Genomic DNA, 144,179 nt, shown 5'->3' on the forward strand with positions numbered 1-144,179 from the left:
ATGTCGGCGTGTATAAGCCCCAGCTCCCTGTGGTGCGTTGGATGAATGGATGGATGGATGGGTGACGTTCAAGCATTGCAGAAGCTTGATAGTGACCAGCTGTTTTGAATCTGAAGAATGGTGACGTTAACAGAAAGAAAAATTCTTCCACATGGACAAAATTCCTGGCAAAACCACCACAAGTTTAAACCACCACAAGTTTGAACAATAAATACAACATTTAGCAAGCTGCCACATGACAGATGCTTCGATCGGTTTTTTTTCTGCCACAATCTTTAGATAAATGTGGAGAATATCATGTATTGCATATACATTTCTTTGCCCAGATTTCATTCAGAACAAGACATCAAGTTCAGCTGCATTTCTTGGACTGAATCTGGCCAGGAGTGTGGCTGAGCTGAAGCTGCCCTGTGAGAATCTGTGGTCCACAATCCTGTCAATCTTTTCTCATCGCTCATGTTTCAACTTAAAATTTCTTTAACTTAGAATCTTGTGACTATTCATTAAAAGTGTTCAAATCAGTGATGAATATAAGAACACGATAAGACCAATATATGACCAAATGATACACAGAATTAGGGACATTTCAAGCCACTATTTGTTGCTCAAAATGACTTTCTGAAATAGGAGAACTGTCATTTCTTTTCTTTTTTTTCTTTTTCTTTCTCAATATCGCGGGGAGCCGTGGAATAAAATAGCTGCTACTGTGAGCTGTTAGATGTAGAGCTCCAGGCGACAGGCTCCACAACACCAACTCCTCGACAAAGCCACCAGCTTTACTGATCCCTGCTGTTGTGTAGAAAAGTGCTTGTGATGTGTGCGGCATGAGGCATCAGATTGCAGTTGCTCATGACACATTGAAAAAAAAAAAAGAGTCAATTATTAACATTTGTTTTAGCCGTAACAGATGATGCCATTGCTCTTTTCTAATATATTATGTAAGCGATTGAAGCTTAACTGTATGTTTCATGTTGTTATCAACCACATTATATTTTCTTCTACGTCAAGCCTGCACATAACTGCCATGGTGGTGTTGATGCAGTGCCTCACATATACCTAAGCTCTAACCAAATAGATGTTATCAAGATTTTATGCTTGAGTTAATCAAGAAAACGGACTTAAATCCATTTTTTTTCTCACCACTCCGGTCGTTTTTTTTTTTTTTACCTCACTTCATTTCGACAGCTTCGAGCAGTGCTACCTGTCAAGTCCATGTGAAAAAGATCAAGTGTCTCTCCCAGGAGGTGGGTAGATTGATGGAAATATAGATGAATGTGACTAGTGGGAGTATTTTAACAGACAGGAATAGGAGCATTCTCTAACCAAAAAAAAAAAAAAAAAAAAAGATAAGAAACTGAGTTAAGATCAGACACTTTGAACCATTCATATTTTTTTTTATTTCATGATTTTTCCATCACAAAGCCCAGAAGACTCTTTAAAAATCAGGTCGAGCACTCTAAAGGTTTATTTATTGAAAAATAATCTTGTGCCCTTTATCTTTGTCCTCTCTTCTCCTCATTCGTTCTTTGACCAGAGATGATTGCATTGACTGATGTTACCTCAGACTTTGGTTTCAGTCTGATAAATGACTCTGTCCATCATTGGAGGAGGGGAGAAAAAGCTCAGGAGATAACCTGGTTGTCCATCATCCTTTGTCCAAGTGCAAAGAGGAGATTGGATATTGACCCAAGGTTGCCTTTTCCAAACCAAGAAATTTGAAGGCTCTATCATGAAATGACACTGGAAACCCAATACTCACTTTCTCTGCAGTCACAAATTTTTAAAGTGTGTAATTTCTAAGTTAAAACCAGTTTTGTGGACTGCAGTTTAAAATCCGGAATATTGTGAATATTATCACCAGAGAGAAAACTGTCTTGTGGTCAACAGACATCCAGAGGGGATTGTGGCAACACATGTTGAGAAATTCTGTTGGATTTGTGTCTCCGGCTTTGTGCAGCTGTTACATCAACCTACAATCGTTCACGGTCCTCACTTATACAAGTCTTAGCTCTCCGAATTCATGCATGCCTGTTCCTCCTCGCTGTACATTTACTGTTTTAGGGTGGGACCACCTTTTCACCGTTGTGTAATTTGTCACAGCTCTGCACTTGTTCTGGCCTGTGGCTGCCTTCCAGTGTCCCCTCCCCCCACCACCAATATGTGTCTGTTCCTTTTGGGCCCGTCCTTCAATCGTCCCGTCATTATAGACAGTCTCTGCATAGTGCCACCTGTCCATGGCGGAAGTCCCTGCAGGGGCACAGACGTCTGTATTTAGGGGAGTGTCCCGCACAGCTGAAGAGCAGCGGTTCCCGCTGAAGGCCGCACTCCCGTCGCATCACGGAGAAGGCAGGGAGGATGTGGTTGATCTCCGAGTCGACCACCTCGCACTGCACCTCCAACCTGAAGGGTGAAACGCAGCGCTCTAAAAATGACAGTTCTTGGGTTTCATTGAAGCAAAGCTGCAGTGAACACATTTATGTTTCATTTAGGGGAAAGTGATAGAAAAGGGAAGGGAATTGGCATAACCTCCCCCCCAAAAAACTGAAACGCGGAGGTGAGAAAAAGGGAGCGATGTCAATGCTTTCTCATCACAACAAAACCCAATTAGAAAAAAACAAAAAAACAATGAGTGAAGTGCAGAACTGGTGCGAGTGCAGAAGCAATGGGGAAGTTTGAAAAATTATGAGAAAGGCAAAGGATGTCAGCATGAAATAGATAACTTTTGTCAGAGAACAGAGAGGGAGTAGGAGAACAGAAACAAAGGAGAGTGAGACTGTAAACTGAGAGAGACGGAAAAAAGTACAACACAACAGATACTTAAAGAGAGATTAGGAGAAAAGAAGGAGAGGCAAACCTAAAGATAGTCAGGAGTGGGGTGTTTGGAGAATAAACTCCAGCACCAGCAGACTAGACGTCTCAGTGCTTGAGAAAAGCAAACTAAAGATTCAACAACCAGAAGCTGGTACAGTGCACTACTTAAACACCTGGAGGACTTATTCTCACTGCTACACTGGATTAGAATATGTTTTTTTAATATTGTTTTTAATCATTGTACCTTCCAAATGTAGTCACAAGTATAATGTTCACTTTTAGTGACAATATTAGAAGTCATCCATTCATGCACTGCAGATGGCTTGAGGTGCTTCCACAAGGACAACTCTATGTTAAAATATGCACACAAATCTGAAAACTTGCAGTGCATTGGCTTCTTGGCTGTAATAATATATTATCAAATGTGGCCACATTCAAAAGGACATGTATTTGTGGGATGAGCATCAGTGGGATATATTGACTGCTACCTTTCTTTGCTGCAATTGACTTTTGTTTTTGAGCTTCTGGTTTCTTTGGGTGTTAATCAGATGTATGATTGACAGCTGAAGTGAGAGCTTGACATGGTATTCTGAAACCAGTGGTAATTCCGTATTTCCTCAGGTTGGGACCAAACTCTATCCTCCAAGATGAGACTCCTCGCCCCCACAAAGCAGGGCTTATCGGAGATCACTTCTGAAGTTAGGAATGGATATGGTGGAATGACCAGCAGTCCTCACTTCAAAACCAACGAACACATGTTGTCTGACCAGCGACGAATCCCAAATGAAGACGGGCTGGTGACGTGCGTGAGGAGGAGGTGCCAGGCTGTTGGGGTTTTTAATGGTTCTTTCCAACTGTACTGAGGCTCTTGTTTGTTAGCTGAAGGGATTTTTATATTGCAAATATGTCTTGTTTCATCACACTTCAATCACTCAAGCCATCAATGACTATCAAACAAGAGTCAACATCACAGAGAAGCTGTCCAGCGCTGGCACAGAAAATCTGGCGTTTTTTTTAATGGGAGCAGCTCACAAAATCAGCTCTCCTGTTTATCCCATAGATGCATATCCCTTACTAGTGTGGCACCATTTACAAGGTAAATGATCTTCCCATGAGTATAAAACTTATTTCAAGGAAGCATTCTTACAATAATAACAACAAAAGACAAAACTTCCTTTCTTTTTGAGCACAGTTTATATTTGAGATCCAGGAAAAAAAAAAAAAAAAAAAAACCTCAATATGCTGCTCATTAATTTCCAGTGATTCAAACACACCAGCTAACAAGGGATGCCACTTAGGCAGATGCAAGAGTGGACTGTTTTGAAAAAGAAACTTAAGATAAAGTTGCCAGAAGTGGCGAATGAAATGCATGCACAAAAAGTGCAGATATTTTAGAAATGTAGGGAAAATGTACAGGCTGAGTTTCTCAGTTCAAAAGTAAATAATTTGACATTGAACAATAGTTCAACTAACTCATATTCAGACTGATATCTTGGTCGATCTTGGTTGAACGTGTTTGACAGACTTAAGACTTGATTAGTCGATCAGATAGTGATATTGGGATTAACTCTAAAGTGGCAAGCAAAGCAGTTAAATATGCACAAAGTAAGAAGTATAAATTTAAAAAAAGAAATACTGCAAATCGGCAATGAGGTATAAAATAGTATTGTGAGTAATTTGTTGCCTTCCACGTCTGGTTGGCATTAAGCTGGCAGTGTCATCATATTTCTTTACTTTTGGCCGACCTACCCACGCAGGGCCTCCTTGTTGTTGATGAAGCGGAAGTGTGCGGGTTCACAGATGAAACCAGCTGACTGACAGGCGTCCACACACGACTGACCCTCCTGAGATACGAGCAGCCTGAGGGAGCTGAGCGGAGGCCAGGCATTTGGAGCCGTCACGTTGGATGCCCAGCCAAGCGCTGTGGAGTTGGGCAGGGGCACAAACAGAGGGCCTGTCATCCTGCTGCCACCAGCAGACCCCTGTCTGGAGAGGTTGGCGCCGATGAAGGAAGGCTCCAGGGCACAGAAATCCTGAAAAGTGAAATTTATGTTGAAATCATTTTTTGCGCATTATTGGATTTTCCAATGCTGTCTTTGCACATCTTAGTAGAAGTCCCATTACAAGTTCTGTCAGCAGCAAGTGATCTTCTATCTCCTGGATTCTGAATCAGCTGGAGGCCTTTAAAACTGCTACACAACATGCTCCAGGCCATAACCATCAGCTGCATCATTACGCTGTAGGTTGCGGTTACAAACCAACTGCACTGAAAGTGTGCCCATACGCAAAATGAAGCATAAGCAGCTCATTAGCAGAGTAGCATCAGTTTCAACCCTTCGTTTTGTGTCTCACCAAGATGCCTCCAGGCGCAGAGTGGAGAGTAGGTCACTCAAGATGGTGCCCAAAGGCATTCAGACATCAGCTTTAGTCACCACACAACCTCGCAACATTGCAGTAACATGTAAAATGGAGCTGAATTGACTTGGGTTAAAATGTGCAACTAAATGCAGATTTATTCATCTCTGAAGAGACAGGTGATCATTTCAGACGCATGCAGGTATCAGTGTGACAGGTAAGTGACATGCAGCCAAACACCCCCACCCACATGTGGCAGAAGAACTGCATATAATAATTAGGAAATCAAAAAGTGTAAACATGCCAAGGAATTCTCTTCTTTGTATATGTGTATGTGGTAGATAGCAGAAACACCTTCAACAAGAGCAATCAGAGATTTCTGACCTCTTGCAAGGGTCGACATGGACACAGGGAAATGACACCTATTCCAAATCCAGATTTATGTAGTTTGGTGATCATCTTTTACATCTTTTATTTCATAATTTGAAAGAACACAAGATAAGACAATATATTGCGAAATGAAAATTTTCAATTGTAACAATTATTTTGATCCGGATCACCACTAAAATGTAATGGGTGTAATTAGTTTTTTAGATATCTGGTTAACAGACAGACAAATAAATGCGGGTGATTTCATAACCTCCTTGGCGGCAGTAATAAAGGTATGCTAAAGCTTAATTTAGATAGACTGGAGTGCATCTGAAAGAAATTCCTAAATCTGCAACTAATACAGCAATTGAAACTGTGATTGTGAAGAAACAGACTTCTGCGGATGTTTTATTCAGTTTCAATGACCTGTACTTTGACCAGGACCATAATTTTATTCGCTGCTGGTGTGGAGGTGGAAGCTACATATAGCCCAGAAACTGGAATAATTTCCTCCCATACAGCTTTTGTTTTGTTAGATAGAATTGGTTGTCATGGTGACTGTTGATATCCGTGGCATTTTATGATGCTAAATGAAAACAGACAATAAAAGTCCTAAAAAAAAATAGATCATAATAAAATGTGCTATATGTATATCCTATAGTAAGTTCAGGTGTATCATTATCTATCAAAGTATAGGAACCTTTTGGAAATTTTTCTGCATTAAATGGCCATTAAATGGAATCTAATTTCCACTCAAGTCACAAGTAACACACACACACACACACACACACGCACACACACACACACACACACACACACTCACGCGCGCGCGCGCACGCACGCACGCACGCACGCACGCACATAAAATCCTTAACCTAATAACACTCAGCCAATCCTTGTTTTTAATAAGTAGTTGAGCCTCCTTACAGCAGCAATAGCTTCCATCTGGCACTTCAAGTCGCTGCTGATCAGAGGTACACAATGCTCAGGAGGAAATGTTGGTAATTGTTCCTGACAGAAATGCTCCTCTGTGCTCTTTAGATGTCTAGCGTGAATGGCTCTCTTGAGGACATTGCACAGCACCTCCATTGGACTCAGGTATGGACTCTGACTGCGTCGTTCAAAGAAGAAGGATTTCCTCTTTTCAGTAATCTGTGGGAGATTTATTTGCATGTTTAGGGTTCTTGCTCCATTGTCTCACTCAATTTCTGCAGAGCTTCAGCTGACTGACAGCCACTTCGACATTAACATGGTCTCATACACACCAAAGGGGAAAGCATGGTGGCCTGCACCGTCTCCAGACCTGAATCCCACCGAAAACCTCTGAGTTCAGCTGAGTGGGCGTGTCGAGGCTTTTACCTCTGTACTCCAGAACATCAATGACCTGTGGTCTGCTGTTAAAGAGGAGTGGGATGCCATGCCTCAAAAGACAATAAGTCAACTTGTGAACAGCACGGCACTGTAATTGATGCTCAAGACCTCATGAAAAATTATTAAGCCCTGCTTTCATGATATGCTATCACTGTAGCAGGAACTTTTTATGTTTTCCATAAACTCCATCTGAAAGCAAAACATCTCTAACTTTTTGTGAGTAGTGTATGTTGTGTTGTGATAAACAACCTCAGTGTACAAACCAGCTGCAGGTCAGAAGCGGAACGTTGTTAAGACCTTCTGCAGTTTTTCCAAGGGTGGGATCATTAAAAAAAAAACTTTCTTTCATCCCGGTCCTCCGTCATCATCATCTTCACACTTGTGCTGTTTCTCCTTACTCATCCCTTCTCATTAGTGTCAGGGGACCTTCTGTTTTAAAGCCGGAGGGCAGATATGTGGCTCGTAACGAGAGCTATCATCTAGATTAATCACAAGTCCACATACATGGAGAACAGAGACACCGACTCTCGCTTACACCCGCAGACTTGAGCTGAAACACACGATGTTCTGGGTGCTGAATGCATACAATCATGAAATATTAAGAGGCGTAGGAAATTTGAGAGCTTCTGAAAAGCGTGTACGTAGCAGAGATAGAGAGGACTAGTGACTGAAGTAGTTTTTGAATGTGTTTGTTTTGTGCAGTACCCTGCGTGCTTTTGTACTGATACAAACTTGACCTCACCTGATTCTGTATGTAGGCATGGACTCTCTCCAGCATCCCCTCACAGGTGTACTCATAAGGCAGGTATGGCTCAACCTGAAAATCAAACACACATACACACAAAAATCTATAAAAAGGCATTATTCTCACTTTTCGCCCACATTCGAGCATGCCTGTGTGTTTTGGTTCATTGTTCACATTAATTGCAATAAATTGTCTCTTCTTGTTAATTCCAGTAGATGAATGTTTCTATTGTCAGGTTTCTGCCAGGCCTAATCACAGTATGTCATTACTTGGAAACTCATTAGGCTTTATTTGCATACCAATAGATCATCCCCCTGCTGTGATGTGCCGCTTTTATAGCTAAAGCACACTTTTGATTGGCCTAATTAGAGATGAGCTGAAAACACTATATATCTTTTTGTGCAGCTCAGTAATTCCAATATGTTTAATACAGAATGATAGACAGTCTGAGACAAAGCTGAATGCGTTTAAAAAGGGTTCAGCTCCAATGCTATGATTCAGAAAAATAGAGAAATCAGCTGATTTAATAAACTGGTTTTGTATTGCTGAGATCTAAATTCAGCCCCAGCGCACAAAGAGAGATTTAAAATGTACTTAAAGGATTTTGCTACATCGATGTAACACACTTCTCTACCCTTATATCCACAAATACAAGACTTTAGATAGATCAAAGTGGATTGTCTGTATGACCCCAGTGCAAAAGACCTGCCTCTGTAAATGATACATGACTCACTAAATTGCACTTCCAATCTGAAATCAAAACAGCCTAATGTTCACCCATGTGTGAAATCAGGCTTGGCCCATTTCAAGGGAGAAGGACTGAGAAGCAAGTATGCAGAGATGATGCAATTTAAAAAAGTTACACACATTGCAAATCTGATCAAAGCCTATGCTAATCCACAGTGCAAGCCTGAACGGGAAGTAAACATTTGAACAATAACGTAGGTACACAAGTCTTTCCTTTCTGCCACTTTACTGGTTCAGCAATATTTAATCAGGCAAGGTGACCCAGGGCATGTTCTGATTTACAGGTACAGCTTCGAGCGGAGCTGGAGGCAACATGTGGTAGTGAGTGGTGGTTTAGCTCACAGGTTTGCAGAATGAGTAGGCAGGAAGAGAGAGAATGACCTCCAGGATTAAAAGGATGTGTTGGAAATGTGTTTCAGTGGGAGTGACGTGAGTGCAGCGGCAAACTCGATCTTGGATGACTTGTTTACCACGGTGAGCCGTCAGTCTGATGAACAGAGATCAGGGATCTGTTCTCCAACGTATGATTGAAGCAGTTTGTACAGAGGCGGTAAGGTTAGATCAAGTAAATTTGGTTTTAAATGTCGGAAAATGACGTAAAATGCAGCCTGTTTCCCAGTGTTCACAAACTGTGGGAAGATGACACTTCATGATATTACATGTTGCGTCACATGCTTGCTTTCATTTACAGTTGAACACCTGATTTACATGCAAAGTAAAGGGATCCACCTGCAAAACAGATTTCTTTTGCTGCTGCATAGGATTTACGCCAATCGACAGTCCACCACAAAAATATTTGATGTAGTATAATGCAGTAGTTAAGCGACCAAGTAAAATAAAGCTTTTAGACTCAAAAAAATTAAATAATTGTAATTAATTTAAATAAGTCAGATTCCAACACTTAACTAATGACTCAATTGATTAGTTACTGCAGCTCTAAACCACATCAAGAATTTTCTGATGGCTCAAATCATGTCCTGCAACTGCATTTCTCAAGAAAAATATTACTACTCCTACCACTACTCAAATACTATTTGAGGAAAGAGAGAGACAGAAAGAAAGAAAGAAAGAAAGAAAGAAAGAAAGAAAGAAAGAAAGACTGGGAGAATGGATTTATTGGAACATGAGAACTTGTCAGACAGCCAGAGATTGCTTTGTCCTGCATGAGGGAGCATGATCCTCTGCCGCACGCACGCACGCACGCACGCACGCACGCACGCACGCACGCACGCACGCACGCACGCACGCACGCACGCACGCACGCACGCACGCACGCACGCACGCACGCACGCACTGTGGATTTGTTTCGAGGTGAATGGCTATGAGCTGATATGTCTGATCCATGCAATTTTAGTGTCTCAGTTGTGTGTTTGCTTTGATAAATGAATGATATTATCTGACTCTGTGTGTGCGTGTATTTCTTTCTGAGTGCATTGCTTGCTAACTGCGGCATTGTGCCACCAGTGAAGGGTGAAGTGGTCTGTCAGCTCTTTCTCAGTGGTCTGTCAGTGCAGATGGAGATAGTGCTGCTGAACTGTAGTCTGTCAGACAAAACAGACAAGATGAACAGTTGACAACACACAGACGCACGCACACACACACGCACTTCCAACTTTACCTTTTATCTTATGTCCATACAAACACCCTATAATCTTCTGACTGCACTAACTATTACAGAATGTTAGTGGATCTCGCAGACAGCTGCCTTCATGTTGCACATGACGTCTTTATTCTCTTCATGCGGTTATAACTGATGTGTTGTCAGAGAAGAACTGTATTTTCTATGCAGAACATGAAGGGTTGTTTCACTTTACAAAACAATACAGAATGCACTATGCATGCTTTTTTCAGCTATTAATATATCACTTCATCACATGTAAAAATAACTTTGGCAATACACACTGAATTCATTAGTGATGCGGCATACTCGATGACTTAATCATCCACCAACTAATCTGTTGTTTCCAGATCTCACTTTCCTGAAACTCCTAATTCACTCTCTAAAAATAGTGATTAGTTCAAGGAAACAATATTTGGGCACAGAAACATTTCAGTGCAATATTTTTTTTAACTCACTATCAATCTTTAGTCATTTGTTTTGTTTCTATTCTACCAGACAGTTTGATGGCAGCTGACTGAATCCTATTTCACCATCAGTCCACTCTTTCTATCTGAAATTGTTCAGCACTTTGTGATATCAGACTGCAGCCTACATGCTGAAACATATTTTGATTTGTAGGCAATTCATCGCAATGGTGAACCGAGGTCATCATTAACATCAACTCACCAAATGACCTATGTGAGTAACTCAGCCAATACAACCGTGAAGGACTTTGAGTCCTATTGCTAGCAGTTATTTTTTTCATTGCTTTACTTCTGGCATGTTTCCTGATGTCAGCAACCTGCTGCAGTGTTGACAGATCAGAAGTTTGAATTTGTAGAAGTTTGTGATGTATGATACCACAAATTTCCTTTCTGAACCGATACCAAACATCCGCGACACTCATCCAATACCTAATTCAATACTTTGAACAAAACTTGTAGACAGATTTCATTGATACAGCACTTCTCTACTGCTTCAGCATCCCTTAAACAATTCACATTGTTTATCGCATTCACCCATTCACACACACATGGCCAGTTCAGCAACTGGGTGCGACTTGGGGGTTCAGTGTCCTGCTCAGGGACAGGGTATGACAGGGAATCGAACCTGCGGCATTCTGAGTGAGAGACAATTTGCTCTACCAATTTCCTCTACCACAACTGCACTGCATGTCTTCACAGTGTCATGTTCCTCAGAAGAGGGGAACGTTATGGGATCACTGCATTCCGATGGACAACAGGTTCACACCATCTAAGTGTCAGACTTGTTGTGAAACTCTGTGTGCTATGTTGGAGTGGGGTTGTTTTCTGAACAAGTAACTTGCTATTTAAATAGTCGTTAATGTGCCTTAATAATGGCCTCCATTTGAATGTAAATATATGTGTATAACTTATAACAACTGCTGATTGCTAAGCTCTCATAATAATTTTAGATGAGTGAACTCTCATGCTTTCACTGAACATGTTTAGATCCAAGGTGGATACTAAAAAATAAAAAATAAAAAAGGCCTGAAGGTGGGCCAGATTTACAGGAATGCTACTGAGCGGGCAATTAATACATTTTAAACATAAAAAATACATATAGAATTTAAAGATTAGTAACATTTTAACTGCCATCACCCAGCGACAAAATGGTTGTAAATCTTGTTTTAGGGATACATCTAGAGTTATTACTGTAATAAACTTCAGCCAGTTTAATAACGCTAAAGAGAGTAACTAGTAACTTGTGGAAGCCCACAAGTCACAGTGGCTGGGGAGCAAAAGTTAGCTGTGAACACTGGTGGCGAAGCTACTGTGCCTACGGTTGAAGTTTAAAAATAATTCAAGAGGTTCACAGTGGCCGCAGCAACTCCAGCACTCCAGGCAGGAAGAAGAAGAAAATGTCTGTAAGTATAACTTTACTGGGTAGAATACATTGATTTTGGCTCATATATACATGAAAAAAATAGAATTTGTGAAGCCACATGCAGGAAGTGGAGATAGTGATACTGATCGTTATGAAGTTTGATAGTTACAACAACAGCATGAAGCTCAACATCTGCTGTCACATATGCTTTACCTGTGACTGAACATACCTTTGTCCGCATAATTTCTTTGATAGCAGTATCAAACTCCAGGGAGTTGTTATAGTCCACAGTCATAACGTGAGGTCTGCCGATGTATTGCTCTGCATACGGGTGCTGAGAGAAGACCTACAAAATACACACAGATGAAGAGTCAAGTAAAACACCGTTATTCATGAAATAAACAGTATTATGTATTTGTAGAGTATCGTGATAGTAACATGAATTGTGATGAATACAAACGCTTCAGTGAATGGTTATGTTTTTGTACTTTGGGATTTCTTTTTCTGATAAGATACATTTTGTCTCTCTTGACCCTGATTAAATATTCATCCCGGCCCAGTAGCAACATTTCAGAGGCCAAGCATTATGTTGACTTCTGAGGTCTGTCTGTCTGTCTGTGTGTCTGTCTTTGGTTTAATCCGAGATGACGAGTAAATTGTGACAGGCCTAATTGTCCCATGTTTGGAAATAAAAAGTGGATTCATAGTGCCTCTCAGGCGGTAACTTTGTGTCTAGCTCGATCTTCTCTGCACCACTTGAAGTAACTTCCGTGAATAACAGATACACTGTCAGTGGAGCAGATAATATGACTCACTACAGCTATTCACAGTGTGGCATAGGGGTTAACAATAAGTTCTTCACTGCCCAGACTGCTTGTGTCCGTTCATCTCCCACAATGCTCAGTGAGCTCTCTCCACACACTTTGTGACCTCAGTCACTTACATTTACATCATGGGTGGAAACGAGGGCAGTAAGGCTCCATCTGATTGATCAAATATGTTAACATGCAGAGCATAAATGTAGAGCGCATGGAAACAAAATTTATCACAGTTAAGTAAGTCTTTAGCAGTATGGACATTGTGCAATACTGTCAAACATCAACAAAACTGTATTCATGGAGCACTTGTCATACCTTAACGTGAAGCACAATGTCCTTGACACTGGAATGTCAATTTTAAGACATGTGAAACATTAAGATCATTTAATATCACAAGAAAGCAGTCTTCTAGATCTACAGTTTGAAAGTCTGATTATCTAATAACTCAGGCAAAATATACTGATTAATAAGTTTGTGCTAATGAGAGTTGATTATATATAATGAACTTACTTCTCTTGATGTGGGCTTGCCCCTGAAAAACTCATGATTGAGTGAGCTGTGAGGTGGGTTGAACTTGGGCTGCAGGAAGATGCAGCCATTGGCAATTGCTTCAAGAGGCGCCGGGCCTTCATAGGGAAACCCAAACCCAATGAAGAGCTGCAAAATTAAAGAATTTATATAATTAACAGCAATTCACATCAGTATGTTTTAAATTTGACAACCCAATAAAGAAACAAGTGACTAGTACTAGGTGCAAGTCCATGAAATAGAGAGTAGCAGCTGCAGATGAGCAGCCTGTCGGCTCTCGACATGCAGGAGGCCAAACACCCGTACAGGTCATATATTTTTCAGCCTCTTGCCTTGGCCTTGCGCAGCAGTTGCTGCAGCTCATGCTGGGGCAGCAAGCCGTGGTTCTTTACGAAGGCAGGGACCTCTGGAGGTCTCTGGGTCTCGTAGTACACCGTGCCGTGGACTTCCATGTACCCGTGGAGAATCTCCAGGAAGCCCTCCTTGCCCTGCTGGAAGAGGGGGCAAAGATGGGTCGGCGAGATCGAGGGTGAAGACAGGAGGTGGTGAGGAAGAGAAATGAGCCAGCGAAGTACAGCACAGACTAGAATATAGATAACCATTTAATATCCGAGCACGGAGTGGCAAATTGGACTTCTTTCTCTTCTTTGTGAGAGCCATTTCAGCGCGTGGCTTTCAGCACATGATGTGGATACCCAACACGTTAAGAATATTATTTTTGCATCGTGAAATTGGTATAATTATAAGCACAATGTAGGGTTCTACCTATTAAAACACAGTTCATACTGTCGAATTAAACAATCATAGGTGATTTGATCACAGCTCATAGATGTGCGCATAGCCCACGAGTAGCAGTGAATTAATGTGTTAAAGTGGTATGTTTATATGTATGCATATACATTTTAATTTGAATGTGGAGCATACATTTCATTACTTTGTTTATATCCTGTCATTTTCCACATGGCCACTAGGTTAAAAAAACAAAACACTTTTATGTTGATTTTTTCATTCACCATTAATAAATTCTCTTTCACCAGTGACAAGGTTTTCATGACCTGCTGAATAGCTTCTGTGCTCAAAGAGCTTTTTTGAAGATTTTGAGCATTCATGTACTGAATCAAAAGATTGTTTATAAAAAGACGACGAAACAATCATTTAAATGGATAAATATAAAATGTCTTTAATCTCCGCACTGCGGCTTTGTGAGACTCCTGTGGGCATTACTAGCACATTTGTGCATATCTCTGCTTATTTTCCCAGAGAATATCAAGCAGCACGTTCTCTGGGTGTGTCGGAGGGGCACGCTTTCAAAGTCAAAGTTGAGCCTGACAATTGAAGGGAACAAAAACCAACTGGCTTTAGTTAACAACCAAAAGCTAATAATGTGAATAGAGCATAACCCTGACCAGAGTATTGACCGTTCGGTGTTAAGCAGCTTACTGTATCCCTCTGCTGTTGTGTCAACCCCCGCCCTGCAGGGCCATAATTGGAGGCTGTAGCAATCGATAGCTTCCTCTGTGAGGATTTTCCCAGCCAATTAGGAGATTAGCTGGAGCGCTAAGTGCAGCAGACAACGACAATGAATTAGCAGGAGAAACAGAGGCGTGGAGGAGTGCAGATTCCGTAACCTGCACTTCCAAGTCTCTGTCTGGCACGGTGTATGTGTGTTTGTGTGTGTGTCCGAGCTACCTCTCAACATGTATTCGATTAGAAACGGTAATAAGTGTGTTCTGCAGTGCTGGTTTCTCTCCCTCACCTCATTTTTTGTATTCCCGGAAGGAAAAAGGATTTTCAGGATATTAACATGTCAATTCCTGTTTGCAGGGCAATTTTAAACTAAAATGAACAAAGCCTTGCTGCTAAACCTCATCCACCTTTGTTGTACTAATTGTGCTGAAGGTGTACGCATCCTCAAGAAGAAAATGAACATTCTGTTAGGTATGTAGGCTCCTCAGATATCTGACCAGTCCTTGAACTTCTTGACATGAACTTTTTATACAACAATTTGAATGGTGTTTGCTGTGATGCACTTAACCTGAGAGTCTGTTGCGAACACAGTCTCTGGAATAACTTTTGGTAAATTCTGAGAATATGTGTGCTCATATAATTATTTAAACAACTTTCCAATTATTTGAATAGTTGTGGCAAAATTGTTGAAATGGTAAAAGAACAGCAGCGAAATTCTGTCGTTGAAGTCCAACTGGCAAGAAGGCCAGCAGCAGTTTAGCCCATTTAGTCTGCACTTTAACCACACAGCAATTACAGTAGGTTGTCCTCCTTGGCATGTTAATAGCGAGGGTGTTTTTTTGTTTTATTATGAGACAAAATAGCAGTATTTTGTGAAAGAAGTAGGTTCTTACCTGAAGCTAAAAAGTATCCAGTCAGATTTAATGGTGTGCCACAAAAGAAGGAAACATAGAAAGAAAATTAATTCAGACAGAAGTGTAGCTGAACAAACAACAATACAGCAACAGGTGAATGCGGGGGGATAAAAATACACTACGTTTTTCACCTAGCTTTTCAAGATCCATGTTATGTACTTTAAAACCCCTCATCACCCCTTTGAGCTTGAGTGCAGAAGAAATATCACTGAACAACATCTCTATAATCATTTTAACAATAAAGGCACCACTGTGGGCCTCTATATTAAATGGATGAAGAAGAAGGCTGGGAAATAGAATCTGTAAATTAAGCTTTACAGTACAGTTGCGTATGTAGAGCCGCATAAGGACATGTGCAAATAACAAACTGTGCATTAATACTCTCAGAGGTTTCATCTGCAGAAGGTGAGCATTAACTCCAGTGTCGTGCAAACGGTGTTAAACTGTAGAGGATTAAAAAAAATTGGGGATTCTCATCTTCAACAAGACACCACCAGGGAATTGTGTAATCTGAATATTCAGGAAAGAAAACAATAATATACATATCTAGAATTATGAAGAACTATAATCAGTCACATAAAGGGGTTTTGCAGCAGATGGTACGGCCGCCACGCAGCCACGAGCTCTACCTCCTAGAGTCAGTCAGGGATTACAACAAGAGAGAGAGGGATCAGAGAATCTAAATCCACAGAAGATGAGATGACTCCTTTCAAATCTTTTGAACAAGGTGCAGTATATGTCAAGGACCATAAAAACTAACTGTAGTGATTTATATGCAAAAGGTGGCTGCACTGAATGTAATCCAAAATGTTTTCTTTGTGTGGGGTAGACTCCTGAACATAAACAACAAACAATTGAATCTTTACTTTATTGTGCTGCCTCAAACATTTGCACAGCACATAGCAGTATTTCTTCTTCTTCTTCTTTTCATTTTTTAATTAGATGCTGGTTCATGAGAATGCATGCAGATATACAGTATTGTAAACGTATGCTTTCAAGCGACATATATACACATCCAGGGTGTGCTTTGCTGGGAGGGATTTACTGTCTACGTATCCCCACATCTGTTGGCTTACTTTTACCACGAGCAGGGATTCAAATATATCTCTTTTGCGTCCTAATTACAGGGGATTTACCAGTAGACTGGGTGAAAAAAAGAAAGAAAGTAAAATCGATGTTTTTAAAAATGTCAATGAAGCCATCGATCACTTCTTTCAAGCAAGAGAGTGAAACTCATGTGATCAGCTGACAACCGTTTGCCTCGCACCAATTAGAACATTTTGGTTGAATCTTGGTTGATTTCTATATTTTCACAAATTTGTTGACAAGCAGGGCTGCCAGATCTGACTCACTGTTTCCAGCCCAAACACGACATGAAACTCACCCACCTCAATAAAAACCAGCCAAAACCTCAACCTCTGTCGAAACTCATGCACAAAAAGAACACGTCATTAGCACACAACTGGAATAAATAAACAAAGAAACAATGCAAACAGGTTCCCCATGAAGCCCAATTGAGTGGAAACCTGCCCAATCTGGCAACACTGTTGACATGTGGTAGTCAAAGGCTTTCATATTAATTGAAGCTCCAGTAAATTTGTGAACGTTTGACATCTGTAAACTAGTATTATTTCTACACTCATCATTCCGCTCTTTTCACTGTTGTTTACATTCTAAACAGCCCCCCTTCCCTTTTCATTTCAAAACACCCTGGATACAGCAACGGATGCAAATAAATACATGTGTGCATCCACCTACGTACAGTACATGTATTTGTTCATCTGATGTACACACTTCAGCATTCTCATGTTTTACAACTCAAACCGTATCAACAAAGTTTTTCTTTTCAGCATTCTGTTTGTTGCCTTTTCAGTAGACAACAAACAAGTGCTGTCAAATGAAGCTTTGTGCAAAGACAGGATCTGAAGCATCAACTAAAATATCAGTTGATATGTGTGAACGATTCTCTGTACCTTCCACATGCTGGCCTCTTTCCCATAAACTACAGCCATGTTGTTGACTTTATTCTGCTGGATGATTCTCTTCTCCGTCTCGTTCAGCTCCTCCGAAACGAAGCCCATGAACGAGTTGTCTGGTGTGTGAGCTGAGTAGGTGTGCGTGCGTGTATGAGTACAAAGGGAGGGTGAGAAGAGAAAATGGTGCACAAAAAGAGAGAAGGAAGAAAGAAAGTTTCACTGTGAGCGAAGAAGTAGAGAAAACATCTTTGTGCGCTTCAGCTCAGTGGCTCAGTCAGCGTGAATATTGCTGCGCTAAGTATTATAAATAGTGAATGTCACAAAGCCAGCTGCTGTTGGCTATGTTTGGCTGAGATGGTTAATAAAAGTATTTATGGGAGTAGTTTTGAGGAGCTTGCTGTGTATTCAGGTACTCCACTTGGTTAGAGCCAAACACTGATGAGTCAACGGCAGTATGAATGTTGTAGAAAAGTCTAAAGCAGATTCCTGTTGCCACACAGTCGCGGCTAATTTCTTTATTCTGTGCAGTGTGCCTTCTCATGTGTTGCAGGGGTGTAATAAACAACAGTTCCTGCTGCTCGCTATCAAGTAGGATGCAGTTGAAAGGTTGAGCCACTCATTATAGCTTTGGACAGAGTGAAATGTGGGCGAATACAGCGGGCCAGATATTGATGGTATAATGATACTGCTGCTGAGTGCGAACAATAGCTGAATGAGCATGACACTGTTGAGAGCTCAGTGTGAATGCACAAGACAGTTACGAAGTCAATGTTTTAGTCAGGAAGTGGGACAGACAGCAATGACTGCCTTGAAAAAAGCAGATCAGACATAATGTGTAGCATATAAAAGAATAAAAGTAATACAGAGGAGATGAGGCACAGAATCAACTTGAAGAGAAGCTGGAAGCTGAGCTGTTGCTGAAAATAGCTTTAAACAAATTGCTCTAAATTAATGAGAACATGCAGTCAGACCTGTCAAAGAAAGTGAGCCAAAGACATTTTATCATATTTTCACTGGCTGTCAATCGGTGACAAGTCTGAGTGTGTGACAGTGTGCATGTCTTTAACAGAGAAAATACGAACGTGTAACCCATTTACAGCATTTCTGAAAAATCCTAGTAACCCTGACATGGTGAACAGTGAAGCGTGACAGAGTGAGTCGGCTCTTACGGAACATGGTCATGTACTGCCTGGCGTTCAGGTTCCAGTAGCCCCAGTTGGTGCGGTAGCCGTGCAGAGTTGCATACTCCTCATGATTGTATGCCGGCTCCGTTCCAAACGTGTCAATCACTCGGATGTGGCATCTGAAAAACATACAACACAAACACTTCATTTTCTATGGTTTATCTCAAGATAGGCATGTGATAAACTACACCAGTGGTGCAAAACATGTGGTAGCTCACGAAGGTGGTGCCAATAGATTGCACAACATACAGAACATTTGTCTATCACGTGACACTTTACAGGCCTGCCAGTGTGAAATCTGCCCTCCTAAAGGCACTGTGGTGAAGCATGAGAACTATGAGAAAAAAAGACAAGACGGAATTAAAGAAGAAACACTTCCTCAATTAATTGGAGAATTTGATTGAAAGATAAAGATAGAAACATTTACACATTCGGTCTTTTTAAATCTAAGGATCACTTAAAGGGTACCGCGTAAAAGCGCTAAAGTGTGAAGTGTGAACAATGACAGATTCACGTCATGTTGTTCATACCAACCACTTTTCTACTGCCATGCCTTTTGGGATACTCATAAAGGGCTTAAGGTTGCTCAGGGGCACTGTGTTTGCTGCCCCTAGTCTCGATGTTGGAGCTGGAGGTTGGAGATACAGTACAGTGCTGATAAGTAAAGTTTCCAGGCAAATGCTTTGTGAGGTAAAAAAAAAAGGGCATCTGTGACACAGACACATGCATGTTCTCGTCAGCTCAAACTCATCTGCATCTGACCACTGCGTCCAGTCGCGCTGGCTTGTGAGCTGAGGGGGGATTAACAACAGTGAGAGGTGGGAGAGTCAACATCCTCAGCTCTGAGAGTCGTTCCTGGCAGATAACCATGTGTGTGTCTGTGTGAGTGTGTAGAAGAGGAAGAGACAGTCCTATAAAAACATTCTGAGAGTCTGAAGAGCACTGAAAGGGTAATGCCTCTGCACATCTCATTAAAAAGTAGTTTCTCTGTTTCCAGGCATACCTCTGGCCACAGAGCTGCACACAGACCCTGAATGCTGGCTTCGTCAGAGAGAAATTAAAATACAGTCAATACATTATTATTGTACTGTGGCCACTATTTCAACTTTCAAGAACTAAGTTTCAGAGATTGTTGCAAACAGAAAACCATCCTCTTTTTGCCTTCAGCTGCAGTGTGACCACCGCCTTTTACACCTCGCGGCGTGATGACAAACTTCCAATGAAACAATGCTTGCAACCATGCTTCCTGTTCAAATACACGATATATATTATGGCTTTGTTTTCTGGTTGGTCAATCGATGAGGGATTTTGTTCTTGCATTTTTACATTAATGCCAAATGTTCATCGAGGAAAGGACATTTCTGCACAATTCCAGGAAGAAAGGAGTCCTCCACTCATTAAAGTCACTTCTGCCTGCCTTATCGTGCCTTAAACAATTGTTTTCATGCATTCAATCAAATTTTATTTCATTCTTGTGCAAAAACTACGACTGTATTTTTTGTATTTATGCCATATCTATTGCTTCAGCCATCTTCTGCAACACTTTATTTAAATCTTCTTATTCAATTTGGGGCGAGTGGAGTCAGTCCCACCTGGCTATGGGTAAGACAATGAAACACCCAAAGAAACAGAGAGTCACAGACACACATCCATGGGGAATTTAGAGTCACTAATTAACCTCAAATGTTTGTTTTTGGAATGGAACTAATTAGATTACTTGGGGAAAACATGCACAGGGAGAACATGCAAACTCCAGAGAGAAACCCTCCCAAGACTAGACTAGAAGCCAGGATATATTTACTTTTAGAGGCACCAATCACTCTGTCAACATGCAGAGTGAAAATGTGACCTGCAAAAAGCTTTTATATTCACCTAGTGTGAAATCCAATTTGTTGTTTTTCCTTTAGTTGGGCTCCAAAAACTCATGCAATTTCAGGAGTTTTAATACTGTGAAACTGCAAAAAACAACATGAAAAAACCCCACTGCTGATGGAATCTCATATTTGTTGGGAGACAAGGTGACACCCCAATCTTGTTTGACACTTCTCAGATATTTCAGTCAGTCACTGCTGTCTCCAAGAGGCCAACCAATAAAGTGACAGTGATATATCTAAAAGAAGAACTTATCTGGTAGACAAAAACACAGGCACTTATCAGAGCCGTGTTTATTAGTCTTCGAGGATGAGCTCTGCAGAAAATGTTGTGTCGCCCTTTCTTTTTGAGGGCCACAGAAACTGACAGGGAATTAATAATAAGAAAATGCTATATCCACCCTGCCTGTGCGCGCTATCACTTATTGCTTGCTGTAAAACAGAGAAAATGTTTCGGCAACCAGATAAGAGGTCCCGAAGGGAGGGGAGAAAGTGGAGGAAGAAGGCATAAGCGGAGGAGTAGCTCAGCTGAATATCTATCGGAAGATCAGAGCACGGGGCTAATCTGGGTTAAACGGCTGCTCGGCAAGACTCAACACTCCTCCGGGGTGAAGGGAATATGGCAGGGTGGCGCATTGTCATCTGCAATCGTAACATGTAAATGTGGGCACTTGGAGGAAAATGCATTTCTGTGAACAGCATAAAATCCAAACTTCCACTTTGAGCTGCTATTACTTGACGCCATGAGAAATTTAGAAATACATACAATCACTTTGTTTAAATGCAACACATTAAACTCCTGTGGATTCTCCTCGACCTGGTGGTGTATGTGAATTAAGCCACAGCACCTCTGACCTGCTTCTTTGTGAGTCTTGCATAAATAACTGGTATTGAAATGAGTGCATCTGAGTTATAAAACATATTTTACATGCCACTATTGCAACCTTGGGGTAGCTGGTATGATGACAAAATTATTGGTACAATGCCTCCTTTGTTGACATGATGTAACAGTGACACAGAGTCAGGTTGCAATAGGCACTCTGCGAAACTGTGAGGGTATTGTTTTTATTAGAAAATATCTTTGAAATTGCATACATTAACAATGGCAGGATTTCATCCAACCCTGTGACACCTGTACACACTCTACTGTGTTTTCGCTTCCAAATGTATTGCTTCAGACACACCTTCACACTCAGTGCTGCACACCACATTGTAGCTATATATTTACATGTCTCCACTTAATATACGATTTTTGTGGGGATTACATTTTATTTGGCTCATTGCCTGATTAAAGTGGCCCAAAAATCTGAAACCTTTTATTTTTGTTGCACAGCATACTGCCAGCACACAATTTGTCACACATCTGCACACCACACCCAATGCTGAAATAAGGTCACATTCAAGATATCACATCACTGCCTGAGTGAACATTTTGCATTGCAAAGATTTTTGCTGATCGGGAAACATCACTGCAGTAAACCGCCTGTCCTCCATCACTCTTTGTTTACATCTCTGAAACAGACATTCACAAAGATTTTTATGTTATACTGTACTGTTCACATCCAAATGAAACAGTCGATTATTGATTGCATCTTTTGCACTGTGTATAATCTCATTAAAGATGTGTAAAATACACATTTGCCCTTATATAATTTTAATGTAAATAAATACACCAGCAATACTAAAACACATAAACATAATCTATATGGTATTAACAGTTCTGAATTGCACTACTTTTCTGTGCATTACATTTGATTATACTCGTGTTTAGACTGCACCACGTCTCAATCTCATCCTTATAGTTGTGGTATGCGTGCACCAACACACACAATTAAAACTAAACATGAGTATTTAAGTTTTACAATTGCTCTTGGGGAGTGTTGTGAAGCATACATGTGAAACGACGAGAAAAAAATAGATATTTGCTCTTGGGTGTTTTTTTTCTCCATCCCTTCATATTACCCAGTACAATCCACTGTTTGAAGGCTTGGAGGTGTGCACATTACAGCCGTGTCCATGTCCATCTCTCAGTACTCCAGTTTGTGTGGGGCGTTTTTGTATCTTTGCAGGCCTTCGTCTGACGAGCTCCTCCGGTACACCACGTTCAAAGCAGTAAATCCAGTATGCAGAGGAAATCAATATGCTGGTCCTATTATCAGATGTGTGCATGTGATTGAAAACAGATCCCCAATCAGCTTTGAGTATCTTCAAAAGGAGCACATTTGCAGACGGTATGCATGTAACACAACACACTAAAACAGCCAACAGGACAGCATTGGGTTGTTCAGGCATAATAAATTATTGTGGATGTTGGTGAGGACATAAAACAAAAGTAATTAAAGGAGAGATGAAGGGCCCCAAAGCTTAGAGCGGTTGATTAATGATTCCTTTCAGCGCATACAACTCAACCGGACCAGACAAGGTGGGAGGGGAGAGAGAGAGAGAGAGAGAGAGAGAGAGAGAGAGAGAGAGAGAGAGAGAGAGAGAGAGAGAGAGAGATGGAACAGGTAAGTCATTGACCTATCCTGTGCCTGTGGGGGAAAGTGGAATTAGTGGGTTCAAATGAAAGAAGGAAGCAGTCGGGGGAAACAGGGGAGCTGAAAGATACAATATATTTTCCTGGATTCACAGTGATACGAATTAATAGCGCATGTTACATTAGATAAATCTGACTGTAAATTTGAATGAATTCCAAAAAGCTTAGTGTGATCACAAACGTCCACCTGACTCCACACAAGAATGGGATGTCCTGAACATCCTTCATCATATATTTGGAATCACTGAAGTGCATCCACTTGCGAAAGAGAAGATAGATGTTGCCCATTCCATCTGTATTGCGGAAACATTCGGATAACACTTTCAACGTGGGCTGCTGGCTGAACCAAAGGCTCTCTCCCTATAAACACTAAGAGTCACATCCTGTTAGGCAAAGCAGAAATCAAGACTTCGCCCGGTAATGACAGAGCCAAGAACTGCTGACCTCAGCAAGCAATTAGGTGCTGACTGTCTGGTGGAAATGTGGGATTGTGTGTGCGACTGAGACAAATCATGAGAAACAGAAAGACAGTTGGGCAGGTTGTGTGCTGGAGAAATAGCTCCCTCGCCCACCAGTAATGCATTTCTCTCACTCATAATTGGATTTTAAAAATACATGCAGTGGCCCTTTATATGTGGTGTTGGGCTGACTCCAGATCCTTTTGACTGGGCCGTTCTGTGGTCTCGCTCTGTTCTCCGTTGTTGCCATCGCCACCGTTTTATCTTGTGCTTACTCTTCCCTCTATCTGTTTCACTTTCATTTGGCCTCCTGCTTGCACATGCCCTCTCTTCTTTTATCTTTCATTGTTTTTTCTTTGTGCCGGGAGTAGGAACAAGGAAAGCAAAATGTCAATTGATGTCATCACACACAGGGCAGGAGACAAAGCTGCCAATTTACTGGACCAGGAAACATGGAAGTGGGACATAGGGGGTTTGTGGCAAGCTGTTTTTAAGGGGATGGCGCACAAGGCTGAAGTTTCAGCCGTATTTGTTTCTGAGAAAACATCATGAAAAAAACCTCTTCAGATAATGTGAGTTTATATTGCCGTGCTCTGCAGGGATATATAGTTGATTTCTTCTCCTTTTTTTTTTTTTCCAGATGCATTGTGGCACTTTAAATTTGTGTTGTGACTTTTACTTTGTTTTATGTTGCCTCGGTCTCATGACTGTCATGGCCTAGTTTCCAGAGTTGCTGAAGCTTTGTAGCGATGCCAAAAGCCATTAAGCACACTTTTGTACCAGCAGAATAAAAAAGCAAAAAAAACCTCTAACCTTTTTTTCTTTTTCATGTGGCAGATGTTTTCTGTGTTGTCCCTGTCTTTATGTTTTTTCTTCTTTTCTGTATTTAACCGCCGTGTTCCTAATGGCAGCGAGTCTCTGGGTACATTGGAAGAGTAATAATAGGCTGCTGGAATATGTTGTAAATAGTAAACGGTGCATCGATGAAGAGACGCGTATGTGTTTGTGCAGGTAATGGGGTTGAGAGAAATGATTAGTACATGTGTAAAAATGTGTCTCATGTTGCCAATAACTTATACGCCTCCAATCTCGTAGGACAAGTCGTGTTTATCATCACCCTTTTTTTTGATGTGAAGAGTAATGATGTATGACAGGTGCTGCAGTGCCATGTTGTGTGTACAGGTAACAATACCCCATTGCACCTTAGCAGCACTATCATACATGTATGACATTATATATATTTAGCGGCCTGTTAATGTGCAGTGTGTGCGTGCATCTGTATATATGTGTGCGTGTAACAATGAGTTTGTCTTACAAAATGAGAGCGTGATTTCAACAGGCTGAATGAGTTACAGTGGGACATCTGGATGGAGACATCCACACCTTATTACCAGCAATAATTAATCCATAAACACAGCCAATAAATAAACTGACTTAACTGCCTGGAAAATTGCTGACACACACGCACGCACTCAGGCACACACGCACACACATCTATAAACTCACAAATATAATTCTCAGCCACTCACTTGTGTTTCTTCAGTGAGAGTCCCATGTGTTGTTTCATCTGCTGCAGGCCATGGTAGTCGGTGTAGATGAGGTCAAAGGGCAATGGACCAGTGAGTGGGCAACTGCCTCTGCCTGGAGGCACGCCGAGAAATCTGCAACACACACATACAGAACACTCCGTTACACGCAGAGGATCATGACACGCCAAGGAAACAGGAGCTTCATGCTGGAAACATAGTGAGTCTGTGCTTCGTCAAGCATTCCTGTGTTCATCACTAAGGCAAACCAAAATACTGTGGTTTGCTTTTGTTGCAGACACAGGATGTAAAAGTGTACTTTCAGTGTTGCCTGATGGATAAATTAATCCAATGTAAAGTGTGAATACTAAGAACATTTTTTGAAGATATTTCTTCCATAAATCTATTTACTGTTATGTAAGCTGTTATGAATTGATTTTTGGTAAGCTCGTGACCACCTCTGGTGGGTCTGACCCTTTGCAATTTTTTTCAGAATTAAAAGGAAAACTGTATGATGCAAAAAACATAACCTTCAATATATTCTGGTGTCTGAAATAATGACAAACATGAAATACTATTTCTGTAATATCAGAAAATCTGACCAACGTGTAAATATGAGCCTGGGAGGCATTTGGCCAAACATAATTCAAACAAACAGGATTAAAAGTGTGGTGTTTTCTTGTGCCTAAATCATGAGGAAACAACAGATTTTGCGCACCTGAATAGGATTTTTGAAACATCATAACATTAATGTTTGTGGATAAGTTATTGGTGGATAAAAACAACAACTGACTGAAGACAAATCTAAATGTGCTCACAATCGTGCATATCAGTGCATGGTAAAAACATCTCTCTGTCTCAGTTTCTTTTTTGGTTCAATGTATGATCTTGATTAATGTGGCACTGTGTTATATTTATGCCACAAAGTCAAACAATCAGCAGTCAAAGACATTATGTAAAAGAATTTAGTGGGATCTGGTGGAAACACGAACGTCATCGTAGTATGACTGTGGATTGTACCCAAAGTGGTGCGGTTGTGCCTGGTGTGAGTTAGTGACTCAGACTCCTGCACATCTGCGGGACATCTCTCCCTTGCCTGGGTTGAAAAAACCCAAATATTCGCAATCCTGCGAACAGGTACTACCAAGCTGGTTATCAACTCGGTAACTCAACCCAGAGTTTTCCTATCGTGATCAGTGCACGCTCACATAAAAGGGGAGGAGTTTGCAATGTCTGTCCAATCGTAAACATGGAGAAACCCAGCAGAGCAGCCTCCGCTTACTATGGAGGAACAGACAATCATTCTTCACAAATATGAAGAATTCAAAAACCTTATCCAGGCCAAAAGCAACTCTTGCCTCAGCAAAAGACAAGAAGGAATGCTGGCAGAAAATTGCAGACTCTGTTAATGCATAACTTTGTGAGATTATTCAATATTAATTCATCTGCCAATGCAGTATAAACAGACAGCACTCTGATCACTCAATTTTACTTCATTACAGCGCAGACATTTTGGGCAGAGCGCTTCCTCGTTGCCAATTCCTTCGTTTAGATTTTCCATTGAGTTCTTTTGAGGCTCATCCCCCGCATGGCAGCCCGATTTTTGTTGGAATATTAATTCATCTCCGTGACGGCACAAGTAGTTCTGTGTTCCATAAATTCACGTTTCTGCGGTTGTGCCATGTGTGACCATTATTACTAACCTCATTATTTCAGATGCAACCCTAGTGGAGCTAAACGGACTTGGAAACAAGTCAAGAACAAGTACAAAATCATCTTTCAAAGTGCTCAGTGACAAGGTTTAATTTCTTCACGCTGTCGCTGTTGTGTGGTTGAAATCAACAGAATTCAATTGATATTGTTTATTGTTTCTAACCCATTCGATCTGTACCGTTCGTATAGGCTCGAACACCAAACGGATTGCATCTCACCTTAAAAACTCTTTCTCTTCTAAACGCTCTGCTCACAATCCATGCACAAACATCAACAAGGTCATTGTTCAATAGATCTGAATGGTCTGGAGCCGTTGCTGTTATACTTGATCTCCTATCCAGAACATAACCTGCTCTTGGGCAGGTTAGAGGTTCAGTGTAAGTTTTACCCCGGGAAGAAGTGAACCAATATCTTTGGACAGAAAACCCTGGCTTGATCCCTGAAGTTACCTCAGTAAGTGAAAGTCCAGTTTCGTAGTACGGGCCTCCGGCAAATGTACTAAATAAAATTCAGTTCATATCCTCTGAGCCAAGAGAGTATGTCTTTCAACTCCAATTTAACAAAATATAGAACATTTCCATGACAAAAATAAAGAAGGACATAGCGTGGCAGAAATAGCATAGACTGTCCACACATGCATTAATAAAAACCACAAATCTATTAATGGTAATTGTCCAAACTGCAGGACCACATAGTGGTGTAGTGATTAGCATCACAGTGAGAAAACCCATGGCTTGAGTCAGGGGGCCCTTCTGTGCAGAGTTTGCATGTTCTTCCTGTGTGTGAGGATTTTCTACAGGTACTCTGGTTTCCTCCTATGGTACAAAAATAGTGCACTTACGGTCGATAGGTGACTGCAATTTTCCTTTCGGCATGTTTATGTGTGTGTGTGTGTGTGTGTGTGTGTGTGTGTGTGTGTGTGTGTGTGTGTGTGTGTGTGTGTGTTCGTGCCAGAGGTTGTCCTTATCTCAGTGTGAATCCGGTGGGGGGGGGGGGGCTGCCTTTACTGAGTGAGAGCGCAGTAGGATGAAGTGGAATGAAATATGGACAGATGGATTAAAAATGTGCATTTCAGACTGACTGTATTTGCTTTGGTATGCACTGGTATCCTCCCTGACTTAAACTTGAGATTTGACAGAGAGAAAGATACAGTTTTACATCATGCAGCGAGATTGCGCTGCGTGTGTTTCAAGTGCTTGACAATTTAGGTACTAACTTATGTATAACGGACACCCACTGTGCTGTTGGAACCAACCATCAACCTGTCAGAGCACACTTACATACGCTTCCTAAAAGTCGACTCTAACAACAAGAATACAATAAGGTTTCAGAGAAACAAACACTCACAGAGCAAACCAAAGGAAATTATCTATATTTTTTTAAAGTGTGTGGTGTGTCATGTTTCACATCCTTGTTTGACTCTTTTTCAGCTCATCGATTAACTGTGGCTCTCTCTGCACTTCTGACAGACTGGCTATTGGATATATGACCTGTGAGTGGTCTGCTTGCTCTTACTTAGCTCTTATTTCTGTGACAGGTGAAGCTGAAGGCTAATGGATACTGTAATACAATTTGTACCCCCAGTGAATTTCATCTTGGTACGCTGGATTTACATTGGAGTCTTGCTACATTGGCTGCACTGCTTATCTAAAGAGTAATTTGTGCAAAGCAGCACTTACAGGAGCTTTGTTGGCATGTGCTAACCACAATCAGACAGGAGTGAAAGCACACAGATGAAAGGGCTCGATGGAGTGATTGAACTAATATGAAAAGGGTACCAGTGTTGTAAAGCAGCAGCTGTGACATGGAGTTTTGGGTTGGGAGTGCTTTGCCTGACTACATTAAAAATAAAACCACCAATGTGGCTCAATCAGCAAAATGGGAGACAACAATCTCCTGAAAGGTCCCATATTCTGCAAAATTCACTTTATGATGGTTTTCTAACTGTAAAATTATGAGCAGGCACAATTGCTTTCTCCTTGCAAATGCTACCTATGCGTGGACAGACTCAACTCATTTGCATTTAAAGGTACAGACGCAAAAACATTCTGTTCTCAGTAGAGCTAACTGGGGGGACTTTCACAGGCTGAAATTCAGGACTAATTTGGAGAAATACACTTTGAATACATTGTTGTTGGACCTCTGACCACTATGTGAGATTGTAGAAAAACTGTATAATATGGAACCTTTAAGACTATAAAACAAAGCAGGATACTGTATGGTAGCTCAGTAGAGCCACAATAATGCATAAACCACACTGCTGGCTCACTCCAGCTGTGGTTTTGGCACTGTATAATCACAATTGGATGATTATCAAAACACCACGACAGTTCAAACAGAATTAGAGAAGTTGTTTGTAATTGTGCAGTTTTATTTATTACAATAAATCCTGCTTTGCAGAGGTTAATAAAAAAAAAAGTACAAATGTAGCAGACATTTGAAATATATGTAAAATGTAAAGTACTAAATTCCAGTGGTCCAACATTATTAAAATTAACTGTGTGGCATTATATATGTCAAAACAATAAATCAAAAGTATTTCTGTTTGCAAAATACAAATAACTGCTTTTAGTAAAGGGTTTAAATAATTCCAGTCACTCACATTTAATTAACGCTACAGTGAATGGTGCCATCATTCATTTCTAAAATCTTAACGGTGACTTTAGCAGAATTCGTGCATATTAGCAGGTGCCCATCATCTGTGGTTTGAAGCCATGCAACACATTACAGAAAAGCATGATGGGATTTCAAGTGTGCACTACACCTGAAGTGTGGCGCCCTTAATTAGCCCTGTTTCCATTAGTGATGCATCTACTTTTGTCTTCATGGATAATGGATACCGGGTCATTCATAAGAACCAATAAACATTTCCAAAATGAGGGACTAAACGTGATTCCTCTACAACAGTAGTTTTACTTAATGCAAAGGTTTTATGTCTTTACATTACAGTGTGCTCCTCCACATTACCCATCATTTAATCCTACCCATTCGGGTGTCCTTGTACTTGGACCGGACTGTATTTGTTATTAAATTGCAACCCACCTCCACCTTTAGAAGGCTGCTCAAATAAAGAGGCTGAATTCGAGCACCACCACTAAACTACCGGTAGTTGTTGAATCGTGTCTGTTGCATCCATTCTGGCACTCATTCTGGCATTTGTGAATTTTCAGAGCCAGCCTTACAGCCTTCTGTTTTCAGTCAGAATGTTAAAAAGAAACATCCATCCATTCATTGTCTTTACAGCTTTATCCAACTGGCGATGCATTCGAGCTGATCTGACTTCAGGCAAAGGCAGAGTACAGTATATGCTGGAGAGGTCAACCGTCCATCACGTGCAGACAGTCAGACACACACTCAAATTCACTCCTAGTATTGCCAATTATTCTCATATCCATGCTTTTTGACAGTGGGAGGAAATCAGAGTGCCCGTAGAAGTCCCATGCAAGTAATTGGAGAACATGCACACTCCACAGAGAGATGTTCAGATTAAATTAATTTAACAATTACATGAAAATAAGTAACAGGATAAGCCATGTTTATACTGTATGTCCATTTTTGAATCAAAGTATGACAGATACTTGTCATTCTTCAGTGTGGTTATTGATGCCTGTCACCCCCCCCCCCCCCAACCCCACCACCACTGGTTTAAGAGATTCAATGTTCTCACATCTCCTCTCTGACAATAAAACACCTTCAGTCACAGAGTCTCAAAAAGTCCTCAAACCTCATGACCCGGATCTGAAAAGTTAGGAAGTGTGACAGTGAGAAAAGGTTCAGTCACAATTTTTAATGTCACTCGTATCAAAATGGAAATCCAGCTCTGGGTATGCATCACAGTCACTGTAGCAAAATAGACTTAATGTTCCATGAAAAGCCGAAAAAGCTGTAATTCATGATGATCACAATGACTGCTATAACAAACCCAGTCAGCATTATGATAATATGTAAAATCCATTTTCATTAAGCAGTGCTGAAACTCAGACAGTGCTTTTATTTGCCTACAGATGTGTATCAGTGGGACACGTTTAACAATCTGTCCATCACAATGGAGTGAAAGGCGACAATGAAAGCTCCGGGAAAGTGATTAGATAGTGAAGCTTGCAGGAACTCAAAGGGAGAAAAGTAAACACATGAATCGTGGGGAAATATGAAAGAAAGACATGCATTGTAATGCACCAGCTGAGAAAACAGCAATATGGTCAAATGCAACCTGCTCCTTGGTTCCTCATTTGCCATCAGCATCATGTTTCTCTCATTCTTTTCCTTTAATCCCTCTCCTTTGGCAGCTATCCAACCATAGCACATCGGCCAAGAGAGAAAATGATTTATTTATTCTTGCGATTGGGTAAATTTTCACTCTTTTTATTAAAGAATGGCGGGGCAAATTTTGTTGCATTGAATGCCTGACCTGTGGCTGCTCTATTTTCCCAGATCTCCACTATATCAGCTGTCCATTAAAGCTGCCCTTTGACGGAAGGTGGTAAACTATAAAAATCTGCCCACACCTTCAATGTATGTTTATCAGCATCCAGCTTAACGCTGGACACAGTGCAAACAAGCAGAGTTCGGTTTGTTATCAATAAAGTTTTCTGCTTATGGCACAGCTGTTATGAAAGTGGTTTGGTTAATTATGCAGAGAGAGTTACAGTTGAATTCTCAAAATAAATGTGCTAATTTAAATATAATGTTGTGTTCTCTAATTAGTGGCAGGCAATGTTCAAAATAACCATCATGTGTGCCCAAGCAACCCTACAAACTCCTGGGTTTATATGCATATGTAAACAACCTTGTAGACATAAAGTATGAAATGGTATATAGATTACTAATATAAAGGTTTTTCATCTCCAACAGCAGTAGAAATGTGTGGTCTCAATGGGTTTAGTTAGCGATTGGTTTAGTTAAAGACTAACCCCAATTAGTAATTGGGGTTAGTCTTATTTGTTCAGTAAAATTGTCTATTTCTTAAAATCCCTCACAGGGTTTCGATATAAAAGGGCTGTTTGTGACATTTAATGATTACTGAGAAAAAAACATGTCTGTGTGAACTGACAAGAAATTTAATAGTATACATAAAGCCAGAGGTTGGTTGGGGAAATTGTGATATCTAGATTCTAATGTCTGTAGTGCCAGAGCCTGGGTGTGTGTCTCTGTCAAAGCCTGATGTTGCTGAGAGAGGACTTCACCTGCTCTGGATTTGGGACTCTGGTGTTTGCATTTGCGTCAGTGTACGTTAACTTCTCTGTGAGAAATAATCAAAATGTGAGATTTTACTGTTAACTTATGTGTATTGCTAACCTTTACTGTGCAAACCTTGGTACCTTTGTGATTTTGATTCAGCCCTTTTAAGTTGTAGAAAATTTGTTTTCATTTTATTTGCAGAGACAGAGAGGAGATGGTAATCATGCCAATGACATTTATTTTTCAGAAATGTTCACAGAAATAAAATTGTTGTAGCTGAGAGAGAAACATTACCCATATCAACAACATCCTAAACAACAACAGCTATACAACTAAATTATGAGCAGGATACAAAAATTTAGCAAAAATAAAAGTGAAAAAAAAAATCATCAATGGGAAAACTAATTAACTCAAATACAAAAATTAAGCAATACAACTAATTTCTTGAGTTTATTGTATAATGGTGATTATGGCAGTCTAATTGATAAGGGAATATCAAACTCCATGTTAGATAGACTTCAAAACCCTGATCTACACATTCAGTATCACAGAGTAAACCAGGGAAAGTCAAAATAAATAAATAAATAAATACACCGATTCAAAGCAAACATGAGTTGCACACACACACACGCACACACGCACACACGCACACACGCACACACGCACACACACACACACACACACACACACACACACACACACAGGATGGCAGTCATCCCAGACACTATTCTACACAGGAGTCCAATTACCCAAGGCTTTCTTGTCACCTGGCTGGCATGTAGTCAACAAGCCCTCTGAATGAAGATACACACACACACACACACACACACACACACACTGCAATCCCATAATATGTATATGACATACACCATAGCGGGAGGCAGGAGAGCAACACTGCAACAGTTTCAAAGTATATTCTCGAGCAATAAAGTCTGCATGGATAAAGAAATCCCAGATAAATAGAAAATGGAAAAGACTCATCCTCATAAGTGTTTTTCATGCTTCTGTTTACTGCACACAGTTTGATGGTGACAAAGGTCACTGCTTGTTACACACTTTTATTGAGTTGAAGCAAAAGCAGAACATACCGTGAATACGAGACCGTTTGAAAGACGTGATAACTGCAGCCATTTCTCAAATCGAAATACATTGAAAAAAGCAATGACTCCTTTTACCTGTGCTGATTCATGTAGTCACATCTTAAAATAAACTTGATGCAGCTTTCATTTCAGATCAGATTTTAAATGCAGTAGTCGAATAAAAAAACAAAAAACTTACAGCCTGCGTTTGCATAAAAGGCTTTAAAAGAGAAACTTTCTTCCTTGAGTAAATTTTTGTCCCTTCATGAGTTTCAATGATTATCAAAAGGCCTTTATCATGGTTTTAAATCAGAACATATATCCAGTGTTCAAGTACTTTCTTTCCACCAAACTATCAAAAGCTTTCAAACCTATTAAACATCATTAATCAATATGTGAAAATTCAGTACATTCTGTGTACATGTTTGTCTGTGTGGGTCTTACTAGTTATGTTTTCCTGTGTCTGGGGCTATATAGATATTCCGCTCAATACAAAACGCCTGTATTGATCTCCTAAGGAGCAATTGGGAGGGTGTTATTAGATGCACAAAAGCACAAAGTGAGCATTAACACTCCATATTGCTTGTGGAAAAATAATGTCTGTCATTTGGCCAATAGGTCTCAGACAAGAGGAGCAGAAAGATTTTATTCGTTTTATCTCTGCTCATTGTCACAGCTTCTATCTTTTGTTTTGGGCTCATTCTTGTGAGAATGTGGGTGAAAGTGCTTATCTGCCTGCAATGACAAAACTGTCTCTATAATCAACTTTGTGTTAACCAGTTGAGGAGAATTTCCATTCATTTCTTCAGTTGGGCGTCATTAACTGATAGCAGGAGAAGACATTATTACAATATGAAATAATTGAAAAAAACAACAAAATGAAGGAACATAACTTCTAAATATATCTACAATTATCTACAAAACATTTTATAAAATGTAATGGAAATAGGGCAGACACTTTGACTTATGCATCATTGCACACTTATATAGCATATATACTATATATCAAAGATGGGGAACTTGTTTTAGTGAACTAAAGTGATTTCTTTTGTTGAGGCACAAAAGAAAATCAGGTCAGAATTTTGTCCCTATTGATAAAAATACATACCACACAAATTAAAACTGTTAAAATGTTGTCGTACTTCAATACTTCAAATTGATCAATTGTTTTGCTTCGTCTGCTTCAATCTTGACTCTCCTCGGTGCGGTGGAAGCATCAGTAAGTCAGATATACATCACAATGTATTCGCTAAATCTGTTTCCATTGCACTCTGTTGCACTTTATTTTAAATGATACACTAACATTTCCGACTCACTCATGCATCAAAATGTTCTGTGGAACATTCTCAGTTTGTTTCTATTAAAATGTGTGCAAAAACAGTTGAATGGAAATGTACCCAGCGAAGTGAAACTATGCCTCCCAGCCGGCCGACGCTGAGTGAACAGATTATCCATACAGACTATGGAGATATGAGGCCGAGTGTGTGCACGTCTGTGTGAAAACAATTTGTGAATATACATGTATTTTCAGGGTACCCATGTGTGTCCGCAATTTGTGTGCGAGTTTATCGGCACGACGCAGAAGTTGAAGGGCACTGCAGTCGGTGCCGTCAGCTAATGTCATCCCCGCTGTCGCGGTTGACAAGAGGGCGAGGAAGGGTCGGCAGTGACAAAGAGATGGTCACAGCTGAGACCAAGACAAGCGCTGCACGGTGTTTGTGTGCCAGCATGTGTAAGCTAATACACAAAAGATTCAGAAAACATGAAAAAACTGACTGATGGTCGTGTTTGGCATCACAAGTAATATCTGTTACACCCTGGCACACCATATGCCGACAATTAAAATGATGTTTTTCTCCTGAAATAAAAAGAAAATGTGGCGGTACACGCAACACTACAGGACTATTCATAGTCCAAAAGGGAGAAGAACAAAGTAACCTGTAAAAGGTGCATTGTGTTGTGTTTGTTAGAGGCTATAGACATAAAGCTCGCAAAGTTTATAAACCACTTGTAAACAATTCAAACGAAGGATCCTGCAAATAGTAAATGGTGAAGAAGGCGCAGTCCCAAACGTCATCAGAATGTTGCACTGGTATTGCATAAAGTAACATCAAAAAGTGTCAGCCTTTAAAAAGTCACAGGGCTGAATTTCGTTAAGTTTATCACTGTGACATGATGACAAACTTTCGCAACACCAGCTTGATCTTCTCAGGTGTGGACCCTGCAGGCAGCTGTGAGCAGTATAATATTCTAACTTTAGAAAGACAGGACAACTTACATGTCAAGAAGTTACCTTCGTGTTGAGAGGAGTCATGTGTTTGTGTGTTCATGTAATAGTGTCGCATGGAAATTGACCCCCCCCCCCCCCCAAAAAAAAAGATCTGTGAAGCAACACACACACACACACACACGTTTCTACTACATGATTCTCTTTCTCTCCCTCTCTCTCTCTCTCCCTCTCTCTCTCTCTCTCATATACATAAACATGCACATGAGCATAATCTTTCTCACAAGCACACATATGCACCAAAACACACGCATACTGTATATGGCCACTCAAGCTGACAGGAGCTACTTATCAGCCAATGCAGGGTGCATGAGATAAGGATGCCGCAAGGCATCATAAACACCAATACTGGGAGAGAGAGAGAGAGAGAGAGAGAGAGAGAGAGAGAGAGACAGAGAGAGAGAGAGAGAGAGAGAGAGAGGATGAATCAGAGATGAAAGAAGGAAGAGGAAAAATTCAACACTCTTGTCGGAGATGATAAAATTCTCAGATGAAGAGCTTCAGCAGAGGGACGGAGAATTAGAGGCAAGGAGGAGTGGGAGAGAGTGAGAGAGAGAAATGGATGAGGAAGCAAGGTGAAAGAAAAAGAAAGTGATAAGTTTGTCACATGGAGCGGGTATCCGAAGAGGTGAAACTGTGCATGAGAGGAAGAGGAGAGGTGAAGAGAGGAAAGAAGAAAGAGTGGGCCAGAGGAAAATTTGGTAAAGCGAGGTGGAAAGATATATACGCTGAAACTGGTGAACAAGAGATATTTACATTAATACATATCAGCGCTTCACTGCTTTTGTGTATATTTACATTACCTGGGTTTTGTAAATATATATTTGAATAATTGCTCTAAATGGCCTGCAAGTGTTAATGTGAGTGGATGCTTATTGGTTTGCCATGAGATTGACTTGTAGTAGTTCCAGCTGAGTTTAGAGTGTGCAAAAGTGTAATTCTTTAAAAAATCTTTAAATGCGTTAAAATGCATAGTGTGTATGTGGGTGTGTCTGGCTATGAGTGTGAGTGTGACTGTGGATATATGGGTAAGTTTGAGTATTTCTGCATGTTTAGAAGTCCCAGTGAGGTTGGTTATGAGTGGAAGTGAAAATAGACCCCCAAAGTCTGACACGCGCACACGCACGCACGCACACACACACGCACACACAAAATGCTCATGCATCCATTGCTAATAAAGCCTGCTTTTGCTTTGTCTCCAAAGACGTCAGGCAGCTCGCTCTTTTTCCTATCGTCAGCAACTTCTGATCTAATCCTACTAAATCAAGAAGAATGAGAGTCGGCATTGGTTGTGACGGAGGAAGTCGGGGGAATTGAAAATGCATGGCGGGTTTATGCGTGTGAGGCGCCTACACACACTGACACAACGGTATGAAAATACACATGGTTGGATCTGGGTGTGTAAACAGATACTTTTGCAGATGCACACATAATTATGCTCTCACACATGGCTCAGATCAGATAATTCCACTTTGCTACCTGCCACCGGCACACAGGAAGGGAAAAAAAAGCGGCAGCAGAGAGTCAGTGAAGTGATACAGCAGGCAGATGTCTTTTACTCAACTGTGAGCTGAACACACACATATGGATGAAGACGTAGGAACAAACTCTCACACAAATCATCTGAAGTCAAGGGTGGATTCAAGTGGCAGCCCACATCACGCCACGCGCACACACACATGCACTGAGTGTAAGTGAAGTCATTAGTATTACTCCACTGACAGGGCAGAGCACCGGCTGAGAACTAATTTTTATCGGAGTGTGTTGGAGGCCATCGACCATCTAAAGCAGCACTCGGCAGGCTGAATTGACTTCCAGCTCACACCTGAAAATAGACCATCAAGTCCACTCTGCCACCAGAGACGAGAGCCTTCCAGTGTCTCCGGTTTTCTTCATTAACTATATTTGGGCCTGACTGTCATGTATTAATTATCAACCTGTTTGTTCACGTGAGGAGCTCATACGATAAGAGGTCCGCCAAGTATCACAGGTGTAATGCTGAGAGCCGAATGAAGGGAAAAAAATACAGAAATGAATTTTATAAAACTTTTGCGGAAAAAGTTACATTTGAGGAAATTATTGCGCTTGTCTATCAACTATAAATGAGGAGAAAATGTGCTGTTTTTGTGACGCTAAAAGCCTGCATGAGGATTAAATTATAGAAGCTTAATGGGTAAGTACAAGGCTTGTTATGCCTTCCTTTGTTTCTTCTTACTCTGATCAACTTTCAACTATCCCAACAGTGTCATCCGTTTCCACTGTATCTTGGATGAAACACTACTAACTATGTAACAAAAACAATTACACATGATTAAACATCCTCTTATTAGCATGTTCGCTTTGTACATTTCAGCAATAACGTTTAGCCTTAAGCATAACTGTGCTTAATTTAGTGTGGGCAACTTTTCTGTGGCTCTTACAGAGGATTTCAGACTACCTGAAGAAGCCTCACAAATAAGAAGAAGCTTCTATTTTCCTTGGAAATACAAAAGCTATTGGTGAAAAAGATGATTTGTGGCTTGATCCACTAAAGATATTGGTGGATATTGATATTGCATGCCTTAATGAATATAGAATAGTTGATGTGTGTAAAGGGCTGCACTAGTGCAGTGGTTAGCGCTCTCTTGTGTGGTTTTCAGTCTCTCTGTGCGTTTGCTCTGTGATGGACTGGTGACCTGTCCAGTGTTTATCCTGCCCTTACCCATAGTTAACTGGGATTGGCTGCAACACCTTGCGACCCTGCACAGGATAAAGCTGTAATGAACATAGATGGAAAGGCATGCAGCAGAATGGGCCAAACAGTGGGAGAAAATACTGTGTTTTATGTGAGTGCATCTGTTTTCAACATGTTTTTAGGTCTTGCAATATTGTGCAACATGTTTGATAACTTCTTCTACCGATTAACTTCATGGTATCACTGTATCACACTTCATGTGGGAGTGTAGTACATCCAATCACTCCATGATGAGCATGAGCAATATTGCACGCAAAACTATCATTTAAATGTGTCTCAATAACATGTAAAAAGCATGTATCTTCTCGAGAATGAAGATTAGCACGTTTTGTACAGGATGTTAGTAAATCAGGCTCATATTCTCAACACCAGACTGCTGTTCACATCACTCAGTAAACAGGCGAGTTTACAGTAATGCAACATGCAGAATGGAAACGGTTATTCAACTTGGCCATTTGAGAACATGAGAAAAAAAAGAGAGTGATATAAGCTAAAAATAGGATTGACCGTACTGTCCATATTACAGAACTCATTGACAAAGCAGTACAGAGGAAGAATAGTTTATCAAGCTTTATTGGAAACTGGATCAATTCGCAGCCTATTGTCATGATGTGAAGCTATTTGTATCTAATTATGAGGCACCAGTGTGCTCAGACATCATTAATCCCAGTGAAGGTCTTTGAAGGTATTAAAAATATATCCTGTTATACAACCCCAAAATTCAGAGGTATGCTTTAATACACAAGCACAGGTTCATTGGTGTTTATTTACATACATGGGCTGAAGAAGAGAGCTCCAAAACCCTTTTAACTGTTCCTGGGGATCAATTTCCCACAGATGAGACAAATAAACTGTTACACACAAATTCATGATCAAGACGTGATCAAATACTCAGTATAATAATATCAGGTGGAGGCTTACTTTACTGATGTTTGGTAAAATACAGAATTAAATGTGAGCATTCCCAAATCACTACAAAGCATTTGAGTTAACTAAGACATTTCCAATCAATCACCAGAACGTTGAGTATCTTCATTATGGTTGAAATTAATTTCTTGTTATAGTTTTGTGTTTTGGACATCATGCATTCACTTTTTTTTCCCCAATAGTTTTGCAGGATAGAGATGACTCACAAATCTCCATCAGACAAATTGGAGCAGGAACACAATGGTGGCTTTTGAAGAAGCTGTAAAGAAGCTGTGAGAGCCACATTTGTCTGGAGTGACAATGTAAGTATTCACAAAGAGACCTGACACTGTGTTTTATGTGTGATTTTCTGTCCTTGACTTCAGTTAATACCTTGAATTTCCTGCATAAACCACAGATAAAGTTAGAGGGGGAAAAAAGGCTTAAGTGAGACAAAGTGGAAAATCGAAGACAAAAGTAAGGGTGAGGAAAGAGATAGCAATCTATTTAGATTTAGTGAAATCAACACATTCCCTCACTCATCTTCATTTCAAGGCTGGCTGACTTAAAATGGCACAATTTATGTCTGCAGAGGGCACAGACATATCAGATGTACTGACATCCGTCTGAGCTTGAAGGTGACATTACAAAGAACAGACAGACAGCATCATTGTGCAAAAGATGTTTCTTCTCTCTTTCTCTCTCTCTCTCTGTGTTGCATCTCAGACAATGCCTCATAAAGTACATCGGTAGCAAGCCTCTGAGCAAAAGTCACAAGAGGGTTTACTGGAACTAACAGGCAATGCTGTGTTGAGAAAAAAATAAAATAAAAAATGACCACAAAAGCTTCCTGACCTCATTGTAGCAGTTCAGGGCAAATATGTGATTAATCGGTGCCTGTGGTTGCTGTGTCATTCAACACATAAGATTAAAAAAATGATAAAAGATTTTCTCATGGTTCAGTAAAGAATGAAGGGCTGACCCAGAATATAAAACAAATGTGCAGGCACATGATAAAATAACTTGTGGAAAGGGTAATGATAAGACATACATAGGGATGATTGAAGGGATACTACAAAGTACGCGATCTTCACCAGATTAGCTTTATGATGCACATACCTGATGAAGTAACTATGGATATTTTTAATGTATGGCTGCAAACTGTCCCAACATCAAAATGGATGACTATGTGCTTGCACAGCAGGTGCTGTATGGTTATTTATCAGCAATGGTGATGCACCAGTGCACTGAGAACCAATTAGTAATCATTATCTAGGTCCATAGTCTTTCAAGCCAGGGTTCATTATTTATCTGAAGCAAAGAATAAAATTACTTTTTTTTTTTTTGCTGTACTCACACTATCTATGGCACGTAGTACATTTTCATTTTTTAGTTTGTGCTCTATCACACTGTTATTTTAACCATATCCCTAATAAACAGCGGATCTGACAAAGTCTCTCTGTGTGTGTGTGTGTGCGATGCCTTTCCTTTCATATTGTCAAAAGCTGAATTTTTGATTGGGAGAGAGTTGATTGTTAAAAATGTATGAAAAAAAGAGAAAAATTAAGACGTTTATGATTTTGGTTAGGCTGACGACTGGACCCCTGAACAGCACTCCCAATAGCTGTGGAAACCAAACAAAAGAAACCAACCTCCTGTTGTGGTTATTTACAAATACACATCTAATTGCCTCAGGATCAACAATACAATTTGTGGATGGGTAGGACTGTTTTAGAAGCAACCTTTCATTTATATGTATATTCATTGAGAACATAAAAGAACTTTCACTGTAGGCCAAATGCTTCTAGATAATTCATTTATGTAAGATTTATAGTCGTTTCAATTGTAGCGGGTTACAGGTAATATCCTGAGACCACACGCTGGCATAACCTTACAGAAGTTGCATACTACAAGGAAAAGTAACTAAATTCATCTTTATCATTAAAATGCGCCATCCAATGATTTATATTATATTTAAATGCTCTCCTCACTTCTTTCAAGGTTTGTGTTCATTTCCATGACACAAGACCCATGACACATGACTCAGCTGTGAGAACGCCAACATCCTAGTTAAGTGTCGGAGTGAGAGCTGTGAGGGGCCAGACGGATGTGCGGACCACTTTACGAGAATGTGTAACTACATGAAATTAAATTAGAGTACACGTTGTCCAACTCCTCATTTGTGTCTCTCGTGGCCTGAGGTAATGTCTTTTGAGAAATAAAGCCCGGCGCAGAAAAGGCTGCTGATAAATGGTCGACAGTGTCGGTTTTACTGAAGCTCGGTTCAATGTGTCCCCAGGCCGCGGAGTCTATTCAGTGCAAGAACACTCCTCGTCTGCTCCCATTCCAGAGTAAGAGTGAATAAAAAGCCCTCTGTGACTGAGTCTGGATGAACAAACACACACCTTGTCTCAAACACACATCCTCTCGCTACATCAGTCTGTCCTGCTCTTCACTCTATTCGACCACAGCTAACTGTTTCGGCTCTGCAGCCAACAGAGACTGGCCTCCCGTAGCCATCTTTATACTCCGTGCTGCACAGGTACTGGTTTTTTTTTTTTTTTTTTTTTCTTTTTGTGGTTAAAATTGTGGGTGGTGCAAAGTCGGGGGAGGACCCAGACCGCAGTTAAGTAGCCCGGATCACCCACCTAGGCACCACCCCACTGTTCACTATTGTGGAGTAATATAAGGTGAGGTAAGGCAGGGAGGGTTCTGAGGGAGGGGGTCCCCAAGTCGCGAAGACCTTGGCCCAGCTGGACCCCGCGCGCTGCCCCACCCCACCCCCGAGCGGCCGGCCTAGGACCCGGGGAGCCACACCCCCCCCGACAAGGCGCCGTAAGGGGACCCGGGCAGGGAGCCCCCACCCCACCCAACAGCCAGACAGCAGAGTCCGAGACTCGCAGGGCCCAGTGCGAGCCCGGCCGGAGGCCTCATTCGCGCACACCCACACACACACACACACACACACACACACACACACACACACACACACACACACACACACACACACACACACACCCACACCCCACACCCCAACCCCCGCACACACACACACACACACACACACACACACACACACACACACACACACACACACACACACACACACACACACACACACATATATCAGGCCCTGGAGGTCACTCTCAGTCAACCGTCCATCCAGAACCCGGAGCCCCCCCGTCCCCCGCTCCCCCCAATCCGGGAGCGAGGCAGACCCGGAGCGCGGCAGCAGAGGCCAACCCGCCCCACCGGGGGAGGGGGCCAGAGGGAGGACCCACCCCCAGCGCCGCAGCGGGCACCCCCACCGGAAAGGGGGAGGCCCCGCCCCCCCAGGGACCGGACGCTCCGCCCCACAACCCCCGACAGCCCAGCCGGGGCCCGACGCCCAGCCCCCCCACCCCAACCCAGCGGGCAAACCCCCGGCCCAGAGCAGTCCCCCCCCACACACCCGCCAGGACTCCCCAGGCCAGGCCGCAGCCCCCCAGCATAGACGCTAGGACCCCCCCAAGCCCGCAGAGCCACCGACCACCAAAGCCACGACGCCCCAACCACTGACGGTCCCCAGAGCCCCGGGGTGGAGCCACCACCCCCCCACAGGGCTACATGGTGTATTTAATTATTGGAGACCATGTGGACTCAAATTGTGTCAAATGATTTTTCCTACAAGCAGACATTCTCTCCAATGTGATGTGGTCTAGAAGTAAGTTTTTAAATAACTTTATATTCAGATTACTTTTGGATTTCCAGTTCATGAGGATCGCCTTTTTTGCGACGCTTAGGGAAACCAGGAGCATGCAGGACTAATTTTTTTCTCTTTTAATTTCTGTGAGATCTCCTAACAAGCAAAGTGAAGGTGAGACTGGAATAGGGTGGCCCAGGCATAACGATAAATCTTCACAAATCTTTTGCCAGAACGTTTGGACTGGCGTACAAAGCCAAAGTGCGTGTAAATAGGTATCGGGGAGATCACCTGTGCAGTTTGAACATATGTTAGTGGGAGTGAGCCCCATCTTGAACATCCTTTGTCCTGTGTAATGAACTCTGTGAAGGACCTTGTATTGTATGAGCTGTATATTGGGGTTTTTGCTCATTTTGAATGTATTTGTGCAGATTTCTGACCAAAACGTTGGGTCTCTGTTGATGTTGAGATCTTCCCATTTGAAGGTGGGAAGGGATATTGAGATATTTGAACCTGACAGGATTGAGATAATTTTAGAAAGTGGTTTAGGTGCTGAGATCTTCAGGAGATTTGTCACTGTCTGAGGTAAGTTCAGGTTAATCTGTTCTAGTTTGAACTTAGTTTGTATTATTGACTTAAGCTGAAGATATTCCAGATAGTTGTTTTGACTGATACCATATGTTTCTATTAGCTCATTAGCTGCACAGGTACTGTTAATGTTGGAATTGAAAGACATTTTTATAAGTTTTAAATGAACACTACCCATGTAAAAGCGTTAATAATAAATGAAAGGGTATTTAAAAAGAGTACCTTACATGTAAGTAAATCCAATTTAATGAAACATGTCAGTGAAAAAAAAACAAGAAATGTTTACATTTTTCTAAACAGTATTAGTGATAATAGCATGGTGCTAATAGCATGGACTGATTACCATCAATCTAAAAAAAGTGATAATTAGTCAATACGTATTAAAATTATACAATAAAATGTAGATTTGTGGCTGCATTGCTCATTAGTTTGTCTGTTGTCCGTACAGTTTGAACGTGTCCAAGCACAGTGGAAGGTCATTTAGGCCGTTGGGCATCAACTAAAAAAAAAAAAAAAGAAAAAAAGAAAAAGGCTTTCCTCTGCTGGTCTTCTGTTTCTCTCTGACCACATTGCCAAGAATCGAGTGTGGCTTTCTTTATATCTGTTTATATCCCTCAGTGGACCAAAACCAAAGACATTAAGGGGCATAGTGCATCCTATTACAACACACAGCAATAGGTATTTCTTCTATCCATAACAGAGAAGTTATGACGTCTTAACAATTCATAAACTACCTCTAAACAGAAAAATTTAGCTTTTCACCCATAAACAAGCCATCATGCTGACAATGACCTCCAATCACAAACGAGATTCATTAGTGTGCCACGCATATATAACATGATCTTCTAAAACATACAGTAATATTGCCACTGAAATTTTAAGAAGGCTTTGCTTATGGTATATTTGTTGAAAATCCAACAGCCATAAAATAATGTTTTGAACATATGAATTGTATAAACTCTCTTATTTTGAAGACTGTGAGCCAAATCTGTTCTGTGTTTTCTGATACATGAGTGGATTTTCAGAGATCCGTCCTCATATCACAATATTCAGTTTGAATCACGACTTGAGAGGGAGGCTTTTTTTTTTTTTCACGTTATAAAACTGTCCCCGTGCTTTGGTTCTAAAAATACAATTTTACAAGGGTAAGTGTACCAGTAGACTCCCACATTCATGTAAGTACACTGAGGATCACGCCAAAGCAGCATAAGAAGCAGTTTGTCTTATTTGTTTGTCTGTGCCCCAGTTGTGTCATGCAGACCAATTAGAAGCAATGCCATGAGATGTGAGTCAAAGCAACGCCAATAACAGAAGTCGCCCGTGGGCCATGATTGTTATATTTCTTTCTTTCCCGGTTTTGGTGAATTGAGACAGAGGAAATGGGAAATCATTACCAAATGTGCGTGTTACTGTGATGTCTGTGTCTGTTAGGGGTTAGATGTACAAGTAAGGGTGATGAAATACACAAAAAAACATCTGTGAAGTTGCTAACAAGCACATTGATTTGAGTTTAAAGGGGAACGGCTGTAGGGAGAAAGACACGAAACAGAGATAGTGGAAGGTGGAAGTCAAAAAAAAAGAAGACTTGGGGACACAAAACAAGAGAGGAAGGGAGTGTATAGGAAGCAGGAAAGGAATGAGCGGAGAGGAGCTTGCTCGTAGTTTCTTTTTGCTAACTCAGTCGCTTACAGCCGACAAAACGATGCAGAGTGAAGCGTACCACTCATTTCTACGCTCTAGTTTTTTTAACAAAGAGACACGCTGACGCTCACTCTCACACACGCCACATGCAAAATCTTGTCTCCCACAGCTGATTAATGTTAATATGCTACAGTTTCACTTAAAAAGGAATCAAATTCACAGTCTCTTTAGGAATTTCACACACCTCAGCAGCTTCTCTTGAATAAAACGATGGCATACACAATCCCTTCAGAGCTCAAACTTTGGATATTTTTTAATAGGAAACGCTTCTCTCCCGCATTTCCAGCCTATTGTATAATAATGTTTTGAGTCAGCTGCTTTACAAGTTGTCTTGCTTGCACGACAAAGTCAGAGAGAGTAGAAAAACACAAAGGTAATGAAAAAAATAAGAGAAAGCAGCAATCTAAGGAAAGAGGTAACAACCTAATTGCGAAACAGAGGCAAGGAAAAACAAGACTGAGGGTTCAAAGAGGATGTGTGGGCATGCGTACGGTCTTATCTGCTTGAGGCAGGTATAATAAGGCGGTCCATAGTCAGCCTGTGAAAAGGAAAGAGTTGAACTGAGGTCACTGACTTCAGTCTCGCTACAGGCTTCAGCGTAATGATGGAGGAAGGTGAGGGAGTGGAGCTGTTGGGGGGGGGGGGGGGGGGGGTGACAGAAGAAGGACAGACATGCAGAGACAGTCGCTCTCTGGGAGAAACAAAGTGAAAGCTAGAAAACTGAGAAGGGTTCTGAGGAACACAGATACCCAGAACAACACTGCAACATCTCGTGGCCTTTTTATGGAAAAAGAAAAACATCTCACAACTAAATACAGAACACCCTAAAAATGACAATTTTCACCTTCACAAAAATATTATTTTTTTCATTGGTAAAACTACAAAGGTTCTACAGCTCAAAAGTTCATCGACAGTTCTTGACAATATCAAATTCTTGCTGCGGGCAACAGGATCATGAATGACATGAGTTTGATAGGAAGGGAAGAACATTGATTAGAGGAAGGTGAAGCATTCGCAGAGAGAGCAGAACCACAATGTTCATGTAAGAGCAAACACAGTACAGAAAGAAAACAAGTGCACAAGTGAGAGGATCTGAAGACACATCCAGTTTTATTCAACATTGCATTACGTCAGAGGATAGCACTATTTGCAATAATCTCTTCTGTTATGAAAGCCATCTCTGATCTGAAAAGCTTGACTTAAAAAATGAGCTTATGATGCAAACCAGTAGTGGGTTTTTTTTTTTATTGCATGCTGCCATTGCATTGAATATCTCTTACAGATGGCCTTCTCAAATAAACACATTCCTATACTGTCAGGACTAACGGGATCTGACATACTTATAGCTATTAGGCCATTTATGATATTTATTAAATTCAAACATGGAGGGACAAATCTTTTACCCATATACTATTCATCTGGGTTTGTAGTCCTGTTAAAACAGATGGAGGACTGATGGAGACTGAAGGACTTGCAGATACTAAGTGATGGAAAACTCACATTGCAAAATCGTTAAAAGGTTCAAATCCAAAGTAAAAATGTGACTGTTACCACTTCAACGTGTCACCCAAGGATTTATAGGCTATTAATATTGATGACCTGTTCAGGAATAAATAAACAAACAAAAGTTGCTAACCAGCAGGGCTGATCTTTACTCAGAGAAATGAGACATTAAAATACTGAGAATCCAGTGGGAATAAATGAAGCAGCCAGGAAGTAAACATAGAAAAAACACACACAACACACATACACTTTACAACTACTACTTTATGTGTGAAATGTACTGTTTCAGGTATAAGGACCTCATTTTGTTTCCATGACGGTTACTACTCTCGCCTCACGGTGAGAATGTCCTGAGTTTGATTCTGGGATGGGCGTAAGAGTCTTTCTCTGTGGAATTTACATGTCCTCCTCATGTATGTGCAGGATTACTCTGAGTACCCTATTTCCTTCCCACAGTCCTGAAACATAATAAACTAAGAATGGTGAGAAATACCCTGATTGGTTGACATCTGAATCCTGAACGGTAAAAGGAAAAGAGCAAAAACTAAGCACTAGTGGAAGTAAAAATCTTTTAAATACAGACATAATCTATTTGGCATTGCACTCGTCCATAAAAAGTAAATGAGGTTTTATAGTGCAGCTGGATTTTAAAGTGTGAAACATTTGTGGACAGCTGGCCATTGGAGAAACTGTTAACTGTCAGTAAAACTGACAACTATCTCGTCTCCTGTTGGCAGAGGACTCCCTGACTCACCAACTTAAACAAATAATGTAAAACGCAAAAAAGTGATTAGGTAATAGCATTTACCCACAATATCAAATCATAACATCAGCACTAACTTATAGCATCATTGAATCTTGATTAAATGCATTAGGCAGCAGTGAGTTGTGAGACTGTAGGAAAGAAAACAACAGTTTTACTGTGACTCTGAAAAAGAGGCCAAATATTCTCAAAATAGCTGATGTTATGTGTGTAGGCTGGGTGCCTCCCGGACAAGTCACCAGTCCATCACACAGAGCAGGGACAGAAGCTCACACACTCACTCTTGCATCCAATTCACAGTCACCAATTATCTTCAAATACAAGTTTGAACACACCACCATACAACTGTTCACTTCACTCCGTGTTCACCGGTGTGAATTCTATCGAATACTAAGCATAGCTCTGTTAGAACTTTGAGATGTATTGCTATAGTGAATTAAAGAAAAAGTTTAACTTGTCTTCTTTACAACGTCTGATATGCTGGCTGTGATCTGCTGAAAACCAAATTTAAGTTAATGAGGATTTGAGATGCCCAGATTCCTATTGTGCCTCAGTGTTGTTGGAATTGTAGTTACATGTTAAAGAATTTTCTTTTAAAAAAAAAGGACAAACCGTCGAAGAAGACTTTCACTATATTTTGACCTAGATTTCCCATTGATGTGCACATTGTGCATACTAAGCCAGCGACTACGTTTTTAAAAATGTTTCTGCCTTCATTGAAATTCTTGTTTTTCAGTAAGAAATAAAATAAACAGCACCGGCAAGGACCCTGCAGCCAGCCTTCAGTGTGGTTTTGCACCCTTCAGTGAACAAAGAAGAAAGGATGGTAAATTCAATGTGACAGATGTTCAGAAACAACTCAATGACATCTGATGAATGTAACACTTTTTGAACAGCAGCAGCCACGTATTTCAAATATATAGATTCAAATTTTTATTTTTTTTACAGCTTGCTTCTTTTATGTGTGTCACCTCTGTCAACTCTCCTGTAACACCCACACAAGTTGTTTTATACCAGTGCTATGACGCTAAAGGAAAACAGCAGCGGTTCCACGCTACTTCACTGTTCAATAACTACTTCTTCAATATGTCCATTGTGTGCTACAGGTTACGCACTGCAAAAGGTCATTACTGCTTAGTTTGTGCCAGGTTTTTTCATCTCCCACTATTATTGAACTTTCTACTCGTCCACCTTTCCACTTTTGCTCCAGTCTTTCCTCCCAATCACACTAATACATTTCCTGTAAGTCAATGATGCAACTGGCACGAAGTTCAACTTCAGCAACTTAGTAAGCATACGTTGTGAGGAATGCACATTCAGCAGAGAAGGTGAAATGCAAAAAACCTGTCAGGTTGGTGTGCTGCTGTGTAGGCAAGTGAAAGGCGCTATAAAATCAGCTTCATGCATAAATGAAGGGCAGTGCATGATTCAAAACAAAAGGATGGCATTTATCAGTGAGCCTTCAAACTTTTTTTTGCATATTTGAATACAAAATGTCTCTCATTCAATAGAAACAAGCTCAGCACTTTGCTGTACTTCCTTACATTTTCTTTTGCCGTGAGAGTCCTCTACATGACCATTGTCTCTCATCCCATCATGTGCACAATGACAACCTTGAGACTGAAATATTTGTATGTCAGTGCGAGCAATTAAACGTATGATTCCGATAACATTATGACCCGCAGGCCACAAGACAAAGGCTATTAATATCAGTGGAGCACACTTTATTGTACCCAGAGTTATATCAGTGTGAAGTCATTGTTTGCCCATTGTGAGTCTCTCCGCGCTCTCTGCGTCTGTCTCTGGTGAATTATGTCTCCCCACCTGACTGCAGTGCTGACTAGGAACTATAAACCAGTGTGTATGTTATACACAGTAACACAACTCCAGACCTAATCGTCCCCACAGTGGCCAATTACAGCTACCCTCTGCCTCTTCTTGAGCCAATCACAGCTCTCTGATGTAGTTATCGGAGCGGTGTACACACCATGTGGACACAGAAACCAATGTGGAGTCGAAGAATCGAGGCGATGGATGGACCCTGGGCACTTCTTTGTTCTTGTTTGTTTTACATTTGGTCAGCACTCTGCCCAAAGGAGAGCAAAGCTGTTTCCAAGTCTGTGTTTAGACTTAACTTTGACTCAGCAGCCTCTTTGAGGTAATTGTTGTCCAACTGCCTGGTTTTCCTTTTGCCTTGATCAGCTTGACTGTTTCGGACTGAACAAACAGTTCACGGGATTTATTTAATATTGTCTCTGGCCGACATCGGCATCTGTCTTGTTTTGTCCACGTTAGCCATCTGACTGTCAAAGACAGAAACGTTCAAGATGTTGCATTTTTTAATAAATCAATCAACTAAACATCTTTCAGACAGTAAAATATAAAAACAAAACTAGAGTAATTCATACTGTATATGAAAAGTGTTCACTAAAATGTGACATTAGAATAATTAGATATAATGAAATTAAATGTATATGGGACCAATCATAATGAACAAGTGGACAAAGAAGTCCAAGCAACAATAACAGACTTCAACAATTAATTTGAGAGGAAAAATTATCACATTTTTTCAAGAAAGTCTGATGTCATAATTTTAAATGCTATTTTAGCGATTTAAATGTTAACAAACACAGACTCTATGATAACACTAATACAATTAGTGATAAGGTAATAGGAATACATGTATATCTTTTTTGAGATCGTCCTGTTATGTAGCACATATAAGTTCACGTTCAGAAAAACCACACTGAAATACATCCGAGTTTGCTTTCAAGAAAATACTCTGATCAGTGTATTCTTTTACAGATACTGGTTTCATTCTATGTGTATTCCATTGTGCCAACAAGCAGAAAATCAGCAATTACACTTTGAAATCACGAATCACTGTGTGGTTTCGTTTGTTTCAGCCACGAGGCAGAAAATATGGTGGCTACATTGTTTTTTACATGCGCTGTTTGTTTCGGCATAGCACCAATAAGCACCTTTTACATTAGCACCATATCTAAAACAAAGCATCCTTTAAGAGTGGAATTTATTTGACTGGAATTGATTTTTACCTGATAGTTTAACAACATGGACTCTTTACAATTACATTATCGTTTGTAATATATTACCATCAGGTTCACTTAGAACACTATAAACATCCCACTGTAGCTATAAAGCTTTCTACACAGAATGATAAACCACAGATCAATAAAACTATTACCAGGTTTGAAAGAAATGTACGGGGCATTACAAAGTAGAGGAGAGCATTTTTATTTTCACAGTACATCTCTGTGACAGCCTTATCGCCTCAGTGCAACCTTAACTCTCAATGTTTTTTGTTTCAGTGGAAGCCGGGACCAAGGGGAAATGAAAAATGTGAGAACAAAGTGCGATACATCAACACAAAAATGATAACTGCATAGTCCTTCCTCGTTTCACTTTCCTGCAACAATTCATGTGCAAAGATGAACATCAGGAGCCAAAGTTGATTTCTCACAAAGTGTTTTTAAAGTAGTGAGACAAATACATTTTTATTCCTTTCAAAGCCAATTCATGTGTGACCTGGTGGATAATGTAGTTGTCCATGCTGGTTTCTATGTATGAAGATATTGCACAGTCACCTAAGAGATTAGAACATGTGTGGTGAGAGTTTCTATAATTCTATCTTGAAATTGTGACTGGCCGGACACCACCATGATACATTTGTCGTAAAAATGATTCCGCCATCCATTTTGAACCTGACAAGCGACCTCAGCCTTGTGGATGTCCCTGCCATCTCTAAAGTCATTTTTTAACTACAGAATTCCTCTGGATTTTTTCCACTCTCTCCCGCCCCCTCTGAAAGTGTCATATGTCTACAAAATGACTGCCAAAGGCTTGGCGTCAATACAATACTTCTTCTGTGATTTGTGCGAGTTGTCGCCGCTTGAGCGCAGGCTGGAATACAGGGAACAGCGGGTTCTCTGTGGGCATCATTATATTGATCTATATCCTGTACCCTTGTCATCACAGTGATCAACGACGGCAGAAAGACAAAGACTATTGGTCCAATCAAGGCTGAACAAAGAGATCACCCTGTATGATTCGGTTTTGTCTTTTCACACTAACACCTATTCATAATTTCTTGTACAACATTGGCCATTTATCTTCAGCAAAGATGACAAGATTGTGATTTACACAGCTTCCGCTGTGGAGTCGATAGCACAGACTGGTCAGAACAAGCCTGAAGGGATCTTTCTCAACACGGCAGATTTACATCTATCCACCTGTGTGTGTGTGTGTGTGTGTGTGTGTGTGTGTGTGTGTGTGTGTGTGTGTGTGTGTGTGTGTGTGTGTGTGTGTGTGTGTGTGTGTGTGTGTGTGTGTGTGTGCGTGTGCGTGTGCGTGCGTTCACATGTGCGTGCTGGCTCTACAGTTGTATTCGTCAGCAGAAACATACAAGCGTGCTGACACGGGATAAAAGGACACACCAACGCAATCCCACTGACAGGAAACTGTGGGGCACGCCAATATACGATCAATACCGTCACAAATAAATCAACAGGACCTAAGTGCCCTCGTGTCTAATCTTTAGGTTAAGTGGGAAGGCGCTATAATCAGAGTGCAGACCTCTTTCATGTGGACTACCTGATGCTAACAGGAGAATTGCAGAAGGTCATCTGTTTGGTTTCAACGTTGTCATTAAGGGTCACAGGGTGGGGAGTATTTTGATTTGGACCTAATAAACACATCATCATCGGTGATATAGTTACTGATGAATCTTAGAGCGAAAGACAGTGCCATTTTATGGATCACTTTTGCTGAAACAATCAAACTGTTTACTTGGCATTGCAAATCAGTAACCTTAATGATGCTTACTCGGCTGTGGCCCGGCTCTCAGAGCTGATTGTCCAACAATCCTGAGGTCTAAGGCTGTATGAGCTTTGACTCTCGCTGATCATTGTGTTTCTATTCTTTGGTTCGTTAATACAAGTGTCTAAGGTGTCTTGGGCAAGGCACCAAACCCAACATTACTTGTCATGGGGGTAAACTACAGCCCCCCCCCCCCCCCCCCCATTGGTGTGTGCATCTGTTTGGGTGAATGTGAACAATAGAATACAGATTTAGAGACTAAAAGGCTTGAAAACATACCGCAGTTAGTAAGCAAAAGAACGGAAATTTACCTTTTCAGTAGTAACTCTCATTCAATTGAATGTTTGTTGGCTCTTTTATAAATTAGTCTTGACAACACAGTCTGGCATAGTTTGGTCTGCATACAAGCAGGAAGCAGCTAATTGGAAGCGATACATGGAGTTGATGAATGAGGAATTGGGAAGGATGTTAATGAGGATTAAAAATTCCCGAGAACCAACAGCAAGTTAAACATTCAATATAGTGAGACAGTGCAAATGAGAAACTCACCCCTGAAGCTCCTTGACAGACATGGAAATCTTGAGGTTGTGTCCCAGAACATGAAGGGCTGTCAAGATGTCAGCCCACTGGACCATCTCTCCCAGAGGCCCCCCCTTCAGCACCTTGGGACTGAAAACATCTCCAGATTCTTCTGTAAGGAAGCCGACATGGACCAGGATCTGAAACAAGACAAAGACTTATTGACATAAACTGTTCAAATTAACATCTGCAGAGGAGTTGAAATTACTCCGGATGATAAAACCAGGATTGTTTATTGTCTTTATATATCTACTTGATACGTGTTGATAATCATCATTCAGTTTGAACCACAACATACAGTGATGAGCAAAGGTTTTTTATTTTTCAGTTAAAATACTGAAAGTGATAAACAGATGTCAAATCAAATAATATAAGCAAGATCCCCCCCCATATTGCCTTAAAAGCCCAGATTGCCAAACTTGTACACTTTTCCTGGCTTTTTAGCAGGTAGTTCGTTTCCAGGATCTCAGAGAACAGGTCACTGGCCGATGTGATACTGATAGAGACAGAGTGTATTGAAACACTCACCAGGAGGTAACCGACCTGGATGTTCAAATAGTGATATTTATGACATTATCTTTATATGTCCTTTACTAAGGTAAACTGTAAACAATATCAAACTTAGATTCACTGGGGGGTTTTAGCCAATCCCAGCTAACTAAGAATATTAGCACGAGTGTTACCTTATACGAAAATAAATGAGTAACAGACTTTAAACGCAATAAGTTGAACTGACGATGTAATAATTCATAAAAACACATTGAAAAAAAAACCGCAACGTTAAAAAGTAACTTTACCGTCATCTGAAGCACAGTATACTCTTTCTATATGCGACTAGATAAAGTTAATCTCTTTGAAAGTTAAGCTTCTGCTATGCAAAACGTTTTAATGACTTTGAGGATTAGAATCATTGCAATTGCAGACTCTACGAGAAGGAAATTATTGCAACCGAAAAGTAATTCCTTGAAATCCCCAATGAGTTATCCCCCTATGCTCCAATGGAATAGCGGGCATATGAAACAATCCAGCATTATGTACTTTATTGCAAAACTAATTTCATAAGCACTGTATGCCTATACAGATAACTCCCTGTAACAAATTCCTTCAGAAAGTCCAATAGGAAAATCTTCTTGGTCTTAAAACATCATGAGACACGCAAAGGCATTATAACAGTCTATATGCGGTACTGTTATGCAAATTTGTCCATACAAGCTATAGTCCTGTCGTGCAGGTCCACCTAGCTACTTCATATTTAGTGCAATGCACTGAGAAATGAGCAACACATTACTTTTCGCAGTGGATTAGACACAGCCATGTCCAAACGTTGGTCTGCTGAGTAATCCTGATTATCTAACGCAGCATGAACACCTCCAGCTGCTTTTGCTGGCAAATGGAACCAACAGCTTTGACCATGCAACATACATAATGAGCTTAAAGCGAACTGTGAGAAGTTTGCCAGAAAGTTTTGAGTGGAACTGCATACTGTCTTGTTTTAATCTTCCCCCTTTTCATTATATTGTCATGACTGTTTCTCGGTGGAAGCCCATGATTTTCCTTCAAGCAGTGCTGCAGACCCGCCCTCCAATTTTACAAATTATAAAGTGATGACAAATTTTGGCCGACGCGCCCACTCTAATGAACATACAAAACCATGAGCTTGTTTCTCACGTTCTGCAGTAGAATGTTATTCTAGTTTTAGCAGACAATGCCTCGTGATCTCTGACACTCCCAAGAGGGTCCCAGAACCAAGTTTGGAGAACACTGTTGTATGCTACCACGACAAAATGACAAAACCACTCTCAGATCTTCTGTATCTTTTCACCTGTCACTACCATGAGGGGCAGAGCATTGAGGTAGCCTCCCCCACAACTCTTGAATTGATTCACCCCTGACCTTTACTGTGCTGACGAGCTTTGTCGCTTTCAATCACAGTCAAACTCATCTGTTCAGGATTCCTGGCTCTTTGTCAGGGGAAGCTTGACTGCACTTTTCAAGCAGATGCTGTATCTATTCATTGTCCATGTGTGATTATCTTGATTTTTTAAATATTTATTTTATTTTGTATTACTTGAGTGTCTTGAAAAGTACCCAAAAATAAATATTTATTTTAAAGGTTGAGCATCGACACTCACATTCATGGATATCTGTTATTCAGGAAAATATTGACATGTCAGCACATTTTAGAGAGTATGAGGCAAATGTTCCTTGTTTGCAATCATTGTGTGTCAACAGGATGAGTTTCAGTCCCATTTTCAAACTATTTTAGCTTTGCCTCTGCTCTACACCTTCTTATAAAGAAAAGCATCAATTTCTGTATATGTGATGGGGACTACCTCATAACCGTACAAAGTATCTTGAAAAAAATCCATTTAGATTCCAGACATACAAGCAAATTATGTCAAGTTGTAATCATACAATCTGTATGCATGATACGACTAAGTACTCAGTTCAACTGCCAAAGTAATTGCCACATGTAAAATGTATGTATAAAATAGTGGACAGTGATGCGTATGCAGCAGAGTTACGCTTCAATAAGACTCCAGCTGGCGTGAAAAATCCTCTGATTTAATAAACCTGCTCTATTAACTTTGGCTGCATATAAAAAAAAAAAAAAAAAAAAAAAAAGATAAGTGAAATTTAATTACAGTTTGGGTGGCAGATGGCTAGAGTGAAAATACATGGCTCCAATACTATTCACTCTCTTGGCATGATAGTGGTGGTGTTGGTTATCCGGCGTATCACACAAACACTGGCAACCATGCAAAAATGGGGACAGATGGAGCAGAAACGTGCACACTGGCCATGCAGGACAACTGTAAAATAAATATGAGGAATATATCATAGATGCAACTGAGGTGAAAACTGTGGTATTGATTCTACAGAAATGGATCCACATGTGAGTGCAGAGTTGGTAGGAAGGAAAGTAAGGTTGCGTTGACAACATAATCACCATCCAAACCTGATTTTACTTTCCTTCTAATAGGTAGTATTTGCGTGTATTCATGAATGTTAATTTAGCAATGATTTCAGTTGAGTTCAACGAAAACAATCACATCATTGATGGAGACTCAACCGTTTCAGGAGGTTTACTGGAAAACACACACACACACACACACACACACACACACACACACACACACACACACACACACACACACACACACACACACACACACACACACACACCCCATCAGTCTGATCCCGTACATTTGTTCTTGCACTTGCTGTGAAGTGTAACACAACAGGAAGAAACATTTCTGCAGAAAACAGACTGAACTCTGTAAATCTCAAGCAAAAGCTTTACTTCTGAAACTCCTGTTTCACGGCCAGCTGCCTCCCTCAGGAGTTTGATCACACACACAAGAGAGTGTAACTCTTTATGCAATGGACTTATGGCACTCCCAGATGGTGTGTGTGTGTGTGTGTGTGTGTGTGTGTGTGTGTGTGTGTGTGTGTGTGTGTGTGTGTGTGTGTGTGTGTGTGTGTGTGTGTGTGTGTGTGTGTGTGTGTGTGTGTGTGTGTGTGTGTGTGTTTTATGGATTTTGAAATTTGTTTGGTTTTGTTTGTTTGTGTGCATTCATGTCACACTGACACATCATTGAACTCCAGACAGAATCCTCTGTGCGTGTGTTCTGCAGAAACGCTCGCTCAGTTCCTGTGAGTTCGGGGATTCTCGAGAAGATCTAAAGCTTCTTTCTACGTTTACCATCCCACTGGGACTCAACATAAAGACTCACCAATCCCACAGAGGCAGAAGCAGAGCTACAATCACTGACTCACCTTTACAAAGTTGCAGGTGCTCACACATCCGTTTATTCACCATTCGTATCATTAAATCCTCAATTAGCTGTGAATTGAGACATTTCCACATAATTCATGTTTTGAATATTGTGTTCACTCTGACACATCTAGAATAGAGTCATTCCTCTCTGTAATACCCGGTTTCAATGTGAGTCAGGTGTGACATTGTCATGTTTTTGGAAGGTTTTCACCTGGTCTTCACCAGAATCCTGCCACAGTATAGACATGTGATAATAAATTGCTTGTAGGTCTGAATGTATACGTGTTTGATCATAAGTCTAGCCCAGTGATGGACTGTTGCACGTACAATGTCAACTATGATCACGGAGTACAGAAGACTGACAGAGGAGTGGCTTTTCAGTAAAAAGGAGATGTATATTCTTTCTGAAATCTTCTTTTTTTTAGATATTGTTCACTGTAAATTTACTTTCACTTGTGGTTTGACAAAGTTTTGAAAGTCACTTTTTTGTCTTTGTGACTTTTCTTCATATAATAGTTCTTTTCCCTTTCTGTTACACCCTACAGATCCCTAGACAGCCTAACAGGGATGTAAAAAAAAAAAACTTGGAACAAACTTTGGGAAACGCAATCAATTGCCTTTTGAGTACTAACATCAGGAATCCTTTGAGTGTGTATAGAAGTGAAATCCTTGGAAAGTCCTTGGTGCGTATATATATTAGAGCAGGAGGATAGAAGAGGCTCTCAAGTATGTCGCACTGCTTCCTGTACTCTGCTCTGCTCCACTCATCACTAACAGGCTAACGACAGAGGAATGCTAATGCTTGTCTCAGCATCTGTTAGCGCTCGACTCCGCATGAGGGCATGTGTGTCCGGGGGTGTGTGACCCTGTTCTCTCATGCGTTGTGGCCCTCGAGAAGGTCGCAGCTGTCCGATTGAGGGCCACGGGAGGCGACTCGAGATGGCACTGACAACCAGCACAACTCTCCCCTTATTTTCACCTTCTCTCTCATCCGTCTCCACGGGCTACTCGGTCCTTTTAAAATTCCATTTAAGATGGTCCTCTTTGTTACCATATAGTGCCAACACCCCCACCCCCCCACCCCCAACACCCACCTTTGATTCCTCAGTCATCACTTCACTTTCCATATCCGATTAGACTCCGACACTGTCTGCACTTCATCAGTCAGAGGTCAATTAGCTCTCAAGAGGGCAGACGGCAGGGAGAAGGGAAATTAACAGTTTAGCATATGCTGACAAATCCACTAAATGTGCATGCTGAACGCACATGATGAGGCAGAGGCTTACTTGCTCAGAGAGTAAAACTAACACCAGACAAGCTGTGAATACACTGTAACAGGTCACCAGGATGAGGTCAGCGTCTTTCAATCTGCACAATCACCTTTTAAAAAACCTTTCCATCACACCTCAACTAGGCTGAATATCTTTTTCCCTCTGATGTCTAGAAAAAAGAAAAATTGGCAATTTGTTTCATGAAAAGCTCCTTCGTTATAGTACCTGAATGAGCTGACCCTGGCTTTTGATTAAGTTTGATAACAGTGCTGCCAGGAAGAAAAAGAGGTTCTCTCAAATATTGCTTTGAAGGTAAAGTGCAGCAAAAGGTTGACTGTTTTCTTTTTGGACCTCACAACGCTGAAGAAATTGATAGGTTAGTAACAAAATACAGGAGATTTTGTAGAATATCTCAGTCAAGGTTGTTCTTCATTATTCACTCGGATATAAAATACCCCTCACCTGCAAATATACTTGAGTGCAAGCAATCTCTTTTGCTGTGACTTTCAGGTAAAATCCTTCAGAATTGCACTTCTTAAGTGTCTATGCTCCCTCTGACGTGTGCACACACAGATCTTTTTGTCCTTGTGGTGGCCCATGACAGCAAAGAAATAAAAAAAAAAGAGGTTTCTGTCTCATTTTCTTCTCCCTCTTGATCTTTCCTCCCTCCACCGTTACATTTCTGCTCTTCTAATTTATTCTATTTCAGAGTAAACATCCAGTGTGCTTACAATCAAAGGGAAAGCCAAACAAGGAAACAGAACAAAATCAACAGTACCCCATTGGAATAGCAAATACTGCACACTCAAGCAGAATACTAAAGTTGTTATTTGAAGCAGGGATTGTGTCAAAGACAGAGGTTAGGTGAGTGCAGGACTGTAGTCAATTCACGTCAGACAATGTTTTTTCCAGGGTCAAACTTAATTAAAATCAAACACGGGTTTTTTCCTCAATGCTGTAAGCTTATCTTAAAGTCATCCTTTCCAGAAAATCCAGTTTCTAAGATGGTTACTGTGTCTTCATGTTGTTTTTATATGCTAGGAGGTATGTCCTGAGTAAAATGAGAGCTCAGCTCAACAACTGAGCATTATTTCTTTGGAAGAGATGACAGCCAAAACATAGATTCAGGCAGCAGTTTGCAATCAGAATTCCCCATAGTTCACCCCCACATTTTCTTCTATCAGCATTTTCTCATTTGGATATGCAGTCATCCAAGTTCTCATATTCTCCATCGACGAGATCCTCATTTCTCACTCCAATCTCCCGCGTGTCCTCCTTTTCTGCATATATATACCTCCTCCCTGGCCTTTCTCTTCTCTTCTTCTAGTTTCTCCTGCAGCATCCTCTACCCTTCATAGCTATCATCTTTCCAAATATATGACCAAACCGTCTCTACCTCGTCCCTCTCACTCTCCCACAAAACCATCCAACATGAGCCCGTCTATCATGGTCACTCCCTCTTAAAACCGCAACATCCTCGGCTCTCTCACCTCCAGTTCAGCCTACTGCCTTTTGTTCAGCGTCATCCTCAAACTCAAACCTGTAGACGTTCTTCTTCAGCTATGGGACTCTTCAACCACATATGACTCCTGATACTTATTTCTATAAGTTCACTCTGTCTATAATGAGTGATCCCCCACTATAATTCTACTGATTATGCACAATCAGTCCATATATAGGACATGGAATTATGATCAAATTAATGCATTTTAAGATATGAGGAAGTGCAGTCACTTCAAAATAGTAAAGAATGGATTTATGTTCTTTGCATTAATACATACTTCAATTTGACTGTTTTATCAATGTACACACACTTATTATATTTCAGTGTAAAATGAATGCTAAGTACCCTAAATTGCCCATATTTGGCGACCTGGCCAGGTAACTGGATAAAGTGGTAAAGAAGATGGATGGATGGATGGATGGATGGATGGATGGATGGATGGAAGTTATACTGAGTAACACAATGATGGATAGTTTTTATAGTTGACCTTTCAATGTCTGTGTTTTCTTTACAAATCACACCTGCAAAACAACACAATTTGAGTCTGTTATAAGAGACACAACTTAGAGAATCTCCTGATCACAGCAGGCTGTGATCCCCTCATCCCCAATCCACCAGTAAGGCTAATTGACAACACAAGTCACAAAGGAGAGCTGATAAAATCAACATGCAAGGCGAGAACCTGTCTGAGCCCGAATCTCAGATTATACAGTATTTTGCTGCTGTAGCAATTTTTCTTGTGTTGCAGAGACGGATATATTAAATATATATGAAGAATCTGATTCATCAGCGAGTCAGTGACCCCCATTAAGCCTGAGCTACAAGTGAGTGGTGAAGTGGATGTGGATGTAAGGCTCGTTTACATATTTATAGATAGAGTACAAGGTAATAAAGGCGACTTTGTAGCTACATTTAAGATGCTTCAAGGGATTTGTAAGCCGAATGAAATTTCAATGATGCAAAGAAATGAGTATTACTGGCATTTAATAAATGCCAGAAGAAAAACTTAAAATTTTTATTTGAAACTGAATTGTAATTTTCAAGAATTAGAATGTGTGCACTGTGAGTTACTTTAAAAAATGTATGAGATTTTGCTGTGGGCGTTTACTGCTACTGTGTCCAATTAGCAGTGGAGAATACACACAGAACCACTGACAGTGGCAGAGAGAACACAAACATACACGTTTCCACTTCCGTTTCTAATTATGGTGATAAACAGCTTTGGACAGCCAAGGCTAACGCTTACAAACACCAGGACATCTGCTGTAGAGATAGCAGCAGCGGCACTTTGTACAGCTTATATAGGCAGTTCAAGCAGCCACGGAACCACGATAGAGGATAACAAATCCCCTCAGCGCAGTACAAGAATAGGGAACATCAATCACTGTGACAGAGGACTATTTCCACCCTTGTTAACTTATTTTAGAATGCTATGAGACCAAAGAAAAATATTTTGAACAGAACAGTCAGAATTTGGGTTCAGTTCTGCCTTCACACATTAAAATATTAATTTATCGTAACTTTCCCAGCAAAAAGAGGTGGATTTCTTGGAACACTCAACAATTCAAAATGTGACGATGTAAAAGTGAACCCACAGCAAGTTTTCTCAGACTCTTGACACTTTAGACATTTCATCGACATTTGAAACGTAAGCTTTGAAATGACAAAGTTCAGTTGTACAATTTAAACCATTTTTTAAAATGATTTACTCTACAACCACACCTTGGCCATGTCTTCACTTCTAATCTCTTTCTTTGTTCTTAATCCATATTCCACGGTGCGATTCACCCCCACCCTCGTCTTCCTCACTTTATTTTTTTCCATCTTGCATTGGCACATGCTTGACAGTTGGTTATAATCCCAATCAATCACTATTATCACTGCTTTAATAAAATTATTTTCTTGCATTCATCCATGCGAAGCAACCAGAAAATGTAGCTGCACATATAAAACAGCTTTAACATCTGCCAAAACTACATCAGTGTTACAGTATGGTGCAGCAGTTGAAGAAACTATACAGTAGCGCAGCTTTCAAAAACACAAAAAGGCTGATGTATAACAATTATAGATGTAAAATACAGATCGCAGTGATGGGCGACAACTTATCATTACATCGTCTATCATTTTTCTCCCACAAGCTATTATCATTCAGCTGGAGAACCTTCAAGAACCACCAGAGCGAAGCCTTTTTTATGCATAGCTACTTGAGAAGAAAATACCTTTATGAAAATCACTTTAACCGCTGTGCATTATTCTTGCAGGCTGTTAGGACTGCCTTCCACTTTTGTTTGATATTTTCCTGTGGCAGAATTCCGTTGTACAGCTGTATTCCTCCACTGTACCTCCAACCATCTTTCTTCTTGCTTTTTGTATTTTAAACGCTCTTATCATTAATCTTCTGCTCTCAAGCATTTACCAAGAAATATTAGAGCACCTATGGTTATGGTTATGGTTTTTGTCTGTCTTCAGTCCATCAGAGTCCAAATCTCATGCACACACCTGGAGCACACGCAAACTTCTAAAAGCTCCAAATCAAAACAGTCCCTTCTAACAGTGATGCAAGAGTGCTCACATCTACTCCATAGTGTGCACTCAAACACGTTTTTCATCCACCAAATGTGCATTTTTCATCAGTTTCATCTCACGTCCCCTGATTTCCTTACCTTCTTCTGGTCCCTCCATCGCTGTCCCAGTTTGGCGTCGAGGCGGTTGGCGGCTGTGGCCCACTGTTGTGCGATCCGGCGAATGCGACGCTTCATGAAACTGAGAGACTCTTTTCCTGTTCCAACCTGGTCAAGCAGTACAGAAAGGTCTGTGCGAAAGGCAGCCTGGAAAAGCAAAGGATGACAGTAAAACAAAATGGGAAAAGATGGAAGGTCAGCAAAACTGTAAGTAACTGTAGGTGTTTAGTGAGAGACCAGTACTAATATGGCTATGGAAACCGACTGAGTAAATTCTATTTTCGACAAGATGGAAATCCTGTAATATTTTTGCTTTTTAAGCAAAAAAAAAAAAGTCCACATTAACACTTGTGTGAATTATCTAAAGCAGCATTTCATCAGTGAGCCACTTCATATCTTCAGGCTCACCTGCCAATGAAATATGAGCAAAGAAATTACATTGAAATCTAGTGCGTTTTCTAATGAAGCCGATAAACACCAAGGACTTTCTTCCTCTGAAAATCACCTTGGTTTGCTCTTATTTGTGTGAAATATGGAAGAATACAATTATATTGAGATTAAGATACCGTCCATCATCCACATAGGCATTCTGCTTTGCCTTCTGAAAGTTTCACTGCTTCTAGAAGTATTCAAGGAAAAATGGCAAGGTGAATGCGCACATGCAGGTCTGTCTGGGCTGTGTCTTCCCACAAAGTCCCTTTTACTTTAAACTTAACTGTCAAAGCTGAGTTTTATTGCATTAAGGATTGCAAGCAATTACTCCACCATGATGAATTCACTTCATCCGATCCCTCAATTGCCGCTGCAGCTGGAAACTGACCCCAAATGTTAACGGACTAAAAGTAGACAAACAAAATAATGAAATCTGTTTTAAAATCAAGAGAAGGTTGAGGAAACCTGTCTACACATGCACACACCTCCATACCATAAATAGATGCAGAGCTGGTGTGAACATATTTAAAGACTTACCAAGCAATCAAAACCAGACTATACTCGTGACGTTAAAAAAGGGTGAGGAGTTTTCCTTTGTTAGGCTCAGAGAGGAGATGTTCATGCAGGTCTATCAGTGTAATAATATATGTGGATGGATAATTTGTGGACCGCTCTATGACCTTAAAGTCAATGTCAAGAAAAGACTGGAGGATCATTATGGGGAGGATCAAGTCTCTTCTCATTAACAGGAAGCAAAGAGAATCCAATGAAGGTTATAAAATGATGTAGTTAAAGGGGGGGCTACCAGCTCACACTGCTACTTCTCAAGAAAATGATTGTTCTTATCTTTATGATTGCCAGTCTGGGCATGTGATTGACACCTTAGGGGTCTATAATAACAATCTTCTGCGATTAATTCTCTGTTATTGTCACTAAATGCTGCCTGAAACAGTGATACACAGGCAAGAAAATGACAGAATGACGGAAAATATTTTGGGTCACAAAAGACTATAATTACAATTCAAATGTGGCCTCTGTATCAGTCCCAGTTTCAGTAAAAAAAAAGAAAATTCTAGTCAATTCATTTTTTCCTCTCTGACAGGCTATTATTTAACTTCTTGACTTAACTTTCTCCCCTTTAAATTCAACAAAGAGATCTGTAATCACAATTTCAAGGCAGCAATAACAGGGAATACAAACCTGAATTTCAAGAAGGATGGGACAATGAATACAAATATCATGAATCTGTATTTTTATTATTTCATTATTCACAATAGAACATCTATCACTATCTTTTCACTAGCAGTGGCAGGACTGCAACTTTAGGGAGCATCTATTTACTCCAGTGCCACATCTTTTGGCCATGTAGTCGTGACTGATTATTATTTTAAATTAAATAATGCACTTACGGTTTCAGAAGTTTGTAGTCACTGAGATAGATATTTCTTTTTCAAATAAATTGTGTGGTAACAGCTGGTAAAAACAACCAAGTGACACAAGAAGAAAAAAAGCCATTTCTAAACATGAAAAATTGGCTAAAATATGTTAAAAATCTACTTAAAGCTCATCAGTTACACAAAAAGACTACAAAATAAATAGTTTAAAAATACATTAGTAGACTGCTCACTGCTGATGCATATGTGAACCAATCTCTTGGTGTGTCAGCGAGTCGGGATGTCAGCTTTTGTTATCAATCCGTGTGTGTCTGTTGCGGTGGCACTCACTTGTCGCTTGGCGGGCTTTGCCTGGTGTGTATGTTGCGTAGGGGGACTGCTGTGGTTCCTCCAGGCCAGTGGAGGGCAGAACCACTCCACCTCACTCAGATAAATGAGGAAGGAGCAGTCAGAACCATCAACGCCGTAAAAGGCATAGCAAGGGTCTGATGTCCACCGTGCGCGCATCCACTGGAAGATAAACACAAAGTTGCTGCTTTAGGGATTGCTAGTTATCCATAGCTGCTCCTAATATAGTCCACATTCTCCGTCAGTTGTTGCCAGAACCTAAAACAGGTGAAACATATGCATACAAGAAAAACTATAAGCAGAATAAACAAAAGAAACCCGATTCAAAATTCCGCACCATTACATTTATAGTAAAAAAAAACAAAACAAGTACTCACGTCTACTTTTCCTGGACACTCTGGATAGCGAGGGTCTCTGGGTACCTCACACTGGCTTGATGTCCCATCTCTCACTGCTGAAAAGAGACAGTGAGTGTACATTTACTTTCAGCAGGAGGCCTGTGACAAGCCAGCATCCTTACATGAATTAAAAAAAAAAGTGGTTGAAATAATAACTGGACGAATGCTCTGGGCTGCAAACCTGTGACCACATATGACTATTTAACATCTCTGTAGTGGGTCCGTGAAGCTTCAACAGAATTATCTTTTGAAAGCTCTCCAATAGAGTAGTTCAAGGCAACAAATGTGACATTTAAATTAAAGAATAGTTTGTGAACTAAACTATATGTTCAATCCTATCCTATCTGCCTTTCACTACAGTTGATCAGTGTTAGGGTTTTGCATGTACCCCTTGGCAAGCTGACCATGATTAATTCCAAAAAAAGTATGTTTTCTGAAGAGTAGCGAGGTTGATTGAACTTTTGTTTTCACTGCCAATGATGCTGGCTTACCTGTATGTTATGTATGTGTTTACATAAAGGCACGATGTGCTACAAATATCATTTCCCCAATATTCGTGACACATTCCTGACATTATTTATGTGATGAAATGCATCTGAATAAGGTTCTTAAGTTGGCATGTTGGTGACATTCTTGATATTCATGGAAGATGATTTTTGGCTGCGCAAAAGTCTTCCACGAATATCCAGAATCGGCTGGAATCGTGAAGTTTGCAACTGAACATGTTGATCAGTTGTGATGCATGGTGATGCGTAATAAAGCGTGACAGCATTTTCAATGTTTTCTTAATGGTTAGGGTCCGTGACACAATTCTCCCATTCACAACATCCGTGACAGATTAGTGAGAGAAAGTGACGATGGGCAATGGTGCGCAGCAGCGCGCAATAGTGCGAAACAATATTGGTGACCGTGCATAATGACTCGTGAAGATTCGCCACCGTTTAGTGATATTTATTGAAACGCATGATAACAGGTCACGGCTGTCCGTGACAGCACGTGACGCCTCTGCCTTGAATCATATAATTTAGGTAAAAAGTCGTAATCCGTGGTCACGAATTAAGATTTGTGCATTTCGTGACCTGTCGTTATGCGCAGCATTAGATATACAGATATTAAGTCTAAAAACTACAAAAGAATGTTAAAAATTGTACAATGCCTTGAGGACAATTGCAGAAAAAAAGGTCAAAAAACTTTAAAGAGCTAAAAAGCTAAACATTTGAAGAAAAGAAAAGGTCTAAAATGGGTAAAACTACTAAATTGGCTGAAATACTTTAAATGTTTACAGCTGAAATTGCTAAAAATTATGTTATAAACGCTATAAACTTATTAAAATACTTAGAAATAAATACCCGCTACAATGATTAGAAACAGCTGATAAGGCTGAAACAGAAATGCTAGACATTTAAATCCTAAATCTAACAATGACTAAAAAAGTATATCATAACAAACTATAATTGTTAAAAATCATGACAAAAGGTAAAATAACTAAGAAGTTGCTAAAAAAATGTCTTATATTCTAAATTAAAACTGTATACATGTAAACTAAGATTAAGTTTTATATTTTAAAACAAAGTGTATATATATATACACACAACACTATAATAACAATCTAATATACAATATCTTCTTTTTTTAAGTTAAAAGATAATTTGTGCCTCCACATGAACTTCATTTGATGGAACGTGACAAAAGAAATTGCTCTTTTGGTCATAAAGTCTGCAGTCCTCTCTTCTAGTGTAATATAAGTTTAATGTCTTCACTCCAGCCACCAACACAGCAGCATCACTGGCTCACAGCCTATTTCAATCACCTGCATATAATATAAATATTTACTCTTCAATGAATATAACAATTCCAGCAACAATTCTACCAATCACATAGAGTAATATGATCCATTTAACACCACATGGTGCTGATAAAAATGTCCTTGAAATTCACATTTTACGTCTTTTAATCAGTCCATTAACACAAAATGATTGCAGGCCTAAACTTATTTGACTTCTGAAAAAACTCAAATTAGCAGCCTTTCTATAATCAGCTGTGTGGAGAGTTGATAATGATTTCCACTTCTTCGCCAAACCTTGTCATTCACACAACCCTGTATGTCACATGTGTCGCCTTACGGTATGCAGCTTAAAGATTCCTGTTGTCCCCCCCCCCCCCTGTTGCCGCGCTGCAGTGCCTCTGCTGTGCTGCAGTCCGCACGACTCACTGGGCCTGACGGAGCTTCACAGTCTGTCTCCTGCTGCTCCAACCGGCCAGGGTTACACTAGCAAGTGCGTCTGCTCACTTAGGCTGCACTCAGTGCATTAATTGCTCCACTGACTTAGTTAACTGCCTCTCTGCTGGCGAAGTGAAAAGAGTGACAGAGGGAGGACAGAACTGGAATCATATTGTCTGATAAGGAAACCTATGCAGCTTCATTTTCCCACCATTTACTAGTGTTTTAAATCCCCTCCTTGTCTCGCTCTCTATTTTTTTTTTTTTTCTCTGAACCAGCAAATTTGCCTTCTCTCAGAGCCCGTCTGCTTCCATTTGCCTAATGAAAAGGAGACATTTCTCCACATAACTCTTCCCCGGGGCTTCTCTCCATTGACTGAGGACACACATTGCGTACAAATGTGATTATAAGAGCAAGTGCTACAGCAACAATTGGGTATGTGGTCATCTAACTGGATAAAAACTTGACTCCTGTCGCCCGCAAGACAGAACATGAAAGCTTTGTCAGAGCTTGAAGGGAAGGAAATTCTAATCACGTTTCCCTCCTCTTTGTCTCCTGTCGTTTCCTCCTGCACATGCCTGACCACGAGATAAATAAACCACCACTGAGCCGTATGATAATAAAGTCTGCCGGCAGTGTTTCAATTCATCTGTGATTAGAGAAAGCAGCAATGTTTTCATTTCGGCGTGTGCCATTGTCCCTGCAGATGCAGTGGAGGGGAGAAAAAAAAACACCCAAAAGAAGACACTCATTTATTCTGGTGTAAAGACTTGGAGCGAATAAGGAGAGTTTGGAGGAAAATAATGCTGGGTATTATTTCGGTTCTGATTAAAAATGTGGTGCAAAAAAAAACAACAGGAAACAAAACCGGTGGACAAAGACGAGGTGTACAGAGAAGTAATGACTGAGAATGAGGCGAAATCAGGCTGCCTCCTGTAACCGCGCACATTTCAAAGTTTTGACGCGTGTCAAGGTTTCTTCGCATTGTTTCAGATTTTAGGTTGCTGTTTTTGATAACCTATTTTAACTGGAGTGTTATAATGACACGTTGTTCTAATATTTTTTTTTTTTCCACAATTTGTTGGTTTTGTGTGAAAAAAAGCATGTCAAACAGAAACAGGGCTTTTTGACAAGGTATCAGATGTGAGATGTGCCAGGAAATCAGCCTGATTACACAAAACTCCTGACGGTGTGTGCTTCTGTCTGTCTCTCACTTCTCTCACTCTCTCGTGTGTGTGAGTCGATAGAGGCCTGTTGTGTTTTTCCTCCCCTGTTCTTTATTAACTACTTAACATTTCACTCCAACACAAGCTGACAGGCATGAGTCCAGCTGTGCCTTACGTTTATTATCACTGAACAATTAGTCACTTTTCTTAGTTTCTTTTGAAGAGGTTTGAGCAAAAACCTGTTTCTTGTAAGAAGTTTTTTTTATAAGCAGTACTGTTGCGTTTTGCTGTTATTCGGTGCTGTGATGGGCGTATTGAAGCATCCTGCCTGGGTCGGCATAGACACAGGTTCGAGCCTACGCAAGGTATCTTTTATTGTACAGCACATTTAAGCAATGAGGCGATTGAAAGTGTTGGATAATCTATGTAAGGACCTTGTTATGCCAGTGTATATTTCTAGTCTAGTGTATATTGTATATAAAGGAGTAAGCACAGGTTTAGGAGCATACAACAGAGGTTGTAATGGAACTGTACCTCTGCCTTGCACCATGCTGTTTTGCAGTATCTGTTCCACCCTGATGGCCATGTTTGAGACATTTTGGGCAATAGCTTGGATCCTCTCCACCAGGCCGGCTGGTTGAAACCTGCACATAAAACACAAAAATATAGAGTGAAGGAGTGACTGCTTATATATGAAATGAACAAAAAGCAAAAGTAGGTATGGATTGAATAGCATGCACCTCAGCATCAGAGCAGGATATCTCTGCCACATACCATCTGGGACCCAATTTCTTTTACCAACAACATTTCTTAAACACCAATTAACATTTATTCTGATGGCATCACCTCCATGTTCTTTTCCTGATTTTTTTTTAGCTTCTTTCTTTTTAAAATATCTACCTTCCTCTCCTCATTTTAGAGCTAACGTGTCCCCCTTTATGTTACTCCCTCATGTTTCATTCTATGTGCCCCCCCCCCACTCCCCGACTCCTCTTCATTGCCTCTTTTACTCTGCTTTGCCTTCCTCCCCTTTTACTTCTCAACAGATGTAGAAGTGTTAGTGGGAGATGCAAATTGGTAGACACTTGGTTGGAGCGTGAAATAGAAAAAGACCTGCACTGTTAATACCACTTCCTCTCCGGGGTGAGAGACTTCCCGTTCACATAATAAGTTGTGTGTGTGTGTGTGTGTGTGTGTGTGTGTGTGTGTGTGTGTGTGTGTGTGTGTGTGTGTGTGTGTGTGTGTGTGTGTGTGTGTGTGTGTGTGTGTGTGTGTTTGTTTACACTCTCACATTATAGGCAATTTCTGTGCCTGTCAGGACAAAACTTTAGACTCCATTAGGCAACTATTTGAACAGATATGTTAGACATCTTACATTAAGTTTATGATGAAGTCAGGTTTAACATTGAAAAGTAGAAGTCAAATCTCATTCCATATGAAGTTGATGTAAATCAATGCAATGTTCCACTCTGTCTGTGTGTCTGTTCATGCATCCACTGCAGTTCCCCATATTTCCAAAGCACCACACTGCATGGGTGCACATCATGCAATGCAGAACCAAGGCTGCACACACTGACTAATACTGCTGTGCCCATTACGTCCATTTAAATGAGTCAATTTCCGTGTGCATTGTGACTCTGTGTATGTGGGTGTGCTCTTCCATCTCACTGTATTGTCTAATCAGCACATAGGATTAACCCTCATCAGAGCCAAAGGCTTACAATGCAGTGCAATAACACATCATGTCAGAGAGGGTGATTAGAAATATTGATTGTTTTGTGTGTGTGTGTGTGTGTGTGTGGGTGTAATAATAAAAAAAAAAAAAATAAAATTATATATATATATATATATATATATATATATATATATATATATATATATATATATAATTTATATGAAAAGACAAGGCTGAAGAAATACACAAAGGAATTGTTTTTCTTGCTTTACAATCTGTAAACAACACACTGAGGCAGTCCCCATTAACAGCTTGTAAGTGTCACTTGCAAGCTTTTCTACATGTGTTTGCATCCTCTTGACTATGTTCACTACAACCGAGACATTATTCCCAAGTGTTAATTTCAGGACCAACAGCTGCTACCAGATTGTAGAAAGACTGATATAGAAAATAATGTGTCTCAAGCTTGGTTCCCTACAAAAGGCTTAATTCAACCATCTTTCCGTTCATCGTCCATACCCTCTTGTTTACAAGTTAGGACTCTGGGGGCTGTTTGTCCCAACGGTACAGTGCTGGCACACAGAGAAAGGCAATGATTTACACACACCCTCTCATTAACTGAAAACCTCTTCACACCGGGAGTCGGGAGGGTTAACAGCAAACCAGCAGTGTCAGTCAGCACACTCTCACCTCATTGTCTGTAACTTGAAGCAAAGACTCTCAAAATGTCTACGAGATGAGCTATGAGAAATTCACATCAATAAGCCAAAAAGTATTTAATTGTTTTGTTCACTAGATTATATATCAAATAAGAGACAATTATAGTTATTTAATGACATAAATATCCTTCACCTCAACAAGAAAGAAAATCTCCACCATGTAAATAAACCAATTTAAACACACTGAGAGTGCAAGCACCCTAAAACTGTTATCTCGATAAAAGCATACAACCTAATTTGAGGCAAATGCAGGCAGCACATCAGGGAAACCTATTATGTTGTATTGTCTGATAATTAGATCCAGCATCATATTAGGCAATGCATTTTGATTCAAACATTACCATTACTACATGGAACATTTGACATAAATTACCAGCTGCAGAGGATTAGAACTTCTATGAAACCTTTCTGAGACATAGTTAAAGTGCATTTGGTCACAAGGACAAAATGGTCTCCTCCCTAACATGAGTCACCCCTGGTATTGTAAAGCCTCCTGGTTTCTATAGAGCTCAAGTTTCTAATCTCAGCTTTAATGTCTGTTACAATGTGAACTCATCCCCAGAGGTGAGCATATGGTGAAGGAGAAAGGAGACATTCAGAGAAAGGCAGAGTGAGAGACCAAGGCTGACATGTATGGAAGACTGAGGGATCGCACAGTGAGGTTCAAATATTGAGACAAGGAGAAACACACACTGGAAAGCTTTGGGAAAAAGTGGAATGCAAACTGTCAGGAAGCGTACCAAGTGGGACCTTAACATTACCAATGAGAGAGGATAAAATAAAGACTTCCTCTGCATTTTTGCAGAAACCAACAAAACAGCTTGACTAAAACATTAAACAATGATCATGATCAAAGAAGTACAAGGATATACATATTTGATGGCCTACTGTTGCAGGCTGCTCACAATAAAGCTTCCTCTCGTTTGATGAACGTCGACAGTTGGCTCTTTTACAAACCAGTGGAACAAAACAGAAATGAAGACGAGCAAAGAGGAGACAAAATGGGAGGAAAATATGGAGGGTGAAGAAACAACAAGAGGAAACCCACTGACAGATGCCAAGTAGAAGTGGAGCACTTTGAAAAGAGGCAGCCAGAGAGAATCAATGTTAACGAGAGGAAGACTTTCTAAGGATACAAATGAAAAATATGTTTTCATGTTCTTATTTCTGTCTCCACTTCTCTTAATGAATTCATCCTCCTGCCGGAAGAGGAAAGCTTTGGTAGATTTCCATCAACCGGAGCTAAGTGTGCAGGAGATGCACATTGCAAGGTGTCAATATGAGAGTTTCTCTGTTTGGCTTAAGCTTGTTTCTTTTGAGTGCATGTTGACTCCTTCCATCAAGAGTCACCAAGTTCAAACATTTCCCTCTCCAGCAGTTATTTCCAGCACTTACATTTTATATACATAATCATGTTGATGCAAACATGCAGCTTTCCCTCACAATACTGGAAATAAGAATACAATCAAGTGAGAAAAGCTCATGAACTAGAGAACAAGCTCTCAGTTTCACCTCAGGATGCTAACACAGTCTATACTTTTAAAATAAGTAATACTTTCATATTTCATCATGTTTAGAGTTGCGGTTGACTCAGCGCACCCTGGGCCATTTTCAAGCAAAGCTGCAATAGGTTTCAACTGGTGGTAGACCTTAGTTTCTCTCTTTATCTCACTCCCCACGCATTTCTAGCTTTCCATAACATGTCACTTACATTAGGCCTCTCTACTGTACTCCGTTCTCTCTGTATCTCTAGTCTGCAGTTGTCTGTTACAACTGTTACTCTCATACTTTCCCCCAATCAGCAACCAGTGCAGCAAAATAATTACCAGCTCCTGATCCTGGGTCTGCAGAAAGATTGGTTTTTGTTTGTCAAAGTGTCTTGAGATGGCTATGTAGTCAATGGCACTATATAAATTAAATTGAATGTAATTGGACTAGCCATCCATTTTCTAGACTACTTTAATCAACATGAAGTCAATGGAGCAGATCCCCCATGTATCTCAGTGCCCTGGAGATCGACTCTAGACACCCCGGACAGGTCACATGTTTGCCACAGGGCAATGGAAGCACACACATTTACACACAAAAGCAAGTAGGAGTGCTAGCATCAAGAGAAATGTTCAGGCTTAAAATTCTTATATTTTTAGTTGGGGGATTTATTTTTTTCAAACTGCCCAGAAGCAGACTTTCCCGCCCACTCAGTGTGTTATAAAACTTGCTTGGTCAGTCGGAAGGCAGTTGACTTTTATGGAGAGAGGTGGAATGAATTCATCTTCTACTGAAATTTGACTTGAACAAAATATGATGTGACGAACAAAAGCAAACAAGATCAGCCAGCTATCCTACATATCGGCTTTGTCTGACTTAGGGTTGCAGTGGCTAAAGCCTATCTTAGCTGATATATAGGAGCAGTGGTTGCCTAGTCCAACACAGGGAAAACAGAGATACACATCAGAAAAGAAAAACCCTGCAGGTGATTTAGGGTCACCGATTAACCAGACGTCCACGTCCTGGGATTGTGGAAGTTAAAGAAAACCTACAATTGCCCCTAATGAACAAGCTGCATTAAAGCACCAAAACGGACCTGAGTCTTTATGTACATCAGTAGCTTACAATAACTAAAAGTGAAAATATGCAAAGATGAATAAATGGAAATCATCTTCCTGGCTATTTTCTACTTGTCAGCATCCTCCTGTCTATTCATGTCATTTTGTGGCTGTTTGACCCGCACAAAGGCACTCTCTTCAGGCTACTCATGAACACAGGAGGCCTGCATTATGCTCATAATGGAAGCAATCACAGTAAATTGAAACTGTTGTTGTTGTTATTGTTACCTGCGGAATATTTCATCACATCATACACACACATTTCCAGTTTGAAGAAATGAAAAAAACACATAAAAGACATAAAAGAAGAATCTACATGTTTTCGGCGCTGCCTGCTTTCAGGAAAGCAATGACATTGACTGTGGAAAGAAGGACCCCTGGGATCAGTGTTGTTAGTGACAGAGCTTAAATGGGTGCTTAAGGGAGGAGAAATAGGTAAAGCCAAGGCGGAGCAGTGATCTTCAGAGAGCACATGCCTTAGGGGAGACTTACCAATCTCCTCTCTTATCCACTGCACAGTAAAACGGAGTGAATCAACTCTGCATCGTTTTGCCCTCCCTCATCCCGCTCTCTCATTTTCTTAGGCTTTTCTGTCCCTCTCTTTCCTTCCCTTGTTATTTCCCTCCTTTTTCTGCTCTAACGAGTGGCTGCCTCGTGGGCGAATCGCAGGCTGGGGCCTCAGACATCAAGTCCCATTCACCACTACATGGGAGTGTGTCAGCACCAATGAAGCTCACACAGCGATGAGACTGCCGCCCAGTGTGTGTGTGTCTGTGTGTGTGTGTCTGTGTGAGTGTAAATGCGTGCATGACTGGCCTGGATTTGGGGTATGTTTTCAAAAAGCTCTCTCATCCCATTGCCTCCTCTCCCCACTGGCAAAAATCACACTTCCCCATGTCATTCATACGTTGCTACCTCTTACACTCACACTCTGTCTATAAATGCATGAAAAAGAGTGAAAGATAAAGTGTGGTATAAAAATAACAAAAAACTAAAAGAAATTGGAGCGACAGTGAAAAAAAAGAGAAAAAAGATGCAGGGAAAGGAATGGTCGCAGTGAGCAAATAGTGACAAAATAAAAATCAGTCCACCAACGAGGCATTTAAGTCATAAGTCATCCCCATTGTGACAGTCTGTGTGTGTGTGTGTGTGTGTGTGTGTGTGTGTGTGTGTGTGTGTGTGTGTGTGTGTGTGTGTGTGTGTGTGTACACTTAATCCCTGCAGGCTATATCCTCAACCAGAGGGATGTGCTCTGGTCTCATACCAATATCCAATTTAACAAGTGCCACCTTAAATGAACTAACGCACGCACGCACGCACGCACGCACGCACGCACGCACGCACGTGAAGTTACATTTTAAAACAGAGTACATTCATGTGTTAAAGACATTTTTTCCTTCACCAGGGAAACATCATCAAGGAGACGCCGTTTGTCTGACTGCGGCATTTTTATGTGTCCACCAACGATTTCTTTATCAATATCCATTCATTCCTTCATTCTGTGTGCTGAATCAAGCCTTTTGTCCTGGATATCATAGCAGCTTTGCTCTGAGGATCTATTCAGTCCAAACCAAAAAACACCGTACTCAAAACTAAATGGATTTCTTTTTTTTCTTTTTTTTTTTGTACTGTGGACTGATTTTGATTTCATATTGTTCACTGAGCATTGACATTGAAAAGAAAACTACTTTTCGAGCACAAACAAAGTCCACAGCTTGTGTCTGAATGTTTCTGTGCTAAAATCTGATCTTTAAGAAATTTTCTGTTCATCATAACGTCACACAACTTCGACCAATTTGCTCTATTTGCAGACATACATTTATTAGCATGAAGAACGTCTGCTGATTGTATCACAGTTACAGATCATTTTGTGATGCATGGTGGAATCTTTGGCTAAAGTTATATATCTCTGAATAAGAATTTATCTGGATATCATCTAGATGTTAGGCCAGAATTGACTTCTCTGTGTGAGGGAAATGGTGTCCATGTTGGTTACTCTCTTGAGTTCCACTGTTAATGCATGAGCTTTGCTTTACTTTAAAAATGTGATGCGTTCAAGTCCAGTATGCTGGTGAACTTGCTCAGCTTATGATGTAATTATTAATTTTTTATCCAACAATGATCAATTTTCAGTTGCAAGGACACTACCGCACATTTCTTCATTATCCATCTGCAAATCTGTGAAAACTGAAAGGAAAACTGTAGACTCACCATTTTTAGAAAAAGGTGGTTACACCAAATTTATTTTGGCCCATGTTTGAATTAAATTTCTTGCTATAATTCTCTATTCCTAATATCTCCTACCGGCAAACAATCCTAAACAGTACACGAGTGTATCATCCTTTGTTTAAGTTGTTGATGAAACACAGCTACACTCTTAGCAGGGCGATTCTCAGTAATGGCCGAAGAGTAGAGCGGCTTCCTCAGCATTAAAGAGCACATTACTAGACATTGATTGCAGTTAACACCGACGTCAGACTGTATTAATCGTTCCAACCTTCCGCTCTAGTGCCTCTGCAGAGATCAGAACCTGAGCGCTTATCTGGGATCATTTAACAAGGTTTGAGGAAGTGAGGGGATTTCTGTCAGTGTGTATCACATCACTCCCGCTGAGTTTAGTCAGTGCTGTTTGAAAATGAAAGTTCGAATGAAGAGAACGTTAGATAGAAAAGACAAATTGGATGTTTTGGTACTAACGGGGCAAAGCAAGGAGCAGCTTGATAAAAGCTGTAGCAGCAAGGTCATACAAGACTTGTCTGTGTAAAGCAGCGATTTTGAGGTAATAGGCAGCAATTTCCACAAGCGACTGGAAAAGGAAAAGATGGAAAAAGGGGAGAGCATGACAGGAAAATACAATAGAGCAAGAAGTAAAAAGGAGAAAAGATTCAAGTCGTGGCTTTGGTGTGGATGGAAGGTAACGTACATCACGAATGGCACTGAGAAACACATCTTCGCCCCAAAGTGCCATTACAGTGTTTCAGGGTTATCTGCGGTATATTACAAAGCTTCACCAGCTGCTTTCCGTTTACACACCTGAGGTTTTCCGGGAGTTAAAAGGCTGATTTCCATATATTAGATTGTCAGCAATGCACCTTTCTTTCATTTAAGAGGTGAAAAAGGTGAAACATATCTAATGTGATGTGTGTCAGTTTTGGGTGTAAAATTATGGAATGGACTTAATGATGAAATAAAGATGTGTAATTCTATGTATGTTTTCAAGAAGACTTTAAAGTCTAAAATTATCAAAGGTTACAATGAAATTTGATTGAATTTGATTTTTCAGTAGTAATGGAGTATTAGTGATGTTTTATTGTAAATTATTCAGTTAATCCTATGATGGTACAGGATAGGCACAAATAAGCCTCGAGGCTTCAGCCTATTCCTTTTTCGGTTGCTGTCTGTTTATTTTGTAAAAACATGATTTTGTTTTTATTTTTTATTTTTAACCGAAATAAAGCATTCATTCATTCAATGTGGTGAGACATGATCAAAACTGTTCGTGCATGTCAGAGGACTTTTTTTCTTTGGCAAATTAAATCAAGTGTTTAAAACAGAAAAGTCTATAATTAATGTTTTGTTCATGTGAGAAACAAACTGGGTGTTTTTTTGTCATTGAACATTTAGAGATTTTTTTACTCATGAAATGTAATTTTTTGCAAGGAATGTTACTCATTTGGTCCACCAAATATGAAACCTATTTTGTTTATATTGTTCAATACCAATCTACATATCTGATGCTTTATTTTATTGCAGAATTTTATCCTAACCATTTGGGATGGGTATTAAAGGAAAAACCAAGAATTGCATTTACTGTACATGCGTACCTTTTGTGTGCTGATACTGTGATCAAGGCACTACAATGTCATTATTTTAATGTTCTCTAGGAAAGTCACAAAAATAAATACAACTACATATATAGCTTCATGCAAATGCGTCTGTGAGATGTGTCTTTTAATCTAACAGTCCTCTGAATATCAAACATGCAACAGTAAGACATTTTTTGTTCGTTAAAGGAAACCAGTTACTAGAATTTTCCCCATTAGGTGGTAATGATATTACATATCCTCAGTCATTTCTTCAAGAGAGGAAGCAAGTGGGACATCATGTCAGCAGAGGTTTTACTTCTAGAATTGGTACACCTATTTTACAACCCCAAAAATATTTGAATTAAAAACATACGACTTACGAAGACACACCCAACAAGTGAAGCATCGATAAAGTGAAATCTCAGCGTACCTGTTGATGGCAGAGCTGAGCTCATCCAGGCGCTTGGCGTCTGTGGAGGAGGTGTTGTCGAGTTTGGACAAGCTGTCCATCCTCTTCAGAATCACCTCCAGCATGTCACTGATCTTCCTCAGCACGCCACGTGACTCCACACCTCCCAGCACTGAGTGGGAAGAGAAGACAAAACATGATGGAGAAAAACATGAAGGACATGAACGGAGAGCTGGACACGGAGAGACAAGTGAGGCTTGCAGAACAGCATGCACGCTAATCAGAAAGCCTGCAGCTCTTCTGGCTCTCCACACTGCAGATGATTTTGGCTGTGTTCTTGTTTTAGACAACTGTCTCAGCGCACTCGTGAAGATCAAAAGGAAAGTCTTTCCTGCTTTGTGCCAGTTATCGCACAAGTCCTTAAACACATTTGTGAGGAAACACTGCGGCTGTCCTGATGAGTTTTTGAGTACCTTGAATCGTGTAACGAATACCTTCACTTCACCTGGTTTATCAAGAAAGTCTCAGTGTAGCACTAATTTTAACTCAAAGGTAAAGCTAAAACACAGACTTGGAAATGTAAGACTGAAATAGATCTCAACACCGGTTAGTAAATAGTTAATTAGTGGTGTCACAATATTATGATCTTGTACCTTTGTCCCTAATAACCATGTATCAGGTATACCTGGCAGCTTATGATGGTACTTCAGTTATTAAATCAGACCTCCCATTGTTATTTATAACTACAGGCCGCAAACATGCAATTTGATGTTATTCATATCGGTATGAAGACTGAATGCATGACGGCAAAGAGAAGTTGAACTTTAGATTAAGAATCCTTGCTTTCCACAATTCTATCCATTTCGTGTTGCATCCCACTTACGGTCTTATGAGAGCAGCACCTCTTCACTTGAGACTGTGTGTTATTTCCCATGTAGACGTTTGAAAAGCCAACATTTTGATGATCTCAGTTTTTAACCTGTATGGCAAGAGCTTGATCTTTTCTCCTCTGCCTACAGCGGTGCACATTAACCAGTGTCATACTGTGATCTCCTGTCATTAACTGGGTTTTGTTCAGGCCAGACACCCAGACACTCTGAAGTCTGATGTCTGAATGCAGACTTATCTTTATATCCTTTGATACCCTTTGATATGGTGATATGAGCATGAGCCTTCCACCAAGATATGAGTTATGAAAAGCCAGTAACTAATTATGCCGCGGCACTCTGTCTCTTTTACTTCTTTCCTTCTCTCTCAGCCTGTGCATGTGTGAAGGACAATTTATTTATTTCACCTATAGCACACATAATGGGAGAGGAATCAAAAGGAGGGCCTGTGCATGTGGATATCTGTTCCAAAAGATGAATATGCTGGCCATCAGTGTTGAAAAGTGAGTCATAACACATTGATAAATGAGCATGCACCCACATGCCCTCGCACTCACAGAGAGTGAGGACAGAGGTATAATATTGGCTGACTGCATTAAAAGGTTGACCAGACCTCATCAGGATAATTACACAGTGTCACCATCTGTCTTTGAATTCGGTCAGAAGTACTTAAAACTGTGAATGAAAGCTCGAGTTATGAGTTGTGAAAGCTCGAGCTATGTCATCTTCATCATCATATTTCATTATTTCTGGACAGAATAAAAAAAAAAACCCGAAAAGAATGAAGAGATAAAATTGTGGATGAAGTGGAGGAAGAAGAAAAACATCAATGGAGTGTTTGCTTAATTTACAATTAAGATTCATAAAATGATTGTACATAAAAAGGTTAGAGATTGGCATACTCATTCAAGTGATCAAATCGTGGAACAATTTTCAGTTTTTTTCTACAATGATTGCAATAAATGGTCCTAACATCTGGTACTATACAAATTGATTGACAGCAATAAGGCCATAAGAAGACGCTTGTAATTTTTGCTTAATTTGTATGTATGTGCAAATCAGCTGCCTTGCCCCCAAAACATAATACAAGCAGTCTTGAATGAAAAACATGTGTGCTAAATTTCTATTTGTCATTTTGAAGACATCACATTAAAACCATTGAGTTGTAGACATAAACATTGCCTCCGACTTTATGAAACACTTCCTATTGAGCATTTCTGAAATCCAAATAAAACCAAGGCCAGGTGAATTCTTTATTTATTTATTTATTTATTTATTTATCTTTAATCTTGAACTGTAGAATAAGCAGGTTTTGAAGTTGTGTGTGCTGGGTCATGTTGTCAACATAAAAAGGAAGCATTACTGATAATATTAAAATGAAACAAACTTCCTTCAGATGCTCTGAAGCATAAAAAGCTCAACTGCATAAAACAAACTAAACTGTCACACAAATTGTAATACAAAGTAAAAATGCAGCAGTAATTACGATGCAGTTTGAAAAGCATAGAAGTCATGGTCTATTCTTATAGTCTTCAATTAGGGTGTTCAGTAGAGCTCACATTGATGTTGCAAACACCTGGATTATGCTCTCCGACCACTCTGTCAAACCGCACGTCTCCTGCTTGACAAGCAATTACAGCCAATGGGCTCCGGTGGAAAAAGCCCCGGCACAAGGTCATTGTCTGCCTCGGTTTCTAGCAGCAGCAGGAGGAATCTTAAGTTCAGTGAGTTATCGTCACCGCGACAGACGTATTCATCTGAGACTGACGGTGTCACGTCCTTTGCTGATGATAGATTCCTGTGCCAGGGTTTGCTTGGTGGGTCGCTCTGTTGGCATCTTTGTGATTGGCTGATAATGGATAACGTCCAGTGTTATCCATCATCCCACCTGCTAATTCAAATAAGATTTAAATGAATGAGAGAATGTGTATTGAACAATCCTCATAGACATTATAGTGTTGGCAGCGGTTAAAAATAAATCATTTACACTTATCTCACTTGATTTGCATCACTAAAATGATTGTGAATTAGCCTTAAATTGCTCATTCCTTTTGGTCTTGGCCAGTAATGAACTACTAAATGAAGCGATGTAAATTTCAGCGACAGCTTCCCAGGTTGTATTGCAGTACTCTTTTTTTCTGACATGAGCCAGAAATTGTAGGGATGTTCAGCAGTGCTGCACAGGGAGCAAATGGGAATGATTCAACAAAGCCTTAAGGTATGAAAGATCAAAAAAAGTTAATGAATAGATCTTTCATGTGTTCCCACGGTCTAATGCATCAAATGACATTTCAAGTCAGGGGGCTAATTGTTCACAGTGAGTCTGTTTCTTGACAAATCATAGTGTCAGACATAGTCACTCAGGTTTTACTCCCATAGAGGGCAAATGACCAAGTGAAATAAATTAAGACACTTATAGAAAGCCTAATCCTTGTTGCAGCTTTATATGGTTTCTTAACTAAAAAAAACCCTAAAAAACAAAACAAATTGGAGGTATAATATATTTTTATAATGTGTCTGATAAAACTAACTGTAATTTTCTAATTATTCTTACAAAGAAACACGTCAGTGTAGCTTCCACAATAATGACTGCTGCCATCTGTCATCTGATGAAACCCTCAAATCTTAGTTGCGACTGCGGATTGTTTTCCACTACAAGGTTGGTAGTTTGATCCCCCATGACGCTCCGCCCATGTGTCCTCGGGAAAGACACTGAACCCCGAATGTCTCTCAATGGAGGTTGAGCAATTTGCAGAGCAGCCATCTCCATTGAGTGAGTGTGAGTGTAAATGTAACCAAGAGTGTAAAGAGCTATGACACTGGTGGAATGGTGGGAAAAAAAATGCTCTAAGTGAATTTAGCCACCCATTCATAAGGTCGCCAGTCTGTCACAAGCTAATTTATTATTTAGGTAAAAAACTAGTGGATCACAGTAATTTCACTAACTGTCAAAGGAGAATACAAAAGGACAAAAAACAATGGATAGCCTTACATCAAAGACAAAGAACTGATATTGGAAAAGTAATGGATCCATTTATTATAAATGTATTCGAAGATGAACGTTTTAATTGCCCTAATACACACTTCAGCTTTTTAGGCAAATGCAAAACTTGCCAGAGATTATATTAGTTTTAACACATGTCATTTCACTCCGACATTCATCACTTCCATCAGAAAAAGAATGTCAGGAAACACTTTAATTGCAATTTAATTGTAAAGTTATGATTGATGTGTTCTCCTGACATCCTGAAATGAAGGACAACCTGTCAAACGTGCCTCCTAATCAATGCAGGCACACATTTAATAAAAGCAGTGTGATGTTTCACTGCCCGCCAGTTCCAATTATGAAGAAAAGACACAAATAATACCAATTAAATGATCAAATATAGAAAACAAGAATTCACAGCTGGCATCTAATCAGATATTTGTTTTTATCAAACGTCTGCTGCTGGATTTTTGACTTACATGAAAGAATCACCTTGATTAAACAACTGAAAACTTGTGTATAAGATTAAATGATGCTAAAAGCAGTTGACTTTATTTGTGGCATATGATTACGTGCTGCGATCCTATTCCCCTGTGGGCATCAGGTGGAAAGAAATCAGCTCACACATACTGTACATACAGACACACAACTAACTTTAGCCACCATATTGTGCTGAATATTTAGCGTCACGGCACATCACATTACTCCTGAAGACTGAAATGCGTGAAGCATAAACACGATCCTTGTTAGTATCGCTAAATAGTCCATCAATGATTCAGATGGAGACTTTTTCTGTGCACTACATGTGTGCATGTGAGTTTGCATGTAAAAAACCCTGAAAATTAAATCTTAGACTTCACTTGGAAGCTCTGAAGGATGCAACAATGAATACATGTAATGATACATGCACCTTTTTTTTAATGAGGTCAAATATCCACCGTCCATCCATCTGCTAGATTTAAAGGTAAGGAATAATGTTAAGAGTCAACCAGTTAAAAAAAAAATTGATTTGCCTTCATGATCTTTCAGATATCTATCATTCACAGCCACAATGGAAATTTATATGTTGCCGAGAACACTGTGTGCACTGAGTAAAAACAAGCTGTCAGCAGACAATAAGCATGGTTACACATTGCAAGCACAACAGAGTGATGACACATCTGTGTGAAATATTCACCGTCGAATGTTTCAAATCAAAGTATTTATACAGACGTCAGTGTGGATTTGGGATAAACACACAATAAAACGTGCATATGAATGCACATTAACCTAAATCCCCATAGAAACTGGATCATCATCATCATCATCTGCAACAACTATTCCTGATATTTTTCACTTCTAAAATTATACAAGCAGAGAATTCAGTTATATATTACACCAACCATCAACATAGCACTACATTCATTTGTCGTTCCAAAAGACTCTGATATTGTTTCCAATGCCGCAGGGAACACAAAAGCACTGTTTCTGCATAGAGGAGAATGCATGAGACAGTTTGAGACCATTCTGGTATTGTTTGTGGACATTCTGAGAAACAATACTATCGACATGTCTGCTCATAAACCAGAGTGAGGGGCTGATGGGATGTGTGACTTTGACTGACTCAAGAAAGCCAAGCGCTACACAGAGCAGCTGAGAAGGGTTGAAGGAATCTCTAGAGGACTCTGGGATGTTGAGAACTGCATGATTACAATCAGTAAGTGAGCATCCTGCCGTCAGCATGGTACATTTTGAATAGCTGGTCTCTGGTACAAGTAGTCCACTACTTTGTGCAAGTGAATCATTTTGTTCACCAAAAGTAGCTGTGGCAGCATACTGACGGAATGACAAAGAGCACAGAACCAGCACTTTGATTTAAATATTATACATCTGGAGAAGATTGGTTAAATTGCTGCCGCTGGCTTCAATGTCACGTTAATTTTGGAGTGTTAAACTGCTAACAAGTAAAACTACTCATATATCAGGGTACAATAGTTGCATCTGTGTAATCAAATTCCTCCCATATCTGCTCTGAAGTGGCGAGAATACAAATATTGGGCCTATACAGTATGCAACTACTACTTTCAAAGTACAGTATAGATGTTTATTTATACTATTTACCAAGTATGTCCCAGAGGATGCAACAAATCAGTCTGTGAGGCATCGTGGTGTGCTGCAGGTATCAGCTGCAGTTCTTGAATGCCACATTTTTGGAGGTACTGAAGCCGTGCTAACATTAGATGTCTTCCCGTATGGATCAAGGCTGATGTCACTGTCTCAATGGAAGTGCCATGAATAATCCAATTCTTCATGATTGGAATACTCCACTTGGATATTGTAATGTTAACTTACTAAAAAAAAAAAACAGAAAAGCAGTGTGATAATGTAACATTTGTGATGTTTGACATCAATCACCCTGCCCTCTTTCATTTAATAGTGTCCCTGAAATGCTGCCAGCTATGCTTTGCTGAGATTAATAATGGAGGAGAAAGAAGGTACTGAGCAACAGAAGCTGACCCCAGTAAAAGGTCTTCAAGGTCTCACGTTATATAAGCGCATCATTTACTATACGTTTCATTAGTTGTGACATTGTTAAGAGACATCTGCTCAGTTAGATACATGGTGCCAAAAAAAAGAAAAAAAAAAAGAATAACAGACTGAGGAACACCAAAGAGTTGTGATCCTGCTTAAAATTAATTACGAGGGCATTATATCATCGATCCATCCATCTTCTTTACTGCTTTATCCAGCTGATCACGGGCGATGGCGGGGTACTTCCTGAGTAGGTTGCAAGGAGTAGCTCATGGTGCCACCAGGGAGAAACAGACACACTCACTCCTACGAGTGACTTAGAATCACCAGTGAGACCCTGTTTACACTACAAAGTGGAAGATGATCACAGCAGAAGAGTGAAAAACTAACGAAGGCTGGTAAGAGAGGTGCATTTAGTGCATCTGCATAGTTAACATGTTGTTGACTCATCACACTTATCATGACATTGTGCTACAACACAAACTCTGCTTGCATGTTCAAGCTCCAAAACACACCTGTCATACTGTTACATGTTCAGTTAATACAGATGCACTAAGTGAAAACATGCTGGCTGGAATGGAAAACAGATTGGATGGTATGGTGACTTATAAATTCACCGTTTCAACCACTCACATCGCGGGTCTCATCACTTTCAGACAGCTGTGCCAATCACAGTGATTTATGACAACAGCGAGTCAACAAATGGCAACGCTTTCTCAAGGAAATATTATTAGTGTCTGAATGGAGCCGAATGGTACAAACTGACAATACGACTCCCTAAATCTGCAGCCGGAGGCAGATAGTGTACAATTATATTAGAAATGAATGTTGATGCAGTATTTTACACATATTTTACACACTACATCGATGGAGCCATTTCGTTTTCATTTTTATTTTATCTCATGCCATAAATGGTAAAAAAAACAACATATGGGATCAGAACCGCATTTTTATAGTAATGTATTACAACAATAGAACTTAAAGTGCAATTATACAAAGAAGGAAGTGGGAAACAAGATAATGACAAGCAGGATTATCAACAATAAAAGATAAAAGACAGAATACTGGTTCAAACACAGCAATGTGACCCATGTAGACATGGAGTTACTTTAAAGCAGCGCCTGTCCTGTCACTCTTTTCCTACATAGATATACCATAGATGTGTATATCGCCAATTCCAATAAAAGCTATAATTACAACAGTCATGGCACTGCTTGCACTGATCACTACACCGACAGAAAAATAAGGTAGTAAAGCATGCCCTGGAACCAGTGCAGGGCAACAAACGACAGAGTCCTCATTTAGAGTTAAATGCTCAGCAAAAACAAGCGAACAGGAGAAAGAGCAAAGGAAAAAATGGTTTGAAAAGAGACGGGCTGCCTCCATTAAAATAGTATGATTGTGCTTCGAGGGACTCTATTACCTGTGTGTGTGTGTGTGTGTGTGTGTGTGTGTGTGTGTGTGTGTGTGTGTGTGTGTGTGTGTGTGTGTGTGTGTGTGTGTGTGTGTGTGTGTGTGTGTGTGTGTGTGTGTGTGTGTGTGTGTGTGTGTGCATTTTTATACACAACACATATGTGTGTTTGCACTTACATGTGAAATCAGTCAACTGTTATTTGCAGTGAGGGGATCTCACACGCACGCACATACGCACGCACGCACGCACGCACGCACGCACGCACACACACACACGCACACACACACACATACGCACACACACACACACACACACAGAGTTATGAGTGCCACAACAGGATGGTGTTTTGATTGGCTAGAGGGGTGTTTGCATATTCATGAGACGAAAACCATTTGTGGTTTGATGAACGCTGACAGTGGATTCTGCTGGATAGGAGTTGACACAGCTAAATTAACTGGGAACTGATGTCATTTTGTCACAGACCCACACATACACAAAGGGGACACAAGCCCACATAGACTGTGTCACGCAAGACAGACTTGGACAAGAAAATCCACCTTGAAACAAGAGCTAGATATTGTTTCCCACCTTTAAACACAACAAAAACAGCATGAAGGCCTGAATTAAAGATGGTGTACAATATAATATAAAGACCTTTCATCGGTGCCAAATAGCTTGCAACCTCATATAAGTGCTTTGTTTGAGATATTCCACCATCCCACTGAGCATAATTTGACAACAGTGTGTTCAGCTGCAACTCAGAAAGCAACCACATCATAGCATCGCCATGGGTGCTGCGACTGTGTCCTGCCTGTTGCTCCCTATTTTTCACTGTCAGCTCCCAGCTTCACCTGAAGATGACATCACTACCAAAGTCCGTCTCAACACCTTGGGGTGGCACACAGACTTAACGTGCAAAGACAAAACAAAGTGATGAAATACTATTCATGAATTCATCTTCTTTACTCACTTTATCAAACATATCTAAGTGGGTGCACCCTGAACAGGTCTGGAGTTCATCACAAAGTGACCACATTCGCATCTACGGCCAATATACGGTTATTATTTAATCGAAGCAGGTCTGTAGATTGTGAGACAAAGCTGATGTATTGACGAATAACACTGCGCAAAGAAACAACAAGAGAGTGGATTCAAAGCAGGGTCTTCTCCCTGTGTGGGGAACGTGCTCACTGGGGCTGCAGGATATTGATTAACGCTGTGATAATGTGGAGTATAGCGAGCGCAATATGGCTTGAAATCTAAACAAACACAAGCATATTATTATCCTTTTTCCTATTTTTTTCAATGACATGTCCACCTTCGGTTCCCACCAGCAGAATTTGAGAAACAGTTGTTGACTTTGTTGTCCAGGAAAGCAAGGCTCGATCTGATTGGCCACCTATGTTCATGAATCCATCCTGGATATGCATTATATTGTGCTGCTCTGGTGCTCAACGTTTTCGTACGATATCAGTGAAACCTAACAATGCTCAGTTATGCATATACATACGTACTTCATACAATATTCACTTTTGGCACTCATAGTACTACTTGCTTTGTATCCTTTTTTACTTTTCGATCCATTTCTTTTTATCTTTTCCACCTTTTCCTGAATTCCCTTCATTTATTTCTTCACCCACCCCTCCACTTCACCCTCCATCTCCACTGCAGCAGAAGGAAGGAAGGAAAACAACAACAGTCACCCCCCAGCCCCCCCCCCCAAAAAAAAACCTCTATCTTGAGTCAGCGGGCAGACAGACAGATGTAGAGACAGACAGGGAGACTCATGCTTAATGCGCCGCTACCACTCCAATTTCCAGTACATCTCCGCTCCACATTTCCACACCCGCATTCAATTACTACAAATTACATGCAGTTTAATTATTATGGTGTAGAAGATCTACTGTTCATTAGCTGAAGAACACTAGAACTGAGTGTGGACAGAAAAGAGTGGGATATGCTCTTTTTTCCCCTTTAGCAGCACAATGGGAATGAGGTATAGGGTGGAAGCAGAGCTCAGCCAAATGAAAATGCAGCAAATGAAGCATGAAGGAAGTGAAATATTGCACTGGCAATAAAGTAAACACAATGAATACCAATGATCTGAAAGACAATTTAATAAGATGTAAGACCAGAAATGATGGAATGATCAATAAACTATTTTGTACCCTACAGAACTGAAGAGAATTGAGTTTAATAGAATAAAACCAATTGGCAATGGTGGAATAAATTACTGAAAATACTATCCTCCCCTTTAATTCCCCCTCTTGGTTGGGCTTCTGAAATATTTATTGTTCATTTAGTTTTGACATTTTCCCTCCATTTATCTTGCCATGTCAAAGCAAATTGGATTCCATGAAGGAAGATTGAACAGATGAGAGGATATTAAAAGACAGAAAGAAGGAAAGACAGCCACAATGCCTATTAATACTGACAGATTCTGCCACTTCACTTTTGAGTACTTCTCTGTTTTAAAGTGATCAAGGAGAGGATGAAGAAAGACTCGCTGTATAGCTGCAATCCATCTCTTTGTGTCTCAACAGTTCAGGCTCAGTTCTTTTGTTACCCTTCTTCTCTTTTCTCCATTTTTAATCTCCTCAGACTTTGTAAGCTCCATTTGATTTTCACTTTTTGTTTTGAAGATGTCACACTCAAAGTGGACAAAATCTTTTTTGTCTCTCTGTATTTTCCACCCTTTCTCTGGCAGCATCTTTTTGTATTTCTTCTCATATCTTTCAGCATTAACTCTTGTTTAATTGTTATCTTTTTTTTCCTTGTCTGTCATCTTGATTTATCAGAGTTTGTCTCATGATGATGACATAAGATGAAAAACAGCATGAGGGAGCTTTCTCTCTCTCACACACGCACACACACACACACACACACACACACACACACACACACACACACACACACACACACACACACACACACACACACACACACACACACGGGCAAATGAAAAACAATATTTGAATAGAGACGAAATCGCATATGTGTATATGCAGCCTGAAAGGCTAATCTTTTGACAAGCTCTGTGTGTGTGTGTGTGTGTGTGTGTGTGTGTGTGTGTGTGTGTGTGTGTGTGTGTGTGTGTGTGTGTGTGTGTGTGTGTGTGTGTGTGTGTGTGTGCATTTGTTTCTTGATGAAACTGCGATGAAATGGTGCGATAGGGATCCATTTTTCAGACCACAATTTCAAATGGAATACAAAACAATGAATTTCTTCATCAGATATCATTATTGTGCTTGAAATTACACATGAGAAATGCAGTATTTATCTGCTGGAATGGAGGGTGACATTGTCGAGGGATGACCTTCTTCTCTAGGACACACACACACACACACACACACACACACACACACACACACACACACACACACACACACACACACACACACACACACACACACACACACACACACACACACACACACACACAGTCTAGACGTAAAATATTCTTTTCATAAAAAGAAATTTCTGTGTTCGGGCGCTGTGCTCCAGCAGATTTAACACATGGTGCAATAATAGGTAGGTTTTTCTCAACATGAGGAGAAATGAGCAAAAGTTTTCTGAAAGGTCCGTTGGGGGTAAAGATCAACCTAGAGATTAGCAGTATCAGATTTTTACTACAAACACTGAGCTGTTTTCTCTGCTTTCAGTGGTCTACATCCATTAAGATGTTGCCCAGCTCGTCAAAGATATTCTACCATTTACTCTGGGAGGCCATTTGTTTGTTTTAGCTGTATGTGTGTGGGAATGTCTTTCCTGCAAAATGATGAAATGCTGATCACTGATTTTTGATGCATTTCACTCAGAGCACGCCGGAACCTCCTTCATACGCCTGCATTCATCTTATGCCTGTGAACAGTGAAGTCATCAATAAATCTCACATGCGAGGTCCACGGGCCTGTAGAAACCATAAGTGAATGACCACCATGTTTGACAGAATAGGTTGGTCTTCTGGGTTCTACTGTGTTTTTCTTTTTTTTTTGTACCTCTACACTTTCTGTTTTTCGTATCTTAGCTGAGTAGTTTCATCGAATATGTAGTGAATGACAACCTGGTCTTTTTGCTTTTCAAACAAAGCAGCTTGTTTGTTAAATCAAGAGTAATGCAGCAGTTTTTCAAAATATTGATTTTGTTAGTTTTAGTTACTTTATCTGTTTTACCCCCATAGCATTAAGATTTTGTCCCAACAAATTGGCAATGACATTGTGTCAGACACCCTATTCATGGGATCTTAGTGATAATCAGGTTAGTATCTGTGGCATCCTTAAGTGAAGCATAAAGCCTAAAATAAACTGAAAATTGACACTTTTATTTATTTTTACCACTCCAACAGTTACAAAGGTATTTATGGTATTCGTCACATTCACCTATCCCCGCACACAACCACACACCAATGGCAGAGGCTGCCATGCATGGCGTTCAACCTCTATGGGGAGCAGCTTTGGTTTCAGTGACTTGCTCAAGTGCACTTTGAAATGTTGACAGGGCGAGTTAGAGGGACTCAACCACCAATCTTGGGATTGGAAAAGGCTCTGCTTCATCTACCGCAGTGATGAGCAAAGTAAACAAGAAAATATGTGCTCATTTGAAACAATTAGTTTGGACTCTTTGAAAATCCACAGCCACACTAATCTTCATTCACTAGTTGGACAGGCACAAGCTGTGGCCCTACAAACTATTTCTAATCCTGAGTGAAGCCACTTTCTCTCAGACGGCATTTCTCTGTTGATTTTCCCTGCTATAGCACCGCTGAGCTGTTCAGAGCACACATGCATACAGCTGCAGGGACTGCTTTCACCACCACCATGTCAATTTACTGTATGTTAGAGGGACAGACCATTCTGTTGTGCACTCAGATGGAGAGGCTCAGAGTGTGAGTGAGTGAGGAGACATAACATTTACATGGAAAATATGTTAAACACAAGCTTTTTCTACATGTATATTTGGTTACACAGTGCTGAGGAATGTAGATTAGATTAATTGCAAATACCAACCGCAGAGGGCGGACTGACAAAATTAGATTCATTCCTGTTTTTGAATTTCTATTTGATGAAGTATGTAAAATTCCCCAGTTGGTCAAAAAAGGTTAAGGACACAGCACACTGTTGGAATTATGCTACATTAATTAAAATTCAGTATGAGCTTATAAAACCAACATGAAAATCTGAGAGTGAGAGGCCTCTGGGTACAGTGAAGGAGGTTTTGATTGCTGTGATCATTCCTCCTTTTCACAATGGAAATTAAAAGATCCATTCCCAACATGCCTCCAGAGAAATAGAGAGGGAACAAATTAAGCAGGTCTTGTTCAGTTCAAAAATACTGAATATTGCAGAGTTCATTCAGAGTTAAAGTCTTGGTAAAGCAAAATCACGCTTATGTCAGTATTCACACAGACTGTAACATTGTGTAATATTTTCTAGAAGTGAACCATTTTAAAGTTGTTTTTTAAACATTTTGTATGGACTCTTTTTTTAACGACAGGTAAATGTTTTTTACATGGCTGAAATGTTTTGGCTGCATCTGCGGCCTTCCTCAGAGAGTCATCTGACATGTGATGTCTTTATCATGTGACCACTCTGACGGATCTGTCAAAAAACTTTTCCTGCATTTACCTGTCGTTAATAAAGCGTCTATACACATGTATTTAGAACGACAAAATGAACACAATTCAACAGGTTTTTTTTTGTTATTATTGAATGATGACAAACACCTTCTGAAGTGCATCTAATGGATTTACATTAATGTTAGCTAATGTCAATGAAAACAAAAAAACTTGTTTAGTATGTTGGGTGTCCGTTTACATGAAACCGTTTTGAAAATGGCTTCCAACGTGGAACTTTTGGAAAATGCTCGGGCTCCGTCTCCATGAAAATGCAACTTTTCTGAAACGCTGGTAATGTGTCTGCGCACCACAGTCGTAGCAAAACATTCTTATGCACATGCTCGAACAGATGGACAATAACAACAACGTTTGTCTCCAGAGTGGCATGACTCCCAGTCAATATTCTCCTGGGACTTGGTGGTATAGCTGACAGTCCCGTAATAGCAATCCACCCTGGTGGTCAGTCCATACGAATGTCTGTGTAGTCACTAGTGTTAAGTGTTGTGGTGTATTGTTCTCTATGTGCATGTGTGTGTGTTTTCATTACAAAAACAAAGACCACACACACACACACTCGTCACCCCACATGGGAAAAACGACATTGTTTTCAGTGTTTCTGCTGTTTTTGTTTAAACGGACATCGTTTTAAAAACGTTGTCATATAAATGTGACACTTTTCTGAAATGAGTTTTCATGTAAACAGGGTTTTAGTATCAATGCCTCTTCTGGTCATACCTTGGAAACTATCAAACCAGCCAAATTTTAAGGAAAGCGTTTACCTACACAGCCCTAAGGGGTGAACAGTAACATGTCCAGGGAATTTATACTAACTTTGTCAGATACTTGTTTAACTTGATTGTGTTGTCAGCTAATTTCATGCAATGGTTTATTGTAACTTGGAAGCAGTCCATCATGACAATAACATTTCCGCCTTCAAACGATGAATAGGAATTAATGAATTGCATGACAAATCCTGCTATTTAGATTATATCGTTCACTGATGAGACAGATATTCTTTTCAATGTGGTGAAATTAAACTATTCACAAGGCTAATCTAATTGTATAGGTGCACTAGCCTGTGTCAAACTGAAGAACAATTATTGGCTGAGTGGAAGAAAAGAAAGCTCAAACATTTTGTGACTACAAAGCGCCCAATGAGTTACACACCATCTTAAAAACTGCATAATCCATTCGTTCACTGATAACTTGGCCATGGTAGGCGTGTCTAATTACCTCAGTGAGAATCTACATCAAATTAGTTTTGCTACAACTGTGTACACATAAAACATTAGGAGTCATGTCTTCAAACTAGCATCCTGTTACCTCATGAAGCTAAGAGGAAAATATCTGGAAAGACATAAATGGTCTTCACTCATTAAACAGGTTTAGTGGGTTTAATAAAGGATAAAACGCGAGGGGGAAAAAAAAGTAAAGCTGTTCATGTTCAGGACACATCGTATACAGCTGTGTGAAGGGATGATGTCCAAGCCTTAGGCAATTATTGTACAAGCTGTGTCTTCTTCGTCTCTCCATTATCTTTCACTACATCACCTGAAGGCATCACATCAATCAACATCACAATGAAACATTGTTGCGCTGCAGCCCCGAGGGAAGGATGAGGAAAAGATGGAGGAGAAAGAGAAAGAGCACTGAGACCGTTTTAGGACGAGTGGATTTCAATGGTCAGCCTTTGGTATTTGAGGAAAAAAGTATGAAACAATCGAGAGAACAATGTCACATTTACTATTGTCAAGCAGCCAAGGCAGAACATTATCTGTAAAATTGGTATTAATTAGAATCCGTCAGCCAGCGGATGAACTCTGTCTTCATGTTAATAAATTACAGTGAATCATTCCCCCATTTTGGACTTACTATGTACTGCATGAGTACATATTTTGTTCAACTTGTGTCAGTTTTTATTTTATTTTTAAAAGACCTTTAGTTTCACATTCAACCTCTTCACCGTATATTCATTCTGCACAACAGAGGACAGACTGATACTTATAATACATTCACTCTCTAATGTCACTGTGCTGTGTGACCTCTTCTTTGCCTTAATTTTTCTCTTTCTCCTTCAAATATTTGTGCTTTTTTTGACTCCCTCTCATTCCAGACGTTTTTCTTCTGCCATCTGTCACTTCCCTTAAATCCTTATCCAATAGTGTACAACTCTTTCTCTCCGTGGCTCTATAATGTTTGTCTCTAAATCAGCCTTCGGCAGATAAATTAGCATCTGTCAAGGCTTTCCTCTGTGCTAAGAGCTTTGGCAGAAAGCTTCTCTCCCTCTCTCTCTTTTTTTTTTTTTTTTTTGCTTAGTGGCACACTTCAGTACCCTGGCACCTTTGCTCATCCTGTTATTTACTCTGACTCACAGGTAATGAAGCAAAGGACTGGTGAAATTGTGTGTGAGGGGGGGGGGGAGACATGCCACCCTTGGAGCAAGAATGGACATCTGGCCTTGTGATACTGGGTGGATGGGTTGCAAACTGGGGGCATCTGAATGTTTACGGTCAAAATGAACAGCTGGGGCAGGTCAACATTGCAAAGAGGCTGAAGGCTTCCAGCCAATGGTATTAACAGAGGACTACCAGGCCACAGCTGTAAAGGAAAAGAAAAACAAAATGCCTGTTAAAAATTAATGCATAAAATACGTTTTTTCCTTCTAATGGTTAAAAACACTCTGCATGTGCACATTTTGCACTCCTTTTTTAGATGTGGACTGGAAACAAACAAACAAACAAACAAAAAACTTCCTGAACACTTTTAAAGAGCTCACATTTTACTAGCGAGCACTCAGCTTTTGTTGCACTGCCAAAACTAAAGACTGCTGGAAAAGCCATGACTGATTTTGCAAGCACCAGCTTCTAATGTTTTAGTCACTGATGGAATTTTAAAGCAGCAAATGTTTTTTCTCAAAGGCAAGTAAAACAGAAAACGGAGCACATTGTTTAAATTTTTTAGGAAACACAGCTCACAGCAGCTAGTACATCTTAAAAGCTGATTTTATGCATCACTGAAGTAACATTCATTCCTGTATATTTTACACACTATCATGACAAATATAGGCTTTGACCAATGGAGGCTATAAGTACTGTTTTTGTTGATTCCTATTTAGGTAATGAAGGTTCCAGTGAGCACTACTGTTTCATATGTTTCAGACAGACCATTCAAATGCGTTGTGTATTGGACAGATTTTCCATCTATATAATGGCTCTTTAATTTCTAAAATCGTTAGGAGGCGCAGTGAATCCTCTGCGGTTACGGATATGGACGTAAATAAAACAAAACAACAATCCCAGTGAACATTAAAAGAAAAAGAAGCGGAGGATATCAAGAAGCAGAAATGAGGCCAAATGACAGAGGTCCTAAAAGGTGTGTGTTCAAGACGACTCAGACAAGAGTGACCTCTGTTCCCATTTGGCACTGTATTGTGTAATCTGCGGCAGGCTGCTGTGTCTGCCTGCTCTGTCTTTGACTCTCTCACACACACCCCCACACACACACAAACACACATTTACTAAAGCTCAGACTGTGATCTGTCTCCCTCCCTGTTTAATCTGACAGTCATGTCAGCCTCAGTAAGCTTCTGTTTGCAGCTGAGGCTCTGCGGTAGCCCTCTAATTGCATTATCGTCGAACTACCTGAGACACCGCTGTGTTTTATACTGCTGATGATGTGATGCGGCGAGACAATGTTGGTTATCACAGGGAGGAAACTCAAAACGTAATCTGTGTCCTGCACTGACAAACAATGCTCGCCACTTTGAGGGAAAAGTGAGTATGAGAGCTGAAAATGTGCACAACATTAGTCACAAGCACGCAGAGAACACAGCATGCAGATTCTATCACCATGCATGAAAACAACACACATATTAAACCCCACGGGATGGCCAATCAATTATTTATTTATTCCCCAGTGCTGATGATGATGTTCTGTTGAAATATTGATGACGCCGATGAGACAGGGCCAACTGAGTTTTGTGTTATTCTTACGTGCGCAAATGTGAAGGACAATAAATATATAATCATTTTACCAGTTTCTTGAATGTGGAATATTTAAAAAGATTTTGCTTGTATGTTTTTTTTTTCTTACTGCAAAAGATAAACACATAAACTAAGAATAATATATGTCCGACTTGATTTTTACTCTGCTTGTTTTTAATAATTCATTAAAGTAAAGGGAGTACACAAAAAAGATGGTACAGTTTTTGTTTTGCTTGCTTTCGTTGGCGTGTAAGAAAAAAAGAAGAGGAAATGAAAGAAATTCCTTTTTTTTTGTTTTTTTTTTTTTAATCACATGTAAACAGTAGTAAAGTGAAAATTATCCTCTGCATTTACCCAGCTTCAAAACAGCAGCCAGCAGCTCAGGGAGCATTCATTGATTAAGGAGCGTTGCTCAAGGGCCCGGAGATATGAAGATGAGGACGAAGCCTTTATATTCCACACCAAATTTAAGCCTTACAGTTACAAGCTCACTGCACTAATTTCCAGGCCATCATGGCTTCTCAAATGAGCCTAGCAAGCTGCTGTGACACTCACCAATTAACAAGTACATATAGATCTATTCATCTGTAACAGGTAGGGTCACGGGGAGCACTGGAGCCTGAACCAGCTCACATTAAGTGAAAAGCAGGGTACACACTGTAGAGCTCTTTATATCCATCGATCTTTTATAGTGCCGGATCTGATTTGTGCAGTTCTATGGAGGATTATGCATACATACATACATGCATAGAGAGAGAAAAAAAAAATTCACAAAAACGCTGCTAAACATGGACATGAACCAAGGGTTTTCTCATTAGGAGTTCTAACCACGACCCCACTCCGGGCCCGCTGTATAGAAAAAATAGTCCAACTCAATTGAAGTTGGTCGTCTTTGATTTTTAAAATTGTCGCACATAAAAACTCATCCATCCCTCTGCTCCCAAAAGACACAAACATATCACAGAACACCAACATACAAATTGAGAGGATAATGTCTTTCACACCATGAGCTTCACAAACATAAAACCGCTTCCCGTCAACAATTATTGTCTTGTCATTAAGGGTGATGACACTGATTGGTTTGGTACAAATTGTAGAGTATTGATCTGCTGAGCTGCACACAGCCAACACTGGTCCACTTTACGGCCGCAGATTTTCAACCTCTATTGTGACGGAAGAAATAGCAGCTAAATAAAAAGAAATATATGAGACCATCTAATAAGTGAGAAAAAAAAATGGATGTGATCATTATTATGATATGTCGACATGGTTCATGTAATTAAAAAAAAGTTAAAGGTTGTGCTCTAGAATCTTCAAGAGAGCAGCAGAACCACACGGGCATTTACAAAGTGTAAGCTTCTCAATGAAAGTGACTACAACCCATTTTTAGGAAAATAAATATGGATTTCATGGACACGAGGGGGGGGAGATAGAATTAAACAGATGTGTAATTGTTGGTGCCAAAACAATCTCAAGGGATTATGGAGGGAGATACAGAAACCACTCGACAGCTGGGTGCTCTTAAATGTAGATGTAAAATACAATTGCTGTAACCATTCATTGCAGATATGAATGTAACATGGAATTCTTTTGAGCAGAGCTGCGCTGAGGAGTATGAGGCAATTTCCCTTGACTTGCTAAACTGTCTGAGTACAGCCGTCGCGAAAGCTGGTGGGTGCGTTTAGATGTGTGAGAGAGAGAGAGAGACAGAGAGAGAGAGAGAGAGAGAGAGAGAGAGAGAGAGAGAGAGAGAGAGAGAGAGAGAGAGAGAGAGAAAGAGAGAGCAGTGGCTGCTGCTGCTGTTGCTGCTTATATATACCCATCACATTTCATCTCTCCTAAATTCTTTGCATGTGTTTACAATCTAAAATAAGACCTGGTGGTTATTATCCGTTACCAGATGTACCAGCTGCTGGGTCGGACACGTTTCATTCTCCCTCAACTGATAGCCTGGTGGAAGCCGCAGAGTACTGACGCTGCCTCGAGAGCTTCCATTAACCAAATGAGAGTGATCGATCAAAACATATTCATTCAACTTGATCTCTCAAGGCAAATAAAAAAATTCAAATAAGGACCTTCCTTCTCACATGCATGCCCACCTATACCATGTACTGTACATTGAGACACATACAGGACAGCAGGGGTGGAGCAGCATGTTGCCAATTATCAAGGGCTTGGAGCTGCTAAAGAACAAAGGTGGGAGGAGTGATCAAAAGTCATGAAGTACTTTCAACCCACTGGAGTAGGGCAACTTACAAGGGTGGTTTTCAAGCCCTGGCTTCACCCAACAACTGCATTCAGAAATGCCCTTGGCATGTTTTCTATCTATTAAATCAGTTTACACTATTGAACCAAACAGACTGTATTTGCAATGTATCATGTTAAGGTAGTTTTAGGTTGGTAGACTTTTGTCCAGAACACCCGGTGTGGTAACCTTGGGAACTGTGAGTAGGGAAAGCCTTAAAAACTCAAATGCCTTTGACGTTGCATTCAAAATGCTACAATTAAAGATTTAATTTCAACTGTATTGTTGCACCAAAGAAATACGACACAAAAAACCCCTAACAAACTGAGTAAGCGTCTCAGTAAATTACAGGGATAAAAACTTAAACACCCAACGTAATTGATGTGCATTTCACCTACGTCTTAAATGTCAGACCACCATTGTATTGTTCTTCACAGCAAACCAAGTCTTAAAGGACACAACTTTGAGCAAGATGGCACAGATAGCTGATGTTTCATTGCTTTGATTGACATCTTTTGTTTAAATTTAGGAGGACAGGAGGAAACTTCAGCCTTCACTTGTAAAGCCCAGGAAAGAGTTTGTTCTTAACTGCATCGATTGTAGGGTGAGCTCTTCCAACGGGGGAAAAACACAAAAACTGGATGTGCTTGTTGAAGCTACACTCATTTAAACGTGATATATTTCTCACCAGACCAAACCGCTGAATGTTACATGACATGAAACAAAGAATGAGAGAATTGGGAAAAGCTTTGAGAAATTGCTTTTACTGTTGTGCTTCAGTGTGTCTTTTATTTACTGAGAAATGGATGGGCCCTATCATCCGAGCTGACAGGTAATGCCATTTATACTTTCTCAGAGAGAGAGAAAGAGCCCAAGGCTTGGCAGGGTAACACATGCTGTACGCGATCAGCAAAGTAGGCTTCTAAACAAATGCTTGACAAGAAGAAGGCTGTCAGCAGAAAGCATGTACACTAGGTAAAGCAGCATAGTGTCTGGCATTAATAAAATGTTGAAATTACATGTACTCTAAGTTAATGAGAAAATGAACTACACCCAGTGCCCCTGGATGCAGTGTATGGATGGATTGGAAACACAGTGTATGGCTTCACCACTAATACAGCCTTCGACCGGCCAAACTGCACCCCGTCTTTAGCCTGACCCACCGCCAATTTTTTCTTACGCTTCTTACTTTCTGAGCTTACCTTTGTGCATATTAGAGACACTTTTAAATAACATTTTTTTAAAATATATTTTTAAATAAATTATACAGTTTTAATGTAAACGCTCCAATTGAGTAGTTTTGTGACATAAATGAATTAAATGCTCACTTGTCTGTTTTTAAATCATTAAAAAAAAGTTATACTCCTTTATAATCAAGAGGTCTTCACAACCTTCATAAACCTTCAACCTTCATATACCCCATACCAGTATCGGGTATCGTTTCCGATACTGCAAGGAGTACTGTTACTCGGAAAAGATCCCCGATATAACTGAATAAGTACTACATGACATCAAGCGTCAGCGACATCACCCACAGACACGCAAGAGAGCAGGAGTGAAGTCTGCAATCAGAGCTTTTACATATAATTTGCATATAGAGTATCAATTATGCTTGAATACATTTAATAAGTACTCGTATCAGTGCTCGGTATCAGCAAGCAGCTAAAGGTTAGTACTCGTATTTGTATTCTTTCTTTAAAAAAGTTGTATATGTGCATATAATGGTTAGTCAACTATGGTACCATCGGATAAGACCTCATTTAGGCAAGTCTGACATCTATTTGCACAGATAATTGAATGCAAATTTGGATCTCGTTTTTAAGGAAACAATCAATGTGTTTTGTATGACTCCATAAGTTTAAAAAAAACTTACATATAACGTTTGATTATTAAATTCCTGGAATGCAACCAGTGGCTTGAAAAAAGAATTTAGGTAATTCCTTATCTTTTGCTCCAGCAAGAACAAACGGATTAAAAAAAACCAAAAAACACTTAAATTAAGGGAGAAATGTTTCTTCCCCCAGCATGCAACATTCAACAAAATTGCCATCATAATCATTTTAATTTACATTTTTCTGTGTGCAATAGGAACAGAGACAAGATTCAGTTACTGGATGCTCATGTTGATAACCATCAAGGTGTAAGAGGTGTTTTTGCTCGCATGTTTGTTGGATGACAGAAAACTGCAGAAAGATATACAGCAAAATGATATCAATCCTGCTGGATGGAAATGATGATGGCACATGATTATACACAGAAAGGTTGGGTGGTTTGTTTATCGTTGAGTTCTGTGTAATGAATGAATCACAGCAGAAAACCTGAGTGTAATTTGAACTGTAACAACTGAACATATGTCTGTTGAGTCTCTGTATTCATGTTTTGTTTTGTTTTTTAAAAACATCGTCCAGATGTATCTATGTTAAAAAATAAAAACCATCCAGTTTTTGCCCCCTTATCTAAACTCTGATACTACCCGTCTCTCTTTATTTGAGCTCTACTTTACAGCTCAATCCAGACAATTAATCGGTTTCAATGCTGCAGACAGAGCCTTCCACACATGCACACACAGACCACAGGATGAGGTTAAACCCACCTCTCTAGTGTGTGGCGAGAATCAGACAAGCTCCTTTTCACCTTTCACTCTTTTTTTTCCCCCCCTAATATCAGACTGCTGTAAGTGACTTCTGTATTTGCTGTTCAAGTATGGATTGTGAGGTGCAGCAAGGTAGGACAATAAACATGAAATATTTTGGCAAACATCATTAGTACAAATAAAAATGAAAAATCAGTTTCACCCCCCCCAAAAAAATAAAAAATTACAAGCCCAGAACCAGAAGTTAAGCAGTTTACAACGACAGGAGTAATATAATCCTAAACAGTGAAACCAGAACAGAGAAAACAGTTTTGTTTCATTGCTGGAGTAAAGGGGCAGTATACTAATGGAAGAAAACTATGATAGCTGCAGAGAATCAATGCACACAAGAAGAACATGGAAACTCCACATGGAAAGCACAAGCTGAAAAAAGAGAAGGGTATTCTTTTGTCCATGCAATGATTCTGGCCATACTGTGGCTCTGGTGCTGTTGGACCTAACTGCTGCGTTCGATACAGTCGACCATGAAATCCTCCTGTATCGCCTTGAAAATCTGGTTGGCATTCGGGGATGTGCCTTAAAATGGTTCAGATCCTATTTAACAGGGAGGAGTTTCTGTGTTAAAGTTGGGGATTGTGTTTCCTCCACAGCCCCCCTGTCGTATGGAGTACCGCAAGGGTCCATCCTTGGTCCTCTCCTGTTTTCACTGTACCTGCTCCCGCTAGGATCTGTTCTCCGTAGATTTGGGGTGTCATTTCACTTGTATGCTGATGACAGCCAAATCTATGTGCCCCTGAAGCGTGAGAATGCTTTCAGTGCCACTCAACTTTTGGAGTGTATTGAAGCAATCAAATCCTGGATGTCTGCTAACTTTTTACATTTTAATGACAGAAAGACTGAAGTCCTCCTAGTGGGGCCGAGCACTTCTGGTACTGCCGCCCCAGTGAACCTAGGATCGCTGACACAGTTTGTCAAACCAACTGTTTCTAATCTGGGGGTAAAGATGGATCAACATTTTAAATTTGACAAACAGATCAGTGCTGTGGTGAAGGCGAGTTTTTTCCACCTGAGGCAACTCGCAAAGATAAAATCCTCACTTTCAAAACATCATTTTGAAATACTGATTCATGCTTTTGTCACAACCCGGCTGGACTATTGCAACGCCCTGTACACCGGCATCAGCCAGTCCTTACTGACCCGCCTGCAGCTGGTTCAGAACGCTGCAGCGCGCCTCTTGACTGGCTCACAAAAATATGATCATATTTCACCCGTCCTCTCTTCTCTGCACTGGCTCCCAGTGCAATTTAGAATTGATTTTAAAATTCTGTTATTTGTTTTTAAATGTCTTAATGACCTTGCCCCTCGTTACCTGTCCGACCTGCTCGTGTCGTACTCCCCAGCACGTTCACTCAGGTCAGCTGATCAAGCGTTGCTTTCGGTCCCCCAGACGCATCGCAAACTCAGAGGAGACCGAGCGTTTTCTGTGGTTGGTCCCAAACTGTGGAATGAGCTTCCTCTGTTCATTAGACAGGCTGACTCCCTTCATGTTTTTAAATCACATCTTAAAACACACATGTTCTCTTTGGCTTTTAACCAGTGTTGAAGTTGACTTTTACTGCTCAAAGTGTATTCTGTGCTGCCACTGTATTGTTGTATTTATAATTGTATTTTTATATTGTTGTACAGCACTTTGGTCAACTGAGTTGTTTTTAATAGTGCTTTATAAATACATTGGATTGGATTGGATTGGATGCACTGCCAGGCCACCAGTGGATCACTAATTTGAAATCTTTGTGTGAAATTATTACTTAGCTACTGTTTTGCAACAAAGGAAAGAAGCCACTGACTGTTTGAAACTTTAATGATTTGAAGTAACGATCTTTTTCCTGCTAACTCACTTCGAGGACAAGCAAGCAGACAACCACCGCAGCTAATTATTTTTAATCAATCGAATCAGCTGACATTTTTATTCAGACTTCCACACTAATTTCAAGCTGTGGCAAGCTGCTGACTAACAGCGCATGCTCTCGAACTACAAGCAAACCAAACAATCCCCCCCCCCCCCCCCCCCCCCCCCCAAAAAGAAAAAACAAGGAGAAGAGAAAGAAAGGGACGGAGGCAGAGATGAAAAGAAAGCTGTTGTGTGAATCAAGCAACTGGCGCAATTTTAACGAGCACGTATTGCATGCCGAAACAAACAAGCCGAGTTAACTGGTATTTGAGCAATCGCTCTCATCCCTTTGTTTTCTCCTCATCTGTCTATCTGTACTGCATCTCTGCTGCCCTGAGAGACGTGTCACTTCCTCCTTGCAGCGTTTTCCTGAAATAGCAACTGTGCCCTCCTAGGCGTTGAACTGCTACATAGGCACAGTATCCAACAAAGCCTTTCAGATACGGTGCATACAGTGTGTGGGATTTACTGGGCCTCTAATCTAAAATCTGTGTTGGGCACATCATTTATTTATGGTAGCTTATGCCTGCATTTATCACATCAGCTTAGTTTTGTTTTTCTACCCATTTCCACCAGGCCCACTTTTATTTTTGTTTCACAGAAGGTCACAGCGTGGCATGCATGTCAGTATTATAGGTCATCGAGTTCCTTAAAGGCTCTTTTCTTTTTCCATTTTGTGCATTACTCTGTGAAAAGGACAATAATGTGCATTAATGAAGCACTTAGCCTTCTTGCTTGCCCTTACAGACATTTTACGCTGTCAGACATTATTGAATTATTGAAGATTAAGAACTTGCCATAATGCCTGTGAGACAATGTAGACAATGACGGCCGGTATGTCACGCGGCTAATGATTCTTTCTATTTAACATTAAAGTGATTGTTTCCTATGACAAAGTCAACCTTGATACTGTTTGTTGCCAATAGTGAAAGAGATAAACTGGCCGACCAGATGATCTGATGACCATGCAAAACCTCATTACAATTACAAAGACAACATTGATTTGAAAATAAAATTAAGTGAGAGTAGGAGACATACCGTAACGAAACAGTAGCATTACTTTGATAGCGGACAACAGATTTTACCACCAGGCTGTTCGGCCCTGATTCCACTGACTGTACATACGCAGCAACATTGCGCCACATTTTTATTCAAACACTTCACACACACAAACTTTACTCTTTCATAGTGTTTGCATTCTGTTTGAATTCTGGACCTTGTGCATGTACAAACAAAATTGTTCATGTTATTTACTGTCTACATACTACATTTTAATATTCATATCCTTCATTTTGATACATTCTCTTATGTTTTTGCACTTATTGCTCCTCAATGTGTAGCGTTTTTCTGTCAGCTGTATAATTTGAACAGTGCGTGGACCGTTTTTTTTTTGTCCAAATCATTTAATTGCTAGTTGACTGTGTGCAAAGCCAAATGAAACTGAACCTCTGAATTCTCATTAAAGCTCATTAACGCTACACTGTGAGGGTGAAGCTTTTAAAAATGCACGCCAAAGGCTGCAGAAATCTCTGAAGCTGCATGAGAAAATGAATCACAAAGAGCAACACAGCAGCAGACAGGATTTTCAGATCTTCAGCAGAGTCGAGTCAAGATCTACATTTTTGATAAGATATGAGAAAAACTATGCGATCCGATTGCTGGTTGTGAATTGTTCACTGGATTGAGCAGGAATAGCGAAAAATGGCAAAATGGTGAAATTGCACACATTTTTCTCAAACTATACAATCTTATTCATGTTTTGTAAAAAGATAATCAAATATATATAAACCTTTTTCACAATATACCTATATTTTTTTCCATAACAAACAAGAATAAACATTCAGAGTTGCCATTCGCTATAGTCTCATTTTATTGGCCAGGACACATAAAGCCCAACAAGACAGTGGGTTCTATGTGTCCCCTTAACTCAAATGAGATTTTGTTATTTTTTATCCATGAGTCCATCTTCAGAACATGTCAGTGAAGCAATTTTACCAAGGCTAAAATCCAGTACAAGGTAGGAGTTACTTAAGCATTAACAGATGATCTGTCAAGATAAATAGTCGGGGTCCACTCATTTTCCATTCTGGCTAAGAGGCTGCAACACAATGACAAAATTACAGGTGTACCAGTCTAATCAAAAGCTGAAGGACACTTTGCATTGAATAAAATTACTTTCTTGCACACAGGGTATCATTACTGACACTTTTCAGAAAATAGCAAGGGAGTCTTTTCTTAGCTGTGGATAAGAAGTCTAACTGCGCAACAACAACGCAAGTATGTGAAAGCTGGAAGAACTGAGGAAGTGAAAGTGGCAGAAGTGGAAATAAGAAAGAAAAAGTTACAGGTGCCATGCAATTATTCAGCCTCACGCTGGAGACGTAATACAGTCATTTCTGAAGGGAAGAAATGATAGAATGAGAAAGAAAGATGGAACCTTTTCCATTTTCTTTTCTCATTTTCTAAAGGAGCAATCTTGAATATTGCTTGTTGTTATCAGCCTATACCAGTAAGGAAATGAGACGAATACAGGCTTTCTTGTCAACACGGACACAATACATTCCAGTCATCTTCCCAAACTGTCAGGTAACAGGGGTTATGACTCTGCAGCGTTAGGGTATATCTGCAGAAAGAAACCATGAGCACACTTGAGTATGACATTATCAGGAGTTGGGGAAATAACCAGCTTGTGGCATTGGAAATGATGAGCTGGCGACCTACAGACAAAGCACGATGCACGCTGGGTAATTGAGACAGCATATTGCTGCAGAGTAACCTTCCCTGAGACACACAACCATAATATAATATGCTGTGGAGAAATTTCTCATTTACTGCAGGGTAATAGCACTTAGGTCAGAACAATGGCCCTCTTTACTTGGAGATTGGATAGGCTTTTTCATTAATATGTATTGGTGTTAGAAATGGGCTGAGGATGGAATAACAGTGGATGGCCAGAAGTTTGCAGAGAAGGGAAAACAAAGTTGGCCATCGGTCTTATCAATGCAGATTATTGTACAGATATGTTAAATAGATGCAGCCTGCGCGTCGCATAGCTTTCAGGGGAGCAGAGAAAGTTTATTTTCAGCTTCTTCCCTCTTCAGTCTTCTTCCATCTTTTGTATATTACAAATATAACTCTATAGCAGGGTTTGTTGACCTTTTGGAAACTAAGAACTACTTTAATTGTGCCAAACAATAGAAAGGGCTTCCTTAGAAACTTGTTTATTGAAATACTTTGTTTGTACTGACCATAACTTTTCAAACAAGTCCTTTTGGCGACTTACAAGGTCCCTGCAGGAAACAAAACCACTGCAAATGAGATTGATATAGATATTGGATGTAGAGTCATATGTTCTGTGTAATTAAAGGATTGGAGTATATGGATAGATCAACAAAATATAAAACTGACGTTGCAGCTGCTTTTTTAAGGTTACATACTACTGGCCTGCTTAGTTAAACATGACATATTACTGTTTACATAACAACAGATACTTGGAAAGTCATTATTTCACTATGTATAACCCTTCTGTTTTGTTTAGTTTAGTTTAGTTAGTTTTTTGTGTGACAGAGATGAAAAACAATCTTTGAATGTATCTAAAATGTTTGTCTCTGCTTTTGACTGAAAATACACATCAGATAATCGCCCCGCGGAATATTCATGTCAGGCACATGGTTTAATATTATTAACATAATAATAATATTTAGATCATTACAAATAATGGGGTGGGCGTGGGTTCAAGCTAAGACAAGATTATTTCTCTTCGCCATTAGGAATTGTTGTTCTTAGAACTGCAGCCGATCTGTAGAAAACTCTACTCAGAGTTTATTCCTATGAAGAATGGTCAGTTCCTTGTCGCAAGTTGAACATAAAAAATAATGATATGGGAAGCTATCTGGTCCTCTATGTTTATCTATCCAGCAATAAAACTGTGAATACCAATAAATGCTATCTATTTAAATGTACTTTGTGTAGCTCCGTAATATTAACCGAGCTCTCTGGCTCCCATTTCGGCCATTCTCCGTACTTACACAGCTATTTGTCATATTCAAACCTCAAAGCTGTTAAGTACAAAACACAATGTCCTATTCCTCCCCACAGTGCAGTTTCATAAGTGCGGCTGCAGGTTCTTAAAATTTCTCAAAGACGCACTACAGAGGGTGGTGGATATTAGTAAGCGCCCATTCTCCAATTTTCCATCGAGTTAAATCTGCAAAGGAATTCAGACTTACGGGGATCAAATCATAGCTTCAACATTGCGCATCACACCGACAGCGTTGTGCTTCAGTTTCCTGCTGCTCACATGTATTTTGATATGCCTACATTATCTCACGGCTCAACGTGTGTCTGTATGAGTCTGAATGACTCCCTTAATGTGCTCTTGCCTCACAGTTATAATCTGACAGCACTCCCTGATTCTTTTGTACCTCTACACCACCCACTAGTCTCACCCTTTAACATCATGTTTATCTAAATACGAAGCAGTTGTTTGTTTTTACACATGATCCCAAAAAAAAACAATAGTTGCTTTCCTCACATCCTTTGATACAGTTTGAGTCTATTTTTGAATATTTACTGTAGCCTTTCTTGGCTCAGTCTTTGGATGGGGTTCCTCGCTTAACACAAATATACTCATAAATCTTCTTCGATGGCATTAAGTAGTATTAAAGTTGTGAATTACACATTTGTTAAGTCACACATTTACATAAAAAAGATTGATTTCAAACTTGTGATATATACATTGCTGCTGCCACAAGATACTGAGTATTTCTGCTTATACATTTAGAGAAAGTTTATAGATTTATGCTGACAACAAACGTGTTGAATCATGAGTGGAGGCGAAGCTTTATTTTTCATGCTCCGTCTTTTGATATATAGTGCATGAATTAAGCAAAGGCAGAGATGTTTCCATGTGCTTCCGACAGTTTATACTGAAAACGTATTGATCCAATAAATCATTTTATGTGGAAAGATGATTGTAAATATAAAAACTGACTCCACACTGGCACACATACTCAGATTAAATGAGTATATGTCACTATGCTCACTCACCCATTTCCAAACCATTTGATATTTTTGGCACTTGCTTGATGGTGTTATCCAGAGAGATTCACCAACCCATGCAAAGACACACACACACACACACACACACACACACACACACACACACACACACACACACACACACACACACACACACACACACACACACACACACACACACACACACACACACACACACACACACACACACACACACACACACACACACACACACACACACACACACACACTCCATTTAAGCTCCACAGGCTACGAGTGCGCCGATAAAGTGTACTCCCTGACTGATTTCCCAGCTGCACCTAGCACCAGCGACATGCAGAAGATTGTCATGCCAGATTTGTTCAACATGAAGCGATGGGAAGGAAACATAACTGCAGGGAATGTATGATAGAGACGAACATCCAACTTGAAAAAAAAACATGAAAGGGGACCACAGAGTGGGGGTGTGTGATGTGCTTAACTAGTACTGGCTACTGTGCACTGATGTGCTGAAATATTCACTCACTGAATCACAGACTTTAGCATAATTAGAGCAAATATTTGTGCAAGCCGGAGTTACTTTTCCAACGGCAAATTCACGTCCGAGGTCCTTTTAGGTCGCCAGTAAAAACATCTTTCGGGAATGTGACACATTGGGATGAGTCTTTTTCTAACTGACTGATGGCCTGAAAACTTACAGGCAACCACGACTGAACTCAGTTTAATGCGAGTCAAGCAACCATTAGTCTCGGCCCCTGCTTGGATCTGAGCACAGCAGCATTTCCAAGCACAGCTCTCCTCTAGACAATTGTAAATATCCCATTTTGTATGGTTTAAAAATGTTTTTTAGCTGGTGGTTTTTAAAACTGATATACAATAATAAAAAAAAGCTGCAAAATTAAAAACGTAGGCAACATATTTAAGTTACATTCTGTGTTGTTTTAGGACCCACTTAAATAGTTGTTTTGTTGTTTTTATAACAACAAACCGTGTCAGTGTGAGAAATATGCTGTGGGTACAAAGACTAAAAGAATATGAACAAGGTCCATAGGGAGGACCTTCGATAAAGCTCCCATCCCGAATTTGTCTGATTTATTTTAATCTAGAGGGACAAAAATCTGGTTATGTACCTTTTTATCCCTCTTTTTCATCAGCTTTTTTTTTTTTGTGAGCAATGCCATCTCTGGAAATCTAATTCTTCTTGCTTAATCAGACCCTCATACTGCACATAAAATCCCTAATCTTCTTTCACCTCCTACTCCGTCACCCAATTTTTCATTTTCACCATGCGGGCCCTGACTCTCCATCTTTGGCTCGCAGACCTTGATGAGTCAGTGAGAGTTTGAGGAGACGGGGATTTGAGTGAAAACCCTCCGCTCTGAACCTCCAGTGGAAGCTGATAATCCACAAAGCGAGAGGTGGCGCCGAAATCCCACTAATACCCAAACAATTGCTATCAGTGCAGCTCTCAGGAAGGTGACAGAGACTTACACGAATTTGGCTGTTATTGTGTGCAAACAGCAAGGCTAATTTTTGTGTACAAATGACTATCACACAAAGCAGGATGAGTTCTCTTGAACGTGTTTCATACATAAAAAAAGAATTTCGAAATTATTTTTAAAGGTGTAAAACAATTAACCTTAGATGACAGCTGTCTCATACATTTTGGCAACAACTAAATGACCTAAGAACTATTGAGTACAACCGAGATTGGTGATGTGGAATTCAATTTAATGCACAATACTTCTAAGATTGAAAAAGAGGAAGAAAAAAACCATCACAATCAATTAGAGCAAATATTTCTGAGCACAAAGCAGTCATTTCATTTCTCGAGGCTGTACTTTAAACAAAAGTGATACTGCAGAACTGTAAGTGATGTAAGAATTCGTGATTCAAAATTAAACTATAAACCAAAAAAAATAAATACACAAGACAAATACAGTAAGGTTGAACACACAATTCCATGTGTATGTTCAACCTTTTATGATTTATCTTTTGAGTCAATCAGAACATGAATGTGTGTGGCAGCCACATATAGCGGGCAGGTCCGCAAAGTGAAGGCAGCTTGTGGATCAATAGAGAAATACTTGAAATATCAAATGGGTCTGTCTTATGTTTGGTGATAGTGCTAAAATTCAGATCTTTACACGGTATATATTACATTCCTGAACACTTTGTTTTACTTTACAATATGATGAAACTACTCAAGTTTTAACCGTAAGTCATGGGTTAGCAGGAAGTACACAGATGATGTGCATGGTGACGGGGACCGGTCACTCAGAAAGAACAGGTAATTTCATTTTAATAACCTGCTTCATATCCCACTTTTCTGAAAGGATGTGGTTCAGTTGGTAGAGTGGGTCCGCTTTCAATGGGGAGGTTGCAGGTTGGTAGTGAACAAGTGCTTTAAGTGAAATCCTTTTTACATAAAACACTTAAACATGGTACACTGTTGGCTTATACCATGGTTTTGTGTCTTGAGAGTTTTCTCATCGAAAGATTTCTGTAGAACTTCTTTTGCAAATTGCAAATTGTCTTAAATCATCAACACAGGAAACGCATCAGTCAACAGTCGATGGAACTTAAAAAACAATTTGTCATTCAGAAATAAATAGAATTTCCAATGATTTCATTGGACATTTGCAGTACTTTTCCATTTTTTGTTGCTTTTCTCTACTGTATTTTTCCCCAAGACTCTCTCTCTCTTTCGCTCTCTCTCTTCCAAACTGTCTGAAAATGTCAGATATTTCTGAAGCACGATGACAAAAGTTGAAGATTTAAAGCTTTTACTGCACATGTGACAGTAAAAGCTGAAGACGTTGAGGGGGAGTGTTTCCCAAGCTTTGGCCATGTTTACAATCATCGTGGTATATCATATTTTCTAAAATATGGGAAAGTGATTTCAATGAAAGCTCCTCTTTTAGCATCATGGAGTGAGCAGCACCAGCTGCAGTGCATTCAGAGACGAGTCTCACTATTGGTTTATCCAGATTTTAGAGAAACTAGGAGCCCAGTGCCGTTACTGTAGTTATATTGGGCAAAATAGTAGAAAAATGCATCGACACCTAAAATGTGTCTCTGCTTATCTTTGAAGTAGCGATCAGGCGGTTGCGAATCAAACGGCTCTTGGAACCGGCTCTTTGAAGTGAACGATCAGAGCCAGCTGCTGCCTGGAAGCTGGAGCCCTTTTCTCTCTCTCTGTCCCTCTAATGCTCTCTATTTTTACAATCAAGTCGCGATGGGTCAACCGTATGAAGATTTTAGAGTCAAAACGTCTATGTGACAGCTTGACCAACGTGCTCCAACTCAAGTAAAACAGAAGAGGATTTAGGAGAAAATGTCTAAAATGTTTGCGAGTAATTCAGAAAAACGATGACCTGAAATCATATTTTTTTTTCTGAGTTCAACACATTTTCATCTCATAAATTATGTGTGTGAATTTGTAAGATTCTCTAGATCCGTAAATAGTCAAATTTTTTAAGTTCAATTAAAAATGTGAAAATTTTTTGTGGCAATTTGTTTCTATGTGTACATTAAGTTATATAACAGATGAATATTCATTAAATATATGTGCACGTCATTCATTTAACACATAATGTTACTTTATTGTTGGTGACGATTTTTAAGCAACAAAAACTCTGACGATCCAAACTTGACCAAAAAGAAGTAGGATTTTCTCATTGTTACTCTTAAGTCTCCAAAGATTTAAGGAATTAAACATGACCAGCACTGTTTAGAACTGGGTGAAATTCAATCTAGTATATAAAAAAAAAAAAAAATCCTGTTAGTGTTAAATTGTCCATACGTCTACCTGCTAGGTAAACAGTTACTCCCAGGGCAAACACATAGAGACAGACAATCTACAAGCAATTTAGAGTCACTTGTTAACTTCAAATGTAGGTTTTTGGACTGCAGATGGACATCGGAGTCCCTGGGAAAATCCATGCATGCACAGGGAGAACAAGCAAACTCTTCAGGTTTAACTCAAACTTGCTCAAGCCAATTAATCACGGTGAAGCTCTTCAATCAAATTGTAATATTTTATGTTTTTTTTTTTTTAAATTAGGTTCACTCCAGCTTTAATAACTCTTGAAATAGATACACAAACCTTAAAAAAGGAATGTAATTAAAAAATAAAGTCTCTCGCGGATGTACAGTAACAGTTTGGCTGTGCAGTCTGATAGGAAAGTTATAATTTGACAACTTTGCACATTTTCTAAAACTCTGTCTCTGTGTGTGTGTGTGTGTGTGTGTGTGTGTGTGTGTGTGTGTGTGTGTGTGTGTGTGTGTGTGTGTGTGTGTGTGTGTGTGTGTGTGTGTGTGTGTGTGTGTGTGTGTGTGTGTGCGCGCGTGTGCGCGCGCTCTCTGCAGGTGGCGAGTGAAGGCTTAATGAAAGGGCCAGTTGTTTGCGGGGCTGATTTTGCAGAGAGCAGATGGAGCGGTCTCGCAGTCTCTCTGGTTTCAATCTTGTCCCACATTGCCGCTGTCGCCCCATTTAACAGCCAATTTCCTGCCAGCTCATCACAAACACACATAAACACGCACACAAATACACACACAGGGAATACGCAACAAAAACAGTGTGAGGTAACAGACCACTGAGACGGGCATCAAGGGGGAAAAAGGCATGCACACAAACTAATGCAGCTAGCGGAGATGATGGAGATAGGGGTGTCGTTTATGCTTAGACAAGCAGAATGATATTTAAATACATAAAGGATGCAAACAATGCAAAGTACATGCAACAACACACACACACGCACGCACGCACACACACGCGCACGCACACACACACACACACGCACACACACACGCACACAAAGTTAACTCCTCTGGGTAAGCACAGTTGGACACGATACAGTTTTTAATGAGCTTGCTCCAGATGTCTTCCACGGCTGCATTGCATGAGTAGTTGATTAATCAAGTACATTTTACGAAGAAACACTAACACATACGCACGATTCCTAATTTATTACACAAACACAGTGGTCTCAATCTATCACCAACACAGTAATCCCATATGACCCCCACCCCCATTATCCCTGACACGCAGCTCGAGTCTCAGTATCCCTCTGTGTCTCTTTCTTCATTTAAGTCCTGTCTTTTCTCTTTTCCATTTTCAACAGCTCATTTTTCCTTTTGGGAAAATCTATCTAGAAATGCGAACACACAACAATGTGCGGGAACACCTGAGTGATTCACACTTCCTGTAACCTGTGCTTTGACATTCACTTGCTTGCACACCCACACAGACTGACACATGGCCAGTTTCAGCTGCTGTACAGCGAGCACACACACACACACACACACACACACACACACACACACACACACACACACACACACACACACACACACACACACACACACACACACACACACACACACACACACACACACACACACACACACACACACACACACACGAAAATGCTTTCACATCACAGGATTTCTTATTTTAACTCTAGCAGGAGTGGGAAGTGGTTGGCCTCTGCAAAATGACCTCTGGCTTTCAATCTTCACACCCTGTACAGCAGGAGATTACAAAGGCACTCTTTTTTTTTTTCCTGCCTTGCCATTGGCGCTCAGCCTACACACTGTGTCATGTGATACTGCCAGGTGGTCAATGTAATAATGGCAATTCACTGGTGAGATATGGCTTTCCCAGACACAGGTGTTAGTGTCTATGCAGCAGCCAATGTTCTGGGGGCAATAACATGGGAATTTATTAATGACGGCATCAGATCTATCCAAGTTTGTGGACAGAAGGCCACATTTTGTTATAAATCTTGTGGGCTTTGAACACCTTTATAATGTTGGTTGGAGAGATATGTTCAACCCGAGGCTCATGACATCAACCAAAAAACTAATTGGAGTCACAAGTCAAGGAACAAGTACAATCAATGAAAGAAACAAAACAAAACTGGGATGTGTCTGTTAAAGCTACTTTGGCACAAGCAAATTCAGTTGGCTACCAACAATAATCAGAAATGTGAGGCATGTTTCTTAAAAGAGATCTCAGGATAAGGAGGAAGATAAACTGTGTGCATGTAGAAAAAATTGCAAGTCAACAAAAACAAGTTCTTTACTTTCACGAGCAAGCTAAATAGTGACACATTCGTACTGTGGACCAGTTTAAGTCCAAAAATGTAATGAAGAATGATCCTTGAGAACACAAAGAGCAGCATATCAAGAGGTAATGTCTTGAGGGAACTTAATAAACACATAAAACCAGTTTACATTTCATGAAGGAAACCAGGCAGTGACAACAGGCTTTCATAGTAGGTTTTTTTTGCCACTTTATATCTATATTTTCTATAATATATATCTGCCTTACAGGACAATAGTAAAGTTCTGATTGCAGCCACTTTAGGAGACCATTCAATTGAGTCCACATGGACTCCTCTCATTTCATCTCTGTATTCAAACCGGGCGCTATATGAAGTGTGGCGACACCATCTCAGACTTCGTCCTGGTTATTACAACAGTGAGGCACAGATGTGTGCTCGCCCTGTCACTTGTTAGTGACTGGACTATGAAGTGCCTGGTAGGAGGGTCTGTCGTTGGTGGAACAATGAATCACTGATCCGGACCTCACCAACAACATAGTGATCTTTGAAGAGACAATGGGGGATCCACACAGAGGCACTTGAAACACAGAACGAAAAGGCAGGGCTGGTTGGATCGCATGTCTCCTGGATGAAAACAAACATCCACTGGATGTTACAGTCATGTCTGTCCCTGTTGCAGGAGAGAAGCTGTGAAGAAAATGACTTATATCACCAAATTCCGACCGTGTGGTGCTTGCAATATTTTAGTAGGTTAGCAAAACTGTTTGGTTTAAACTCACTGCTACTACCTATTCAGCTTCACAAATAATAATATAATCCCATGATCGGGGGATACAAATTGGATACAGTCCCTCAGGCACATCTCCTGCTATTGACGGAAAGATCATACAGTGAACCCGCATATGGGTCAAGCATGCGAATCTTGAATGCGGAACGCAAAGGATAATAAGGGTTCAAGGTCCCAGTGGGACTGACTGACTGTGGTGTGCAGCTTGAGAGCCAGTTCAGCTCTCAGATTGATTGTTTGCAAAGACCAAGAGATTTTTAGGAGAATGGTGAATTTTCCAAGGTGCCACAGTAGTAGCAGGTTCATCAACACTTCACCTCTGTAGACTGTTTGTAAAGTGTGGACTTGAATAATATTAAGCTGTACAATTATATGAAAAAACATTTCTTCAAACTGAATATTTTCTGTATGTTTGATGGAAAATTGATAAAAACAACTCTGTCTCATTTTTAAAATGTTTTTGTGCCATTTAATGCCATGATGATGCATTCATTTCTTTCTCAATACTTTGCTTCATCCAAATCAGTGTTAGTGGGACAAGGTCCAGTCCCAGCAACACAGTGACCGCTGCACTCTGGACAGGCTCCCAGTTCATCGAAGGATGAACATAGAGACAGACAACTGACCAAATTCACATTCTAGCACGTCTTTTGATTGTGGGAAAAACCCTTGAAAACCTAATTCAGGCACATGGTGAACCTGCAAACTTCTTATAAGAAACTAGCTCAAGCCCCATGACAGAATAAAATTACATACCGTACCTAAAATACTATCGCTATCATCAAACAATTTTAGTACTATTCTGAATATTATATCTCCAATTTGGAAAAGGTGTCATACTGAAATAATGTTTAAAAATAAACAAAAAAACTAGTACTGTAATAAAACTACCAAAATGTTATATGTATGTTAAAAATGTATTAATTAATGAAACGTCAGTTCTCAACATCTAAGTAAGGAATTCATTACACCGAACAACATGTGGAGATTTAATGCTGGATCATTTTCCCAACCTCCCAATGTGTGATGGAGTCAAGTAGGAAGATGTCAGTCATCAGTGAGTGCCAGGCAGGTCAAAAACTGTCACTCAGATATTTGATATTAAAACTCAATAACATGGAAACTCAACTTGACACGACTAATTATTTTAACAAAGTTCTTTTTTTTTTTTTTTTATATGAAGGTTATAAAAATGGGACTTTTAGACTTTGTTAGTAGGTATTACACCGCACCATAGAGTTACCACATTGCAATTCACAGTGACATCGCAGCATTTCAAATCTGTGTGAAAGAGGTGTTTACATAAACAGATGGAGATGCAGTCTCTCTCTCTCACACATACAAAACATGTCAGTACCTTCTGTGCGGATGGTGAAAGGGGAGTCCCCGAGTCTCTTTGCTGAAAACTGGCCCCCCAGAGAGGTCATTAGAAAGCACAGGCTGAAGAAGCCTATTCCCACCACGAATATCCTGCAACACAGAGGGAGGAGAGAGGCTATGGATGAAAGGAAAGTTGAGACGGATAGACAAATTTATTGGGAAGGGCAGGTAAATAGATGCTTCGGGTGACTAGTTGGAATAAATGAAGAGAGGTAGAAGGGGAAATAGATGGAGACAGACAAAGGAGTGGATAAATGAATGAGTGATAAGTGAAAAACAAAATTAGAAATGCAGGCAGTTGAAAACAATGAGAAATAGAAGAGACACTTGCAAGACAAAATGATTGACAGCGCGGAAAAGAGGGAAAATATAGATGCAAAGATGAGACAATAAGAAAAGTGGAGAGGTGAGAAATGAAGTCTGCAAAGAAAGGCAAGAAGTATCACTTCCTGAAGGCAGAGCATAAATAGAGCAATGATCGCACATAGAAAAGTAGAATCTTGAAGCCAGAGGGCACTTGAAACAAACTGGTGTTGTGATGATATCACTTGCCGAACATGGTAGACAAGTGTCAACAGAAGGCAAAGCAATTTTTCCTAAGTGCAGCCAAAGTGAAAGGAAATATGCAATATGAGAAGGTGCATTGGGGGACAAGGAAAGGTTCAGAGAGGACAGCTGACATCCGGACATGGGGATATTTAGGAGGAAAACAGTGTTATAATACTAAGCATGGTTTTGAAAACACAGATTAGTCCGAGTCACCCCTCAGTCCTGAGCCACATAAAACCAGGTCAGCGGATTATGTAATACAGTCCATATTCTGTCATGATTTATTAAGTATGCCCATTTTCAGAGGGCACTTCTTGGGTCACGTCTGTGTTCTATGTAAAACAATGACAAAGCATCAAGGTTTTATGCAGACAAATTTTGAAATACACCTAGAAAGCAGACTGAAATCTGAAGTGCGGGCCCGGTTTGATAGCATGCTGCTTCTGCTTTGCCCTGCTTTGTGCACAGATGTTTGAGATGCTATCATACCTCAAAGGGAGAAAATAAAACGTGACGATTCCCTCTTAGACAGTCATGATTGAGGCAGATCGCTCACTTAAAAGAGTTGAAAATCAGGTCTTTGTGTCCATGTAAATCCTGCCCTAGTTAAGTTCCTCTCTTCTGTGTCTTTGGATCAGGGGTTATCTTATTATGCCAAGACTCTTTGGGGAAACCGAGAGGAAAATCCGTCTGTGATTCTCATCCAGTGGACAAAATACCAGTTGGCCTCCACGACTAACAAGTCAAGTCCTACTTTAAAAATGTGTTTTGCACCACTGCTCACTTCCAGAGGAAATTTCACGAGACATTTTGAGGAAATAGTGCAGCACAAAGACGAACTGACAGCATGTGACAATAAAAAAAATCTGACTCAGATTCAAGCGGCTGAAAAACGTTTGTATCCTCATATTAACTTATAAACATATCCAGAAGATATATGCAATACAAAGGAATTCTATTTTGAGATGATCTAATTATCCAAATTCACCTAAACGTAATTTAAAGGCAGCTGTGAAGGTAACCATTTAACTTGCACACTGGAGGTTGAGAAATTTAATCTTCGCGTAACAAATGAATGAATTATTCATAACTGTTGCTTTCCCTCCAAAGGAAAAGCAAAGAGCTGTTTGCTTGAATGCCTAGCCAGTGGGGAATCTGACAGCCCCTTTTTGGAATGGTAAGCAGCTCCTGTCACGCACACTTTTGAATGTAACCTCTTAATATTGATGAAATCGTAAGATATGCGTTTCTATCAACACTGAGAAAGAATAGCCACTTAAAAGGACATTTGTTGAACTGATGTGATTGACCTAAATGGATCAAGATGATGGCGAATAATCTGTTAAGTATAGAGCATGGTGCTTTGGCAAGCCCCCCAGAGTGAGTTTATATTCCAGGATAGAGCCAACGTGTCTTGTTCTGAGCCATGATACACTTCGGAGACTTCAAGGACGGCCAACAGGGTTTCCTCGAAGAGGAAATTTTCGAACAGATCAAAAATATATGGCAATGACTGATAATCAGAATTAAGACCCGAGTCCAACTGATTACATTGATAAATGCTGCGAAATTACCCCCAAAAAGAAAAAGCTTTCGCATTGTTTACGAAACACTTTTGATGTGAGACGTTAGAATACATTCTGAGCCGTAGTTATATTAAATTCATTATAGTAGAGGACATACTTGGAAGACGGAGAACAGTAATTTGTGAGTACTGAAATTAGGCTTCTCAGTTCTTAGTAATAACTTCATTTTCTGGTGGCAGAAGCGAGTAATCAAACAGCGTTTTCACATTACTATGACCATCAGGTATACTGCAAGTGGCTTCAAAATGAGGCGCTAACTTGCCAATGAGTGCTCTTGCGTGCAGCATTACATTACCGATTTCTACAGTGGACATGAAGAAATGAGAGGCTGTGTTTCACAGCGGTGCCTGTCATCCACTCCTCCTTCTCGTTCATCTCTACGTATCTCCCACAAACTGGAATAATATTACATTTGATAGTCCCTCCATTTGTTCCGGGCACATTGTGGATTGTACTAGAATACCTCCCTCATTGTCCGAGAGCCTGAGAGTAGTAAAACATGTGAATACATGAACTAATTCTAATCAAGAGATTATTTCATATTAATATGATAGTATGAGCCAGAGATTAGACACTTACTACGATACCACCATGTGGTCACCCTGCCAAGTAGGAGAAAGAAGAAAATCAAAATGAATGACCTGACCTGGATTTGTTTACTTGAGCTATTTATTTTTCATTGCCTTGTTCAATCACTTGCATGAATGCGGGGAGAAAAGGAGGGAAGACACCAGTGATAAGTTTGAAGAGATAAAGAGGTTAACCAGAGGACAGGAGAGAAAATTGGTTGTTTTCCAGCTAACTATATACATTTTTTTCTAATCCACTTTATCTCTTCTTTTCATTGATCAAAGAATTAATAATCGTGTGCGTTTATGTACGTGCAGAACAGACGCAAAGGCAGTAATATGAGTGAGAAATGCAGCGATGGAGGGGAGAAAAGAGGGAAATGAGATGTGCAGCTCGTGTGGGTGTGTATTAGTTGGCCTGATGTTGTCCTAGGGCAATCGTTTCCTCTCTTATCATTTAGCCGTTTTTCCAAAGTGGCGTTAGGTGGGTGATATCAGAGGATTAGGCTCTGGTCCTGCCTGACGAGTCTTTAATTAACAGGCTTAAAGTAAATGCTCTGCTCCTTCTAATTGGATCAGAGGGAGAGATGTGCTATCAGCTAACTGGCTTCCTCACACATATGGACTTATCTGATTTTGCCTGGAGGTAGATGATTTTTGAAGAGAGAGCACTACTGGCCGACACACTGGAGCTTGGGTGTAGGTGTGAGCTGTTAGTTGTAGTGTTTCCAAGAAACTTTTTTTTTTCTTTTTTCGTTGTGGCACATAAACTACCAAAAATTCTGGGAAAGATTTTAATCTAATGTGCTTCATAAAAAGAGTGATGTTCTTCTGTAACAAGCTGCAGTGTTGCAGTGTTGTGCTTTGGCTTATCAAACTATGAGACATGCTTATTAACATCCTTGTTGAAAAATGTGGACATAGTTATCTGTGTTTAATGTCTAAAAGTCAACACCTCTGCTGCTATAATTTGAAGTGCATCGCACCACAAAATGTGTCTGGCCAGGAAACTTAGTTTCTTGATTTGTTTTTGTCTTTAATGAAATCTGAATAGAGTGAAAATAAAGCTCTAAACTAGAGATCTGGTTTGTTTTTGAATGTGAAAGGAAATGTGTTGATGTCAAACGTCGTCAAAACGATTATCAAAAGGTGAAAAGCCAGGTCTTCTTTTTTTTTTTTACTGTACTGCATGAACCATGTTGCTTATTTCTCCCCATAAATGTTGCTCCAGAGCTTTTGCACTCTTATAGCCTCATATAAGCACATTTTTTTTATAAAATCTAACAATGTTAGCAGATGAAACCTGGTAGTAACCAGTGGTGGCGATCCTCTGGCTGGAGCAACAATGTGAGTCTCAACTACATTTAATCTCCACCATCCAGGGAAAAGGGGAAAAAAAGATTAATTACTTTAATGATTTAAAGTCTGCCATTACTCTTCCTCTGTCACAGTAAATCAAATAAAGCAAGCTGACTGAGCATGGCTCAATGGAGTGAAAAGTATCAACTCTCACTGTGGTTAACATGTGTAAGAAATCCCTTAAAAGTCTCCAATTTATATCCTCAAACAAAGCGTGGCTGCACTGTGATAATGCAGCTATCCATGCAGCAGGAAACTAAGTTAGAGCTCGGTCGGCTGGTAGAGTTATTTGCTATGGCTCTTTCAAGATTTACAGACGCGAGCTGTCTCTTTATCCAGATCTCATTCATCTGGGAGACAAAACATCTGGTGTGTGGCTGCTTTGTTGGGTAACAGCACATGTGCACACACCCACACCCACACCTTATATCTCTCTCTGATGCAGTCTGCGCATAGTAATAGGCTTCAGTGTAGCCTGATGAGGGATAACTTGGTTTAATGTGCTGGGGGAGATGTAATCAGTAAAGAGGCATGCACACAAAGCAGTCACAATGCCAGAGGGGTGACGGGATAGTGTGAACCGAACCATCTCTTTGTCTCTTACCTGAACGGTTTGAACGTCACTAGACATCTTCTGACCATTATTTTACCGTCGATTCTGCCAGTAATCATTTTCTAAAACGAGCGACCCCTGACATGGTTGTTAACCCCCCGAACTTGAGGTGACCAAACATTTTATCCGCGTCCCATCCAGCGGTCCACAGCGGTGCTGTCAAACAAGAAAGAGCTCCCAGTGGCGCTTCTGCGGTCCTCCGGGAGAAAAGGAAGAAAGTTTCATTCAGAAACACTCCTTCACTGTATGCGTAAATGTCATGTAAAGCCTTATTCCATCGATAAATAAAGACAATCGGTGGGGTGGGGGGGGGGAAGAAACCGCCGCCGGTTGTGGCGAAAGCTGGAGTCAAATCCGGTGAGGGGGGAAAAAAACAACAAAAACCGTTGTGCTCACATATGCGGGTAAAAGTGTCTGTCGCGCAAAATATGCGCTTTTTCTCCGGACGGTGAGAAAGGAGAGTCGGGTTTGTGGACGTTTTAACTTCCCAGAGATGCAAGCGCGACTGTGGCGAGTCCGACAGTCTCTCTCTACTCTCTCACTTCTCGGTGAAGAGTGGCTGCGCTCATTACGCACGACGCGTCCGCTCCGTCCCTTCACAGTACGAGTATCCAACCCCCTTTCTCACAACGCCCACTTTGTAAACATCCATTCTATACACAAAGCCCGCAAAACATTAAATACTAGCCGATCAGGTGACGTCAAACAATATATTGCATTACCGTTCGTGGGCGCAATACTTAAAAATATTAAACAATCAAGTGAATAAACATAACAGCAAAGTGGATGGATGGATATATTAATGTATTCATTTGTTTATTTATTAATTAATTCATTTATTTAATATAATTCATATCACCTTCTCATCGCATGCTGTTCCAATATATCATCAAAGTACTATCATTAAACTGTTTCTTGTGTTTCATTTTCAAAAGGGCAGAATTGTCCAGTTCTTGCTTTGAAGGGCCACTGTCATATCCATTTCAAAGGTCCCAAGTCCAACAAACCTGCTCGCAATCAGTGATTTGTTACCCCATTTTTTTGTTGTGATGATTGCACATGCATTAGATCAATTCTCTTATCCGTGCACATGTCAGTGAGATAACTATTTTGAGATTATTGCTCCACAAATTAAACGTGTCCTTTTATTTGGAAGGCCCACTCCTCTGGTTTCCTGTGTGCATCCAGCTCCCTCTGGCTGACTTGACTCTGCCACACAGTGACAGACAGATCCTGAGGGTTGGGAGACTCCGCGGCTGCATTCACCGCTGCATGAAGCCTTCTGCGGCTGTTAAGTTGTGACACAAAAAGCAATCAAACGGCACTCAAAACCTCAACTTTTTGTATTCGTCTTTCACTCAGAGTGAAGCATTAACCAATTTTCTATAGTATACCTGTCCCCCATGCGGCCCCTTCCAAAGGTGATTTTTTTTTTAGGAAGCTGTCACTCACGATGCCAGTTGGCTTCCAGAGGGTCCAACATTCTGAATAAAACTTGCCAAAATTAATTATTTCAGAAGCACATTAGGTTATGATTATAGCAACATCTAATACAACTGTGCAATGACACACAAAAAAACAAACAAACAAATAAAAACTTGAATGACAGGTTAAGATCTACATTATGATTGTGTGTCTGTGGAGAGACCTCTGTGCGAAGCATTTCAGCACCACGGACAGCGAAAACCATCGGTTTCCATCAGTGGCACCCAGCGGCAGATAGCGGTACTACAGGAGGAACAGCAACAACCAAAGTACTAACAGCTCAGGTCGCAATAATATGGGTTATTATTTCGTTTTAGGGGAGAAAAAATATATATACTTTGCAGGCCGTTGTAGCCACTGATTGCATCTCCTCACCAGTCACACAGTGAAAAGTTTTACAGCCAAAGAGCTTTAGTGTTATGAAGAGAAGGCTCTAACAAATGGGGCGGTTCTACAGCTCTAACTCACCACCTTATTTGTTCACTTTGCAGTCAGTTTAAGTTGAAGCACGGATTATACAGTCTTTGTGGCCAGCAGAGCATTGGAGCAGAAATAGAGGCAGAAGAGGGGAACTCTGCAGGGGACCAGACTGGAGATGACAGAGAAATCTCAAACTCCCTTCATGCATCACTTGCACTTGTACATGTGGATATGACTGACAGCCCACCGCCCACGCAGACTGTCCCTCTCAGTGGGTTGTGGGAATATTGCTGCTCTATCAGCGGGAATCCACTGGGCAAACATGGGATTTTTACACCTTTTGTGTGTGTGTGTGTGTGTGTGTGTGTGTGTGTGTGTGTGTATGCGTGAGTCCGTGCATGCGTGCATGTAGAATGCCTTTTCATGAACACACACATTATTTACACAAATGCAGACATAACAGTGGAACTCACCGAAGTTTAAAAAGAGGTCTGTTAGAATCTGAATACCAAAACACCTCAAGAGGCCTCGCCTCACTTCAGACACTTATGAATCAAATGACTGCTTCAATTTCAGGGACCCATTTAGACAATAGAATCTGTAGGACATTTTAAAGAGTCAATTCCACCCTTTCTGCAGCAGTGAGCTGGATTGTTTCTGTGGAAGCAAACACATATTAAGTCAAACTGTTGCAACCTCTGTGACAGCCATAATATGCTTTTGGTAGTCCACTGCTCTTTCCCTTCAGTTGGTTAAGATTTTCCCAGCCGCACTTGCCACTATTGTTAATGAGCTGTCGACATTGGAAAAGAAAATTGCCTGAGGCTGAGCTAACCAAAAGCATCTGCAAAGCCACAACAGCCACAGAAGACAATCCCTAATGAAAACAAAAGGCCATCCCAGAGTCCAGTATGGTTATTATCAGACTTTACTTTTATACTTTTTAATATCTTTTATTTTTTTTGCATTGGTTTGTTGGTTGCTGAGCCTATAAATGACTTCCCCACTGAGCACAGCAAATTATAGATGCAATAATGTGAAGATAATTATGAAGTCTAGTCCCGGTCACTTAATTATCGCATTAATCTAATTTGTTACTTATCTTAGTATCGCAATAAATTACTGGATTTTCTTAGTGAATTTTCAAAGCTCATTTTTAGAAGAAAACAGAGGCTACAACAAAAACTTCAGTGCATCCTAACATTTGACTTAGAAATTAGATCATCTGCCTGCAAAATGACTGTAACTAAGCTAAACCATTTTTCAGTTATCTGTCATATACCAATTATTTTGATAAACTTGACATTTGGAAATCCAGGTCCAATGATTTAACGACCTAAAGCAAAAACTATCCCCAGTTTCTGAAGGTTTATAGTGGCCTTTCTGAGCGCCCAAGATGGCAAGAACATCACATTATAATTATGGCTGCCCTTTGCTGCAGTGTGTCAGTGAATTAAAAATTAAATTATTAAGAATACTTTAAATAGCAGCATAAAATTATACCACAAGGTCATCCAAGAGAGCTTAAAATCTGCTCAAGTCTGTGAAGGATGAGCTTTTATTAATATAATTAATTTCTGACGACTATGAAGAGAGCTGTAAAACCTGAATCGTCGGACAAAACACCCTCATAAAAGGCCTAACTTTTTTGTGGGATGGATGACTAAACTAGAAAGAGAAGACAATCCATCTATCTGCAGACAAGGGTAAAGGGAGAACAGCATACAGGGACATTTGTTTCTATGGTTTCACAAGAGCTTCTTTCATCTTTACCACAGTTGTTATCAGATTTCTGTCTCAACCAAGTCTCGGAGCAAGGAGGGAGTAATGGCTTTGAAAATCAGCCATAAACCCGTAAACCCATCTCAAATAGAATTTCAAATGGTTCGTTACTGGTCATGGTACACAAGCTTAAATCAAGACGGTCATGGGCAAAAGCATGGAAAAAAAGTTGAAATGAAAAGTAAAAGTCAGAAAAGCTTTTGATTCAACTGGGGGGGGCAAAACAAATTTATTAAACCAGAAAATTTTGTTCCGGGCAACTTGTGTTTTTAAAGATATGCTTCGACTCCATGACAACCACAGTGGGATAATGAAGATACAGAAAAGTATTTGTTGGATTTTGGCAGAGCATATATTTTCTATTATAACATATATATATACATAACATATATAGCATATATAAGTGTTCTATTTTAAATGAGGGTTCGTCAGATGGAAAGTGTTCTCTTGTTCACACACACACACACACACACACACACACACACACACACACACACACACACACACACACACACACACACACACACACACACACACACACACACACACACACACACACACAATATAATAAATAGCCAATAAATAGCCAATAAAGTAAAATTAAAACAAACAAAGAATCTTTTTTTAAACACAATGTCTTTTCCAAAAGAATCTTCATGCGTCTCTTGTTTGAATTAGGAGCGTCAAACATATGGCTCATACAGAGTTTTTAAATCTGGCCGTCAGTATGAAATGGCAAAAAGAAATGATAACAAAGACAATAATAACTCATTTTATTAAATTTTTTTGTCAAATTGGTCATCAGAGCTTTAGTGAGATTAGCAGATGAAACCCATCTGAAACTGAACGGCAGCCAGATGTTGTGGTAATCACCATTTAACTAACAAAATTACCTTTGCCTCAAATCATAATGTGTGGGTGAGGTTTGTGAAAACATGCACACCGGGGGCTGCAGAAAACATTTGAAGCAAAGAACATTTCAGAGATCATATTTTTTGAGAAAATTTTCAAATGAACAGTTTTGAATAAAATGCAATAAATATGAACACTTTCAGGTATTACTTATATTTTGTCGCGCTAAAGCAAAAGGAAACGTTCACAGTTGTTCGTGTGTTGTTACTTGTTCTGGCCCAGCTCAAATCAAAAGGGGCTTGAGGTGGCTCCTGAACTAAAATGTTTTTGACGCCGCAGGCTTCAAATACACTAACACATCCACTGGTTAATGCCTCAGGCAGACTACATGGCCCACTGCCGAAGCCTCTAAACTGTATTTAGCACCAGCCGGTCCGAGCAGAAACGCTCTTGATGATTGGTACGGATAATCTTGTATTTTATGAGGCCTGAGGAATCCTCTTGCTTTAAAATGACTGAGCACAGCACTTAGGGATTATCGCAAGCATAATTTTCACAATCATTTCAAACAAATCAGATTACCCACACAAATCTCAAGACTTCATTAGTACATAAAAAAAAAAAAAGAAAAGAAAAACATTTTGATTGGTGATTACAAAACTAATCAACACTCACAGTCTTATGCAAAATAAAGTGGGTCCCACTTAATCTTGATTAGTCTGGGACATTCATTTGTAAATATTAGCCTTTAGTTCTGTAATGAAATCCCAAAGTAAACCTCGCTTTAAAAATAAATATTAACCTTATCTTAAACTTCTTTGGTGAATGTTGACGAGAATTATTACTGCTAAGTTTATGCATGGTTTCTTTTTTAGTAAATCAACTGATTTTGTGGAACATTATAAAATAATGCGAGCTCGCCTGATTGATGCAGCAAACATGATAATAAACGTTGTTGTTCTCCTCTCTAAGCTCATCCAGGAGTGGTTTATTAGGTCAGCAGCATTAATCGATTTTCTTTTTTGGGTCCTGGTTAAGGTCAAAGTCACTTTCTCGTTTCCAAATGCATCTCATTGAAAAACAGAAGCATTAGATCAACACAAGGCGATTCTAATCAAGTGATTTATGCGGATCGTTACACAGGTAAGTTGATGTAGAGTTGAGATGGGGACAACAGGCAGAGATCAAACTCTAAACTCCAAACACGTAGACAAATCACATATCAGCGTCACGCTACAAACCCTGACGGACAATGCATTTTAAGCTTCATGGCAGTGCAGAGGACAAAAAAAAGTGAAAACAATGCTCCCGTGTCTTAAATGTGTCAAGAAGTAAAAAGAAATCACATAAAACGGCCTTCAAACAGGAAAACAGATAAAGAAAGCCCAATGATGAATACGAACAAGCTTTTCCCACGGCTGAAAAGTTTGGAGAGAACAGGTACTAATCACAATAAGACAGACATGAAGTAGAGTGTTACGTTTCAGTGAAACATACAGTTTGCTGTGGGGTTTGTGACTCCTGTGTGGTCAAAGAAGCAATAACTTTTAAAGAAAGTAAACCATTCCCTTGCATGAAGCACATCTCTTAAATCTAATTCTAAAATAATTTCAAAAGTTACTTTCTAAAAAAAAAACAAAAAAAAGTAGACCAATGTATCGAGTTACTTTATGGTTATAAGTAAATTAAAAGTAACGCGTCAAAGAAAGTTACTTTTAATTGTCTCCCTCAAGTAGGATATCTGATAACACGAGCTGGGCTGTCAGCACTGTTTAGTTGAGCTGAAATTACATTCATTGTTTGGGGGAGGATGCTTTATGATTTTGCTCTTGATTGTTTTTGCATTAAACATTTTCACGTTTTAATGACGTGAAGAAACAATAATAAAACCGAGACAAACAATGTCTGTTAAAGGTGAGCTAATGTTTATTCAGGGTGGCTTATGCATGACTGGTACAGTGTGTATCAGAACATGTGAATGTTTTTGATAACTGGATGTAATACACGCGACTGTGGGGAAGACTAAGTTAGTTTGGGATTAACAAGGCACTCCTCTGTTAAACTGGAGTTTGGTAAAACAGTAACTATCAGCTTCAGCTGACCCTAAACCTGACAGCACAGCGAGCAAAGTGCAGAGAGACAGCAGCTCTGCAGCTCGACTACCATTGTGGGGTACAACATCAGTAATGTGTGAGATGCTTCCTGAAACTCAACTGCCGTTCATATTAAATAGTTATGAGCATGTTTCTGCCAATAAATACAGTTTTTCAGTTCCTCAAAAAAGAGTACAAGGAGTGTCATTGCTGACAAGATTTGACATGCATACTTCTTAATACTATAATATCATGTTTATGATGTTGTCTATGGTATCACGGACAATAGATAAAAAAACTATCGCAGACGATAAAAATAGAGCATTTCCCCGAGGACTCATTAGTGAGACTGTTCAATCTCAGACAAGATTCACCAGCGTGTCACACGTTTGTAACATGAGGTTCTCAGTTATTTCAAAAACACACAGCGATACTCAAGAACGGCTGGATTTTGAATGTCATTCAACAAAAATGACCGACGCTCACTGACTGCATGTTTTCGAACCAAAATGAATCCAGTAAAGGTAGTATAGTCATGATCAGAGGATTAAGTGTGAATGAGCGTCTCTTCATTAATACTGAAGACAATATTGACAGACAGCAGCTCTAAAACTGTTTCCATCAATGACTGGAGTAACAAGCCCTCTCAAGCGCTTCAAATTGTAGCCGTATTACACATTTTTTTTAAAATGGTAATTATGAGTTACTGACTTTATATGTCTAAAAATATTTGAATAACCTTGGTAATTACAACCCAACAATACAGTTCTAATATTCCACCATGGGAGATTCATATAAGGATGAGTTTTATAAAATCATGCACTTGTAGAAGTTGGAAACAAAACAGATGAATATTTAACTTAACCCTAACTCCCTTAATCCAAAGAAAACTCTGAATAACTGCTAATGGTGAATGTAGCCCGTAATTTAACTGGTGGGAAGCTGCCGCTTTCAAACGGAAAGGGTTGTGTGTGCCATCAGAGCAGCTTGTTCCAGCAGACCACAGGTGGCCATTGAAAATCAGTTTGTGCAGGATCCAAAACCCAAAACTTTATAAAGTTTCTTTCAGTGAGACTCTGCCTTATTGAATCAAAGACAGATTTGTTATTGTTGTTGAATCAAAGCCTGAGAGACCAAACTGTGAAAGCATTACTAATACTGTGGAATTGCACCTTTGTTAAAAATGAAAGTTCTGTATACAACAACAATTATTTGTATTTGAGAGAGACAATTACTTGCATTTGAAAACTGCTTTGGACTAACGCAGATTGCTGTTTCACAACAGTATCGATCTGTATTTAATGGATGACATTTACAGGAACAAAAGAGATAAAATTAGACCAAGCCATTAAACAAGCCTCGCTATGTTCATTTAGATCACCTCTGTTTTTTGTTTTTTTTTGCTTTTTCTTCAATATCCTCATTCCCATGTCCCAGAGGCTTCTAAAACAAAGACAAACTAATCAGAGTCAGGTAAGGACAACAGAAAGAGAGAGAAAAAAAGATCTATTACCTGTGAACTGTAATTGAAAATGAAGTTAATTCCTAATTGTTAATCATCCCTTTCACCTACTGCTTTATCAGTTTTTATTCCAAAAATCCCTCTGGATGGGCTAGAAACTGTTGAAAGGGGGGATAAAGACAAAACAGTTGAGACAAATAAGAGGATGACAGAAATCAATGATAAAATGGGGAATAGACACGAGGAGAGACGATAAAAATAAGTGAGATTGATTTATCTGTAATGAATGATGGAAATGGCTCGGTGGAGTGATTTGTCCCAGTCACGTCTGGGTTGATTGTCGGCTGTTTTGTGAGCGGCAAAAAGGCGATAAAGTAATGTGATGCTGATTGACAGCGCAGGTCGTCACAAGAGAGACAATTTGCATTTTCATTACATTGGAGATTGACTTCTTTCTCCTGTGGTTTGACACTCACACACGCTCACACGTGCACACATATCTACACCTGCAGTCATGGATACTTGCAGAGATTATAGTGATTTCTGAGCCCAGAGCCAAAGCCCCCATGTCACTGCTGTGTCAGTGACACCTGTGAGTTAATGTGGGACTTGGAAACTATTGCAACAAAGCATCCATCAGATTGAAAAGAAAATGTTTAGAAAGTTTGATAAAGGGGCCAAAGAAGGAGATGAATCAAAGGTTTCTCCATTATTTTCCTCCTCTTCTTCAGTGAAACCAGGACTGTTGGATACTGACACAGCCAACCAATGAGAACGTTCGGCAATGTGTTTCTTTCTTAAAGAGAAACATTTGGCGATATTCAACCAGTAGGAACTCCTTGATGAATTTCCCCTCCAGGCACATATCAAAATATACCTGATTACAATATCCATTGGATACTTGCTTTAATCACAATGAGCTCAAGGACTTAATTAATAACATGAGAGGAATAATAAAATGTGTTATTGTCTTGCATGTGAAGTACTCAAATGTTCAATAAGCTGTTACTGTTGATGCTTTTGAATCTACATTCTGCTTCGAGCACACGTCATGACACCACTTTGTATATTCATCAGAGTTCAACATGAAGAAGAGAAAATATGATCAATATCCAACCAGTTTTTTTGGTAGTTTTTTTTTACCCAAAACTCAATGTAACATGTGTGACACAGCGGTCCAGTGGTCAACATTGTTGCCTCAGACCGTCCTGATGTCAAAGTGTCCTTGAGCAAAACACTGAAAGCCAAATTGTTCCCAGTGGGGGTAAATCTTGTGTGAGTGTGTGTGTGTGTGTGTGTGTGTGTGTGTGTGTGTGTGTGTGTGTGTGTGTGTGTGTGTGTGTGTGTGTGTGTGTGTGTGTGTGTGTGTGTGTGTGTGTGTGTGTGTGTGTGTGTGTGTGTGTGTGTGTGTGTGTGCAACACAGTCAAAGTGTGAGATCCCCTCATTGCAGATAACAGTTGACTGATTTAACCTGGTGTGTGTGTGTCTATGTTGTCCCTCTATGTTAGTCGGCTGGCTAGGATAGGCTCCAGATATACGAAAAGAAGCAGGACAGTCACTTAAACTTGGTTTTGCGACGTAAAATAAGTGTTCTGGTTGTAAGAAATAACTTTTTGTAAATATGTGAGCATGTTATGAATTCCAGTCACAAATCCATTTCTTACAATCTCACTGTTACCCTAACACTAAACTTAATCTAACCTTAAAATATGTGTTTGACTCAAATGTATCAACTTGTTTTTGTTCTTTTTTTTTTTCTTGATTTGTCAGTGACAGCAAGTCCCCATGTCATGTGTTAGGTCCCCACAACTGAGATAGAACTCACACACAAACACACTGATGTCTCTGCACACAGTCCCTTTCATTGAGCTGGCTGTTCTGACAGGCTTCAGACTGAAGCAAACAGTCATCTGAGTGGAGCATCACTGAGGAAACGCCGAAGGGGAAAGGGCTTCGGGGGCCACCGGGGCCCTAATACTGACACCGTGAGTGACAGACCTGCAGCTTAATGCTGTGACAGCAGGGCAAGGATGAAATACACAAAGACAACAACAAGCTCCCAAATGCATCTTTCTGGGGACAAAGAAATAAAAAGCTGATCCTTGTATTGAGTTGAAAAACAATATATATTTCTGGCTGTCTGACTTTTTCACATAAAACACACTGGGTGGCTCGCAGCCAGTTACACTCGCACACACACGTTTGGTGTTGGAGGAAAAAAATAACTTGTGGTGGTACATAGCAAACTTAAATTAGATTCCTAAGTGTATTGGACACACGCCACTTCTCCTTGGGACTAATTCCTCTTTCGCTTTCATCAACATGCAGCAGTGCTAAAACTCTAAATTAAATGATCGAAATCGCACACAAACTGCCATTGTAATGCAGTTATTTACAGAAGCGTTCATTATACCCACGTCTGGTTTGTGCTGAGCACTTTATTAAATCAATTCTACAAATACTCAAATTGACATTTTCAATTTATGGAAATTCTCTTTCCTTTTTCAGCATCAAAAGCTTCTTTGCACAAAGAAAGTTATATGAAGAAGTGTAATGGAGCGGAGATTCTTTCACTGAACCCTCCACCAGCTTTAAGATGTATTGCAACACTGAGTGTGTGTTAGGCATCAACCCACAACATGAGCACAGAACCTACTAACGCTGTTGTATCTGAAAGGTTGTATATTCCTGCAGAGAGCATCAAGCTGATACCAGCATGCTGATGTCCATGAAATGAGATGTTAAACTATATGTTAGATGCATGTGGGGGTTTGTGTTGCCTGTATTTGCAGAGGTTAAAAAAACCTACTCCAAAGATATATCAGAATATTTGTTAAGCTATTTATGGAAATGGAAATGGTAGTGTGGTAAGGTTATGGTTTGAATCGGGTCCCGGCGCTTTTCATTAGTAGTTTCTGCCTGTGCCTGTATTGGTTTCTCTTCTGATATTTTTCTCACATTCCATTTCTACAATGACATTGCTGTATTTGTGAAATGTGAAGACTCCCATCATAGTCACACTGATTATGGTAATTAATACATTAATCATTAGGTTAAAAAAATGCATTGAGTTGAGCAGCTATCTTGAACAATTGTGGTCCAGTCTCTTGGAGAAGCTAACACAAGGCCATGTAGCAGGTGCAGTCTCTGGTCTAACATGTTTCCAGGATGGTTTGGCTCTTGTAGATGTCAGCTGAGATGAAATCCAGCCTCTGTGACCCTACTGTAGTAAGCAGGCACACAAGATGAATGGCCGAAACTGCATGGCAGGAAGCAGCGTGGGGACTGAACTGAACTTTCCAGACTTAAACTGAATTTCTGTGCTTGTCTTTGCAGACACCGAGTCCCCTTTGGTCTCTTCACACTGGGAGTGTGACATCCATGTCCCATATTGTGCAGACTCTGAAGCCACTCTTCACTGTTTGCCCTACTTACAATAAATCTCAGCCCCTCTGGGTCGACGTGTCAGCAGTTTGCGCAAAGACACATTATAACCGAGCTCCACAACTGGACTTTATTGTCCTTCTGTATTTTGTTGAATGAAAGCATGGGGGAAAAAATAGTTACGGATATTCAGGAATTACCTGGAGTGAATGAGAAAAGTGAAGAGAGCAAATGAGAAACCTGAGAGAGAAGTCACATTTTGGAGCTGCTTATAGATGAACCTCTTCTATCTGTCTGAGCCGAGTCCCGGGATGACTTCCTCAGCCAACAATCATCCTTCTTGCCACATAGAGTACAAGTCGGTGTCCCCGTGTCTTCACAGACAGTGAATCATTGCCATCTGTGAGGCTTCTGTCCCTTTAGTTTTTCACAGGCATCACCAAATAGAGGGATACTATCCACACTAAACCCCAGTCCTTTATATGATTCACAGTCTTGACACAATTGAGCACACAATAAGGTTTTGCTTCCCAGCTGCAATATCCTCAGTTACCTCGCAGTAAGTAGCCCCATATTTTGGTATATTGTGAAATCTTTCTGTCTCCGTGTCTGCCTTTCGGAGGAAAATGGAGAAAAGAGGACTGATTGATCGTATCCACTTTGCACCTCATCCAGCAATGAAAAGACAGAGATTGGTGAAATCAATGGAGGCTTATAAAGGTTGCTCTTGTGCTGTGGATATCACGTTGCAGCCACTGAGTTCAACAAAGTCCAGTGAAAGCAGAGCAATGGGACACAAACAGGCCTCTAAAGAGCCACACAAACTAACCTGCCTTTTAAATGTGGGTAAATATGTTTCACATCGTGCTTTGAGACTTTAATCACTCCAGTTTGATGGTGAGCTCAGGTGAACAGGGGAAAGTCTTACTCCAATTTGCACTGCAATTCAACCTGTAACAGCTGTGTTGTATTTTACCAGCTCGACTCGACACAGTACCTCCAATATCTAATTGTCTCCAGGGATAGAGACAGTGTTCTAAATAGGACAAATGTTGTCGAGGCTCCGAGAAGGCAGTGATGTGTCAAACCCTGCTATGGTTGGTAAGAGGTTAGAGAGCCAGAGTGATTAAAGTGATGAATCAATAGCGGGGAGGTCTCAGCTGCTGGCGTCATTTCACACGCAAGCTGGTAATTCCGGGGTGCCCATAGGCAGCAAGAGAAATTCCTCACTGAAAGTCGAGGATTTGCGGCCATGCGCATGGGGGGACGTCAGGGGGACGTATTGATGAAGAGACATTGGTTTTCACTCTGTTGTTTATACAGCACTGTATAAATGTGTCCAATTTCATTCCCATTCTGCGCGAGCTGAAACAGGTCTCATAAATCTAGATAGCAGATGTGCACGGGGAGCCGCAATCACTTTGTAACGCCGTGAGCAAATGAGTTCAGGTGTTAGTTGCAGGTGGGTATTCAAGTGGAGCAAAGTCTATCTGTGTTTATGCCGAACACAGCAGCAGCACAGATTTGGTGTTATTTGATTCATTCTAAATATAAACTGAAGCTGTAACAAAAGCCTTGCTGGGGACCAAAGTAAAAAACAAAACTAGATGATGTGGCAAAACCAAAGGTGAACATGAACTCGTTGCTGCTCGTAAAACTAAAATCAAATCAAAATATCAATATATTTGAAAAGCCATAGTAGGCCATCAGGAAAAAGCCTGTTCAGATCAAGAAATGTTCTTTTTCTTATCAAAGTCTTTGCTTTTGCAGCTGCTTCTTTCAATGGGAAATGTCATGGAAACTAAAGATTTTACTCATTTCAATATACGAAGTATTGTATCAAGCAGACATTCAATACATATACTCTCACTGAGTAACGTGAGTAATGGGGTGTTGGTGAGTTAATGGGAAGTGTGAAAGGTGCCGCTGGTCTGTTGGAGCCAGTCTGATGTCACTTATCACAGCGGTTGGTCTCGACGACAGTTGAGAAATGTACTGTAGTTCATGTTTGTTGTGGATTTTCTATGCGTCAGTTGCCAATTGACCAGGTATATTCAGAGCTTATCTGAAGACAGAGCCTAAAAGTCCAGTGAAGACACAGATTGAGCATTTGTCTAAAAAGTAAGAAGTGGATGCTATTGCTTGTTTGACTGGACCAGATTGAGAAGTTTTCGATCGTATTTTTATCACCTGGACTCATTTCATGTTCCTATTTGAGCGATTTGTTCGTTGGTGGTGATGAAGTTTTACTTCTTTATGAAGAGAATTGTTTAAACTTTTCCAAAGATTTTTTTACTATAACCTTTGAGACCTTCTAACTTCACTTTGGCACCCCCCTCCTAAAGCCACCCCTAGACATGTACAGATCATCAAAATATTATTATTGCTTGTACTCTTAGACTACGTTCACACTGTAGGTCTTGATGCTCAATTCTGATTTCTTGCTGAGATCCGATTTCTTTGCATGATCGTTCACACTCCATTTAAATTCAACCTCTGCAACGTGAATATGGATGGAGATTCACTGACGCAAAGCTTAACATTTTTACAAAGATTAATCCCATCACCATTTTCTACCTTGTCCCGAAACCTCAACCTAACCATACATACATACATGAGACTTGACTCCTCAGACAGCCATCACATTGAAAGACATCAGATACTTATCTGATTTGGTACCACATGTGACAATTGCAACTTCCTGAAGAGGGCAAAAATGTCAACAGTGGAAAATAAATTATTGATTGAGCTACAAATGTGAATAAATGTAGCATGAATAGAGATTTGCCCTCCTGAGCTTTTGGGCTTCCTCTTTTTGGCTGATGTATGTGATGGTGAGCTTGTTTGTCTCGTTTCTGGACTCAGCAGCAATAAACTGTTGGAAACAGCCTTGTTGCCTCTTTGTTATTGTACTGTGGTCTTTATAAAGTTTGAAATGACGCCTTCCAAGTAACCACCCCAGGTCCAAGCTAACTGAACGCATGATTAGAAAATTTTTTTTTCAGTTGAAGCTCATTTCGTTTGTAAACGGCATGAAAAACCAAGAGAGGGGGATTTAGCAACCGGATTGTCTAAGAGTCTAACTTAAAAGTCCCTCTAGTTGTGTGATTAACAAAGAGAAAAATAAACAATGAACACAGCAGATTGCATCTATTGGTGTGTAGAGCAGGAAAAATGTGGCCTGTTACTCAGCCACCTGGACCGAGTGAAATGGGTCCATCAATTCTAATGACAGCTTTGTGTAGGAAGAACCACTGACATAAGGCCCAATAGTCTTTTCTTGAAAATGCTAACAAGTTGCTTTCTCCTAGCTCCAGGTTACCACACAGTTACCTTGAAAAAGTAATCTGATGACTGATTACTCTGTTAAAAGTAACTTTGTTACTTTATTGATTACTTGCTTATAAAAGTAACTAGTATAGAGTAGAAGTGCTCCTGTGAGTTCCTTTTTTTCGCTAAGGACATTACCAAAAATAGTGTAACATCTTTGCAGTTGTGTCATTGCAATGTTAAGGTTCAGTGATGAGAGAAAAAAACAAACATGATTAATGAAGGGCATGGCAAAGCAAGAAAAACTCCAAGCTAAGTGAAGCTAAGGCAGCACAACTGCTTTGTTTGCCACATTGTTAAAAACACTGCCAGTTTATCTTTGTCTTTCATTTCACGGTTCTGTTTACATCATTCATCCCATTCGATGGAGTGTCAGTGGTAATATTTAGCTGCATAAAAAGTGATGGATGATGACACCCACAGCCTTCCTCAGTAGCCTTCCCTACAGCAACACGATACATAATAGCCACATTAATTGACAGGGCAGTAATAACAAAGCCAACAGCAGTGGTTTTCTTACACTGGGAAGCTGACCTCAGGTCCTTTTTTCTTTACAGCAGTATCTCATCAAATGCTAAATCTAAACAGCATTTGTACTTTTCTTGAAGCTGAAATCAGTCCGGACTCAAGAAAGAAATAACTAAATGTATTAAGCCTGTTCTTACCATGTTTTGAGAAATACCTACAACCTTAGACTGGAAGGGGTGCTGTGCACAGGAAAACCAATTGCTGTGCAGGAGTTTCTCCATCATGTTTTATGTAAATGATGCGACTTAAACAAAACAAAGAAATCCTGCACATACCTCAGTTTAGCCTAATACCGGCGACCGACCAGGACTATAAAACGTCATTACCTTCATTACACAGGCAATGTGCAAACAGCACATTGCCTGTGTTCACACTGCATATCTCAATGTTTGATGACATTTTGGCGGGGCCGCACGGTGGCACAGTGGTTAGTGGTAGGTAAGTTCAAATATTGTTGGACTTTGTATGTTCTCCCTGTGTGTGCATGGGTTGCCTCCAGGTACTCCAGTTTCTTCCCACAGTCCACAAACATATATATGAGGTTAACTGTTGCTCCAAGGTGTGAATGTGAGTGCATGTGGTTGTCTGTCTCTGTGGTCTTCCTTTCTAGGAGAATTGTGACACATGTCTCACAACAATGGCATAAAAGTCAGATGAAATATGAGCTGACCATTTAGATGGAGGTCACTTTGAATAATAGTAGATTTGAATCTAGTTTGGATGTTTCAATATTTCAACATTTGATGCCTGAATTGTATAAGCAGGCTGGAATTAGCAATTGTGATGAATTGTAAATGGTGGTCAAATGTCATTTTACGTCCTGGCTTAGAAGGGCTGGTCACAGGCATCAGACAGTTGGCAGGTTTTAAGTTTATTTTGATGATGAGTCCAGAAGGAGAAGGGATCAGAGAGTAGCTGAGCTGTGAACTGAAGCCAAGGCCATTTTGTTTCAGCACCACATCCTGGTATTCCTGATGCTCAGAATCACAGTCAAACAGCTCTGTGAAGCAGCTTGAAAATAGATGATGACTGAAACTAAAATCATAATGGCTTGTTTGTTGAGTTTGCATTTATCATGAGCGCAAACTGGATGGAGATACTGGAGACATATCTGTGAAAACATTCTCACCCCGTTGGTGTCGTGTGGAGGGAAAACAGCATGAGTGGATTATTCTGGAGAGATGTCATAACATAAAAGGCAGACAAGGACAAAGCAGAAGAGGAACAGAACAACTGATGGAATGAAACCAAAACCAATTACTCAAGACTCAAAATGATAAATCCACACCTCTCATTTGCCTTTCAGGGTACAACTGAGTGGCTGATGTATTCACCTTGGAATATCTTGATCTGTGTTTGTGTGCCAAGGCTGCCGTTTAAAGTTCACCGGCACTGTTAAGACTGTTAAGAGTATTTTCCCATTTATGTAAGCAATCCTTTTTGACTCTTCCTTTGAGTACCATGGCCATGATCAAGTAATTTCATCAAGAAAATAGAGGTAAATTTCTGAACTAAAATCAAAGTTAAAGCTTGGAGGATCTGGCCTTGAACTTATTGACAGTAATAAAGAACATGGAAAATTATTCTTGCTAACCTGTTTACAAACTGCCAAGTGTCTCAGTAAACAAACTAGTACACCAGTGGATATATTTTTTTTCAGTTATTAATGATTTTTCTTTTTGATCATAATTAGTTTAGGATAGTGAAACAATCAGGTCAAGAAAACTCCTTAATCCGGTACTAGGTGTGATAGTATTTAGGTTCCATTTTATTAAGGTGCAACATGTGTTAATAATTACATGTAGATGTAATTGTACTGTAGTTTGTGTTTACTTTTCATTATTGAAAAAAAGATAAATCAAAAGTATATATATATATATATATATATATATATATATATATAGTGCAATATGGCTAAAAGAAAATAGAAAAATCCATCCGATACACCCTGGACAGGTGTTCAGTCCATCACAGGCACCTGGACAGTTATATCTGAGGAGTACTGCTCAGCTTGATTCCTCTGTTTTTGTTTTTCTTTTAATGTATTTTACAATGAAGCCACAGAAAGTATTGTTCTTTTGTTTGTAAATTCAGTTTTGGCGATTTTAAATGGAAATTTAACAAAATAACACAGAAGATGGATGGATTTACCTCCATGAAGAAACTTTAATGTTTTTTTTTTTTTTTAAATATTACCACTCAGATTCCATATGCATATGCAAATATGCATATGCAGCCTTGTTTGATTAGCACTGTATTTAAAAAACAGCTCTAAGTTTTCCTACACTTCACACAGTCTACAGCTGTGTTGTGGGGGAGGAACTCATTACGTAGTGATTGATCACTGTGGGGCCACCCATCAGAAGGTGACATTGACAAATTGAAACAGTGTTCATTGTTTTCGTTACAATAACAGTTGTTCATGTTTACTGACATCGTTTGGATTCTGCAGCTGATTATTCAGTCAATGTTAATTGTATAATATGTTATAGACTAATATTTAGAAAATCAATATAGAAAAATAAAAACAACCATAATTTCTATATATTTTTAAATCGACAGCTTTTTGGGGTGTTTTTTGGGGTTTTTGCGGAAGACTGTGACTTTTATGGCTCAGTAATATTAAGCAGTGAACAGTGGCCAGTTGAAAAGCAGCAACTTTTGAGGAGAGAGAAATGTGACACAGAAATAAATGGATTCTATTTTGGGAAACTTGCTGTGTCTAGACAACCTAAATATGCCAATACTTGATGTGGCACCATATCACAAGCAACTTTTGTGCCTGAAAGAGTCCACTGGCCAGAAAAGAATGTGCTTGAGCACATACAGGAAGATATTTAATGCAGCTGGTTTGTTTGATGATGTACCAAAAACAATAGGAATAAAAAACAACCCTTTATTAAGAGTGCTAAGGAAAAACCGTCCACTCTGTCTGGACTGAAAGAAAGAGCTTCAGCTTGCAGCTCTGAGCCAGAAATACTCACACAGTTACACACACTTACATAAGAGACTTTCATTTTGTGTGTGAAGTGTGGAAAATAGCACCAATACTGCCCTGTGCAGATCTTGCAAGTCTCTTCCCTCAAAAACATCCTTGTACCTTAAGACGGCCTTTTAGCAGTTAAAATAAAAGTATCCTCATACTGATATGCTCGTCTAACCTGTTCCCACGGGGAATGTCTGCGTTTGACATCTTCCTAGATATATAGTGCTGTCATTGCAGATTTAATTAGAAAAATTTGAATAATGTCTTCAAAACTCACATCAAGAGCTAAAAATGTTAGAATGAATTACTGCTGTTAATTCTTTCTGTAAAGTAGCAAGAGAGCAGAAATATGATTAACCATTTTAATGTGATTGGATGAGCTGAGCTCGTAAAAATGGGACACATTTCACTTATTTATTTCTTATTTTCCACCATGACGTTTTAGGAGTTTTGTTGTAGTTTTTAGATTAGTGTAACAAACTGAAAATTGAAGGTTGAATGCAGTTACTAGTAACTCGTTTGAAAAGTAAAGTGTTAGAAATGACTACTTATAGAAATAGTATTTAGAAGTTGATACATGTAATAAGTAGAAAAGTACAGTTACTGAAGGAATTAATTCTGGCTGTATCTCAGTTGGGATTTCCTAAAGATGTTCATATTGCAAATTGTTGTAATGTTTCTGTGACACATAGGTATCAGCATCCTCTATTAAATTCAGGTGAAGTTACTTCATTTATTTGGAGGAAGATGTGAGCAGCTCAGGGATGAAAAAAAAGCGTACTAACGAGAGAGAAGAAACAGCAACAAAATAGCTGCGATAAACTATAAACATGAATGAATCCAAAGTCAGATCTTGTGAGGCTTGTTTTGTTTGTCTGCTTAAAAAGCCTGAACTATACAGGCTGACACGTCTCTGCAACATTGCGTGGCGGTCGGGGACAGTGCCTCTGGAGTGGCAGACCGGGGTGGTGGTCCCTCTCTTTAAGAAGGGGGATCGGAGGGTGTGTTCCAACTACAGGGGGATCACACTCCTCAGCCTCCCTGGGAAAGTTTATTCCAGGGTACTGGAGAGGAGGATCCGGCCGTTAGTCGAACCTCGGATCCAAGAGGAACAATGCGGTTTTCGTCCAGGTCGTGGAACACTGGACCAGCTCTATACCCTCCACCGGCTACTCGAGGGTTCATGGGAGTTCGCCCAATCAGTCCACATGTGTTTTGTGGACCTGGAGAAGGCGTTCGACTGTGTCCCTCGGGACGTCCTGTGGGGGGTGCTCCGGGAGTATGGAGTCCGGGACCCTTTGCTAAGGGCTGTCCGGTCCCTGTACGCCCGGAGCAGGAGTTTGGTTCGCATTGCCGGCAGTAAGTCGGACCTGTTCCCAGTGCACGTTGGCCTCCGGCAGGGCTGTCCTTTGTCACCGGTTCTGTTCATAACTTTTATGGACAGAATTTCTAGGCACAGCCAGGGACCGGAGGGGGTCTGGTTTGGGGACCACAGGATCTCGTCTCTGCTTTTTGCAGACGATGTGGTCCTGGTGGCTTCATCAAACCTGGACCTTCAGCGTGCACTGGCGCGGTTCGCAGCCGAGTGTGACGCAACTGGGATGAGGATCAGCACCTCTAAATCCGAGGCCATGGTTCTCGACCGGAAAAAAGGTGGCTTGCCCCCTTCAGGTCGGTGGAGAGCCCTTGTCCCAAGTGGAGGAGTTCAAGTATCTCGGGGTCTTGTTCACGAGTGGGGGGAAGATGGAGCGTGAGATCGACAGGCGGATCGGTGCAGCGTCTGCAGTTATGCGGTCGCTGTATCGGTCCGTCGTGGTGAAGAAGGAGCTAAGCCAAAAGGCGAGGCTCTCGATTTACCAGTCGATCTTCGTTCCTACCCTCACCTATGGTCATGAGCTTTGGGTCATGACCGAAAGAACGAGATCCCGGATACAAGCGGCTGAAATGAGTTTCCTCCGTAGGGTGGCTGGGCGCACCCTTAGAGATAGGGTGAGGAGCTCAGTCACCAGGGAGGAGCTCGGAGTAGAGCCGCTGCTCCTCCGCATCGAGAGGAGCCAGCTGAGGTGGCTCGGGCATCTGTTTCGGATGCCCCATGGACGCCTCCCTCGGGAGGTGTTCCGGGCATGTCCCTCCGGTAGGAGGCCTCGGGGCAGACCTAGGACACGCTGGAGAGACTATGTCTTTCGGCTGGCCTGGGAACGCCTCGGGGTCCCACCGGAGGAGCTGGAGGACGTGTCTGGGGCGAGGGAAGTCTGGGCTTCCTTGCTTAGACTGCTGCCCCCGCGACCCGGCCCCGGATAAGCGGAAGAAAATGGATGGATGGATATACAGGCTATGCTTACAGACAGACTGATTGTTCACGTTGCTGTAAGAGTGACTAAATTATCTATCCTTTGAATATCTCAGATAGTTTATCAACAATTTCACATAGATGTCAGTGGTCCAACAATATTGTATTCAAAGTGTTTTGTCCCAAAATCATCCTCGGTCCAATTTCACCCAGCCTTATAGTCCCTCCAGTGCGCTCCACTGAGAACTGGCTTTTTCCGTGTCTGTACCTTTAAATGTTAATGTGGTGTGTCTGTCCATGATCAGGTAGCATTTGTGAGGAGAAAAATCACCTCCTCGTTATGTCCCAAGTTGTAGTCATGTAGGGAAAATATCTGAGCATGTGGCAGAAGTCACCAATTAACAGGGCCACCAGCGAAGCTGAAGCTCCGATGACTCCGCCCACGCCATGGTGGTGCGGTGTTGTAATGGAGATTGAACGGAGCCGAGTTGAGTAGAGTCAGGTCGAGTAAGGCCGAGTAGGAGCGAGTGGGAAAGTGCCAATAGACAACCACTCACAATCACCAGGGGAAATTTAGGGTCACAAATGAACCACACATACATGTCTTTGAACTGTGGAGGGAAACTAGACCACCTGGAGAAAACTCATACACAGGGAGAACATGCAAACCTCACACAGAAACAGAGCCTTCTCGCTGCGACGCAAGAGAAAGTGCTGCCCTGGATTTAGTTAGCCGAGGACTAACGAGGCAGAAATCCAGTACAAAGGAGTTTAAAGTTTAAATCAATGCTATTGATAACAATTATTTGAGTGAGCAGGACTGAGTGAGACAGCAGCGCTGCAGCTCAACTACAGTTTTATGTAAGGAAAAATAGATGACTAACAAACCCTGTGAGGCTTGAGTATTTTTATTTTTTTGACCCACAGACTACTTTGACTTTAATAAATGCACTGTCATCAAAAAATTATAGGAAAAAAATGTCATTTTGCGGTGTGCTTTCAGAAGAGGTCATTCCCTCTGTGGACATAATTAGTTCATCACCGTCATCTTGAAAGACTGAAATTGACTACTTGCATGTTGCTGCTGTGCCCCTGCCTCCTTGTTCATCTCCCCCCCCCCCCCCGCCCCCGCTCTGGTTTAACTTCTATTAACCATTCGCACTTAATGGCTCTGGTATTTCAGACAATTTAAAGTCCCTCTCCAGCAGAAAGGCGGTGCGACGGAGTGTGGCGGAGAGCTAATTGAAGTCCGCCGACACCATTAGCAAACTGCCACTGGGCTGATAAACAGTCATATAACAAGAGGCTGATGGCTCAAGAAAAGGCACGGAGAGACAACTGATGATGAAAAACAACAGCGATTTCTTTCTCGTAGGTCAGACCATGTCAGTCCGTAACAAGGAGGAAGACAGAGGGGCGGGTGCAGGGGGCAGACGTGCAGGAAACACATGAACGCATACGCAAACAGGGAGAGCACCCATTCACACTATTATTATTTAATGATTAGTTATATTATTATCATCATCACATTATTATTATTATTATAAAGGTACTCAATAGCAGTAAAATTCCTTCCTCAGCATATTTCTAATGTTATCTTAATTATAATACATTCTCGCTTGAGATCTCTCACAAATGATCCTTTTAGCAGGGTGCAGATTATTATATCATTTGTTTTTTTAAACGTGTGTAAAGATTCAAAGTGTTCAGAGGATTGGAGCTTAACAAAATTTAAACAGACCCAAACTCGCTCAGGTTTCCAATCTGGACGGTTACCTGGTGTATTGTTTGAATTCACCAAAAAGTGGGAATTATTTGTGGTTTGTGTAGCTATGGATAGTTTGTTATTTGATATTCTCTATATCAATGATTCCCAAATGGTGACCCATGACCCCAAAACAGGTCGTGAGTCGATATTCAGAGCCTTGTCTGAGCAAAGTGTCTAATCACACTCTTTATCAGAAGGTGGCAAAAATGACTTGCGGTGTATTTTGACACTCATCTTTTCACATTGCAGAAGAAGACACATGTTTACATATGCTAATTCAGAATATCAAAGATTATGAAAAATTATTTACGTTATATTGAGGACAAGGGAGAACAGACACATCAGTCTGCTTTATATAGCAATGAAAGACTGAAGCAGCATGCAGACCTGTACATTTTGGACTGCTTTCATAATTGCACATTAAAACACAGCTGAGTCTGTTAAAAAGAAAAAGGGTAAATATACTGGTGTGAAGAGACTTGCTTCAATTTAAAATGCAACTAATTGGGCATAAAATTAAATAATTGTTATTCTTTTTTCTGTTGACATACATACAATATATTCTAAAGACCTGTGTCAGGCTCAAACTGCATCCTGCAAAAGCCTGACATATATTAAACAGAAAACATTCATATTAAATAGGTAAATAGAATAAAAATGTTGAAAGCTAATCTAATCTTTTTTTCACTTGATTATTTAGACATCAATGGTGTATCTACTAATTTAAGAATCTCATTCAACATTTGTGACATTTTCAAGATTATCCCATTACTGGTTTGACTCAGCTATCACAAGGCAGCTCTTACACTGGAAATGCTCCAGCACAAACAAAGCCATGTGTCTGCTATCTACAAAGGTCACTAAATAGTGACCTGCAAGCTCCCATCATGCACTGGCCTTTATCTCTGTGACCCATGCTAATGCACCATGACTGCTGCCTTTGCTGAAAGCGGCAACAAGCGTAAAGTTGCTGAAAATGTGCATCACTGAGGAGTCCGGAGAATGAGATGGTGTTTCTTTGTATATTTAAGAGCCACCTGAAGGTGCCCTGTTGATAAGCATACACGAATCGTGCATAAATATGCTTCATATATGCCAAATTATCCTGTTTTATTTTTAACTTTCCCTTCGAGAGCTCTCTAGCGGTTACCCAGAATAAAAAGACAATCTGCTGGCTTGGCTGCATTAATAATATCAAGGCATCATACCACCCCACGGGCTGGCTCAAGAAGTCCCAAAGAAGGAGCCTAAACAGGCCGGTAACATGCTGATCTGTGCCGTCGTCTTGCCGTCTGTGCTCGGGATTTGATTTGGCGGCGACTCTTTATTTCCCCTGGGCTGCACTGCTATCACAGTGAGGCGAGAAGGTGAGCCATCTTGCTGAATGGAAATGCTCCCAGAGATGTGCAGTGTGTGAGAGAATAGCCCTTGGGACCAATACCTGCTAATGGCTATCTGATTGACTGGGAAAAGAGAGGAAGGCAGGCAAGGAAGTGAAGGTGGAGAGCGCAGAAACGTGACAGGCCTGTCTCTCTGTTTGTCTTCCTCGGCACTCAAGTATACTGTTACATAGAGGATGTTTGTGCCGTCTTTAGTGTGCACGTGTGTGTGACTGCATGAGTGCTCTGTATCCCCCTTATGCCTTTCTGCCTGTGGTCCTAATGAAGGCTGCTTAGAGAATAATGAGAGATGTGGTCAGATAATGGAGGAGGTAATTACTCCAGCGCACAGCAGCCGCTGGTTAAGAATTACATTATTGATCGGACGGATGCGGCAGCATGACAAGCCCAGGGAGGAGCGCAAAAATGAAGAAGAAAGAAAAATCAACTCCTAAAATAAACAGCCCCTCTGTCTGACTCCCCGTCAAGGAACAGACAAGAGGTGCACAGGTGAGTGGAGTGTGTGCACCGCCACCATATGAGCATAAACACCCACACGCACACACACACACAGAAACAAACAAACAAACATTTTCCTGGACAGACAGAAGACATGCATACACATGACTGTGAGGGGAAACCTCACTGCTCATTGAGGAAGTAAATATCTTGGGCTGCAGCAAAGTCAGATGTGGCTAAATGTTTGTCTGAATCAGACCTGGCAATGCATTGGATATCCCTCAGGAACCTACGTGAGATCAATGAGAAATTTTGAAGGAAACTAAAATCAGTGAAGAGAATGTTTGCAATATTACAGCTTTGAGAGTTTAATCTGAAGGTTTATTTTTCACCATCTTTGTTAGACACAATATAGAGTTGAATACCAAGATGTGAATGACTCAGCACAACATTAATGACTTTAAAGCTAAATAAGTGTGTTTAGTTTGAGGCAAACAAGTTGCTGGGTTCATAAAATTGAATCTGAATTGAAGAAATTACTCAAAACATGCAGAACAGGAACAGTAGCTGATCAACACCAAGAACCTTCCAGCTTTATAGGAGAGACAAAAGAGGTTTGTTTTTCGGGCTGCTTTGGAAAAACCAAACCCCAAATGCACCAGTTTTATTTTCATATAAATGATTTGTAACATAGGTTAGATTTATTGTCTGTTTTGTGTATTCACCATCCACTTGCCA

The 144,179-nt window shown here is 40.2% G+C and overlaps 1 protein-coding gene across 2 annotated transcripts; it reads right to left on the reverse strand.

The window, feature by feature from the left end:
* Positions 1 to 665: 665 nt before the first annotated feature.
* Positions 666 to 119,760, reverse strand: LOC308110071 (alpha-1,6-mannosylglycoprotein 6-beta-N-acetylglucosaminyltransferase B-like). 2 transcript variants are annotated; one of them, XM_080464128.1, is made up of 18 exons: positions 119,619 to 119,760; positions 119,214 to 119,411; positions 114,524 to 114,735; positions 77,106 to 77,256; positions 68,404 to 68,513; positions 64,462 to 64,538; positions 64,067 to 64,246; positions 61,893 to 62,057; positions 52,644 to 52,813; positions 25,128 to 25,259; positions 18,719 to 18,852; positions 17,547 to 17,677; positions 13,525 to 13,683; positions 13,175 to 13,321; positions 12,076 to 12,192; positions 7,649 to 7,723; positions 4,561 to 4,844; positions 666 to 2,400 (listed from the first exon to the last, which is right to left on the reverse strand). In XM_080464128.1, the coding sequence occupies exons 3-18, from the start codon at positions 114,591 to 114,593 to the stop codon at positions 2,202 to 2,204; spliced, it is 2,301 nt and encodes a 766-aa protein (XP_080320254.1). In that variant the 5' UTR covers positions 114,594 to 114,735; positions 119,214 to 119,411; positions 119,619 to 119,760; the 3' UTR covers positions 666 to 2,201. The 2 variants fall into 2 exon arrangements, with proteins under 2 accessions (XP_080320254.1, XP_080320253.1); XM_080464127.1 differs by having other exon boundaries at positions 114,524 to 114,636; positions 119,214 to 119,760.
* Positions 119,761 to 144,179: the final 24,419 nt, after the last annotated feature.

This window comes from Lipophrys pholis (genome assembly GCF_963383615.2).
Source record: "Lipophrys pholis genome assembly, chromosome: 5".
Classification (NCBI taxonomy): domain Eukaryota; kingdom Metazoa; phylum Chordata; class Actinopteri; order Blenniiformes; family Blenniidae; genus Lipophrys; species Lipophrys pholis.

Coding starts and splice junctions, on each gene's coding strand:
- LOC308110071 (XM_080464127.1), bottom strand. CDS start 119,281: ATGATTACTGGCAGAATCGACGGTAAAATAATGGTCAGAAGATGTCTA. Junction 68,514..77,105: donor CTCAGCTCTGCCATCAACAG/GTACGCTGAGAT, acceptor TTTTATGTGCAG/GTTTCAACCAGCCGGCCTGG. Junction 2,401..4,560: donor AACAAGGAGGCCCTGCGTGG/GTAGGTCGGCCA, acceptor TTCACCCTTCAG/GTTGGAGGTGCAGTGCGAGG.